Here is a 144179-nt window from a genome sequence, read left to right as displayed (position 1 = left end):
ACACAAATAAAAGATGTTATCAACGTTTACACTTATCTTAATAATAAATTAAATAATTAAAAATATATATTTAGAAAAAAATGTTTATATCTAATATAAAACACAAACAAATATATAAATCAAAATAATTAAAAATGTGAAAGTCAAAGTATAACACCTCACTTCTTCATACTTTCTCTTGTATAAAAATATTTAGTATTACAAAATACAAACTGACTTCCACAATTTTTTGGGTGAATAATTGATATATCTTTTCACACTAAAAACTTAAGTGTGAAAAAGTCAAATTTTGTTTTCTAAAATTGAATGTGAACAAATTTAAAAGTTATTTTCATATTTATTAAAAGTGCAAAAAAATAAGTGTAAATAAATAACATATCTATTTTCTTTTATAAAACAACTTTTTTTTTCTCAAATGATGATTTAGTATACCTAAAATGTCCTTATTGTTTATTTACTAAAATGTCTCCAAGTAATATTTTAATGAAATTATTTACAACATATATATAGACTTCCAATTTAAAATAAATATAAATTCTCTTTTACATCAATTACCTTTACATTAATAACCACATTTTTACTATCATCGACACCATCGTTGCCGCTATCACCACCACTGTCGTTAACACCACCCGCTATCGCATTGTGTGTGTACCTTCTAGTTTTCTGTAATGTTAAAAAAAATACTAGTAGGATATTTTGGGAAATTAAATATGCGAAAGCAAGAATAAGAATCCTAGTACCACTTTCATTACTTTTTCAGTTTAATGTTACGTCAAATTTTTTTGATCATAAAAAGCCTATTTTGCACATTGGGAATTTTAAGCTGATATATAGTACGAAGGCTATAGAAGCCTACACGCATCATCATGTTCCAATTAATGCATCTTTTTTCAATTTTTGTTAGGCTGGAGTAGGGCTGAGAAAAAAAAAACCGTGACCCGCCCTAACTGACCCACTCGTAGGGCTAACGGGTCGGGTCACGGGTCAAGCTTTTGTGGCATTTTCGGGTCATGGGTTGCGCGGGTCGGGCCGGGCCGGGCCAGATCGATCAAGCCAAAAACCAAAAAAAGATGAAGGAAACTCGTGACCCACCCACGACCTGAACCGAACCTTCATGGGCTGGGTCACGGTTCCTATTTTCATGCATTGGCGGGTCACGGGCCGGGTTTTCACGGGTCGGGCCATTTGCACATCCCTAGGCTGGAGGGAGTACCTATCGGACTAGGCTCGGGTTCGCCGTGCCCAATTGGCGTGTAATGGAGGGTGGTTAGGTAAGGCTCGGCTATGGTCAAATCGGGTATAGAATCGAGTACATTAATCGATCTTGGGCTTCAAATTTCAAACGTTGGGGATGGTGGGTCCCCCTCCCCCCCCCCCCCCCCCCCCAAAAAAAACCGGCTACATCTGACTTTTAAAAAATATATATATTTTTTTAACCTACTTTTCTACCTTAAAAACCCTATTCTTCTTCCATTTTTTACACCACAACTTTCATTTTCACCCAATTCTCATTTACTCCACAACTTATTTTCAACCAAAATCACTACAATGGACCTTCGTGATTGTAAAATGGCTATCCAAACCCACCTAAATTAGGACTCCAAACACCTCTCAAATGTGAATAACGTCATTTAGGGCATTTCTGAGAACAAAGCGGCTAGACCACGGAGAGTGAGCATCTTGTATATCTTCGACAGAAGATCGACTGGCTGAATCAACTAATTTTTCAGCTAAACGCCGCTTCTTCAACATTGACTACGACGCAAGACCACGGGATACTCTCGCAAGCCAATGTGGGTGGTGGTCAGGATATACCTTATTACTCTAATCCGAGTCAACAGTGTTGTCACCGTCATTGCGGTGAATGTAGCGGTAGGCTTTAAAATAATAATAATAATAATAATAATAATAATAATAATAATAATAATAATAATAATAATAATAATAATAATAATAATAATAATAATAATATGAGGTAATTAACAAATATACAGTGGCATCATCCATTATAATTTAAACTTAGAAGTAATAGTTAAATGAAGAACACAAGAACATAATCTAATAAACTAATTTAATGTATTAACGGGTTTGAGACCTCTGATATTCTCACTGGTTGCTCATACAATCAATGTGGGACATGTCCCTATATTGTATGCAACTTGCTTTTTAAATTAAGACAAAACTTCATTAATTCTAAATAACGCGTACATATGTGAGTGTGCTAGAGATAAGAAGAAGAAGACAAGATGTTTGAGAAACATAACGAAAGTGAAGCATGGATATGTAAATTTTCCCTAACCACTTTGCAACCGAAGACCCCATAGAAGAAGAAAAAGAAATACATTTCCATAGCCAAAGGTAACATCTATACAACCTCCACTTATCTGTCTTGCCCCACACCCCTTCTCGTATGTTGGTGGGTTTTGTCATTGAGGTGCTTGATTTTTATTCATGACTTTAAATTATTATCACACATATATAGTCAATGTCACACTCATCATGAAATGTTTTTTTTTATCCCCTCTCTTAATTTGTAAGAGTACTATTTTATTATACGTATACCCATTGATTCGTATAGATGACATGAAATTCAAATTGCGTATGTAACTCCTATTTTTATATATATTATCGTGTCATTTTCAAATTAATGCTTAATGCCTTTTCAAATCAAGTCAATTATATACTCGACAAATACCATTACTCACCTATTTCTTGTTGGAAATTTTGATCTAAAAGAGACTCAACTTTGCTTGTTTTGGACTTTTAATATTTCAAATGTCACCCTTTGATTTTATAAATTCTTAGATTCGACATCCAAAATTACTTAACGAACGCATTTTTAGGTTGAACTTTCAGAGGAAAACTTGAGGAAAACAAGAATCATGACAATTATGAATGTTTAAATTAAATTAACTTCAAAGTTAAATATCTTTAACTTTTGGATCCTAAATTCAAAACCAATCTTCAAGGATTTTATTTCCTTCACACTTTCTGATTTATGACTTGTTTGTGGTCTTTATGCGATGGATACGGAGGCGAGTATAGCAATATTGGAGAATGGAGTTCACAATGGATGCGACGGCGACAATGTGTAACCATGTAAGTTTATGATTATGAAGGTGGATCTTTTTTTCGATACATTTACAGAAATTATTTTTCTCTTATTTTGATCATATTTTTCTCTTTATAATTTTCCCTTAATTTTTTTTTTTAAGGTAACTTTTATTCACACACCCCGCCAAACACACGGGGTTAAAAACAATACAAGGAAACTATTAATTTACATCGAATTTACACCACTTTTCCCAATCTATTTTACCACTTTTTGTTTTATTATTATACCACAAGAAACTTGTTGACCTAACACAAATGATGATTTTTCCAACATTAATTTCCGTCTCCGAGAATTTGTAGTCGTTCCTTGCCTTCCATAAACTCCAACACGCCACTATAACGATCCTTTTAAAAATCTTTTTAGCTTTTTTTCCGAAGCCCAATTGGTTATGGATAACTGTCAAGTCATTAATATAACTTTCCCTTAATACTTGTATTCACGGTAGTGTACGTGTCTTTGAGGTTAATAATTACAAACATTTTAATTAACTTTTGTTCTTATAGGTTTGGTACTTTTCAAGAGAGGATTTCAATTCCTATGGTATGTGAACTTTACTAGGCTTAGTTTGCCTTTGGAGGTCAAACTTATTATTCATCTTCAACTTTGAAGATGATACAAACCAATGTTTTAAATAACAGTATAAATCGGCCAGTATTACCGGTATTTGAGGGTATTCCGGAATTTGAATCCCAGTAATATTCGATATTTTTTTTATTCCATACCGGCCGATATTTTCGGTATTTTCCGGTATTACCGGTATTTTCATTTTTTTTTTTGAAATTTTTTCAAATATTTTTTTATGATACTATAATGTTAGTTTTTGTTATTTGTGAAATTTAAACCATATATTTTGTTATAAAATGCCTATTTGGTATTATTTTTTAGTGAATTATAATTGTTATTTTGACTATTTTTGTTAAATTGTAACAAATTTTGTAAAATAATAATAAAATAAACTAAATAGTCGTACCGGCCGGTATTTCCGATAATACCGGAAATTTTTTTCATGCCGATATGATTAAAATACCGGTTTTTAAAACATTGATACAAACCTTACTTCATTTCTTTTAGAACAAAAATAATAAACCTATTGAAATGGTAGCAAGCCCAGTATTCACACAAGACTGGCTCAATGTTGGAACACCTCCCATTTTACTTTGCAAACATTTGGCACTGAAAGTCAACATGTAGACGTACATTTCAAAGGTCAACAAAACTCATTTTAACTTCTAAAGTAAAAAATCTTATGAAGCCTGTGTGTTAAAACTAGTAGTTCAACACAAGCGAATCAATTAATTCACCAAATAAATCGATTTCCGTGGTCTTTACACTTTGTGTTTTTGTTTGATTCGTTTCTTCTAATTAGATCATATGCTTTCGTTATAATTCGACGCTTTTAATTACATGTGTTCCACAAAACAATCGACTAATGATGTAACTATCGTTGGTCATGTCAAACCTGTAAATTTCCAACATTCATTGGTGGAGATTGAAACATATTGATAGCTTCTTCAAACACTAAAAATACTTAAATTGCACGCTTGTGGTTTTTTAACATATCATATTTTTTCAAAAGATAAATTTTTTATTTACAAAAAATCATTTTCCATATTTCATCAAAGGTTTCATAACTAAATTACTCCTCTAGCATGCATGCAATTGGCTAATTACTTTTGGAAATCTCTTGAAGGAGCAATGCTTTTGGCATAAAATTAACTTTAACAAATATTTGTTGCAAACATGCATGCATCTATATCCTTATATGAATGAATGGAATATCTCACTCTAATTAAGATGAAATTAGATTTGAGTTATTAAACCCTCCCAATGCTTGGTTACAAATCCTTCACTAATTTTCCACATAAAAAGGTTAACGTATGATTATTACTAATTATCAATGATTAGTACTCCTAATATCTTTCTTAGATTATCTTTAAGTACTATTTATTCTTGTTTATTTCTGTAAGCACTTCCGATTCCAATATGTACATGCATTATGCATACACATTGCTTTTGTAAATCCAAAATTAAATTACTTATCTGCAGTTGTCAATTACACTATATTTTATAAAAGTATGAAAATGTATTAGGGTTCATTTAACGTGTTTAAAAAAAATTGTACATTCCATATCAAAAGTTAACCAATAAACTTTATGGTAAGTATACAAATATTTATACACCTTATATACACTCATAAAAGTATAGTGGTAAATTAATACTCGTATATGTTTTAATTTATTGTATATATTACCCTAAACTTGTTTTGCAATATTATTGTGTTAGTTTTCTTATTTGAAATATTCAAAGCGTTGGTATGGAGAATTTAGTTATATATTTGATTGTTTTAATAAGAAGAAGATCTATCTAATGACCCATTGTCACATTCTCATCTAATGAATATGTCTGACATCACAAAATGTGGTTCATCTATGTCATCAACGGGCTTATGAGTTTAAGTCCTGGGTTACTCCATATATGTTTTTTGGTATTGTGAGTTTAACATGGAATTGATCAATAGATGTCTTATAAGAATATCATTAGCACTAAAATACTTGATACGATTATATATCATCATGTTAAAAGATCTTACCAAAAAAAAGAGAGCAGGGAACCAGGTGACAAAGTATAGAAAATGAAATATTGAATTTTGTATTTATAATTTGTGATGATCGGTACATAAATGAGGAGCCCCTATTTATACATCAATTTGAAAGTCTAACTATAGAAACAAAATCAAGTTTGATCCTTTGTTTGTTGATGAAGACAAATCTCTTTAATTTGGGAAATGATGATTTGGTCTGATCCCTAATCTTTAATTCTAACACTCCCCCTCAAGTTGAATAGTGAGATCACCAAAATTCAACTTGCTCAAACATTTATGAAACATTATTGTCCCTACTGCTTTCGTTAAGATATCAGCAACTTGATCTTCAGATTTGACGAATGGTAACTTGATAACCCCGTCTTCAATTTTTTCTTTTATGAAGTGACGATCAACTTCCACATGCTTGGTCCTATCATGTTGTACCGGATTTTCTGAGATTTGAATAGCAGCTTCATTATCACTCATTATCTGAATGCTTCCTTTGGGAGCGAATCCCAACTCTGTCATAAGTTTCTTCAGCCATAATGCTTCTGCCAAGCCTTTAGATATACCACGAAATTCTGCTTCAGCACTTGATAAAGACACAACTTTTTGCTTTTTACTTTTCCACGTGACAAGATTTCCCCCAACTATAGAGAAATACCCTGATGTTGATCTTTTATTTCCTTTGTCTCCAGCCCAATCAGCATCTGTATACATTTGAATATTAAGATGACCATTTGCTTTAAACAAAACTCTGTGACCAGTAGTTCCTTTGAGGTATCTGATAATTCTTACAACAGCATCCATATGTTCTTCTTGGGGCTGATGCATGAACTGACTTACTACTCCAACTGCATACGCGATATCTGGACGAGTATGAGCTAGATAGATTAGCTTCCCAACCATCCGTTGATACCTATTTTTGTCAGCAAGTTTACCATTTAACTTCATAAACAACTTTTGATTGATAACCATGGGTGTATCTGCCGGTTTGCAATCAATCATTCCAGTTTCTGCCAGAAAATCTAATATATACTTTTTCTGACAAATGAATATTCCTTGTTGTGACCTCAATACCTCAATTCCGAGAAATTATTTCAGATTCCCTAGGTCCTTCATTTCAAATTCTGCACATAGTTTTTCTTTCAGCTTCTTTATTTCACTTTCATCATTTCCGGTGATAATCATATCATCGACGTAGATAATTAAACACGTTATCCGGTTTCCTCTATGACTCAGAAACAAAGTATGATCTGAATTACTTTGTTTATACCCATAACTCTTCATTGCCAGTGTGAACCTGCCAAACCATGCTCTTGGTGATTGTTTCAGCCCATACAGTGACTTCTTTAACTTACAGACCTCTCCAGGTTTGAAACTTTGAGAGAAACCAGGTGGAGGATCCATATATACTTCTTCTTTTAATTCCCCGTGTAAGAAAGCATTCTTAACATCAAACTGATGTAAAGGCCACCCTTGATTTGCTGCTAGAGAGAATAAGACTCTTATTGTATCTAGTTTTGCAACTGGAGAGAATGTTTCAGAATAGTCAATGCCATATGTTTGAGTGTATCCCTTGGCCACCAATCGAGCTTTGTATCGTTCTACAGTACCATCTGGCTTAATTTTAATGGTATAGATCCACCGACACCCTACTGGTTTCTTTCCTTGAGGTAAAACACATTTGTCCCATGTTTCACTTTTCCTGAGTGCATCCATCTCAGTTTCCATAGCATCCTTCCATTTCTTTATTTTCAATGCTTGCTCTGTATTTGATGGAATTTCTTCTGAATATAATTTTGTTGCGAATGCTTTTGCTTCTTCAGAAAGACTTCTCCTTACCATATTTGCCACTGGATATTTAGAACCTCTAGAAAACTTTTCTGGGGAATATCGTTTTGCAGGAATTCCTCTGGTGGATCTTGCTGGAAGCACATATCGTTCTGGAACCTCAGTACTTATCTGTTCTTCACTTACCTGCACACTTTCACTTGAGAGATCTTCTATTCTTGTTTCAAGTGTATTATCAGGTGAAGAAGTACTTACCTCGGATATCAGGTTAGGACTTATATTGTCGGTGACACTTTGTTCTTGAGAGGACTGATCTAGAGGGATCTGTTCTTCTGGAGGTGTCTCCGAATCAACTGTGGAATCTGGTACGGTGAACAAATTCTCTGAATTTTCTGGAACTGTGGACGAATTCTCTGAATTTTCTGGAGTGTGAGAGTACCCCAGCCAACTCAGTGTGTCACACTGTTCCTCCCCCTGACCACTGTGTGGCGGGGAATAAAAATACTCTGTTTCCAGAAAATCGCAGTTCATTGTGGTGAACATACGACGAGTCTTTGGATGATAGCACCTATACCCCTTTTGAGATACCCCATATCCCACAAAAACACATTTTTCAGCACATGGATCAAGTTTATCACGATATGATTTTGGAATATGGACAAAGACAGTACATCCAAAAACTTTGGGCGGAAGAGTGAGTGCTGATGGAAGTGTGTGGTATGTAGTAAGAGTTTTAAGAGGAGTTTTCATTTTGAGAATTTTTGTTGGGAGTCGATTAATTAGGTAAGTGGCGGTTGCTACAGCTTCTGGCCAAAACTGTTTTGGAACACAGGATTCAATTACTAGAGCTCTAGTCATCTCTAATAAGAGTCTGTTTTTCCGTTCAGCTACACCATTCTGTTCAGGTGTATGCGGACATGTGGTTTGATGAATTATTCATTTGGACTGAAAAAATTGTTTCATTTGTGAGTTGACATATTCTCCACCATTGTCAGACCTTACAATTTTGATAGACTGTTGAAACTGAGTTTGAATCATTGCATAAAAAACAGTGAACCTATCATAAACTTCGACTTTATTTTTTAAAAAATAAATCCAAGTCATCCTGGTACAGTCATCGACAAATATCACATAATATCAGAAACCTTGACCACCAAGAATAGGAGCCGGACCCCACACATCAGAATGAATTAATGAAAAAGGAACTTGAACTCTAGTATTAAGGGGTTTATAGGTTTGTCTATGACTTTTGGCTAATATGCAAGTTTCACAAGACATTGATTTATTTAATGGAAAAAGTTTGGGAAACAAAGTATGTAAATAACTAACTGAAGGATGTCCAAGTCTTCTATGCCACAACCAAGCTTCTCTTTCATTTGTTCCATGAGCTAGCATCACATTTCCACTTCCACTTACTTCATCAACATAGTACATTCCCTCTCTCTCAGTGCCACACCCAATAATATGTCCAGTCCTGATATCCTGTAAAACACAAAAGGTCGGAAACATGAGAACTGAGCAGTTTAACTCTTTTGTCACATGACTTATGGATAAGAGTTTATGTGACAAAGCGAGAACATAAACACAATTAGACAACTTAATGTTTGGTGAAATTTTAATAGTTCCCTCATTTTTTACATCCATTTTCCCTTTATTTGCTGCTTCAATATGTGTTTTCCTGGAATTCGATATATCAGAGAAATCTGAAAAATCGTAGGTCATTGTGTCTGTGGCTCCACAATCAAAGATTCAAGGTCCATTGGACCTTTTATAATCATTTTGGGCCATTAAAACTGATCCTTGAGACTTTTCCTGGTGGACTATATTCAAATCTGGCCCACTCGGCCCACCTAAAATCCTTCCTTTTTTCTTAACCCTATTTTTATATATATATGAAAAAAGGAAAGTATTTTTAGAAAAGGAAACACAATCAGGAGAGAGATTTACACCTTCTCTCTCTCTGTTACCTTACACCAAAAACACCCCCTCATCCTCCACACCGCCGGCCGCCGCTACTCCCCCAAATCCACCATCCTTTTTCTGGTTATCATTCTTGATTTCCTTTGTGGTGTTGGTGCTGGTGGTAGGAACCCGTTTGACACCTTTCTTGTTCTCTGTCCACCACGCCGGGTATCCAACTAATCGGAAACACTGTTCCTTTGTGTGTCGTTCCATGCCACACTCGTCACAAGTTAGATCAGATTTATCATCTTTGATCTTTTTCTTGCCGTCAAATCGCCGGTACCCTTTTGTAACAAACCCACCGCCGTTGATTTCTCCGGCAATCAATCCGGCGGCGACACCTTGGGGTTCGATGTTAGTTGCTCCCAAAATCTTTTGGTGAGCGGCTTCCTTTCTTACGGTGGCATAAGCGGCTTCTGCGGTTGGAATGGGTTCGGTTCGAAGGATTTCTCTTTTTATTGAATCGAATTTCCGGTCTAAACCATTCAAAAATTGAAAGAGTTTTTGATCAGATCGGATCTTCGCATATGTTTGTATATCATCTGCACATTTCATCGGATTGGGATCTATCCGATCTATCTCTCCCCATACGCCTTGGAGAGAGATCCAGAAATCTTCGAGGGTTTTTTCATGTTGTTTCAACTCGTTGGCTTTTACATGGAGGTTAAAGGCTTGCAGTTTATCTTTACCACTACTGTATGTAGTTACCAAGGCATCCCACAATTCTTTTGATGTGGAAAACTCAGTCAGATTTCCGGCTATGGTTGGCTCGATGTTTTGAATGAGCCAAGAAAAAACGATCAGGTCTTCTTGTTCCCATATCTCGTATTTTTCTAATGATGCTTTTTCAAGTGGGTTTTCGGTAAGATGATTTAACAGGGTTTTGGATTTACCACCTATGGCTACTCGGATCATTCGAGTCCATAAGGCGTAATTTTGATTGTTTAATTTAAGGTTGATTTGAAGGTTGTCGAAAAGTTTCGGCTGTTGATGATGATTATTATTTTGTAGTAGGTTTGCAATCTGAAGTGCTAACTCGGAACCCGAGCTTGAGCCGCCGGTTTCATCGGCCATGGTGGCTGCTTGATGGTTTGTGAGTATAGCCAATAATTCGGTAAATGATGAGAACCGTGTTCACGGCTCTGATACCATGACAAAGTATAGAAAATGAAATATTGAATTTTGTATTTATGATTTGTGATGATCGGTACATAAACGAGGAGCCCCTATTTATACATCAATTTGAAAGTCTAACTATAGAAACAAAATCAAGTTTGATCCTTTGTTTGTTGATGAATACAAATCTCTTTAGTTTGGGAAATGATGATTTGGTCTGATCCCTAATCTTTAATTCTAACACCAGGTTTGAACAATGTTGTGCAGGACAACTTTCAGCATAGGTCTAACAGAACAACATTATATCATATCTTGTGTACTAATAAACAAACCATAGCAAAGAGGGTTGCTTCAAATTAAATGAGTAACTAAAAAAGCAATAAAACAGTGTTCACCCTATGTGCTCTAGCATTGCACATCAATTACACCTAAAAGATCAAACATTGCAAATACAACATGAATGACATTTTCACCAACAGAATTGAAATAAAATGAGTAATATAGATCATGATGTTTTTTGCAAACTTTTCTTCTTTTGTTTAAATTCTATTTCTCTCAAACTCTCATTTAATTCCAGACAACCAAAAGGCATCAAATGGACCTCTCAACCACCAAAATAGCCATGTGTCACTATATAACCTATAAACCAACAATATACATCCAAGCAACACCACCAAGTAAGATACAAAAAAACCCAACAAAATGGGTCCAATTTCACATCCCATTGACAAATATGATATGACCCAGAGAGTTTCAGTTCTGGATATAATTAACTCTAAAAATTGAATGAAAAATTGTAACTATAACAGCTTATTAGTTTAACATTGCAATATATAAGAATACAATATGTTACTTAAAGTATATAAGTTTTAGTATATAATATAATTGTTCAGGAATCAAGATAAATTATATGTCAAGAATGAGTTTTACACTTTTACCATTTGGACAATGATGTGGGCTGGGCAGGTTTTGGTTGGAAGTTATTGGCCCAATTGTTGTGTGTTGATTAAACCTTGGCAACTAACTTTTAAGGGAACCATATGGCTTGGTTCAGACATGTCTGCTACATATTTGGGCCCTGTTTCATTTATCATTTAATACACATAGCCCACACGTTTCATTTAGAATGCAGATACACTTATGTCAATGTCCAGGTTTAATCAGATTATGTAAAATAATTATGTATAGATGCAAATATAGATGCACATTATATGGACACTATAGTTAATAATAGTCCAAACTATCTTCAGTTACTATAGTAGTTCTTTAGATATATTACATATTTAAAGATTTTTCTGCCATTTACTTCTATATCAACTGTTTTATCATATAGTTTTAGTCAAATTAGTTGCATAAATTACTGATTCATGTATATACTGCAACATGATTAAGGTAACTAGCATCTCTGATAACAGAAAACTTTATTAATCTTGTAACAAACAATACAAGGGGTAAATGTTTGGAATCAGGCATCAATTACAGAATGCAAAACGTTTTTACATGCAGTATTAGACCAAAATCTCAATTCAGTGGTGACTGTCATCTAAAAACTCTGGATCCTTCGGTTTTGGAACTGGGCTTCGAATGACATCATCATCGTCATATCCACGGCCTCTTCTTACTCCTGTTTCCAATGTCGATAAGCCCGTTACCTTTCTCCCTGATCTAGTTCGTCTGCTGAGACTCTCTTTAGCCCTGAGAAGTCCAGCTAGTTTTCGCCTTTTGTACCGTTTCCAAGCTGCTTGTATGAAACAAGCAGCCCAAGTTCTCCATTGGTGTGAGTGAACCCTGAAGGTATGTCTTAGTTTCTTGCTGTGCAGCTTACGGAACTGTGTGGCCACAAATTTTAAGTCTTCTGATGTGAGAGCAAAAGCTTCCACTTCAGTAATCGCGGTGACTGTGCGTGTGGATGATGGAATGATGACACTTGGACGTGGGTCAAGTGCCCACGTCAGCAGCTCCTCGCCACAGAAGTCACCCGGGCCAATCTCACATTGGTTCAAGAAACCAGATCTCCCCCCGCCTGTAGTGTAGGAATCTAAGTGACCCCGCATGATAAACAACATTTCATTAGTGGGGTCTCCTTCTCGAACTAGGCAAGTTCCAGGTGTGCAGATCATGGGTTTTAGTCTTTCACATATTGCATCCACAGTACGCTCATCCATTTGATCAAATAGAGGAACCTATTTGAATTAACATAATTGTATTGAGCCAAAAAATGTAGATTAAAATGAAATAAAAATGTTATGGTGAAACAACTTACCCTTCTAACGAGCTCAGCACAGACGTAACGTTTGATCTCTCTCCTGATATCTAGTGGAAGGGCCTGGAGAATTTCTTCTTCATCAACCCCTCGTGTTGTAATCCATTTGTATAGGTCGTGTCTACGCACACGCTCTCTTAACTCATTTGGCAGATGCCTGTGATGCATCCATTGCTCGGTATCCATTCGTTTCACCCTGTACTCCTCTAGTCGTTTAGTTCTTGACTCGAGGTATTGCTGTTTATATGAAGCAAAATTCAATTTTGTAACTCAAATCAAATTTTATTCAAATTAATAAAGACACAACTTACTTGCATATTGCCAATTAACAAAGCAAAGAGAATCAATCCAGTAATCGCTATGAGTATGCAAAAGTGTGATTCTGCAAGAAATGGACTCGCTTGAAGTTCTTGTCCTGCAGAACTGCAAAACTCAAAACAAATAAGAAAAACCGCGATATTTCCTTACCATTCCTATATGTTCACCCGTTGAGGACATGCTTTACTGGCCAGTAAAGGCCAATGAACAATTCCTCACCATCATAAGTCATAATGTGTTAAAGGTTACCTTAAGCCTCTGAGTCCCCACCAGAGACAGTAGGAGTATTTTTTAAAGAAAGTGGCAGAAGCAATACTGTAGCCAACTGAATCCTCAACCAGTCCATATTTATATTCATTGGTATCAGCACATATACGCGTGACATTGCTCGTTGGATACCATGCTTCCCGAAGAGGAAGATTCACATTTACACAGTCAAAATATCGATGTTTACATTCTGTTTCAGCGTCACATACTTCTACCCAGCAAAGCCCTTGCCTCTCAATCCCTAAAAGATACCACATTGCTCCAATCACCTTCACAACACAAAATAACAAAATTTGTCAGTCATGATGCACTTGACCAGATTGTAACCTGTAACACATTTTGAGCATAATTGTGGACATACATGAGCAGCCAACATGAAAAGCAATAGATTGTAAGCAGCCCCAACCCATGCCACATTAGCCACAAGACCTGCTTGCTTAGAAATGTGGGTTCCGAGTCTAAATGTGAGATAGAGCCTCAAGAAGAACTGAATCATGATAAAATATAGGACACTCGTCTTTGTACTCATCATTTCTGTTGTATCAACAATGTGGAACCAAGTCATTACTTGTGGAACAGGAAGGGTGGCCAAGAAGTCGAGCCAGAATTCACCCTTAAGATACCTCTCAGAAATACTAGAGGAATCTAGAACCAGCTCGCCTCTTCCAAGCAAACGGGATGAAGGTGCAACATAAGCTGTACGGAACCTAACATATATCTTGATTGCATACATCAAATCAACCATTGTACGGATGATAGTGAGTGTTATCTTAAGTGTGACATCTTCATCCAAACACATGTCCTCCTTGATCACCGGCAGGTAGAAGAAAAGAGGGTCCACAGCAAGTGAGAAAAGAGCCGCTATTAGAAACAGTTGGTTCCATTTATGAGTAGCTTCGCCTCGTGGATCAAGTATCGTCTTGTCGGTTTTTGCATAATCTTCTGAAAAAGCTCGTGAAAGCTTTCTCGCGATTTTTGGGTCATCTTTCTTCAAAGATGAAGGATCTGGCTCAGCCGTTTCAACATCAACATCAGCATCAAATCTAGTAGGAAAAAGTCAACAATTTGACAAACTATCAATAAACTGAACTTAATAACTTCAACTATTAAGAAATATGTAATATTCTCAACCTGACATATCTTTTAGAATTGGTCATTGTGTTCAGATATCTTGAAGGCTGCTTAATGCAGCTGCTAAACTTGATCTGCTATGAACTGTAAATGATATTATGCAAAGTTGTACTTTATAGACTTCACAGAGAGAAGATAGAGAAGAGAGCAACGGTATATTACAGAAATTGGCAACTTGTGCCGATCAGTTGAAATTTTTTTTGGAGGTTTAACTTTCAATATGTTATGCAAAGTGTTTGGGGGGTTCTTGTCTTTGTCTCTTGTGTATGGTTCTAAAATTCATAGCTTAAACATGCTAGAAAACAGAACAGGAAAGATACAAAAAGAGGAATTTATAGAATTATAGATACAAACTATGAAACCATTGACTCTGAAGTCTGATCCTCTTCTTTTCCTTAATTCAGGACATACTAAATAGTTAAATACAGGACTTTCATCCCATGAAAAATGCAACATTTCATCAAACCGTTTCTATGAAATTCTACTATCATTAGTCGAATACCACAAGCTTCATTTGATAAGGGAATATCATAAACCAGATTAATGGTAAGGATGATAAATCCAACTTTCGAATTTGTACATAAAACAAACATTGTGATTCTCATGGGATATGATTATTATTAGATTTTAGAGAAGTCCAAACAAAAGGGAATTTAGTGAAAAAGACTAATCAAAATAAAGAAGTTTTATGATGACGAGGCCTTTGAGATCTTCACATTTTATATTATCCCAAAAATGATGGCCAAAGACAATGCTATGATACTGAGTTACTGACTTTGTTTAATACTCGTAGGAGGTTACTAGTAAATAGTAGCTACAATAGATATAACTATAACAGATTGCTCACTAATAAAGCAAGTTCACCTTGTTTGCAGATATCATTGCACATCCTCTGTCACATTGCATGGCAGCAGACTATGCACATTGGTTTGTAAGGCAGCAGACGATGTTCATAGGTGATTTGGGAACTGACGTCTTCAATCGTAGGTCCATAGTTCTTGAATCTTGATCCAGCACAAGTCAGTCGTTTAAGACAACAAACAAAGCTCGTTAGTAATATATTCCTTCGGCGATTCCTACTTAATGTATAATGACATGATAACCCATAGAAACTGCTAATGAAAACAGTCATGCAGTAGCTTGAAGTACAAGCCTCTGAATAACATAATTGATAGAATGATCAATCTCCACTACCAGAATCTGTGTTGTATTTGAATACGAAGGGTGTTTGGCATTGCTAGCTAAATATGCTCATCCTTTTTGAAATAATCAGATAAGCAGTCCATGGAATCCATATCTACTTATATCATCCTCAAATAATCGAATAGAGTGATCGCTAACTGCTTATATGTTGTATCAAAACGCAACAAGCACATAACCAGTTTTAGTAAGAAATTCAAAACACTCAAAGGATTTCTGAAATGTAGGTGATGGTATTCTGACTTCATGTACCAGCTGAGTAATTGACAGCTGAGTAATTGACAGCTTCTCATTAGTAAGATAGGGTATAACCCTAACGAAGTGGACATCAACTTTCCCAAAGCGTGGATCACCTTTGAATCTGTGTACCCAAAGCGACAATGGTGATGACAGTTGTTACGAGACTTGTTTGATCAGGACTCAGGAGGAACTTCAAGATTAAAGAGTTACTTTATAACTACCAAAATCATCAATTAATCTCTAGATTCATAGAGAAACTGGTCCATTCATACAATTTTAAAATTTTTATGACCCAACAAGTTTTGATACACCAATTCACTAAGAAATTTCCTGAACAAACTGTATATTATTTTCCAATCTGTTAGAATCAAGAGTACATTTGTGTGAATTGTGACAGCAACAAAACCACAATTTTCCACGTGTCTCCCAAGACCAACCTTGAACTCTTTTGGCTTTAGCCCTAAACTCGATACAAATCGATAACGTACATTGTTGTAAATGGCTCCCAGACCATTAATCTATAAGATAAATTTTCCGTGTTCCCGTCAAAAGAATAAATCAAGGGCATTTGGATATCTATCCAACACACACAAGTTACAGAGTAAACAGTTGATTGATAACCAATACACAATCACATAATTGATGCCATTGCTCCCACTAAAGATCCAAACAGATTCAATTTGCATACACCATATTGATTGATTACAAATCAGTTCAGTACATAGTTTAAAAGCATACATTACAAAACTTAAGGACACTTATGAAACCTGCTAATTCTGATGTCACATACAAAATGCCGTAGTTGCAGGTATAAGCATCACTTTCCTGCTAATACTCATGACATAGATAGTCTAAAACGGACGCCTTTGTGGAGCTTCAGCAACACTAACTCGAATATTTCTACCATCAAGATCCTGCACCACAAAATTTCATCAAGATTCTGAACAAATATAATCGCATACATTAATTAAACAAAAGATTTTCAAAAAGGAACTTACAACGCCATTTAATGAGTCGATTGCACTGTTGACCTCATCAGCAGAGCTGTAAGTCACAAACCCAAAACCCCTTGACCTACCACTCTCCCTATCGTACACCACCTTAGCATCCACAACATTTCCTTGCTCTCTGAATAAAGTTTCAAGAGCAAGATTGTCAACACTCCAAGCAAGGTTTCCGACATACACTCTGTTAGTGTTGTCAAAACTTCTGCCACCACTGCCGCCGCCAAAACGGCCACCTTCTCTTTGCCCTCCAAAACCAGATTCCTCTCTCCTTGGTGGAGGCCCAGAGTTTACCCTGATTTCTCTCCCTTCAAGTTCCTATCAATTACAAAGCAATGAAATATCAAATTCCACAGTACTAGCAAATATAAAGCTACCAACTTTCCAACCCTGGCCAAGTTTTAGTTAACAATATGAATACATTGCAAAAAAACTTACATAGCCATTAAACTTGCGAACAGCTTCCTCAACTTCTTCAACTGATGACATGGTAACAAATCCAAAACCTCTGCTTCTTCCACTAACCTTGTCATATATAACCTATACAAAGCATTTAAGTATTTAACTAAGCACAAATTCTAAAATCCAGATTCTTGATTACACTAGTAGTTATAAAGTGTTAACATTCCAATTCCCATAAATATACATAAAGTATTTACGTCATTAGGTAAACATCTTGGGGTGACCAGGGAAAAGGTTCGAAAACAGTCCCACAAATACCCCGGTTAGGCCGTGTACATCTGAGTCGGACTCGCTTTCCCCGGGTAACCACCCTCATTAGTTTACCTGGTTATACATAAAGTGTTAACTTTGGTACACATGCCCTTTGTCACAATCTTTATTACATTAAATCATTATCTTTTCCAAACCCCCAATTAGTAATTAGCCAACACCCACATAAAATATAAACATAGAAAAACCAATTATAATTACAATTCAAATGGGTCAATCATTTTAGGCCTAAAAAAGTACTAATACATCAAACCAAAACACAACTCACAACAATTCAGTAAACCAAAATGAGGGTTTAACTAAAGTTTACATTCTAATACAAATTATATATATATTATATATAGTATATATATAGAGAGAGAGGGGGGGAAGAAAGTTATACCTCAACCATCTCAACATTTCCGGCACCTTCAAACAAACCAGCAAGGGCGGCACTATCAACACTAAAAGGCAAGTTACCGACGAAAAGTTTAAGGTCAGGAGAGAAGTTTTGCGGAGGCTGTTCATCATCACCGTCGCTAGACAGCTGTTCATCAGTTTCCAAACCAGAAGAAGAAGAAGCAACGTTTCTAGTAATGATTCTTGGGGTTGCTTCATAAATCTTGATACTTGAGGCAAAAAGCTTTGGAATTGGCTTAATGGAAGATGAGAAAATGGAAAGTGAAGATGATTGGGGTGATGGGGTTTTAGTGACTGAAGATAGGGTTTTAGAGACTGAAGATAAGGTTAGGAATTGAAGAGATGATGAAGCCATTTCTTTCTTTTTTTGAGAGAAAAGAAATGGATTTTGGGAGGATAAGGTTTTTTGGTAAAAGGGGGATATGAGAGGGTTTGGATTGCGTAGAGAAAGTGTGGTTATATAGGGTTTTGAGGTAAGAATTGTGATTTGGGGTTTTGGTTGGGTTGGCCCGACCCGTTTACTAAATATCTTATCTCAATTTGAAACTTTGTTACTAGGGTTTGGTTATTTTGGAATTTAGGAATGTTAGATTTTTTATTTTTTTTTCTAGATTTTGTGCATATTGGCCTCCATGTTTGCTTCGAGTGTTATGAACTTACTAGTTGAGCCATCAAATAGGTATGCAATTATTTATAATTCATATTGATTTAAAATAAAACACAAAAGTTTGATGCATAATCATTGCATAGTACTAGAATGGTATCCGTGTAATACGACGGTGGTGATATGATGGTGACGACGACTGGTAATGGTGGCAGCAACTGGTAGTAGTGTTGGCGGCGACAAATAACGTAAGTAATTGGTATAAAGAGGTTAGTGGAGATATTTTAAAAGACAAATAATTGATAGTGTAAATTAAGCATTAAAAACAACTTGGACAATTTGTATATGCCAAAATTAGTAATATTGAATTTTCTGATAAAAAGTATATATAATGTTATAATATCACTTTTATTTTTACACGGAGTGACTTTAGTCATCTTAAAAAATAAACAGTTATTTTAAGAGAAACCAAAATAGTTAAAGCTAAAAATTATTTTGAAAATAAATAGATAAATAACTTTTGAAATTTGCTAAATCTGTGGTTAATATATTTATATAGTCGTAAAAGGGTGTACATATACTTACTTTAATGAGACTATTGTTATTTTTTTTTATGTCTAAATGTATTAATCATAACTTTAAAAATTATGCTTAGTAAAAAACTCATGATTCTTTCACAAATTTATGCAATTATAATCGGACTCTAACTCTCTAAGAGTATATAGAACATTTTGTTGAAACCCATTGAATTTATAGATGTAAACCCATATCTTAATATCTGTTCAAGAATTAATGGTATCAAACTATCAATTGGCTCATATCATCATTTTAGATCTATATTACAAAACACTTTGAAATATGGTTGAGATGAGACAGCTCATAAGCTACCTTGCAAATTACTCCCGGAGTAGTAGACATTCTAGAATCTAGACGAGCTTGAGAATCGAAATGACTAGTCTTTTATAGTTAAATGTATCAACATTATAAAATATAATATAGCATTAGCAAATTATCGAGTTGAGTTGAACTACAATCTGTCAAGTTGAGGTGAATAATGTCGACTCAAGCTCAAAATTATCAAGCCTATTAACACTAACTTTTATACAAATTATTTTAATTATACTTATCGAGTCAAGTTCAATAACCGAGCTTTGAAATTATGGGCTCGGTAGAGCTTGAGTTTCGTGCATCAAGTTTGATATTGAGTCAACCTCAAGCATGACACTCTATCCATTCGAGTCACCTCATCCTTTTCTAACTATGTGTTAAAAAACATATTCTCTCCTTTCTCATACACAACCCCGTTTTCGTCGATGGCCACAGCCCACAAGGAACACTAGATTCCACCATAAATTATCAAAAAAGCACCATAGTCAAAACCAATCATAAATCTCTATAAAATGGGCATTGCTGCTTTACGTGATCACAAACTAGTGACTACTGATATCATATAAGCATTTGGATGGGTTTTGAAACATACAAGATTCCGTAACTTGACACCAGCTATTTCTTATGCTTTGAACGCGTATATATTGCTACAAAAACCAATTTTAGGCTGTTTACTGCCTGTTTGTATCCATGAAAAAGAAGTCAACTGTTCACTTGCTGCCTTTCTAGGGAATACCAAGTTTTTCACTGTGACATGTGAATTTGAAGGCTGTTAGCCTTACATTGTCTTGGAATCAAACTAAATTAAAATACTTTATATAATCTAGATACAAATGTCAAATCATAATATGGATATTTTCAGATGTAAGCATCGCAATATTTGGTTAGAGATCCAACGCCGGTTATTCCTCAAAAAGATAAACTAGACTAGAAGATTTTCCTCAAAAAAATCTTAGAACAAATGTTGGGTTGTGCAAAGGCCACATCCCATGATAAAAACCACTCTACTAAAGAGACAAAAAAAGTGTAATAGCTAAGCGTACCAACTGTCAAAAAGAAATAATTTAATGGGCCAAGAGGTGTGATAGAGATGTAGATTTCTCAAACTGTTTATTGCCTCTTCCCTTATTGTCCCTGTTATTATCCATATATATACAATCAGGTCAGGGTATGCAAAACTTGGTCTCACCCAAGACACAGTCAAGCTACATTTGCTTTGGTTCGTTGTTTTATACAGTTATTAAAAAGACGGTTTTTTGTTTTAATTTCTAAGTTCCCGGGCTATTGAATAAACAGTTGTTGATTCACTTCGGCATTATTTGAAAAATCTGATACGAGTAACTAATATTTTCAGAAGTAAATCAACATGGTTTTATCATCAATAATTGTTTCCATTCATGGTTTAGAAAGTCTCTTTTCGATGTAGTGAATAGTACTCCCTCCGTACCAATTTAAATGTCACGTTGACTAACTTTAACCGTAAATAACTTTGTTTGTGTCATGTAACACTTGATATAAAATATATGAATGGATTGAGTTTTTAATGTACTTTTCGTTCATATAAGTTTCATCAACTACTACATAGTACAAACAAAGTTAAATTGAGACGGAGGGAGTAGTATTTTTTGTTTACAGTTTTTAACCAACCCAACACCCCAGAATACATTTTTCCATGTATATACACTGTAAAATATTGGAGACTGTATTGAATTGAAATTAGCCCAATTCAAGACCAGAAGAACAAAATATCTTAAGACACCGACGGCTGACCCAAGCAATTGACTCTAGTAATGGTTACACCTTATATCAACTTGATTCAACTTGCATATGAACGTAAATCAGATGACTCAAAAAAGGCGGCTTGTCATGGCATGTATATGTATGTTGCTCAACTGGCCAAATTGATACACTAAGATAAAGATACATACAACAAATTCAATACCCCGTATTTAAAAGCTGAAATTATGAGATAAGAAACACAAAAACTATGTAAAATTGGTTGTCAGATGCATTAGCAAAACACAAAACTTCGCTCTTAACTGAGATCAAATGAGAATAAAATGTTCTATGAAACCTTTCTAATCTTGAACTAAAACGGTGAAATGAATGTTACAATAACATTAGCAAAGTTTATTAAGCAAAAGTAAAAACTATAATTAACGATAGGATGACTCACCTCTAAAACTATGCAGCCGATGCTTGTTTCTTCACTTTCTTGACTTTTTCATTACCCTTGATCATCCTTGATAATATATCGGCTTGTTTTGTGTTCCCCTGTTCATTAAGAAGCTTGATTAACTCTTCACCACTACTTTTATCTGTAACACCTCCTTTCTCTTTAATTTTACATAAAATCGAATAAGCATTGAGCGTTTTCCCAGCGGCTAAAAGAGCATCCAACACCTTATCATATGTCGAGAACTCAACAGAGTAATCTCTCTCCAAAACATAATCCAACAGCTTAACAGCAGCTATCGTCTTTCCTTTTTCACACACAACTGATAACAAATTATCAAAATCAGGAGCAAATCCGGCATTCATCAACAACTCAATTCTTCCTAACGCTTCCTCAACATGACCCCTTAGCAAAAGTGCTTCCAAGATTTTAGAAACCAGATCCATGTGCTCCTTAACACCCTTTTCAATCATAACTTTCATTACCCGACTTGCTGTTTGTACCCTTCCGTCTTCAAATAAACTCTCAATAACCGAACGGTAAAGAGACGAATCGGGTTGATGCCCATTTTCGATCATGCTATCAAGAGCGGTTTTAGCATCAGATGGCTCACTTTTCTTTAAGTAGCTCTCAATAAGCAACTTATAAGCACTTTCTTCTGATGCAACATTTCTCCTCATCATAATCTTTAGAAGTTCCAAACCTGAATCGGGAGAGCCTTCCTTCGAATGACCACGTATCAAAGCATTAAAAGCAACAGGATCCAAAACCCCTAATTTCATCAGCTGGCGAAATAAAGTTTCCGCTTTAGAAGTCATGCCATTGTTACAGAGATATTCGATCATCGGGTTATATGCAGTTGGCAAAAGCTCAAGTGAGCTGTTTGCGTTCAACATGATTTCCTGTTCTATTAGTTGATCTAAAAGCTTAACGGCTTCATCATGCACCCCTTTTTTGCATAGATTTTCAATTAAAACACCATAATGTCCAGGTTGAGGGGTGATGTTTAACCGCATCATGGACTTAAGCACGTCTGCAGCTGCATCAAGATCACCTGCATTACACTGACCTTCGATCAAACGTAAAAAGATGGAATTGTCCTGCGGAGGAATATGACGGTGTACCATTTCCTTCACAATGGTATGTGCATCAGACATTTTACCAGTCTCGCAGAGCCCAGGCAAAATGGTCGAATATGTAAAAGCATTCGGTTTGATGCCAAAACTTTTCATCTCTTCATACAACTTCAACCCGTCATCCACGTTACCATTATTAACATATGTTTTAATCATAGTGGTGTAAGTTATAACCGTCGGCTCAATATTTTTCGCTTTCATCTCAACAAAAAACTTCTCAGCCTCCTTTACCTTCTTAACCCGATTAAACCCATTAATCATAGTATTATAAGTAACAACATCTGGCGATATATCTCTACTTTTCATTTCTTCAAAAAACCGATTCGCAGTCTCAACCCTCGATGAAAGGAAAAAACCCCAAATCATAACATTATAAGTATGCCTAGTAGGAACAATCCCTTCACTCAACATCTTATTAAAATAACGTTTCGCCATCATATACCTCCCTCTTCTCATAATCACCTTAAACAAAACATCATATGACTTTATCGTTCTTGGCACACCTAATTCCCCCATACTATTAAAAATCTTAACACTTTCTTGAACAATACCCGATTTCCCATAACTATCAATTAAGACAACAAACAAATCCTCATCCCATTTAAGTCCCTTTTTAGGCATATCTAACAAAATGCACCTAGCATGATTCAACTTAGAAGCTTTACCTAAAATATCAATAATCTTATAATGGGTTTCCCTATCATGTTTAAACAAACCGGCCCGTTCGACCCACCGAAAAAACTGCAAAGCATGATCAGGGTTTCTAGCACTATGCAATACATTATAAACAAGATCATGATCAAATAAAGGAACTAAATTTCTAATAGAATTTTGCAACCTGGTAGTCCAAGCCCTATTTGCCATCATTCTGCATATCACATCTTCAATCTTTTCTGGGTTTCTATGCTTACCTCTTGGGATTCTTGATACGAGAATCTGGGTCGGTTCGGATTGTGGTTCATGGGCCGAAGGGTCCGAATCCGGGGTTTTGGATTCTGGGATTTGTTCTTCATTTGGAGAAGATGATGATGTGCAGAAAAAGTTTAAGACTTTGAAATGAGGATTATGGGTGTTTGTGATTCTTGCAAGATTTGCAAAGAAATTGTGGCTCAAGATTTGGGGCTTTGATGAGATTAAAGACATGACTTTTGGGTTGGGAGTGAAGTTTTAGAGTGTAGAAAATGAGATGGCGATTAGAGAGGGATTTTTTGAGGGCTAGGGTTTTAGAATGTGGAACGAGTCCAATCGGTCATAACTCGGAGGGCATAAAATGAATTCTTCGTAAAGATAAAATTATATACTCACAGGTCACAACATATATTAGTCATTTAATTAACATAGTATCAAAAGATACAATTATGGGTAGCGATATTCTCATAAAAGCTTTTAGCCATACAACGTATATACAACTGTGTAAAAACAATAATTGTTATATATGACTAATTTGTATTACGGAAATATCACTTCCCTATAATTACGAATTGAATATATTTTTAGAAAGTTGAGATGATGTAAGTATTTATCTTAGTTTTTAGAGCTTATGAGGTTGTTTAAAATTTAAAATGCCATGAGCTTATAACTAATAACTAATGCCTATTACAATCAAAATGTCTTGTTCTAGTAGTATTTGTCTATTTGATGCGCTCGTAAAAAAGAACTTGTTGATTCAAGTTTTATGATGAACATATTAATAATAAACTTGGTTGATGTTTAAGGTTATCTAACTTCTCACCTTAGTATTGTTGTTGTCAGGGGCGGAGCCAGTGGGGGACTGGTGGATCCTTAGCCCCCGCCAACCGTCCATGCTTTCCATTGCAATGTTAGCTCATAGCCGACCAGTCGAAAGGTTTTTTCGAACGAGCCACCTCCAACCTATAAATATTTGAATTATAACCATGACAGTGCAAGTAAAACTTTTACATTGGACCCATAAAAGTAAACTATCGTCATGAAATTCTATTTTACTAACATTTTATTAAATGGTTATGTCTTTTACATTATATTATATACAATGATCGGGAAAACAATACGGTTGAGCTCCCCTCAACGTCAAATCCTAACTCCGCCTCTGGTTGTTGTTTGATGATGAATAAGGTTATTACAATTTCTGGAACAAAATGGTTATTAGATTAGCCTCTCATAATTGGAGTTTTCAGTGGATCCAGTCAACATTTGCACAAATAGAAGATAGAGTAGAAAATCAACAAGCTTACTCAAAAGGTTAGCAATAGCCCATAGAAGAGACGAACAGAAAGTTAGCTACATATTCAGTAATAAAAACAATGCTTTTGAGACATCATTTTAATTTATAAATTTTCGGTTATATAAGTAAAGTATTTTACGAGTATATCACAACACGATTCATAAGCTACAGCCAATATATCTCTATACAACAAACAAAGCAATGAAAAAATATGTAGCCAATAAAAAATAGTGCTAAGAAGCAAGTAATTACAACTGCATATCTGCACTGCAACTATACATTATGTAACGTTCCATCTTATATCAACATGTATCATCCCATTTCGTGAATTAATAAGATGGTAGTTCTCATTTATACGATTATTGTAAACTACATCGACTAGATGTATATCCACATGCCCCAATGCTTCCTGCATATTACAGTATCATGTGTTACATGACAAAAATATTGCATCTATCATGTGTTTTTTAGCTTGTTTTTGAAATATGGTTTACCTTTGATGGGCCAAATCCAAATGTATGTTTCCGTTTGCTTATTACTTCAATACGAATAATCTCCTCTACTGGAGCTTCGTCTAACATAAACTGGAATTCCTCATTCCAAGTTGGATCTTGAGTTTTCTTCAATAACTGCCATTTGAAAATACAAACCTTGAAGTGCTTAAAGGTGCAACTTTGATTCATTACTTATAAAATTGGTTAATGCTAGTTTAAACGGGTAAAACAAGTTGAAAGTTTGCCTGAAGTGTATTTTTATACTTGGAACTTCCTAAATCATTTTGCTCAAAAACTCAGATTCTTACAGATATGATACAATCTTTGTAATCATATTTTACACACTACTAGTATGTGAAAAGATTTATAAATTTTGGATAGAAGTTGTTATAGGGTCAGCACGGTCAGCCCGACATTTTTCCTCTTGTGCCAAAAGATATTACATTATTTTACATTTTGCCCAAACTCAACCCGCCTAGTTTTAGGGCAGCTATTTAAGCCTAAACTCACCTTGGTTTTACGTGTGTCTCCTTTTAAAATGACTAACGCGTAAGGGTTAGTGTGGTGTTTTCCTTCAACATTCTTTGCACCGATCACTGACACTAAAAGTAAGCCTGATCTATTCACAAATGAGCCCCTATGTCTTTTAGAAACCTTTTCTTTCTTCGTATTGACGTCGCTAGGTTCATCATACACTATGGCATCTTCCACAAAAGGAACAAAAGTTAATTCCACTGTAATGCTCCCTCTTGGCTTCCTGTTGCGGATATCAGTAGAATCTAAGTTTTTGACCAAACCTATAGTCAATTCCTTTTTCTCATTTGGTTTGAGTAGCATCAACGGGATAACCTGCATTCCTAATTTGTCATGCAGTCCAACCTGCAATAGCAAGATCATCATCAATTGACATTTGTGTCTCAAAAGATTTCATCTACAACTTAACTTTAAATTCTCATTTTAGTAAAGCATACTACGTTTGACCTTAAGTACAAAAGTCACACCTTTTCCCAGTCAAATACATGTAGTTCAAGGACCTGAGACATAGGATCATTTACAGTAAGCTTGAATTCCTCATTCCACACTGGATTTAAATTTTTTGGCTTTATAGAAGTCTTCTTTGAAGGAATAATCCTGCCTCCACTAAGTTTGAGCTTAACATACGGATCTGAACTTCCAATGATATCCTTCTTCAAGAGTTCGCGTGCCTGTACCACCTTCACATGTAGTATACCTACAGGTTTCTTTGCAGCACCACTATTCCAAAATCATTATTACCGACAATCAATCCAGATTTATTTTAAAATGTTTCAAGGTAGTAAGTTAAGATTCAAAAAGTGTATGTATCTATGGCAAATTAAGAAGGGGCTTAGGCATGTCTTTTAAAACGATTGTGTGATATTGGACAATTTGTTATATAATCATATCAAAACTGCAGATCCAAATACCCTATAGTACAAATAACTTATAAGAGCTTACATAGAGGCATCAAGAATCGGTATGTCAAGAGATTGAGGCCAGAGATAAAGACTAGCAACTTGTTTCTTGATTAGTTTCTGTCAATAACCGACATTCAAACTGATTTAGCCAATAATTATTATAATCCAATAAAGCATTAAAAATTACAAAGTTGAAGACATGGCCACCTGAACAAAATGATAGAGTCCTGGAATTGCCATTAGATCACCTCCCATTACTTTCAACCCAAAATCTACTTCCGGCTAAACATACACACAACAAACGTTTCAATCATATATTGTTACGTTGTTCCACCTAGTTCCAAACCACAGTCAAAAGCGTATCTACCTTGTCCATTAGAGAGACAATAACATTTGAAAAGCATGGGAAGGTTGGGACAAATGGTTTCAGAGTTACCCGCATTGCTGCAGTTACGTGCATATCTATCAACTGGCAGAAAGCAATGCATTTAGACATACTACATATAAAGTTTTAGGGCATATGCACAAAACCATTCTAACCTGAATTTTTATCGGTAGATATAAAAAATTCAAAACTAGACTTATATCCGGATTTCCTGCCCATTTAGCCATAAGATCAAAGACAAGATGGTCCTCATTTAATTCATGTACTTTTATACCTGCCAAGTTATATAAGAGCAGCCTATGATCATTATGCAAATAAGTGCCTGATTACTTGAGGGATATATTTGGAATATTTAATGTGTGCAACGATGAACATACCTTGAATTATAGGAGGAAGAGTCCCAAGTGTGAGCGTTTCAAAATCTAACGATCTAATATGATACATGCCGATATATTCAGAAAATATAGGTTCTGACATGCTTCTGATCATAGCACATATTGCCTATACAAGTATAAAACAAACTATTCTTAAAGCCCCAAAATCTTCAAAAATCAAAGAAGACATGAACAGTATCTTCAAAAAAAAAAAAAAAGTATATCACCTTATCAAGGTAAGGCCACATATCACGAACTACATCATTAAACCAATCGACCTGTACTATGATATGTTGCATTGGTCTTGCAAACATTAAAAAACAAATGAAATGTATCAAGATTAAAACACTGGAATTTAGTACTCACGCGCTCATAGTCAGGGTGCTTCACCCACAAAGGAAGCTCGGGTAGAATATCAATCAACGAATTTTTATCAATCTCTTCAAGTGGCCTAATGAATGGAATCTGCAAGTATAAGTTGAGAAAACTCTAACTCAAAATTTTCAACAGTTATGGTATATATAATCTTTATATAAAAAAACTCCTAACGAATACGTGTATATATATATATAACTACAATCAATGAAGACTAAAAATCACCTTGACATCTGCAGGCTCTGTGTGTTTAAAAAATAAAAAACCCAAAGACAGACCAAATGGAATTCCAATTACAAAACCAAAAATTCCTAATAAGCTACCAAAAAAGCTCATTTTTTATTACTAGTATTTCATTTGTGTTATTTATAAAATCTTGATCATGTTTATATATCACACATATAATATAATGTTACAATGATTGAAACATTGGTGTCAAAGAAAGATAAACAGAATGAATTAAGAAATCAGTTAGTGAGAAATAAAAGCAATGAATGATTTGATGGTTTATGGCTTGCAAGATTGAATATAATGACATAGTTTAGCGTTAACGTAATGCAGGAGTGTTTGTCAATATTATACAACGCAAAAATGTGTTTTATTTTTCTTTGAAGGAAAAAGGAAATAAAAAGTAAGACCTTTTTGTTTATCATAATTCAAGTTTAATCCCTTTAATATAAAGGTGATCATGATTATTCTTTTGGTTCTTTTACCTTCTTAAATCCAGCAAATTCTTTTTACCTTCTTAAATTCAAGTCTATATGACTACTGACTAGAATTGCTAGAGGTAAACTATGATTATTCACATAGACGTAAATCCCCAAATATGGAGGTTAATGAAATAATATAAAACTTCGAAGGATGGATTGTTTGGTAGATTTTTTTTATTTTTTTTTTTTAAAGTTAGTTTCGATTTAGACGTGTTGTAAGCAATTTTAATAAACGATTTGCTGGACCTCCAACCCCCCTTTTCATGAAAAATACTTTGAGATCAAAAGCCCAAGACTCGAACCCGAGACTTTAAGAAAAACTCACCTCCGGGATCCACATAGTGGATGGTGGATACATGTATGTAGATAGATACTAGAAATAAACACTCGCACGTTGTCGCGGGGTTTTTATAGTAATATCGCGGATAAGTGTTCATTAAGTTTAAACGTAGTAGTTGTGTATTCCACACGTTGTCGCAGATTATATCACACACTTTGCAGCGGGACTCAAGTAGATTGTTTTTTTAGATGACAATGTTATTTGATAAAGTCCCTAACATATATTAATTTGGCACTCTAACAATATGGGCAAAGAATGATCAGAAATAACTTCACACCAAACACAGGTTAGGTATAAATGGAAGTTGTTTGATAGAAACATAAGAACCTATTATAGAAACGTAAAGAAGCAAAAATTAAATATAGTTATTGACAGGCAAAAATGTAAAAGATATAAAATTTTAGGGGGTTAAAAGGTGTAGAGGTAAGAGTTTATGGCAAAAAATGTAAAAGATTAAAAGTTTAGGAGTTAAAAGGTAAATAAGTGAAGATGGAAAAAAATGTAAAAGATTAAAAGTTTAGGGGGTTAAAAGGAAAAGAGATAAAAGTTATATGCATGTATAATTATAACTTAGACGTAAAAGGTCGTAAAAAGTAACTTTGTTTTTAGTATATATATAAATTAGCGTGGAAAATGGTTGATAAATATAATAAACTATAATAATATGATACAACTTATGACAGATTATGCCTAAGACTACTTCTTCGTATGACTATTCAACACCACACACGTTTCATCATCTATCATTTTTCATAATAAAATTTGAGATAGATTAATTGCAACAACAACAACAATAACAAAAAGTGTACGTCAACATTAGCCAGATAATGAACTCTTGTGTGACACATCTTATTTCATCTGGAATTTATAATTACATCGATTATCTGGCAAAAAAAAATAAGGGTCCTATGTTACGTAAACATTGTAATCTAATTTACAAAATTAATAATACAAATTTAGAAAGACTTTACATATAAATATATAATAAACATTACAATCCCATTTATGATATGAATATATCAACTTTACATTTGAAAAACTTACAAAACTCACTTGTAATCTCGTCAGGCTCGAGTGATTCGTGAAGCTTGAATAGCTCGATAGGCTTGAATAGCTCGATAGACTTGAATAACCAAATGAACTGTCACCCAAGCCGAATATCAATACATTAAACTCGACTCGGGAAACTAACCGAGTAGGCGAGTAGTAAGCTTGTGTTCTTTTACAACTCAAATTCGAAAACTACTATATATGCTTGAACTCGACATAAACAAGTTCAAACTCGGATAGCACATTAAGACTTAGGCTCGTTGACAACACTAGTTATAAATCATTGAATTGATATAATACCAACTTTCGAGTGTGTTAGGTTTCATGAGAAACAATTCCTTTTAGATGAGTTATTTTCTTCAAGTTAAAAAATACTTCGATTATTTTTTCAAATACTATATGCTTCTCATTCACAAGCCTTAACGCCTCATAAGTTCTAACAAAGTTTTCTATTAATGATCGAGTTTTGGGTTCCTCAATCCAACTCATCAGATTGCAAGCCATGTTGTGGTGTGTTAGACTATTAGGCCACTCAGTTTTGGGCCTGAGTAAACGGGCTTTGATAGGCCACTACAAATCTGCAAAGGATCAGCTTAGCTTAAAAATTGCCCAAATTTTAGCCTTTTAGGCGAATAGGCGTCATAGTTTTAACGCTTTCGGACTAATGGACCTAGGCAGATTACGATTCTGCGAGTGCTTTCTAAAAAGACACTACAGTTGCTTTAAAATCCGATTGATCTTTTAATTGGCTAATAAAACCAGTATATATATCTTTTTTATTACTTTATATTATTATATATAGAATATATAAATACATATATGTTCAACTAGATAGACTCTTTAAAACCTCATTACAAACCATAGAGACGTTTTTTACAAACGTTTTAATAGAAACAAGTAGAGTTTCTAGGCTCACGTGAAATTTGGACCAAAACAGCCTGCGACCACCAAATGACCAGAAAATCATTAATAATGTTCTGGTAGGTAGAGATTTAATAATACGCACGACAGAATGAAAAGAAATAAAACAATAATTTATTTTGAGGATATTCAAGTGATTAATATCGTTATTAAAATCATCTTTATTAAAATGAAAATTGATAGTGTATTTTTTTTAAATTTAAATTACTCGTGAATATTATGAGGTTTATCATAGGTATTGTTGTCTTGATCATCTAACAATTTAATCATTTAAATAGGTTGCATAACAAGTACACTAGCTAAGCAGTTTGTTAAAATTCTGCGTTAAACAATCTTTTTACCCTGGTGAAAGCTCAGCAGAGTTAATGAAACAACAGCTCAAATTCCTGAAAATTTGATTTGAATATGTGGACTACATATTCTCCACGAGTTTTATCATTAATAAATTTGTTGGTTTGTTTAATAAGTTTGATATGTTACATATAAATGGCTCATTCATGGCTGACATCGATCCATATATAGAGCCCACATGCTGACCCTACGATCTACAAACATGCAAATCACAAAATTTAAAATCAAATGTGGAGCCTGGTTTTTCTACAGCTGGGTGAAAGTATGTTCATGGTGTGGTCATCATTTAATCTATACAACTTTGCTAAAAAAATACATATCGGATATCTCAAATTTGCCGATATGATGATAAGTAGCTTTTTATACTATTTAATTAAAAAAATCCTCCTATAATTTGTTAAAAATTACAAATTTCATCCTTACCTTTTATAGGTTATGGTTTTGATCTTTGACTTTTGACCTTCATTTACACTTTTTGTTCAAAAGTCAATAATTTTGGTCAAACCATCAACACATTTGGTCATTATGTGAACGCTTATAGACCAACTGCTGATGAAAAATAGGGATGAAATATGTAATTTTAAACAACCACAAGTTCGGTTTTCGTAACTAGCTATTATTTAAATAATAAAAAAATTTTGAATGACAAATAGAACATTATGGGACTTTGTATAATTATGTTATGTAATATCACTAATTTTAATATATGTATGATATTAATGTATAACTAACCTATATGTTAACATTTGTGTAGTGTGATTATCCATTAACTGCTCTCTTTAGAATTTTTTTTTTCTTTTATGGAGAAACTCTAGATTTAAGATCGAAATGTTCTGAGATCAAGACCTGATTTCTTCTCTTTCGACTTTGGCTTTGCCTTGCCGTTACGATTATTTTATCAAAGGTAAAACCTTAGACGAGTGGTCTTTTTGGAAGGACCATCTCTACCTTTTATCAAGGGTAAGACTGTTTACATCTTACCTCACTTATTTCTCGGTTCTTACCGGATTAATTGTTGTTGTTGTTGATATATATCTATTAAAAAAATTAATGATACTTGTATCACTTTTCTAATAATAATAATAATAACAACAATAATAATAATACATTGATAGTTGTTGTTCCCAACCAAACCCCAATCCTTTTCTTAGACCCAAAACTTAACATCAACTATAAGTAGCTAGCAATTCCCGATCGACAACATCTGTTCACGATATGTTAGATACCCAAACTTATATGGCTTAATTTCTAATGGAATTTATAATAGCATATTATATATACATTAATTTACCCCTTGAAATACCTTTTGCAACTTGCAAGAAATTAACACTTCTTTTGTTTGAAGGCCCGTACTCCTAATAGATAGGCTGCTCTTGTTGTTGAAAACTTGAAATTGAAGATTACCTTTAATTTCTTGTCAATGAACGCACAAGTTTTGTTTTCCTGGACTAACGATCGATATTTGAAGGAACTTGAGATCTTGGATCAATACTTGTTGTGAGTAAAATTGATCCCAAAAAGTATTATAACTTGAAAAATAAGTAAATTAGGCGGTATAATATCATTTTTTTTATAAGAAAAAAAAAAAAAAAAGATGATCAACTAGGAGTTGGCTTAGTGGTAGGGAAGCATTTGATGACCTTAAGGAGTTCAATCCCCGTTTAATACAAAAAAATAATTTTTTAAGATACTCGTTACTAATTAAGTCAAGACCCACATGTAAAGTTTTAAAGAACACGAGTTCGATCCTTTGAGGTGTCCAAATCATGTGAGGATTAAAATAAAAGATTATAATATGAGGCTAAGGTTCTCTGTATTATCTTTTTTTACTATGATGATGGATATTTAAAGGGATTGGTATCCTGAAATGTAACAAACTTTAGATGATTGTCTATAGTGTGAAATAACTAAAATTGTGTTCATTGTATGTAATCATCTTTAAATTATGTGTATTGTATGTATGAAAACGTATCCGACCAATCAAAAATTAACAAGTGACACCTATATATGGTTGTCACGTATGCATTCTTACATACAATACATAATTTAAAGATGATTATATACAATGAACATGACTTTAGTTATTTCACACTATAGACATTCGTCCAAAGTTTGGTATATTTTTGGATACTTATCCCATATTTAAAAAGGTAATGGTTAATAGTAAATTAACACTTAAGATCATATTTAAAAAGGTAATGGATATTTAAAAAGGTAATGGTTAAAGGAGTTAAGACTTATGAATTATGATCATATTCCCCCAGAAAGGCGCAGCCGGCTGCCAACATGTGACATGTTCCAAAATCCTTACGTTTTATTTTTTATTCCTCTCTTTGTCGCATCTTAACCTTCATTAAACAATAACCATGTGATTACACTGGCACATAACATACGTAGCATTAGAGATATCTTTTTATTTTTTATTTTTTCTCTTTAGAACGGTAGAATTGTTATTAATCAAAGCAAACTAGCATTAATGGTATCTATCGTACGTATTATCATTTTTCGTGTCACTTGTTTATTACGAAGTACAACTTAATCCGAAACTATATTGGAGTAACTCGCAATTTAGTCTTTAAGCTAGTTCACGCATAAAAGTTTATTTGACTAGGGAAAACGTAAATCGGAGTTCGTTCCAAAATATTATAAAACTTTATGACTTTGGATCTTAGCACCAAAAAGTCTATCTGTATAAACGATCATGGCCTAAATAAGTTTACATACTTTATTTTAAAAGACATTTTTCATACGGTTGATTAGACATTATAATTTAATCTTTTGGTGAGATGATCAAATAATCTTTATAAACCTTGTATGTAAAGCCTAACTTTATTTGAATTATCCAACTCAATTTTTCCTAAATCTACATAATACACATAACTTTATGTGTCATTTTGTCTCATTCAAAGTTTCTTTTTTTGGTATGGTTAACCATACAAAATAATGATATAAGTGATTTACAATTTCGGGACCTTTAAACTTAATTTAGAATTCATTCCATTCGTTAGTAACAACCCTGGTAATTCAAACACCCCGACTAAGCTAATAAAAAAATGTCTTTAACTCCTACCAAATTTAAATATACAAACAACTTTTTTTTTTCATAAATGATAATTAACACTATAACAAGAAATTATCTATACATAATAAGATCATAATTTTAAAAATAATACCATATAAATTACTTATTTACCCGATGATTCGTGAAACTCTCCTAACATTTTTTATAGCAAATTGGTTGATTAGCTCTTCTGAATTTACGTTCTCTAAGTTTTTGTTCTCGATGACTATCATGACCAATCCACTAAGTCTTTCTTAAGACATTGTTGATTGTAAATAAGATTTCAATAATTAACTTCAACTTAGATAAACTCATTTCTGTAGATGCAAGTGTGACTGGAATAGTAAACAATATTCTATATGCAATGGATGCATTTGAAAAATGACTAAGCTCTTTCAAACGCTTCAAAACATCTAAAGGGTTGTTCAGTTCATCAAATTGTGACGTGTCAAATAACTGTTGCTCCATATAAAGTTCATCAATATCAATATCCAAACTTTTTTCAAACCTGAGTGCATTTTCAAGAAGGAGACATGACAACTTAAGCTCTTTATTTTTAATTCCCTTCAAGTTATGTGAAAATAAAAAGCCAAACAATTTCTCGTACTCTTTGAATTGCTCAAATCTTGTCTCAAATGAAGAACGAGCTTGATCAACAATGTATGTATAATAAAATAATTGACTCTAAAGTTCTGTCCGTGTGTAGACGAGTTTTAGATATTAATTAAAATGAAATCAAATATATAAATCTCTTTATCCGACCAAAAAAAAATAAAAAGTTTTTTACGCTCTTTTCCAATCCTATTCCACAATGAAACAATTTTCTAATCATCTCAAACTTGACGTCTTATAATTGTTATAATCCATGCATTCCTTTTCTTATTGTTGTAGACTAAGTCAGGAATGCAAAAGAATTAGCTGCCAAAAAAATAGGTAACTCGTTGAATTTTTCTTACGAAAGGACAAAATAATTTCTGTTATTTAAAAAGGGATCTAAATTGATGGATAATTGGATTTAATTAATAAATTTGGGGTAATTACCAACCAGATATATCAGTAGTTGTTTTCTTTTGACATGTAACTTAGAATAAAAAAAACCCTCTCATCGTCAAATGATAAGGTGATTAAGGTCCTAACTCGACACCGGATAGTATAGTAGTTTACCTTGATCGAATCCAGCTACCATGAGTCGAGCAACGGTGTCGAAGGGAAAACCTCACTAGACTCTCCCCAACAACTAGAGATTAATAGGGTGTGAATTTGCAATCGGAAAAATTCGATCGAATATCAGTTTAAATGTTTAATGGGTAAAACGTAAGTGTCTCATCACTTAAACAATGAAAGTATGGTAAATTAGTTTAGAAGTCTCGAATTCAGTGTGAACATAATGATACCAAACGGAGGTTTTTTGGAAAAGAAAAGTTATACACTGTATACCATGTAGCCTAATAACTACATTAAACCAATTAATATACATATCTACCATTAAATTGACATTGTTTTCTTATTCTATATATAATACACTGTATACTCTCGTGGATTTTCCCTAAAAATTTTCACACCTTTTCCTACCAATTTTTTTCATTAACATTCTATAGTATCGTTCCACATATAAACTGAAAACATCTTTTTTAAAACTTGAGACCACATAAAAATTGAATATTTGTACGATAAATGTTTTCTTTTGTTATTGTCAATGGCTAAACAAGATCAAACTGGAACTTCAGCCACTACGTTTCATCCATTAATTAAACAACAATGAATATCAATCCGAAGTCAACGAGATTTTTTTTGAAAATTGTAAAAGTAAATCTTCAAAATAATATTACGTTAGTTGTTGGGATAAATATCATTCAAACAAATTTGGAAAAATGAAGGAAAAAAAAAATTGAAAACATACAGTCTTAATTATGAAATGAAAAATTATATTGTTATATTTTCGAGGTTCAAAATGGATATTCATAAATTTTAGAAATCTTGCAATTTTTTGAATCCAGAGTCTAACAACATCAATATATTAGGAGAGGAATTTGGTAAAATTAACTCTGATTGTTACTGAGATATTATTGATTAGATACTAATAAGTTTATGGGTAGATCTGTCTTTTTAGTGATTTGATGTAGTTAATAAATGTAGATAATATATCCCCATATATATATATATATATATATATATATATATATATTAAAAGAGTAGTTATCTTAACATTTTAAATCTTTTTCCAATTTAAAGCTATTTTTAAAAATTGACACATAAGTTTTTATCCCATGTGTCATTTTTATAAATTTTTATAATAACTATCTTATTTAAACATATTTAATGAATTCCAAAAATTCTATATATGGCAAAGATATTTTAAGAAATTCTCATCAAATATAAATATTAATAAACTATTTTGGGGTTTATGGAATTTTTTATGATCATCGTTTGATTTTGACAAAAAAAAAATTATTTAGATCTTTACATGTATAGTCAACTTAATCGGGTTCAAAAAAATTATTAATAATTTTTTTATCATTAAACCAATTCTTTTTATTATCCGTGTCAAAATTATTTTCAAAAAAAAAATTAATAACCGCACATCGTGCGAGTAAAACACCTAGTATATATATATAATTAAAAGAGGGAGTCGGGGTACACTTGGCACCTCTAATCTCTTCCTTTAGCCTAATTCTCTATCTTTATTAATCCTCTAATTTTTTAATATTAATATAAATTAATTTATAGTTTTTGGTTTTCCATCACCAATTTACACTTTAACCCCAATCTAAAACAATTAATTTACACTTTTTGGTTTCCCATCACCAATTTACACTTTAATCCAATTTAAAAATAATTAACTTACACTTTTTGATTTTTCATCACCAATTTACACTTTGACCCAATTTAAAAATAATTAATTATACTTTTGGTTTTTCATCACCAATTTACACTTAAAAATAATTAATTTACACTTTCTGGTTTCCATCACCAATTTACAATTTCACCCAATTTAAAAATAACTAATTTACACCTTTCGGTTTTATTGGTAATCTGTAATAATTCACGTACAACAACAATAAAAGAAGTTACGATCAACTACAAAAGGGTGTTTCTTTTTATATACTTTGCACATAATTAATCATTAATATTATTTTTTAACATTGAATTCTTATGTTATTGTTATTATTATTTCTTTTAATTTAGTCTAAGGTTCGTTAGGACTTTTTCTTCAACAACAAAAAATATGACAACATTAATTAGTTCATCTTGAAGCCAACACATGTTAACCATCATTTACGACTCCGTGTTGTGCATGTATGGACTGTTTCAGAGTGGAACAACCTGAATAAAATCAAAACGTTCGAGATGGTCTTTGTTGATGAATTGGTATGTATTTTTTAAATTATATAGTTTACACTTTTGGAATATAAGAAACTGTAAATTTTTTATTTAACTAAAGTTGGGGAAAAAAAAAAAGGTAAACTTGAATCAATAATTATATGGAGTTAATTTTCGTATGTTTTTTCTCTAGTTTTCGTATTGATTAAGTTGTGATATATGACATAACTAATCTAAATATTATATATTAAATTTTGTATTTGTAATCTATATTAACTCTTAGGATTTACGATAATTTCTTTCTATAACCTTTTAGATATATAAAGTCTAAATTTGCTATAAGTAGGTTTTTTATTACTTTAATATATTGACTTTGATTATTTTGATATCGTTTTGAAAGTAGCTCACTAATGGTGTATACTTAAGATTTATGATTATATCTTTTTATAAGCTTTTAGATAAAAACTTGAATTTTTCTATGGGTAAGATTATGATTATTTTAATATATCGACTATAATTATTTTGAATCTGTTTTGAAACTAGCTTATTAATGGTGTAATTTTTTAGCCGTTGTTATTCTATAAGGGGAAAATGTTACATATTGAGATGGTTTTGAATGTTTTAGTATAATTATTTAGCATGGTGGAACAATTCATCATTTTAGTTTGTGTATGACAGATATACTTCGGATCTTATGAAAAACATGATATCAATTTTAAATAATGGTTTTAGATAAAAAAACCTTTCATCCACGTTATGTCTAGGATTTAACACAGCAGGAGATGGCTTTGCAATTTTGTTCGACTCTTTTTTTTATCAACAATTTGTTTCGCTATCTTTCTTGCATTATCCGATAAAATCATTTGATCGAAGTTTGGAATGTCCTTGGTTCGGTTCCTTTTTTATCCTGAATAATTTTTTTGGATCTGTATACAAAGATGTTTATTCGATTCTTATGGTTAATTTGTTTGGGGTTTATTTTTTAAAATTGGATTAAATACATAGAAACACACTAACAGAACTTAGCAGTTTTTTCCAAGTTTTTTTTTGCTATTTGCAGGGCACTATCATACATGGCTCGGTCAATGGTGAATGGACGGAAAATTTTAGGAGTATTTTGACCGATGGAGTGGCTATTCAGCTAGTAAAGTTCCAAGTTGATTTCGGTATATCTATTTAATATACTTGAATTCTAATTTTTTAGCTTTAATTAATATATTTTGAGACTACTCATCCATTAGACGGGTTTGAACACCTCTAATATATATACATACTAGTGTTCAAGCCCGTCAATTGGATGAGTAATCTCAAAATATATAAAATCAAAGGTTTTTAAAAAAATCGAAAGCATAATAATATATAACCTTAACGAAATTAATGGACATCGTTATATGTAACACCAATCTAAATTCACAATGAGGTTTAGGACTTGATGGGTGATCCGTTGGTCTGGTCCAGGTGTTCGTCAATGAGTCTGTTTAAATCATTAAATTCACCTTATTGGACCCTTTAGAGATATAAGATAAGCCAAATAAAACAAACTTCTAAAGATATTACCTAATAATTCGGCCGTAGATAATGATGATCTCATGGGATAAGAAAGCCTATTCTTTCCGGTAAACCCGAATCGAACAGCTTCCCATACACAACAATAAGACATAAATTGCTGCAAATAAAAAAATTTAAACGCTAATTAATTTACAAAATAAACAAACTCATATCAAAGAAAAGTTACATAAAAACCTTTCATGATGACGGGTGGCTATAGTTTCTGCGGCTGCACCCGATGTGCAACCAAAATATAAAACCACATACACAATAATATTAGCTGAATAAATAATAATGTCTAATAACACATGTTAAATATACGTAGTGCTGATCATTCAAATTTAGATAAACAAAATTTTATTTAAAAAAAAGAAAAATTAAATAGCACCACAAACTAAATTAAAAGAAATAATTAATAATAATAATAATAACAACATAAATTTTTAATGTCAAATAATAATGATTAAATATGCACAAAATATATTAAAAAAACCCTTTTTTTGTTGAGTAAGTCAAACCTTTTTTTTTTTTTAATTGTGAAAACTTTTTTTTTTTGAATACGTGAGGGTTTTTTCCAAAGTTGTATATATATATATTACTAGGTTTTTTACCCGCACGATGTGCGGATTTTTTTCAAAGCTATATAATAAACTATATAATGAAACATAAAAAAAATAGTGATCTCCATACACAATGTTTTCTCGATGATAGAATTTTGTAATGTGAACTCCATAACATAGAAATTAACCTAAATTCATATTGAAATTTGGCATTGAAGACTTTGGCTATACTTTAAAGCATTGTTATAGTTGATCAAATACCCGCAACATATAATTAGGCCAACAAAATAAAACAATGAAGTGTCGACCTACATGTCTAGTTGAAAGACGTGAATTCGATGTATTGGAGCGCCCAAAAAATATTATCAAGAATTAATATTTGGACTCTGGACCAACATGTTTTGCTACCTCTACTATCGTCTATTGCTTCATATAAAGTACATTATTTCCAATTCATGAAGATTGAAACTTCTGACTACATATAGATTGACGAATGTTTAACTATTTGGTAAATATCTATTATATATAATACCCTATATAAAAGGTAAAAATTAGATCTCCAGAAAAAATTAATTCATAACTAAACTATTAATTTATATTTGACCAAACCTATTTTAGCACCTCTTTAGACGAAGATAATACATAAGTAAAATATTGATTTTTAAGAAGTGTCAATCAGATACCTCGCCCTCAAGTCGATCAAGTATATGCAGGACTCTCATGTAGTGATTTTTCTTTGCTTCAAACTCCAATTACGGAGAAAATAGTACGTCTATTCAATTTTTCAAATTAATATCCTACAACAGATTATGAAAATTAACAATTACAAACAAATTTATATCAAAACCCAATCTATTTTTATGAAAAAAATAATACCTAAAAAGTAAAACCGTAAATACATACAATTCTAATAAATATAAGGAATTAATAATATATAGTGGATTTGTAATGTAATATTGTTGCCAAATTAATGTTGATCGACCCATAAATAGATTGCTTTTGGTATACGATCTAGCTTATTTTATATTTTGTATTTTAAATTTTCTATAAATAAGATTAGTATTGTAAAAAAAAAACATGAAAATACCACATAAGATTTATCCCATGTGGCAATATCTAAGCATAGTTTTGAATTGGAAAGAATGGCTTAGAATGCTAGGATTCTTACTGTTTTAATATATATATATAGATAATTTTTAGAAGAGTTTTAAAGATACAAATATTTGTTTCTTATTTCCTAATACAATATAGGCCGACTTAAAAATTACAAAAATATATATAAAAAAAACCAAGAAAAATGCTCTATAATATGATGATTAATTAGGATGGAACTTTAGGCCTAAAAAAGAAGATCAAGGGTGCAAGTATACTCTCAACTTCCTCTTTTAGTTATAATGTAGATATTAGTATATATACCGAAAGGCGTGCATCGATTTCCGTGCACTTTTTTTTAAACGTTTTTTAACGAAAATAGTCCCTGTAGTTTAATACTCTTGCAATAATGGTTCTCTTACGCCAACGGTCGTTAAATTATGTTTGGGTATATCACGGGAGTGACAAAAACTGTTGCAAATTAGGTCCTTTACTCTAACACAGAGTTAGGTCCTTTACTCTAACACGGAGTTAAGTCCTTTTCTCCAACGAGTCCTAATGATCGTTAAATGTTATTTTAGTTTCTAAATTGACAGATACACTTATGTTACACTTTTGTAACTATCATATAATATTACCTATAACTTAACAAAGTCTACTTACGATACGTCCGACCCGCAACGAAGTGATGCGTGATTTCGTGCCAACATTTATTTATTTTCTTGCTTTTGCTTTTTATTTTATTTGTTTGTTATGTTTTTTTTTTCTTTTTTTTAAAAAAATAATAATAACTACCTTCTAGTAATTAGCTTAAGTATACATGTTTTTAAAAGAAGATATACAAAGCCGATATATTTTATTGGGGTTTTAAATTTGACGTACTATATTTTCAGTTTTTGCTTTTTCTAATCGAGTTCTTTCACCTTTATGTTGTATGCCACCTACGATTCAATGACAAATTACTAGCATTTTTTTAATCCTCGTGACATTTATTTAAACGATGTGTAAAACAATCTTGAAATGCCATTACATATTTTACATATTATAGCACAAAATAAACGTTTAAAAAATTCTATAAAACTTATTTGCTACCATATACATAAACGTAACATCTCTCAGATAACGCTCGGGTGCATATTTCGTTTATATAAATAAATATTATATATGATAACAAGTTATCATCAATTTATTATTAATCTTTTATATGGAATTTGGATGCCCAAAAAACTTGAAGGTTTTTTCAGTCGTTCAAAAAAAAAAAAGCTTTGAAGGTTTCGTATGGCGGTATGGTTGCATCGATCATTCATTCATTTTATCATTTGTATAAACGGTCCAAAATCATTAATGAATTTTTTTGCATACATTTAATTGCCGTATATTTTTATGTACACAAATTTGCTTTTTATATTTTTTGTCGCACATTTTTGCTAAAGCTGAGCCATTTCATTCCATTTCATTCCATTTCATTCCATTTCATTCCATTTACCGAATGAAGTCCATGATGTTTTTTCACCACCGAATGTTTTTTTGGTGACTCAGAATTAGGGTTTTCAGCGTCTTTGATGGCGTAAAACAGAAGAATGGGACGTCTAGCTAGCGTGCAACTTATCTGAGGGTTACAGAGCACCATCTCAGACGGTGGGGTGACTGTTTGGGACGTTGACCGGCATCTCAGATGCTACAGTGGCTGTACCAGACAATGGAGAGGAGCTGGGCCGAAAATCTGCGCGAAAATGGGTGACGAACACACAGTTGACTTTTTAAAGTCAACTTTGACTTCGACCAAGAACTTTAATTTGAGCTACATAACTTGATTTGAGAAGAAATTAAAGTATTTTTGTGTATTGTTAATCAGTTTGCACATGAATGAAAACAAACCCACTTCGAATCCGACCCAAAATCATAATTTATATGTAAATTTCACTTTTGACCTAATTTTGTAGTCATAAACCCTAATTTTCGACTTGTATGTAATTTAACCCGGATTTTTGGTGCAAACTGACGAAAAGGCCCTCACGTGACTAGCATGTGGGGGGGACATAACGGCAGGGACGAAAATCTTTAACGGAATAAAAACCACAGGGATGAAAAAAGCTCGTTTTTAACGACAGGGATGAAACGTGTTTTTCTGAAAAACCACAGGGACGAAATTTGTGCTTTTCCCTTTTAAAAAATACAAGAACCATTCTAAATCATAAATTTTTTTTCTCTCTTCAATAAAAAGTAAAAATTCATCAATATCATTTAAAAGGTTTTATCTCACAAACCGTAAATCGTTAGATGAAAAAAAAATATGGGCAGTCTTAAAATTTCATACTCTTTCATTAGAGATAAAATTCGATTTACTTTTGACGACTTTTTAATTTTTTTTCCCCTTTTACTCGTGTACTTACACATGTGTAAGATATTTGTTTTCACATGTAAATTAGTAAATGATCATTTGTGCATAATATTGAAGGTCATGCCCATCAATCCATGACGGAGCTATAGTGGCCAAAGGCGAAGCCCGTCAGTCCATGGCGGAGCCATAACAGTTAAGGGCAGAGCCCGTTAGGTAGATTATCAATCACTGATCACCCCTTACGACCTATCACCATCTATGACCTTTCACACTATGACCTATTACCTTCAATGACCTATCACCCCCGCTAGCTACCCTTTATGAGTTTTGTTAAGGGCAAAAGCCCATTCCGAATCACAATTTTCGTTTAACCTACACATGTATAGGTTATGTGTAGGTACCAAAAAGAAAATGAAATTTAAAAGTCGTCAAAAGTATATCGAGTCGCATATTTAATGAAAGATGACGAAATTTTAAGATTGCGCATATTTTTTTTTCATCTAACGATTTACGATTTGTGAAATAAAACATTTTGAATGATTTGGATGAGATTTTCATTTTTTATTAAAGGTAGATAAATGGGGTAAAAATGTATGGTCTAAAATTATTCTCACGTTCTTTTCTATTTGTGAGTTTTCAAGATAACTCACCCATATCTATAGTATATTATTAAAAAACAGTCATCTGTTTAAATTTACATGGGGAGAATTGTCTAAAATAACCTAATGATTAAATTACATTATCAGTTTATATATTTTAAAAATATCTTCATTAACCCTTAATACATCAATTATTTTCACATCAATTATCTATACCATTCGACGCCAACTCTACCACCAACAGTCGCTCCATCGTCACACCATCATTGTCATAAATGGTTACAACCAATCAAATGCATGAAATAGAAAATAAAAATATGTAACAACCAATCAAAATGTATCAAACCGTAAAAGCCTTTGACTATCGACATTGACTTGATAACAAACACAAATGTCAAAACTTAAAAGTAGTCATACACTCATACTACTTGTAGTGGATCACACACCGAATTACGAATAATTGAATAAACAATGACATACATAGCAATAATTACAAAATAGGGGTCCATAAAAACGCAGGCTGCTTATCCAAATTGTAAAGTAGTCCATTAAGTAGTCCATCAACTAAATCACTTTGTAGTAATCTTATTACTGAACATTTTATCTATAATATCTATATTGATATCCATATCATACCTTCCATACCTATAACTTATATATAAAAAGAATAGCCCTCTTTATTTATAAAAATACTAAATTACTCTATGCAATATGACAATAATACCCCTACTTTTTTTCTAAATTATCATTTTCTTTATTCACTAATTTAATTATCTTCATTAATATACCTAAAATACCCTTAAAAAACATAAATTACACCGTTAGTCATTAAACTCTTAAAATAACTTCATTTTATATTTACATCAATAGCCTACACTACTCGTTATCCCCACCGATCACCACCACATTACCGCGCCGCCGCCGCATTTGCGCGGACTCCATGCTAGTATATTATACCACGAGGATAGCTTAAAATTATATAAATGTACGTAGTACTCGTAAATAATTAACCACAAATTTAAAATATTAGCTTATATCAATAAGTATCAAATAAAGTTATTAACTTCTAAAAAAATGATTTCATTAAATGCATACTAGATCTTGTTTCAAGTTAGCAAAATCTTTTTAAAATATATACATGGACTATACGAGTATAAATCTTCGATCAATATAAAATAAAAAAAATCATAAGCATATCTTCTGTTTCTAATATATTATTTTAATACAAATTTTGATTATTTATTAACTTAAATATCACAAGAATACCGTATGAGTTTTCTCTCTTGTTTTACTTCAATGTTATCGTTAGTTCATATTCACTTTCTATTCTACTATAACTTAATTACATTTAAAATATTGATATTTATACTTCCTTATAATACAAATCATCAAGACTTTTTAATTCAACATTTTTTTTTAACCAAAAATATTTCTACACACAAACAAAATCATGCACGCTGCTCATTTACCCATTTCTTCTCACCTGCCGACGATGAACACACACAAAAACACACATATCTCATCATAACCACCCACCGTCGTCAATTATCGCAGTCCATTACCACCGCAATCATAAATCCCCAAAACCATCATCGTTTAGCCGTCGCAATGCACAAACATTCATCTAGTCAATTTATATAGATAAAAGGTTTATGGTTGATTAAAAATGTAAAACGAAAGTGATTTCGTACATTATTTTGTTGGACATCATTTATGAATAAAAAAAATACATTTGATATAAATCGATCAAGTTTAAAACTTTAATACGTACACTATAAACTACATATGATTTTAGGATATAGAATTTTAATAGAAGTAACATTTCTAATGGAAATAGGAAAAAAGTGACATTATTTCTCATGAAATCGTGTAAAAAGTTTGATGTAATGACAGAATACGCAAGTTTATATATAAAAGTAAGAGAAAATTCATAAAAAAGTAACTTTTTTACACAAATTTACTATTAAAGGAAACTTATTTAATTTTCGTCTATTTTACGGATCTCATTTCTAAATCGCAATAAAGGGAACGTTGTTAGTTTTTAACGTCATTCCTCTGTTAAGTGTCACGTCATCAAAATTGCTTACGTAACCTTTGAATTTGACTGAATATATATATATATATATATATATATATTATATACATATATATAAAATATCATACACAAAAACACATTGAAATTGTGAAAACTCATTTCCAATGAAATAACATGAAATTTTAAGAGCACCCATATGATTTTTATAATTTATCGATGTACACTTTTTGAGATAAAAATTTTGAATGAATTAGAAAAATAAAATTATTTATGGAGCAGAGAAAAAAAAATGAGTAGTTATAATTTCCTCTAAGAGTATTATAGTTATTTTAAATATATTAAATGAAGATATCAAAATTATGAATAAATGACAATGGTATTTTGGGTTATCGACTAATTAAAGTTGAAAAAATGGAAAATATAAATGCTTATAACGTAAGTGTAGAATAGATATAGAGATAGACATAGATATAGATACTTTATTTTTCAAAAAGATTTGGTTTATAAATATCGACAAATCTTTCTTAATTTATACTAGAAGTAGAATAAGAAGAATACATATGATGAGAAGCATTGAATAAACCAAAACAAATAATTGAAAACAAATCAAAGCCAACTTATAATACATACAGTAGGTAATATATATATAGAGAGTAAGTATTATTTCTCATCGTGTCGCAGGGAAATCAAATAAAAAATAAAATACCTGTAAGTTATACTCAATCTAGCAAATTAATTGTTCTACGACGACTATTTCATATACGAGTTAAAACCCGAAAACAAAAGAATGAATTAATTAAAGAAGAATATGGAGGGAGTACTACGTCCTACAAAATACAATCGATCTCCTCTTACCTACTACACCACTAGTGTGTGAGTGTGTGTGTTACGATTGAGTGCATTGAATATAAAACACCCACTCGTTAGCCCGGTCCCTCAAACTCACACATCATCATAATCTCCACCGTTGAAACAAAGGCATAAATAAACGGCCATGATTGAATCATGAAACCAACCTACCACTTTCCATTTCTCATTTCCACCTACCAACCACGGGCTTCGTTATTCACACAATCTCCCAAATTAATAAACTTGTGCGACATATATTACACGTCTATATATACACCATAATTCATTCACACAATAACTCAACAATCTTATTCACACCATTACTAACTAATTATTCACACACATATAGAGTGAGAGTCTTAGTGTGTGAATAAACAAAAAAAAAATAAAAAATAACAAGATTGTTCTTTGTGTGTTTATTTATTAGACAACTTTTTTACGTACAATTAATTATAATAATAATAATAAACAATGGAGAACGGTAATGGAAACGGTCATCACGTTAACGGGTTTGTTAACGAATTATGCATCAAGGATCCATTGAACTGGGGGGTAGCAGCAGAGGCATTGACAGGAAGTCATCTTGATGAAGTGAAGAAAATGGTGGCTGAGTTTAGGAAGCCAGTTGTTAAACTCGGTGGGGAAACGTTGACCGTGTCTCAAGTCGCTGGGATCGCGGCGGCTGCGGATAGTAATACCGTGAAAGTTGAGCTGGCGGAATCGGCTAGAGCCGGCGTGAAAGCGAGTAGCGATTGGGTGATGGACAGCATGAATAAAGGGACTGACAGTTATGGTGTTACCACTGGCTTTGGTGCCACTTCTCATAGGAGAACCAAGAATGGTGGAGCTCTTCAAAAGGAACTCATCAGGTAATTATATTTTTACTTTTTCTTTTTATCTTAAGCAGATTCAAATATATTCTAAAAGGTGTTATATACTTTTACTAGTCCCACGATGAAATTTTATTTGGATGTTGTCGATCGATCATACAGATTTAGAAAAGTCATTTTTAAGCAATACGGGCAAAATATATTCAAATCAGGCAGTTGTACTTACATTAGAATTGATAGAAACTACAGTAATATGTATGGATATGATGCATACATTTGTTTTGAGACGGAAAAGGTATTTATTGAATTGTAGGAAATATATTGACTAACAGATCCATACCATATAGTACGTGTTAGACAACGTGGGAGGGAATTATATAAAATTCAAGTTAATTAATTGCACATGGTAATATTTGAATGATTGTTATACCATAGATTAATAGTAGTTGACTGATTTTTCGAAAAGATCGTTAGAATTATACAAACAAAGCTATAGGCAGCTATTTTGTATAATACTGTACGTAAAACTTAATCATATGTAGTAGTCGTAATTATTTTGAAAGAAAATACTATTAAGTCTAACTCCAATTTAATCATATGGCATTATTTGAATTGTTAAATACATCTTTTTAGTTGCTTAATTAAATAGTTGACTGATTTTCGAAAACATTGTTTAGCATTATTGAATCAAAATTAATAAAAGGTAGGTCCCTTTTGTACAATACGGTCGACTATTTAGAGATCTGTGGACTTATTTTATTTTAATAGTAAAAGTTGTAAGTACATATACGTTGCTAGTAACGAGATTTAAATCGGTTATAAATATTCGTTGTTATTAGATGTAAATATAGTGAGTTAATTTAGAAACAATAAATAACTTAGAAATCACGGAATCTGCTTGAGCAAGTAGATCTATACTATAAATTAACGGCCAGTGGTATATTGTTTAATGCTATGGTGGTACCTTCTTTTATTACATGTGTCATGTGCGATCTTCATCATTTATTTTTATCTTAATAAATATACTTCTATTTATAGTTGACATAGCTCTTGTATATTATTAAATATTAAATAAATATGCATGGAAAAACTAATATTAATTCTATTTTGATCAAGTAGTACAATTTGGCAATTTTGAACAAATCAATCAACCAATAGATAAAAATAAATGTATATCTCACGTCCCAATAGGCCGGTCAATGTAAATGAACTGGCCGACTGGTGGTAGGTACAGAAACGAAAAGAAAAACAAAATATTATTTCCATTTGTTTGGTTACGGTCTAAATCATGCACAATCATAATCATAATTTCCAAATATCGGAATATATAAAAGGGATAATTGGGGTGGGTAGGTATATATGTAAAGTAAAAGAATAAATATACTTTTCATAAATATATGCTGCCACATTATTTAGGGTGGCCATTGAAACACATCTTACGTACAATATTTCAATGAAAATGAATTATTTACACGAAAATAATTACTCGTATCTTTTATTTTGCTATAACTAATTAAAAATTTGTATTTTAATTTATCTGACAAGAAAGGTTACAAATTTGATTTACAGATTCTTGAACGCCGGAATATTCGGCAATGGAACGGAATCAAGCCACACACTCCCACATTCCGCCACAAGGGCAGCCATGCTGGTGAGGATCAACACTCTTCTTCAGGGATACTCTGGCATTCGTTTCGAAATCTTGGAAGCCATCACCAAGTTCCTAAACAACAACATCACCCCTTGTTTGCCACTCCGTGGGACCATCACTGCATCCGGTGATCTTGTCCCCTTGTCCTACATTGCCGGCCTTCTCACGGGCCGTCCCAACTCGAAGGCCGTTGGTCCCACCGGAGAAATCCTCAATGCCGAAAAGGCCTTTGCTGCGGCCGGTGTTGAAGGCGGTTTCTTTGAGTTACAGCCTAAAGAAGGTCTAGCTTTGGTTAATGGAACCGCGGTTGGGTCAGGAATGGCGTCCATGGTTCTGTTTGAAGCGAATGTACTTGCATTGTTGTCTGAAGTTTTATCCGCTATATTCGCGGAAGTTATGCAAGGGAAGCCCGAGTTCACGGATCATTTGACCCATAAGTTGAAGCATCACCCGGGCCAAATTGAGGCTGCAGCCATCATGGAATACATATTGGATGGAAGTGATTATGTCAAGGCCGCACAAAAGGTTCACGAAATGGACCCGTTACAAAAGCCCAAACAAGACCGTTATGCTCTACGTACTTCACCACAATGGCTCGGCCCACAAATTGAAGTCATTCGATCAGCTACCAAAATGATCGAAAGAGAAATCAACTCTGTTAACGACAACCCATTGATCGATGTCTCAAGAAACAAAGCTCTGCACGGTGGCAACTTCCAAGGAACTCCAATTGGTGTTTCCATGGATAACACACGTTTGGCTATCGCGGCTATTGGGAAACTCATGTTTGCACAATTCTCTGAGCTTGTGAACGACTTTTACAACAATGGGCTGCCCTCAAATCTTTCTGGCGGACGTAACCCAAGTTTGGATTACGGGTTCAAAGGTGGAGAAATCGCTATGGCTTCTTACTGCTCAGAGCTCCAGTTCCTTGCCAACCCGGTTACAAACCATGTTCAAAGCGCGGAACAACATAACCAAGACGTTAACTCTTTGGGACTCATTTCCGCGAGGAAAACGGCTGAAGCGGTCGATATTTTGAAGCTCATGTCATCTACATACTTGGTAGCTCTATGCCAATCGGTCGATTTGAGGCATTTGGAAGAGAACATGAAGTCCGTGGTCAAAAACACCGTGAGCCAAGTAGCCAAGAAGGTCCTAACCATGGGAGTAAACGGTGAGCTTCACCCATCAAGATTCTGTGAGAAGGACTTGCTTCGTGTGGTTGACCGTGAGTACGTCTTTGCCTACATTGACGACCCGTGTCTCGCTACCTACCCATTGATGCAAAAGCTTCGACAAGTCCTTGTTGACCATGCTTTGAACAACGGCGAAACAGAGAAGAACACCAACACCTCCATTTTCCAAAAGATTGCTACTTTTGAAGAAGAGTTGAAAGCCATTTTACCTAAAGAAGTCGAGAGTGTTAGAGTTGCATTCGAGAATGATACATTGTCTATTCCAAACAGGATCAAGGCTTGCAGATCATACCCGTTGTACCGATTCGTGAGGGAGGAGCTTGGTGGTTCATATTTGACAGGAGAGAAGGTGACTTCGCCGGGAGAGGAGTTCGACAGGGTGTTCACGGCAATGTGCAAAGGCCAAATTATCGATCCATTGTTGGAGTGTGTTGAAGGGTGGAATGGTGCACCTCTTCCTATTTGTTAGTATGTTTGATATAAGTACTTTTTAATAAATTTTATTATTTTGTTGCATTTGAGATTCAAATTTGTATCCCTCTTGTTAATGCCCGATGAAAAGTTGTCTTTGTTTGGTCGTAAATCTTATCTTATATATTAACTTAATTATTTATCTTTGCCATATTCAGATTACAACCTCATGTATAAGTTTATAACTTCCAATAATCTAGTCAACCCAGGCACTATGCCTGGGTGTATAATTAATTATCTTTGCCATATTCAGATTACAACCTTATGTGTAAGTTTATAACTTCCAATAATCTAATTAACCCAAGCACTATGCCTGGGTGTATCAATTAGTGAGAGCATATACTAATCAAGTAATGAGTTGTACGAGTAACATTGGCCCCTTCTGGTCATTGTTGAAATTTCGTTCTTCTTTTTTCTCCTTCGAGGCAACAAATCAAAATCAGTTAAGTCCTTTCATATATATTCGAAACAACGAATGGGTTAGGAATCGTTGATAAATTAAAATAATTAGCTTCAAAGGGGATATGGTACTTTTGAGCGATTTAACTCTGTCGAGCTATTTTGTTCTTTTTTTATGCTTTTAAAAGCAAACTTTATTTGCATAAAACTAGCAATATACAAGCAATCGAACACCGACAAATCAATTTGTAAACCAAAATATGTCTTCTTTTATATACTTTGTGCTAACACAGGAACGATGGAAATAAGAATTTTCGTTCCGAGGTTTCCAAATAGTCCAAAGTGACATGAGAATAATAAGCATCAATCCATTTAGATTGCATTTTAAACATCCATGTTTCAAAAAATTTAGATTGCATTTTATGAATCCATGTAAAATTTTAAACGAGCAGGGTATCCACGCATTGCAACGGATACAATGAACATGGTTTCTCATGTCACGATTACCTTGTTTTTGACTCTTGAATTTTGGTTAGTGTGTGCAGTATTTTCTTAATCATTTGCCACAGAAAAAAGAGAGTAATTGCCAAAATATGAAAGAGCATGGGTAAAAAATAATGAATGTCTATGAGCTCATAGCCAACGCTTTCCTCTTTTCTTCGTAAAATGTATTCTCTCTCCCCCACCCACACCAAAAGTTCTCATTACCTAAAATTAAAAAATAAATGCTTAGACATATTTATTTGTAACTACATAGGTTTTTTTAAGGGAGTGATATATCTATATCAATTTTTAGCTATCTACAACAATTGCATATATTTTACAGCACAATGTACAACTGTTTAATACATAAATTGTTATGGATGGCTAAATTTAGTTGTAGATATTTCACTTCCTTTTTTTTTATTGAGTAATTAAAATAAGGATTCGTAAAATTTTTGACTATAGAGGTTTATATGGACTATTGATTATTTATTGTTAGGAAATTCTTTTAAAAAGAGGCTATTTGTTTGAAAAATCACTCAACTTATTATAAATACTTGTGTTTTTAGATCCAAACAAAAATGTTTTCTATTATCATAAATACCTGTTTTAAGATCCAAACAAAAAAGTTTTCTATTATAAGGATCAAAACCGGCTAAAACGTCTTTATGGGTCCATGGAGAAGTTAACGGTCACTTTGCTTATTTTTTCTCAATTTGCATTTGGAAAAACACAAAATTTATTCCATGTCATCTTATCATCAACATCAAACACGCAGAAAAGTGAAACAAAGAAAAAATCAAAATGAAATACATATCATAAGGCCTAACAATTGGATGGCCGGAAAAAAGGTCGTCGGAGATGGGTTGTGGCTGACTATGTATCAATGTATGACAAACAATCTTCCACCAATAACACCTTCATCACTTTCGCCTTCACCACCGCTAATCCCACCATACTCATCACCGCAAATCCGCAATCTTCCACCATTTTCGGTGATATTTAATTAACCTCAATAATATGATAGTTATACAACCAGAATGATTCTTGCTTTAAGTAACCACATAAAACGTTGGGATATTTCTTACGAGTGACTTCGTCTTCGAGATCTGATCAAAAATTTGTGAAAGTTCAAAATCTAATAGCTTTTCCCCTTATCTTATCCATCTATGCTCCCAAAATTTTATTTGGTGCTATTAATTTGAGAAAAGGTTATTTATATAGCATTTTGAGGTGTACTCCGTTTTTCCGACGAGGTGGGCGGCGGCTCGACGGTGGGGGTGGCCGGGATAGAAAAGAAAGAGAAAGAGGAGAAAAATCTTGATTGATGAATCAATTTTCAATTAAAGACTAATTGACATTCGCTTTTTGGAAATTTGAATCTGAATATTTGATGTATTAAATGTGTTCAGAATTCATATCCTATCGATTAGATATTTGCTTTACTCTCTTTCTCTAATACCTCCGTTAAGTTATATTTATATTTATACGAGAGTAAGTACCCGCGCGTTATGGCGGTGAGATAGTGAAATGATAGGTCATAAAGTGTGATAGCCAAAGGCCTTAACTGTATGGGTTCCGCCCTCGGATTTAAAAATCGTCGAAAGTATATCGAATGACATCTCTAATGAAAGAGCATGAAATTTTTAGAACACCCGTATAATTTTTATAATTTATCGATGTACGGTTTGTGAGATAAAAGATTTTAAATGAATTGGGGAAGTAAATGATTTATGGAGGAGAGAGAAAAAAGATGATTGGTTGAGATTTGAAAAGAGAGAAATGGTGTTTGGTAATATAGATTTTTATAGAAAGGGCATTTTGGGAAAGTAAGTGTTAAAAATTAAAATTTTAGTCAAGGGGATCTGCTTTATAATATAATATAGATTAAGTAGGTCTCAAATTTATACACAAGGCTGCCATGTAGGCAATAACCTAATATACATCAACATCTAGCCGGTACAAGCTCAATAATTTTGATCCTTACAATAAAGAATTTTTTTATTTGGACTAAAAAAGATATTTGTAATAAGTTAAGGAACTTTCTAAACAAATAACCTTTTAAAAAGACCCTTAACACATAAAACATGATTTTTGCATCCTACATTCAGTGTGAACTTCTAATATATACTGATATACATTTGTCAATTTGAAGGGGGAGTTTAATTGGTCAATTTGTAAATAACATATTCATTTTCACCAAACAAACTTTGACTAATTAGTACTTGTATGCATAGTTTTCGACTCGTAACTTTTGACGTAATTCGAAAACATGATTTTTGACTCATGACTCGACTTGTAAGAGTTTGTACATTTATATCTACTACACAATATTGTATAATTTTATATATGCGATGTATTTATAAACAAAATATAAGTTGATTATCTTAATAGGTTGGGTTTACTATATGGGGGTGTAATCAACTTTTACACTTTTCCTATTTTGTGAATGTAACTTTCATTTGGTTCATTGTATGTAACCAACCGTTAAATTGAACAATTAATGTAAAAGTGTATACGTGGCAAACAATATGAACCGCCACGTAGAAGTTTTTTATTGGTTAACGTAAAAATATTACATTAATCGTTCGATTTAGCGGGTTAGTTACATACAATGGATCAAATGAAAGTTATATCACACAGTAGGAAAATGGTAAAAGTTACTTACATTCTCAGATACTTAACCCTAATAGGTTACCAAAATATTACACATTCGATACTTTTGAGTCATAAACTTACAGTTTATCTCCAAATTCGTACTAAAAGGATCAAGAATACATATATAGCATACAAAATAATATAACCATAAATATGATATATAATGTATACCATATTATCAAAATACAACAATCATAAGATTGCGACTCGTATTGACTCGTTCCAAATTCACACCACGACTCGTAAAAGTAACGAGAAAAAAGAGTCACCCAACGAGCGAGTCGTCTCAATTTTTATGTAAACCGACTCGTGACTCGTAATAGTCTAATAGATATGCTCGTGTGTGTATGGAAGAGTTTTAATATTGGATTTTGAGTTTACTATGATAAAAGAGAGAACATGTTTGTTACAACATACTTAAAATATTATAGAAAAAATTGTGAAAAAAAGGAGACCAATTAAAGACAAAATATATCAATGAACTTGACAAGACGCTGGTATAAAAGAAACATGGGGCTATTCACTATCCCTCATTGACCACATTGTCTTGCTCCAATATATATATATATATATATATATATATTTTTTTTTTCCTCCAATTATTCCCCCGTTCAGAGAAGGTGGTGGTGGTATCTTACTTTATGACATGAGCCACCGTGTACGCGTAACACAACTTTTAAAACCATTTGGCATCTACAAAGAATGCCTATTCACACCCTCTTTCAACACGTGTGGTCCTGCTTCCATAAATATCTATGTGTAATACTTGGATGATATATGTATAGATTTTTTCCTAAGAATGAAATATGATATAATTTGGGATATGAGTATATGACTTACTTGTTTTAGTGATCTCGACAATTTATAATTTCTAGAAACAAACTATCCCTCTTTGTTAAATAACTTTGTATTCCATATATCTTGAAGACTTGAACAGTTGGTAATTTCAATTTTTGTATCAAAACTTGCTACATATGAACTTGACAACGAAGAAAAATAATAGATGAATAAGAAACATCATGTTAGCCGGATAAACGAGATAAATTAAAAGGTGTCATACTTTAAAATGATATGGCCGGGAATTTAACGTGGCAAAAAAAAAAATGTAGATAAAGAATGTGAATGATTAAGAATGACATACAAGGGATAAAATTGTCACAAAAAGCGAATGAGGTGAAAAACTGCCGTAACAAGAAAATGTATAATCGAAAAGAAACTTTTTAATGGTTAAGAATGATCTAAAAGGATAAAATCGTCACAAACTACTTGACCGTACCACAAGCACAGCTGACGCTAACATCGAGCAAAGTACAAATCCTCGTCGTATATTTTAACCTCGTGAACTAATTATATTTCATATGTTCATACGATTTAAGAGTTAATTACAGTTATAGGCCAAGCCAGCAAAATTTGAGTAGTTGAATTGGATCAAAAACTAATTAAAAATTAGTAAACTTGACTTATATCGGTCAAATTGGGACATACTTTGACTTGAGTATGATAATGAAGCAAACTTAAGTGGACTTTTAAATGCCCATATCACATATATAACATATGTGATTCGTTATTTAAAAATACGAGTACAGTACTATTTGTGGTGTTGATGAAATACAAAGCTTATTGTAGTTTGAATATGTAGAGCACCTCTCCTCTTTGACTAGATCGATTAGCGTATACCGATAATATAACTAGATTGATTGAGTGTCATTATAACAGAAACAATCCTCATCTATTAGAAAAGAAAGTACCGCTCTGGCGATTAAATGAGAAAGTGTGTGTGCAATTTACATATTCCTCTTAAGCCCTACCTCGGTAACAAATGAAGAAAGAAGGGATGTTTTGGACGAGTGTTTAAGGAGTGAAGGCCCCATAAGCTATAAGTGACGGAGCTATAAGTATCAATTCCTTGATTAAAATGTGCTAGCTTTTCGTATAAATAGTTATAGACTTTTTATGTTGATAGTTGATACTAAACGTAAATTTGTTGTGGATTGGTAGCATTGACTTTTTACATGCAATTATTCATTTAGTTCTTAATTATGAAACGACCATCAAGGTGGCCAGGGAAATCAGAAATGTGGCCACGGAAATGACCGGAAGTGATCATGAAAATTTCTTTCCTACATCCTAATTAATCGTTTTGTTATACTTCCTATCTAATTAACTTTATAAGTGATACTATACTACTCCGGAGTATATTGTTTTTATAACTAATTAAATAGTAGCATTGACTTCTTCTATATGAACTGCATCCCTTATTTTGCTTACTTTACTTATAATTTATTTATATTTATATGTTAGTTTATACATTGTAGATCATACATTCATATATACTGGACATGTGGCTATTTAATAGGAGTATAATTAATTATAATTACAATATTGTCCATGTCAAAAATTAAATTCAAAGCTTTTTTTTGCAACAGAGTAGATAGTAATTATCATTGATATATACTAGCAATGGTGCCCGTGCAATGCGACGGCGATGGCAATGCGGTGGTGAAAGGTGGCGGCGACTGATGGTTTATTTTTACAAAAACACAAATGATCGATTATATTGCCATATACAATTTTTTTTATTATTTACGTTATTGCAAACACAATATTATATAATCGAATCGTTCATAATCACAAAGATCCTCTTAATAAAACCAAAGTATTAGATTTTAGTCTTTTATACAAATTCGGTATGAATATTAAGACTAAGACCCATCTTTAGTTAAATCTTACAAAGCATAATATTGCATATATGTAATTGATGTTAGTAAACCTTTTCCCGTTATAACATTAAACAAGTTATCATGTGATTTCGGTCATTTGGTTGAATTGATCTCATAAATAGTTTGAATATATCCATTTCCATAATGAACTAAATAAACAATCAACTTATTTCATGCATAGATCATATATACACATAAATCAGTTCAACACAATAATATGTTTCAAATTTCATTCCATAAATTAAAACTTTTAACAAAATAATAATATTCAACTTACTTAACGTGTAATAGGTTGGAGGGTTTGGTAAAGATTGGCATTGCTTAACAAGTCTACATCTTACAACCATCACCATCCATTACACATTTAAGATCATGATCAACGGCCTATATCATATTTCAACCAACCCACACATACTATTAGTCTTGCATTAGCCATCATCCTTGCTTTCCTACCAACCCCCCTTCTCAAAATATCAAATATAAACACCCTTTTCCTCACCTACCAAATATTTATTCTTTTTAAAAAAAACTTTTGACATAACTTTACAAGAATATACTATTTCATTCCCATCTATAAAAACCAACTTGGTTTCTCATTTTTAACAAAACAACCAACTTTCATTATCTAAATACATAGTCCATTAAATTTCTCTCTTTCATAACATTCATAATATATACTCGTAACATTCAAAAAACTCTTAATAATAATGAATAATACAACAAATGCACACCAAAATGGTGAATTATGTATCAAAAGCAGTGATCCGTTAAACTGGGGGATGGCAGCCGAGTCATTAAAGGGTAGTCATCTTGATGAGGTGAAAAAGATGGTGGCTGAGTTTAGGAAGCCAATTGTTAAACTCGGTGGCGAAACGCTGACAGTATCGCAGGTTGCTGCGATCGCTGCCAGCGAAAATGCCACCGTGAAAGTTGAGCTGGCGGAATCGGCTAGAGCCGGCGTGAAAGCGAGTAGCGATTGGGTGATGGACAGCATGAATAAAGGGACCGATAGTTATGGTGTTACTACCGGTTTTGGTGCCACTTCTCATAGGAGAACTAAAGAAGGTGGTGCTCTACAAAAGGAACTCATCAGGTAATTCCTTATTTTATATAAAATACAACTTTTTAGACACGTAATAATATTTATTTATAGTTTTAGTTTATTGTTTTCTTGTCTTTTATGTTAGTTATATAAATGTTTTAAAAAAACTTTTATTAATTAATTGCTTTTTGGGGTGTTTGGTATTTGTTTTTTTTGGAAAAGGTTATGGTTGATGTTTCGTTTTTGAGTTTTATTTATGAAAGTAAAGATTGTGTGATACATTTTGATTGGACCAAACGTAACAAAGTTGATAACTTATTGATACAAAAATGTTAATTAGATGTGTCAAAATAACGTAACTTTTAAAGATAGAAAAACAACATAATCTCCAACATAAATAGTGTATTGGAATTTTTCTACCCAAGATAAACATGTTTATATAAGCAATTTTATATTTCATTTGTACCAAAAATATATTTTTAATTGGTAATTTATTTAGTTTTGAACTGTATAAAGATTAATTTATTACAAAAGTAGTTGTTATTAAAATGATGAACGTAATTTATCTATATGGAAAAATTTCGGGAAACTAGCAGACAAAGAATGTTTGGAATTCAAGAAACAAAATGACAAACCGTTATAGTTAGATAAAGTATATTTATTAATACTAACTTTTTATGTGTTTTGACAGATTCTTGAACGCCGGAATATTCGGTAATGGCACAGAATCAAGCCACACACTGCCACATTCCGCCACAAGGGCTGCCATGCTGGTCAGAATCAACACCCTCCTTCAGGGCTACTCTGGAATTCGCTTCGAAATCTTGGAAGCCATCACTAAGTTCCTCAACAACAATGTCACCCCCTTTTTACCCCTCAGGGGAACCATTACTGCGTCTGGCGATCTAGTACCTTTGTCTTATATAGCCGGACTGCTTACTGGCCGGTCCAACTCAAAAGCAGTTGGACCGACCGGGGAGATCTTGAACGCCAAAAAGGCGTTTGAGGAAGCTGGCGTGGAAGGCGGGTTCTTTGAGTTACAGCCTAAGGAAGGGCTAGCATTGGTTAATGGAACCGCGGTTGGATCAGGAATGGCGTCTATGGTTCTCTTTGAAGCTAATGTACTCGCATTGTTGTCTGAAGTTTTATCAGCTATTTTTGCGGAGGTTATGCAGGGGAAGCCCGAGTTCACGGATCATTTGACCCATAAGTTGAAGCATCACCCGGGCCAAATTGAAGCTGCTGGTATCATGGAATACATATTGGATGGAAGTGATTATGTTAAAGCCGCACAAAAGGTTCACGAAATGGACCCGTTACAAAAGCCTAAACAAGACCGTTATGCTCTTCGAACATCGCCCCAATGGCTTGGGCCACAAATAGAAGTTATTCGATCAGCTACCAAAATGATCGAGAGGGAGATCAACTCTGTTAACGACAACCCATTGATCGATGTCTCAAGAAACAAAGCTCTGCACGGTGGCAACTTCCAAGGAACTCCAATTGGTGTTTCCATGGATAACACACGTTTGGCTATCGCGGCTATTGGGAAACTCATGTTTGCACAATTCTCTGAGCTTGTGAACGACTTTTACAACAATGGGCTGCCCTCAAATCTTTCTGGCGGACGTAACCCAAGTTTGGATTACGGGTTCAAAGGTGGAGAAATCGCTATGGCTTCTTACTGCTCAGAGCTCCAGTTCCTTGCCAACCCGGTCACAAACCATGTTCAAAGTGCAGAACAACATAATCAAGATGTCAATTCTTTGGGATTGATTTCTGCAAGGAAAACCGCAGAAGCTGTTGATATCTTGAAGCTTATGTCATCTACATACTTGGTAGCTTTGTGCCAATCGGTTGACTTGAGGCATTTGGAAGAGAACATGAAGTCCGTGGTCAAAAACACCGTGAGCCAGGTAGCCAAGAAGGTCCTAACCACAGGCGTCAATGGTGAGCTCCACCAATCAAGATTCTGTGAAAAAGACTTGCTTCGTGTGGTTGACCGTGAGTACGTATTTGCCTACATTGATGACCCGTGCCTAGCCACATACCCATTGATGCAAAAGCTCCGACAAGTCCTTGTTGACCATGCTTTAAACAATGGTGAATCTGAGAAACAGGCAGGAACATCAATTTTCCAAAAGATAGCTGCTTTTGAAGAAGAATTGAAAGTCATTTTACCCAAAGAAGTCGAAAGTGTCAGAATTGCGTTTGAGAATGACAAACTGTCGATTCCAAACAGGATCAAGGCTTGCAGATCGTACCCATTGTACCGGTTTGTGAGGGAGGAGCTCGGCGGGGTGTACTTGACCGGAGAGAAGGTGACATCGCCTGGTGAGGAATTCGATAAGGTGTTCACAGCAATGTGCCAAGGACAGATAATTGATCCACTGTTGGAGTGTGTTGAAGGGTGGAATGGTGTTCCTCTGCCAATATCTTAGTAGCTGAATGGATGGATACATGTGAATTTTTACATATTTTGAGTTATTATTTTGATTTTCAAGCCTTATAATGTCAAATGTGGATTAAGTATTTCATATATCATGTTAACTTGTTGATGAAAGTGAACCTTTTGTTTCATTAATGGAAAGGCATATTTCTTTATATCATATGCTTCATTGTTTAACCATTTTTTGTATATTTATATGGTGTGGTTTAAAATGGAATATAATGTATGAAATGAACCTTCCTCAACATTGATAAGAAGAAATGTATTGGCGTTTGGGGCAATGACACAGCTAATGAGGTAATAAACTAGGCGTTGAAAGACAAGAAGAGTCTCACATGTAGGTGAATTGAAGGGGATTATCAATAGATACATCAGTAACTTGTTTTGCCTGAAAAGGTGGAAAAGACTTGCAAATAAAGACAGCATCTAAACCCAAATGAAAACAACATGACTAGAACATGAAGATCATGAGGATCCTGTGCAGCTGCCACATTTAGATGCGTATCACGACAAAGAAGCATAAAACCTTGGATCTTGTATGTTGTAATGCAAACCGTACGAAACCTATTCTATCCGAAATAAATAATGTTTATCCATCTATTTTTTGTACATCATACCTAGTGAATAATAATACAAAATATATCCATGTAAATAACTTGTAAATAGAAATATAATTTGTGATAGGATATTTCCATTTAGTTTATTTGAAAGGGTGCTTTGTGGAATTGAATTATTGAGGGGCCAAGTCAAACAACACCAACTCCTCTTTGTAGTCAAACGCCAACCAAACACTTTAAAATAGTCAATGGTCTTGGGACTGAATTGCTCCAGCTTTTACCCCGACCCACTGCACCTTCTATTTTTATTTCACTGAATTTACATAGTCTCGCACGCACTAGCTATTCTACTTAAATTATAGACCAAGTCAAAAAGTCCTAAATACTACAATCTCCATATAGCAATCTAGTGATTTTGGTTTTATATTGTAAGCAATAATTAATGGGATATAGATAAGGGACCCATTATCGATCTTTTACTACGATTAAAGTGGCATGATGGGATGAAGAATGTTGTAGCATAGTAGTGCACACGTGCTAATGCCTAGTATAGTAGTATATGAAAGGAGGAGATGTGTATCAAACTTCTATTGATATTAATTAGACTCGAATGATAAATAAATAAATAAAAAAGTTTGGCTCCGCTCATCTTCAAAACATGAGTCATGTGATAAGAGTACAACAATAACCAAAAGTCCAAAACACACACATTTTTAATGTGTTGGATCAATAAATTGTCAGTAACATAGAATTATGAATTTGCACATATTTGGTCACCAGGAGACCGCTAAGATTAGACACCTGATGACCCAAGCACTATTCTGGTAACTTGACCACACTTATTGCAGCGATCGTCGCTGCAAAAACGTCTTCGTACATACCTGTACACTGTGGACCATCAAGTCCACAGTGCACGAGTATTTCTATATATGTAAACGTTTCGCTTCACGTAGTGTCATTTTCATACAATATTTTCGCATTCACGCATTCGTTTCATCATCAGGTATGTGTGTGTGTATATATATATTAAATTTTCAATATATATAGTAGGTGTATATATGTATGTTTTATTTAAATTTTTCATACTGTTTTTGCTTTCAAGTATATGTATATATGTTTAAATATAGTAAGTATATATATATATATACTAGTTATAATACTCGTACGATGTACGGATTGTTTAAATATATGTTTAAATATAGAAGTATAGTTATTGGTTATCTACCATGAACCAAAATAAAATGCACAGATGGATATCTACCATGAACCCGAAATTTCGTGGTGGTCGGATTGTTACAATAAGGGGACTGGATTGATAAAATAGGAGGTGTTTTGGTGGTGTCGTGGTGGCCGGATTCTTAGTAGCCGGAGTGGAGGGGGTGGATGCGTTTTTGAAATCTAAGATGAAAATGATGGAATGGATGGGGGATAGCTTTTATTCCGAAAATGGGTTCCATTTCACTTATTGCAGCGACCCTCGCTGTAATATGTGCATTTAAACCGGTCAAACCAATAAAGACATCGGTAGAATTTTTGCCGCTAGAGTTTTTGCAGCGACCCTCGCTGCAAAAACTGGGTGGTCAAAATACCAATTAACAAGGTCGTGATACGGGGCGCGTAAGATTATTCACTCAACACTCAACAGGATGAGTGGATGACAACCTTACTTGGTGACACTGTAACTTGATGGTTAACTAACAATGGGTGATCACATTCCATGAAATCTTCTTCGATGCAACAATTTGATAGCTTTTTCTCTTTTTAGGTTTTAGTGGATGGAGTGAATGAGGGTTGCGTCATCATTCTTCCCAAATTTTAGTTTGAAAATTTATACATTTGGCCAACGTAACCACGTATAACACTATCAGAGCCGGTCATGAAGATTTTGATACTTAGAGCTAAATGGTAGCAGAAAATATGCCCATGTCAAAAGCTATACATAATACAACACAAATATTTTAAGGGTTTAGAACATATTCAAACTAGACAGCTTATATTCCCATACTATTTTTTTTAATAGATAATAAGTTATAAATCTACAATATGATGAGTTAAACTTTGAATCGAAAGTACTACATACGAATCATCTAAAATGAGCTTTATGTGCAAAAACTTCAATTATTTTGTCATAACTTTTTACATTAGCTAAAACCTCCTTTCAATACTTAAAAATGTAAACTTTATTTGTAAATAAGACTTAAAAAACTTCATTTTCAACATTATTCGTCCCAATATTATTTTTATCAACACAAATTTAATTAGTATTACTTTCATGTCTAACAATATACTTACTTGATTAATACTCGGTCGGTGACCGGGTTACAAATAACCTTAACTTGCATCACATATTGCGAAAAGTATAAGTCTTATAGTAAATAAAGATGAAATTTATTGTGAAATCGAGCATAATGTCAAGATAAACTTTTTTAACTCTTATATATTTTGGGATAACATATTGAGTCTATCAATACTGATCCAACCCAAAACCAACGCGAAAAAACCCGGATTATATTTGCATACTTTGGACCCTTTAACCCGCCAAGCTGATTCTTTCGGGTTGGTTGACCTTTCGGATTAACAGGTCGACCTGTCAACCCGAAAATATTTTAAACTTATATAAATTTTTAAATAGGTCAACCCATCATGCCATATGACCCATGAACCCATAACTCGTTTGACCTAAAATCAATTCGGCAACCTACGAACCCACCAACCCATGTGACTTGTGTCAGCTAAAATAATCTAACAACCCACTTAACCCGTCGATCGATTTTTTGTGGATTGATGGGTTGGGTTTGGGTTAACGGATTGACATCTTTGGGTTGAGATTTTTATCGCGCTTTTCATATCGGGCTCGGGTCGATTATTTTCAACGCCCCTCCTCTAATTAACCCACCCTTGCCAATTTAGAAGCGGGACATGTTGGAATACCTCAAAGTCAAAGACCTTACCAATGGCTTATCAACCAAATTGGCAACCTATACTACACTTAGTGAAATTATCTACAACATAGTTTCTTAACCCTTAAAATAATTACATACCCCCTTAACATGAAGTACTTTTACATTTACCACCACGCCAGTACTACCGTCACCATTGTCGCCTCCACCACCCATCAAGTACTGGTTGTTGCCATTGTCACATCGTCACCGCTACCACTATTGTTGTCACATCACGTGGGTATGTATCTAGTATTTTCTTTAAATATTATATAATGTTTGTTTATTATCACTACAATAATAATAACCCATTTTTATTATGAAGTATAATGCACAAATTGTGTAAACTAACCACTTTTCTTTTCTATTTTTCAATATGTCACAATACCAGTCAATTCTAAACTATACTTTTTGAGTTTTTTTTTGTATTATTCCATTCTACACTTAATGTTTATATTATAAATTGGTATTTTATTATGAAACTTATATAAGTTAGTATTAGTTGAATTTGGTACATCAAAGACTAAAAAATGTTTGACATGGTTAAAAAAAATATAAGTATTTTAAATACCATAAATGGTTGCTATAACATCATATCATATGGACAAATATAAAAAGGATAAGTATCTTGGAATGTAACAAACTTTGAACGAATGTCTATAGTAAGAAATAACTAAAGTTGTGTGTATTGTATGTAAACAACTCGAAAATAATGTTTATTATATGTAAGAAAATGTATTCAACCAATTATAATAAGACAAGTGGCACCTCTATATGGTTGCCACGTATGTTTTGTTACATACAATAAACATTTTTTAAAGTTGTTTACATACAATACACACAACTTTAGTTATTTCCTACTATAGATATTCGTCCAAAGTTTGTTACATTCCAGGATACTTATCCCAATATAAAAATATATGAATGTTATAACACAATACATTCTTTATCTTAGATGCTTGAAAATATTGATGAATTGAAATGAGAAGAAAAGATTTACATTTTTTATGATGGCATGTAATACATCGTTTACGTATTTATAAAAATATGAGTTATTAATTACGTTTTTTTTACTTTCCTTAATGAAACTTAAAAATTGTTTTCATTTCGTTTCTATATGTATAAATTTAGATTGGAAATGTTTACCAACCAGAAAATCTTGGCATGTATAAAACCACATGTTTGACCTTTTTTTTTATTCAAAGGTGTCGATATTTTTTTCCCAGTCTTCTTTAAGTTGTATTTCTATACTAAAACCTTACCATGTTTGTTTATGATATTTATAGTAATTTGAATTTAAATGGTTAAGATTACACATTTTATTTATTTTGAATGGTTTAGATCAAAAGTATAGATTAATTTTTTCTCTATGCTCTACCAACAATATATATATATATATATATATATATATATATATATATATATATATATATATATATAATTTACATATCATTGTACATACTATATAAAAGCTAAAAATTAAAGAGATATTATAAGTTAAATAGATATCACTTAAAAAGAACCCTACAAATGTCGTTTGTTTGGGCTATTGCAAAAACAAAAAATTCGGTGGCAGCATATATTTTATATACCTTCGTATTATCATGTATAGGTTTGTACGTGAAGGATGATCGATGATTAATGATACAAGATATTAAGTGAAAGCTTGAAGGAATATTGATCTGATACGACTATGAAAAAGAAAAAGATGGGAAGTAGAAACGCTCAAATTTGGATATCTGTGTATTATTTGTTAAAGTGAAAAGCGTTGTGTTATCTTTAATATATGAGCCTAGCACATATACAATAGTTTGGGCTAAAAACTTGTCGCCCCCAATCTGTATGTTGTTATGGGCTTAAGCCCAGGCTATCCATAGCCAGGGGCCCAGGGCCGACACTGTACCACATAAATAAAGGTGTAATAACATTAGAGGTGCAAATACCAGTTAACCGGTTCCGGTTATTTTTTTTAATAACCGAAACCGGTTATTTTTTCTAAAAAAATAACCGGTTTCTATATGAAAAAACCCCAACCGATGAAACCGATCAATTTCGGTTAATAAAAAACCGCTTAACCGGTAGTGGTTAACCTATTTTCGGTTTTTTTTTAACCGGCCACTATAAACTCCTCCGACTCTTCCTTTTATCATTAACCAATCTCATCCCTCATTTCTCCAACCACAAAACCTGACTTCCATTTCTTATCCTCTGGCTCATCCAATTAAGTCCTCTACTCCTTATCATGCTCAATTGTACATCAAATCTACTATATCTATTATTATACATATTATTTTTATCATTATTAATATATCTATCTCTATCAGAATCATCATCATCATCAGATGAAATAAGTAAGGCTTCTTTACCTTGCGATATGATCTTCTACGTCGTTTTGATTACATAAGTTCCGACGTCTGGCAGCAAGTATTGATGACGGCGGTAAGTATTGATCTGAATTCCTTCAAATCACGACGGCAAGTATTGATCTAAAGAAATCCATAAAAATCTTTTATAATATATATATATATATATATATATATATATATATATATATATTTGTTGTTGGGTGCATCATCTGGACTTTTCTAGTTTTCTTTTACTTTTTTATATATTATATATAGGTTAACCGGTTATTATTTTGTAAAATAACCGGTTATAGGTTAACCGGTTAAAGATCGGTTTTTGTTTTGAAAGTAAGGATCGGTTAGGAACTGACGGTTAATGGTAACCTATAACTGGTTTGTACGGATTCGGTCCCTAACCGGTTAGGCTTAGGTTCGGTTAAGTTAACCGGTTTTTTTGTGCATCTCTAAATAACATTATTAACTTTCACAAATGACATGTGAATAGGTTTGTAATAACACTTAACTATCTCATATGAGACGTGGACCAGGTGTAATAACACCTTAACTATCACATATGACACGTGAAGCATGTGTAATAACAATTTCAACTATCAACTTATGACACATAAACGGAGTTTAAAAACACTTTCAACTATCAAATTATGACACATAAACGGAGTGTAATAACACTTTTAACTGTCGCATATGACATGTGAACTAGGTGTAATAACACTTTTAACCAATCAAATATGACACGTGAACCAGGTGTAATAACACTTTTAACTATCAATTATGACACATAAACAAAGTGTAATAACACTTTTAACTATTACACGTGGCAAGTGAACCATTTGTAATAACACTTTTAGCTATTAAATATGACAAGTGAACAAGGTGTAATAACGTACTTTTAACTATCACATGCATATGACACGTGAAGAACGTGCAATAACACTTTTAGCTATCATACTTGACACGTGAATGAGGTATAATAACACTTCTAACTATCACATATGACCCATAAACGAGATGTAATAACACTTTTAACTGTCACATATGTGCCGTAAACAATGTGTAATAACACTTTTAAGTATCACATATGACACGTGAACAAGATGTAATAACACTTTTAACTATCACATATGACACGTGAAGCAGGTGTAATAACACTTTTAACTATCGCATATGACATATGAACCAGATGTAATAACACTTTTAACTATCACTTATGACATGAGAACGAGGTCTAATAACACTTTTAACTATTATATATGACAAGTGAACAACAAAGTGTAATAACGCTTTCAACTAATACATATGAGTATATGACACGTGAAGAGATTGTAACACAACTTTTAACTGGACACCAAAAATAAGCCAAATAGTATAATTAAAACAAAAACTCCATAATTATTAGAATTTGACATTTCTCAAAAAAATATATACATATATTATGTTTAACTGTTAAATCATGAAAAGCAAAACTCCATTCTCTGATAAGGGTGATGCTTGTGACCTTCTTCATGAATCATGACCATATTCACTCATTTTAATTCAGCCATGAGCCATGAGCTTCCTGATTCAACCTCCAAGTATGACACAATTCAAAATTCGGTACTAATGAGGTAAAAAACCAAAATACCGGTACGGTTTCGATTTTCATAAGTGGTTTTCGGTTTTGATTCTAGTCAGTTTCTGGACGGTTCAGTATGGTTCCGCATACCATCCCTGCTTTACATTAAAATCATAAAAGTAGGATATGAATTAGTAGACCAATTGGATTCGTTTGGGGGATGTGTAACTGTGTAAGGATCTAGAACATGACGTTGATACATTTTAAAGACTCATTTTGGTCATTTGAATGCACGAAGAACGCACTCGAAAATAATATTCATGAAAAAGACCAAATAAGGAAATCAAAACAATCACCAACTCAAGTGTTTTACATTCACAATATCCATGAACAAATATGCAAACATATGAATAAAAAATATCAAATAATTTGAGACATCAAAAAGAATTTTATAGTATTAAAACTCAGAAGTTAATTTGACCAATTCATACATCATACGTCCAACTCTATAACGTGACCAATAATACAAAAACCAAGATCCATCCATCAACCAACTATCTTTTCGTCAAACAAAACCACCATGAACCACCATCATCCACCACCACCACCAACGCCAACCATCCTCCACCTCCAAACCACCAACCAAATCATCCACCATACAACCACCACCATCTTCTCCACGCGCCGTGACACCCTCATCTTCCTCGTCCTTTCTTGGCTTCTACTTTCGATTCGCGCTAACATTGAAACCGCCACTCATTCCCTTATTTCCTTCATTGATAATGACCCATCCGTACAAACCCTCATTTCAAGAATTCAACTTCCACCAAACCCACCACCACCACCACCACCATCAACCACCTATAATCTCCGGCAGCGGCAGCGGCACCGTCCTTTTCTGCAGCTCACCCGTGTCGGAACCCTAGATGATGATTTCTTTTCCGGCGATGAAGAACTTGATCACCGCTTCTTTGGTGGTAACTTTATAAAGCCACAATTAAATGCTACTCTACTTATACTTGATTCCTTTGATCCCCAATTTGGTTTTTCTAATTTTGTATCAGATAATGGAATTAGGGTTTTAGAAACTGTTAAGTCCAGTGCTAAAATGTCTTTTAAAACAATCAAGATTGTTGAAAAACTAGAAAATATTAGTGGGTCTGTGCGAAATGATGATGGGCTGTCACAGAATGAAACCGATTTCGATTTTTTGTTAAAAAGGTTTGATCTTGACCATCAAGATGCGAGTACATTGGTGTATCTTGTTGGGGGATTGGCTGCTGCATATGGGTTTATGATTCTTGGGTTTGTTGCTACTCATTCTTGGGTTCATGGGGTTGTGTTTGTGTTAGTAGTGAACGGTTATTTGAAGAGTTACAAGTCGTTTGTTAAGACGTTTTGGAACGGTGCGAATTTAGGGATGAAAAGATTGTGTGGATTTATTGTAATGAGATGGGTGGTTAGGGATGCATTGACTCAGTTGTTGGGTGTTTGGTATTTTGGAGAGATAGAGGATCAATATTCGTTGTTTAAGATTTTTGTTAGGTTGAAGTTTATCCCGTATTCGAATGTTACTCCTTGGATAAAAGGGTTTGATAAGGAGATTTATGGTTTTATGTTATCATGGTTTTTGATGGATATGCTTTTGTCCTTTGTTTTTGCGGTGGATGCTTGTGTGGTTATGGTGGATTCAAGAAAATCCGGAAAGGAAGTTATTAAAGAAGGGTGGCATTTGTTGACGGTAATGATTCATCCTGCGATAAATCTCAAGTGTTTAGAAGGTATCGTTTGTGGGTCATTTGCAAGACACGTACTTACATATATTTTTGGGAAGGTGTTTACTTCCATTGTCCAATCTTTTATGGAAGTGTACTTTATTGTCGCATGGATGTTTTATTACTTCTCCGTGAAATCCATGGATGCTAGATCTAGTGGAGTACCATTTGGTCAAAAAGAGCTTGAAACGATGCTAGAAGATGATAGATGATGTGGATTCCTGCAGAAAATGCACTATGAAGTGGTAATCTTTTTATTCATATTTTTGCCTTCTTAAATCTGTGTCAATTAGCATTACAAGTGCTAGATGATATGAACTAGATGCTTTTGTATAGTATGTGCATATTTCTCCAGATGAAATTGTTGTTATGCTTTTCTTCTAGGAATTACATGATGGCTTACAATTGAATACATGTACTTTTTTCTACCACTTTAGACTTGTAAGATAAAGAGCAACATCTACGTTGTCATTATAGTTTTAAAGACTTGATATATGGTCTTTGTATTTCAGTTTTTGAACATTTTAGTTCTAGTTACATTGAGAAAAATGTGTTGCAGTCACAACACGGCCAAATTTGATCAAAATTACTGGACTTTAATGGTGTATTTGTGTTATGGTTATTAGTTTCCCCGATAGCAGTACTAGAAAAACAAGCTCAGAATTTGATCAGTGTCTTCATCTTCAGCTATGAATTCCTCAAAAACGGGTGTTATTTATCTTGTAACAAAGCTGCATACTATACACTAACATTCATTTTTTTTCATAAAATTTACTTGAATTCTAAATGCAAAAGGTGAATCTTCTATCCCTTGCGCAATGAACCATATTGAGGGAAATGTACTCAAGACAGGATTTGATCAGAACAGCAGACTTTGATGGTTTGATGATCGATTTAGTATTGTTATTACTTATTAGTTCCCTAAACACTGGTACTAAAAATTGAAGGTCAAAGTTTGGTCATTGACTCCTCATCTAATTTAGTATATTCTTCAAAACTTGGTATTCATTTATCTTGCATTAACCATGCATACTTCACACTAATTTCAATTCTTTTAGTAAAATCCGCTCAAGCTTTAATGTTAGAAGGTGAATCTTTAATCCCTTGCACAATGAATCACACTAAGGAAAACGTACTCATGGCAAGGGATATAGAGCTGGCAATCAGTAGTGAAGTCGTATTCTTCTCGAGCTTGATCCAACAATTCGATGAACATAGGATTTTTTAGCAGTTTCACATTGATGACAAACCTGCTTTTGTTTTCACCAACATAGACTACCAAATGACCCTTTGGGACATCTCTTGGAATGTAGTCTTCATCCTCATCTTTATGCATGGACGATGATAATTTCCATGAGCACCATGTTTCACAGCTTACACCTCCATTATTAGGCTGCCTCCTTCTAGGCCATGCTTTCAGAATCTTCACTTGCATCATCGTTATACGTTTATGTATGGATATTTAGATTTGCTTCTCAGAGTGTGTGTGTGTGAGAGAGAGAGAGAGAGAGAGAGAAAAAAGAAGGGGGGGGGGGGGGGGGGGGGATATGTTGGTGGTAGGCAACTTGGAGAGATCTATATTCTATATATAGGGTCTGTCTGTCTTATGTATAGATGTTTAAGAGCTCAGTCTTATACTTAATATACACACATAAATAACACATAACTACATGGGATATGTATTCTGCCTACTTTCATATCTTCGTTATAGATACGCGTTCTCTGTTTGCTGTTAAAACATCTGCTCAATATTCAGTACTATGACGCATGCATCACATGGGGTTTTGGACTTTTTGAATGGTGGTGAATCGATGTCCGCTATAATTGATTAAGACATCATATTGGAGTGATGGAGAGGGAAAGATTACACAATAATAATGTGGCCACTGAAAATGATTGAAAGTTGATGAGCACTTAGCTTGAGTATAGATCCCTTCAAAATCTGGGAATGTGAATATTGTTTGAGTGGTCAGTGGCTCATTTCACCAAAGTCATAGACAACTTTGGTTTTGTTTTTTAGGCCCCCCTTTTTGGCATAAAAGTGATCATAATTCATTAATTCGAATACGCCCCGTTTTACTTGTAGATTTATTTGCAATGACTGATGACAATTATAGAGTAAGTTTATGACTTTAAAAGCAGAAAGTATAATATACATGGAAAAGGAGTAAACTCTATTAGGTGGATACTTTCCCTCTGAGGCTCAAAGTGCAGGGTACCCGGCTACATATGATTGTCATTGCTTGTGTTTTCCTTCTTAAACGTGTTTCAGTTATATTATTGTATAACCAATTGAAGAAACTAACTGGGTTGGATCAGTGGTTGGAGCTCATGCCTTCAGAAACAGAGGTCATGGGTTCGATCCTCATGCCCAGCAAGGCTGGAGGTCCTTTTCTACCTATTGTAGAACCTGGAAGCAGCCTCTCTACCTTTGGTAGGGGTAAGGCTGTCTACATATCAACTCCCCCATACACCGTCGAAGACGGTATTGGGACCCAAAACCCGTGGAAGACGGCTTTGGGAGTTACTTTCTATTGTATAACCAATTGAATGGATGTTATTGCCACTTTAAAGTTAGGAATTACAGTACGCCTGACAAGGAAATATATGTACTTCATTTTCTTTTATTTCAAGGTTGGTGAATTATATCATCTGTATTTATATGCTCATCGTTTTATAGTTAGATTTGCACTTTTTGGTCTCTTTGTACTTCACTAGCTAAACCAATTTGGTCATGGTTTCGATAACACTGCACCACAGTCAGCATCTGCCCTAAAATCTGTCATTAGACTTTGATGGCTTTTGATCATCAATTTTCTATTGTAATTAGTTTCCTCTACCTATGGTGCTAAAAAAACAAGGCCGAGATCAATGACTCCATCTATAATCAAGAATCCTTGAGAAAAAAGTGGGCTTTATTTATCTTGCAATAAGTGATTGTGCTACATCAGATATTGTTTTCAAGTCTTTTATCAAAATCCACTCAAAATTCAAAGGCAGGAAGTGAATCTTATATCCTTTGCACATCGAAGCACACCGAGGAAAATATCCTCATGGCAGGGGATATATAGTCTGGATTCAGTGGTGAAGCCGTACTCTTCTTGAGCTTGATCCAACAGCGCACTGAACAAATGGTTTTTTAACAGCTTCACATTGATGACAAACCTGCTCTGGTTTTCACCTACATAGACTGCCAAATGACCCTTTGGGACATCCCTTGGAATATAGTTTTTTTCTTCATCATCTTCATGCATTGATGATGATTTCCGTCTGATAATCCATGGGCGCCGCTTTTCATACCTGAACCATGGTACAACTCCAGTGGTATGCATCCTTTTTCTAAGCCATGCTTTTAGATTCTCCCCCTGCAACATTTTTATATCTTTATGTATATGTATATATTATATTATGTATCTATAAGTATATGTATGTGTGCTTTTAGCAAGGGCTGTGTGTTTGAGAGAGAGAAAGAAAGAGAGGAATTTTTTGCTGGCAGACAATTGGAGCTATTTGTTTATAGTGTTAAGATGATAAGGAGCTCATATCATATGTATCATATCAGTATATCATATATATACATATATTTATATGAGTGAGAGAGAGAGAGAGGAGATGGAGATGATGGAAGCCATGGGCAGTTGGGCATTTTAAAAAATGTGAACTGGTTTGTGTATCAGTTCGAATTTGCTTTAAAGAGACTTCATTTACTTTGCTTGTTTAATCAAAATTAAACACATCTGTACGATATTGTACGAACATGTATATTGCATGATTAAAAGAACTTCTAGATGGTAAAGCAATGGACGTTTGAGAAATAAAAATGTGTGCGCATACATAGAAATCCTAAAATAAATACCTAAAAGAAGTGAGAATTGCATTTCACTTCTGCCAAACTTCATATCTACGTTTAAGATTTTTTGGTTTATATGTTTTATGATTTGTCTCGATAGTCACTGACACGCTGCACGCAATCACATGGAGTTTTGGTATTGCGAGTCAAAGTTCGCATTATTAATCAAGACATCAAGACATCAAGATGATGTGACCAAACTACCAAAAGGTTGTGGTAGGAGAGTTTGGAAATGATTTGACCACTTTGGTTGGGAGAGTATTGATGCTATCTAAAATAGGCAATGTGAAGCATATGTTTGGGTGGAAAGTGGCACATATGATCAAAATGATTGAGAACATGCCTACTTTCTAAAATAATAAGACTGATGTAAATCTACTTCTATCTATATAGATTAGAAAAGTCATGATTACATTATCATGAACTTTCATGTAATCAAACTTCAGAAGCATGACTTTGATCCAAAAATAGAAAAGAAAAAAAACTTTTAAGTAGATATTAGAAGAGTAGTGATATTCGTACCACAGTTTTTGATAAATTTATCACATTGTACAGGTTATACAGCTCATTGTACAAGCATTTAATGCACCACTGTGGTAGATTTATCAAAAGTGGTGGTACATGTATCACATTCCATATTAGAAAGCCATACATGCGAAATCTATTTTCAGAACTATCCTTTTCAAATTTCAATATAAAATTTCATCTTTGTTTTTGTAACCGTGGATTAAGGGAATTCAAAGGCTTACAATTGGGCTATCTAGGAAGCATTTTGGCCCAATGCCAAATTTTGTTCAAACGATTTTGTATTACATTCTTGTTTCGTTTTTTCTTTTCATCTTATCTGTTCCAAAACTACCTTTTAGTTCCTCTTTTGATCTTTTAAATATGATTCATTCATTTTTTTTTTTTTTTGGTAATAACCAATTAAGCATCCATTAAGAAAGATTAAAGGCCTACAATTGGAAAATCTAGGACCCAATGCCAAATTCTGTTCAAACAGTATTGTATAATTGTATTACATTGTTGCTTAGTTTTTTTCATTGCAAATTTAGACATCTAAGGTGTAATACAATAGAATGCCTTAAGTGTTTTCATACATCAAATATGTTTTCTTTTCAGTTTTACCATATAGAGAAAATATATAGAATAAGGATTAAGATTGCAGCAGGAGACATATATAATGATCGATGATAATATTCTTATATGTTTCATTACAAACATTAAACCTCTGATATATATGTATGCGTATAACTTAAAGGAAAAGGGCTATGATCAGTTGTCTAAATTATTATTTGTAAACTTCCTCAAGTATTTTCTGGCAATTGACCCGCTAGCACCCCGAGGATAAAATCCTCCAGGGACGTGTTCGTTCCCACTTCCATACACGATACGAAGTATTTCCTCTGGTGTACGACCATATGACAGCGAGTTTGTATCAGCAATCAGTAGATTTCCCGTTATTTTTCCTTCAACACTTTGGTAAGCCGGGATAACAAGGCCTTCGTCTTTTAGGCCAGCACGAGCCAAGTTGTTTCGTAACCGTGAGATTCTGTTGGTGAACTCAGCTACTGTGATGCGATATGGCATTACTCGAACTGATGCAAGTTTGTAAAGAAGGGTCCTCAGAACTGCATCCTGGCCCGCTTCTACTCCCAGAAGACCGGCTACAAGCTGGTAATTAATATAACAAATAGTGATATATAAACATATTGGCAGTAGATAAATAAACATATTGCAAATTTTAGTGCTCAAAGTATCAAATAACACCAATAGATATGGAAAGCAAATTGAAACACAGATACCGGTATAAATAATTATAAACCTTTTTGGCTCTAGGAGATATAAGTTTTGGATTTGCGCCAACGTAGCCGGTGAGGCCAACATAAGGGATCATATAGGAGGCGAGCATGTAGTTGATATTGTTGGCATAGGGATTAAAAGGTGGAAACAAAGGCCTTCCAAATGCTTTGTTCATTGCTGTTGCAAATGCTTGTACTGTCAGATTCAACAATGGCCTTGGAAATCCTGGTATTGCCCTCTTTATAGCTCTGATATGTATATATATATATAAAATAAAAAGAAAATATTATCAACAAATCAAGAAAAGTATAACAAACTGTCACGGGTTTGTAACTAGTTTCATGTTTATAAAGATGTTCGTGGCGTATCATTTGGTATATTCATTTCTCTGCAACTGAATGCTTATTTTGTTATGAAAATCAAGATTGTGATATTTGCACACAAGAAAGAAAATGAATAGAAGATTTAAAAAGGACCTGATGTGACCAACTTCTTGAAAAGCGAATTGAGTGATGATATTTCTGAAGCCAGGAGTAAGTTTAGCCATCCTTGCACCAATGGGTGGTGGTCCAGCACCGGTCAGATTTGGTTGGATGGAATCCAAACCCCTGCCCATGGACCCATATAAGAAAAACTCGGCTTCTAGGTATTCTAGATTTAAAGCAAACTCGATAAGGTCTCTATCGGATATAGGTAACTTTGGTATTGGAACTGGGATGGTATTAGGGTCAGGGTCAGGGTCCGGTGACACGAAGGGCAAGAGGAAGAGGAGGAAAAGGAATGCAGTTGTCATCATTGGGCCGACGGTGGTGGCAGGAGCAGATGGTATGCCTCAAGTTTAAGAAGCTTTTTTGTTAGCTTTATCATATCTAATTTGGTCAGTTGGTTTTATAGGAGTTGAAGTAAAGTGTGTCCAAGAAATGATGCAGCAAAAGATGGAGGCAGTTTGGCCCTTTGGTGGATTGCATGAAGAAGTTGATGCAGAATACAGTATGAGCACAGGTTACAAATGTTTCTTTAATTACAAAATACTTTGTTAAATCAATATGGATCATTGGAAATTGAATAACTTAGGAATTACCGTACTAGTTATGATAACATATAGAAGTAAACTTTTGACTTTCCTCCAGATGACAAAACATAAAACGCTATAAACATGACCTCAAATTAAGCTTGTTAGTTTTGCAGCCCAACATTGAAGTAATATGTATAAGCCCATTGATTGATGCTTGTTTGTTGAGTTGTTCTTGTAAATTTTCATTAATAAACCAAATAAGGATATAGATTATCTGGGTCCGGATTGTTTGGGTTCAGTATCAAGTATCACAATTTGACCGAATAATCGGCTATTGATTTTTAAAACAGAAACTTAAAAAATAAAGTGAAAAAGAGAAAAAAAAAAGAATCATATAAGAGTGAAGTACAAAAATTGTCCCATGGTGGTTCCAAAATACTACTAGTATCCCTAAAGCAAAAAGTGCAACTATTTCATCTTTTGTGGTGGGTTTTTCGTCTAATTCCTTTATTTATCTATGAAGAAAGGGACTTTTGAATCTTTAGTTAGATAAATGGATGATGATATTTTATCAAATTTCATGCCCATCATACCATAGGGACCACACACATAATGATCAATGGATCATAATATAGAGGGAAGTGGTGGTGATGGGTTTTTGTATACATATCTTTTGATTTGGGTACAAAAGTAAACAAGTGTTTTTGGATTATGTACATATATGTCTTTCAGTTTTTAGTATTACCATCAATCTATAGTAGCTTAACATATCAATCTATCACATGCATTATTGGTTGTGAACTTGTGATAAGTTGAGTAATAGTTAGATCAGATTGGCAAATCAGGTAAACTCAGGGCCGGAATCGCAGATAGCTAGAGTAGTTTTTAAGCAACAGATATATATTAAGGTTGTAGTAGAAGTATCAATCGTTACATTTATTTATGTTTCATCATCGATATTAAACAATAAAAATTAAATAAAAACCAATTCATTTGTTCCAAATTCAGGAGTTCCTGGAATGCAGATATTGTCTAGCAATTGTCCCATTAGCACCACAAGGAAAAAAGCCACCAGGAACTTGTTCTTTACCAGTTTGATAAACTATGCGTAGTACTTCTCTTGGTGTTCGACCATATGACAATGAGCTTCTATTCCCAGCCAGTATGTTTCCTGTTACCTTCCCTTCAGCTCCTAAGTAAACCGGGACTATCAAGCCTTCATCTTTTAGACCCGCACGTCCTAACCTGTTTCGTAACTCTGAAATCCTGACAGTAAATTCAGCTACTGTGATCCCATATGGGATTACTCTTTGTGCTTTTCTTTCATACAGAAGGGTTCTGATAACTGCATCTTGACCTGATTCTATTCCCAAAAGACCCGCTAAAAGCTGCATATGACATTTAATGTAATAAAATTAATAAACTAACTAACAATTCCTTTATTCCTAAGTTATTGCATAAAAACCAGTAGTACCTTTTTAGCAGTAGGACTTAGAAGTTTTGGATTTGTACCAACATAACCAGTGAGACCGACATAAGGGATGACGTAGGATGCTATCAGATAATTGATGCTGTTTGCATACGGATTGAAAATCGGATATAAGGGTCTTTCAAATGCATTGTTTATAACTGCTGCAAATGCTTCTGCACTTAAATTCAACAATGGCCTTGCAAATCCTCCTACCTTTCTTTTTATTGCCCTGCATTGCAATTTTATATCTATACACGTTACGTTCTCCATTAGAACTCACATTAGCTAGTATGAACTTAACAAGGATGGATCGACTAACTACTTACCTGACATGACCAACTTCTTGATAACCAAACTGGGCGATGATATCTCTAACTAGAGGACTAAGATTAGCCTTTTTTACACCAATGGGTGGTGGTCCACCACCAGTAAGGTTTGGTTGGATTGCATCCAAACCCTTACCTATGGATCCATATAAGTAGAACTCTGCTTCCAAATATTCTAAATTTAACGGAAACTCCAGTAGACGTCTATCAGATTCAGGCAGCCACACTTTTGAAGTACTGGCCACGGATGACAACAAGAGGAGGGAGACGAACAAGCGGAAGAAGGTTGTAATTGGTACCATGAATCGAGTGATTATGGCTAGCTTAATTATGTTGTCTTTTTGCTTTTATTTTGGCTTAATTATGATATGATCATCAGTATCTGGTTTGATCACTCTATATGCATGCTTTTTATAGGCAGCAAGTTGTGTGTGTTTGAGAAGTTACACTACGTACACCATTAATATAATTAGCGTGTTCTCATTGAAGATTACAACTTTTTCTTTTAGCAAATAATTAGTTCTAATATTGTAATTGGTACCTAGTAGTAGTTGCATTGTCTAAAACAAGTGACTCGATTTTGAGATATATATCGTTGACAATTAATGGCTAATCAAATAACTGTTTTTATTTAGTAACAAGACGTGTAAGTACAACTTTTTAATAATGAAGAAAGAAACTTTATCTATATATGCGTGTATCTTTACTACTGCACGCATCTTTTAATTTCCACAAACCATTGCTTAATAAATAAATGTGTTTATTATTAGAAAAACTAATTCTAAAAGAAAGAGTGCAGTTGGTAAATGGTACCACTAGAAAAAATGCTACTAATAAATTGGTTGGTCCTTACCTTTCATTCTTCTTTTAACAAAAGGTAGTAGTAGTTAGTTCTATTCTAACTCACTCACCGGCTGTATTTGGTACTAGTTTCTAGGATGTATGTTTGTTCGGAGCTTAATTTATTTAATACAAAAGGCTTTTTTTTAACGATGAGTCGAGAATCGACTTTTTGACTAGCCAAGCACAAGACTCGTGCCCACTAATAGACATGGCAATATGGCGGAGATTATCACATCATAGTTCCAACATATAACCCTACCCTACTTCGAGATGCAGAGTAGTAAAGCTTGAAATAAAGAGAATAGGCCAAAAATAATGAAACCGAGAAATACACTACAAAAAGTAGGGGTGTTCACGGTCCAAGAATCGGACCGAACCGGACATGTATAGGACCGAACCGAGAACCGTTTTTTCAAAAACGTAGAACCGAGGACCGGACCGATGTCTTCGGTTCGGTTCATGCTCGGTTCATAGTCGGTTTTCGGGTTTGGAAGTTTGGACCGAGGACCGAGTGTTAGGCTTTAATTTTTGTGTCATGTTTGTTTAATTTCTATTCCTTAATCACATGTTGCGTTACTTTTATGTGATCGATTCATTGTTTCATTGCCACAGAAGTATACAACTAGTCGATATGTACGTGTTATAGCATTTGTGTATTGAATATTGTTAGTGTGATATAAAGTTTTACATTGACCATAATTTGATCGTGTCTGTCTACTGATGTCCGATTTTCAATGTCAATATTAATAAGATATAGGCATAAGTATTTACATTTAGGTTTAATGTAAAGTCTATAACTCGAAGAACTAACTAATGAAGATTTCTTGTAGAAAATCACGTTCATTAATATTTATTTAGGATATTTAAGCTAAATAAAAGGAATGTATATTAAATCAAAGGAAGATAGAATAATAGAATCCTAAAATAACTAAAATTCCATCACTTTTCTCGGGTCTTCGGTCTACCATGTTTTTTTCGGTTTTAACCCGGACCGAACCGAGAACCAATTGGCATAATATATGGGGACCGTGGACCGTACCGTGACTTTCGGTTCCACTCGGTTTCGGTCCAACTTCGGTTCGGTTTCTCGGTTTTGTCGGTTTGAACCGCGTTATGAACACCCCTAACAAAAACTTGCCAGGGGCCGAAACTCATGAGCCGGGGCCCATGCCCCTCAGAAACTTCATCCTTGCTTGTAAATATGTCAAATTAATATTAAGTTTTTGCTAAAACAATGTATGATTTAAATAAAATAAGATTCTTTAAAGTCTTTGCTAAATTGACATTATAATAATAACAATAATCATGTTTATTAACAATGTCTTTTTGTCATTTACTGCACGTTTAGTATATATATAATACGTGTCTTATATTAATCAAAAAACAATTTTGGTGGAGTGGTTGAGGCTTATACCTTTGGCGTTGGAGGTGCCGGTTTTGAAACCCTCCTAAAACTTTTTATTTGCCCGTTTTCTTTTTTAAAAGTTTTTTCATTTTGCCCCCCTCCTCTTTCCCGTTTTTCTTTCCAGCCCTTTCTCATTTGTTTTTTTATTCTTTCTACCCCTAAAATTATATAATTTTCTTTTTTTTTATCACAATATTTAAAAAAAATAAAATAAAATTTAACATTTATTTTTTATACATTGTCTACACTTAATATTTTTTTCCTTTTATACTGTGTTTTTATTTTTTGTTTGTTTTTACATCTTTTTTCAAACCTTTGATTTTTTAAAATTGTTTTTTTTGTTTTAGTTTTGTAAACAATTTGTTTTATTTTATAATTTATGTTTTAATTGTATTTAATTGTTTTTATATTTCTTTTGGTAGATTTTTTTAACCTTTTTTTTTCCTCTCGGCTGATATTTTTGCATTGCCCTTAAATATATATATTTTTAGTTTCCCGCGACATCACGCATCCATAATTATTGCATCCCGCAACGCGAGCGATGAATATCCTTGTTCTCTAAATTCTATGAGAAACTATTCCATAAGAATCACCTATAAATTCGTGCTAGTAATTATGAATTGATTGTTTTTAAGATATAATATAATTATATAATAATACTATAGCACTTACCAAGTGGGAATAGAACTTAGTAAAAGTCAGAGTTAAAAAAGGACTAAGTCACTAAGGTAATAAATCCGGCGTTCAACATCACCGTTACCCGTTGACGAAGCCTGATGCATGTAATGAAGCCCAAGCCCATTTTCTTAATGTAGGCTCATAGAAAATTTTGACTATTTAACGATTAGTTGTTTTTGTTTTGAATTATGTTTGATTAAAATGGATAAGTGACATATGTTACTAAGTAATCTTGATAAACATCCTTTTAATTATAAACGATAACATTTGACAAAACTAAAGATGAGATTGACAATTATAGTTAAAAAAAAAATGATTAAAATGCTTAAAATTTAGGTTTAAAAGTATGTCTAATAAGAAAGAATTGACACATGATAAAATCAATGATAATAATTAAGAAAAAAAATATAAAATCCGTGTATCAAAAATTAAATGGATTAAATATATTTTTAAACACATGAAGCATATCTATTATTACTATAGTTAATAATTTCACATGTGAGTTGTAAAAAGATTTTTTAATTATATGTAAGAAAAGCAAATCATCTTTTATTAAAAAGAATACAATAAGTTGATAGAGGTAGATGAATTACCGGATCTTAGGGGCAAGGGTGTAGTGCCAAATCCTTAGCAAATTGGCACGTTTTTAACCAATCACGCGACATAATGTGGTTTTGCAAAATCATTGCCAATCCTTGCAAAAAACTAGCCAAAAGTTGTGGTGTAGTGCCAAATTTTGCCAATTCTTGCCAAAACTTACCGGTATAACTTGCCAAAACTTTAAAGGAAAAAGACAAAAAAAAAAAAAAACTTGTCGATAACACTCCCAACATTCACTAGCATCGGCTAAAACTAACCGATGTAGCTTACCAAAACTAGCCAATGCATATGCTATAGTCTTGTCAAACTGCCGAAACTAACCGATGCTTTTTGTCGATACTTTTTGCCGACCACATCTCTTCTCCTTATCCATTTGGGTAATTTATGGTATTCTACAACAGATTTAAGTTGTCTTTTTATCGGTGAAAAACATGAAGGTACCGAATTACTACTACCTGCCTCCCTCACTCAACAACACCACCAAAAAGATCACCAAGAAAATGGGAACCCAAACCCACCAGCATCCATAATCACCAAAACCCCATCGCCAGTTCGCCACCATGCCCCACCAACCGCCGCCGCCGCTACTCCACCGCCAAAACACCACCACCCAAATCCTCCACCACACCACCACCACCATCTTCTCCACGCGCCACCACCTCTTGGTCTTCCTCTTCGTTTCGCAGCTTGTATTTTCTTTTCACATTCAAGTTGAAACCATCCTACAATTCCTCACTGAATACATCGATAATAATCCTTCAATTAAAACCCATTTTCATCAATTCAAAACCCCACCAAAACCCATCAATCATTATCATCCCGACCCATTTCCCTCTTTCTTTGATGACCCACTAAAATGGGCATTTCACAGAGTCTCAAATGACCCACAACCCAAACCCGAATTAAATGCCACCATTTTGGCCCTTTCCAGCTTTGTTTCAGAAAATGGGCCTAGGGTTTCTGAATATATACATTCTGTTACTGCTTTGTCTTTCAGAGTTACTGAGGATAAAAACACTGTGAGTAAAAAAAATCAAGATTTTTTTACTATATGGTTAATTGTTACTGTTTTCTTGGCTTCATATGGGGTAGCAGTTTTTGGGTTTCTTGTTACACATTCTATGGTTAATGGGATTATATTTGTGATGATAATGATTCACTTCTTGAAGAAAAAATGGCCATTAGGAAAGATATTTAGGGATGGGTTGGATCTTGGTATGGATAGATTGTGTTGGTTGTATGCATTGAGATTGGTATTAATGACTGGATTAACTCAACTTTTGGGTCTTTGTTTTTTTGGAAATTTTTACGACCCATATACGCATTTCAAGATTTTTGTTAGGTTGAAGTTTATGCCGATTACCAGCGTTAGATATTGGGTAGAAGGGTTAGAAAGGGATAGTTATGGTTTTCTGTTTACTTGGCTTATGTTGGACATGTATATGTCTTTATATTTTTCTGTTGATGCTTGTGTGGCTATTGCGGATTCAAAAAAGAACGGCTTGGAAGTTATTAAAGAAGGGTATCGTTTGATGTCATTGATGGATAATCCTGCTACTAATCTCAATTTGTTACAAAATTTTGTCTGCGGGTTATATGTTAGAAGCATACTTGCAGACGTTTTTGGACCCGTATTTGCTGTTGTCATTCAATCTTGTATGGAGGCGTATTTTTTGGTGGCGTGGATGATGTATTACTTGTGTGTCAAGTCAATGGATGCTAATTCTAGAGGAGTGCCTTTTGGTCAAAGAGAGCTTGAAGCCATGCTAGTTGATGGTGGACAGGTAAATGATAATTGATGTGGATATTTGCGAATTGAAGTGGTAGTATTCCAGTGTTTTCTATATTGAATGAGTTGCAAGTTTTTAGTTAGCAATAGGATTGGTAGATGATACGAGCTCAAAGCTTTGTAAAGTTGTGTTTTGGATGGATGTTTACACAATCTGACTGTTAGGAATCATGGCTTTATGCCTCACTATGAGATGGATGTTACTTCAATATGAGATTGGTTAAGAAATGAAACAGATACATCTATATTTTGGTCATTGTGGGTTTAGAATGTTACTAGTTAATCATTTAACTTTAGTTTATGTACAATTTGGTTTCGGTTTTCTTAATAATTGTGCCATAAGAATCGCTGAATGCTCAAAGTTTGACGGAATTAGTGGACTTACATGGTTTGATAGAGAGGACAGGCTTTCAGGCTTACTCGGGCCTTGAGGTGTGCTTTTGAAAGTAATTACAACCTAGTTCTTATTTCGGGCTCTAGTGAGTGCAGGGCTAGGACTTGGGGAACCAGGTCTTTTTTGGGCCGGGCCTAGGACCTTTTTTGGCACAAGCCCGTTTCTGCGCCTCCACACCATTCAAAAAAGTGTTAATAGGACTCTGAAACTCAAAGTGGATTTTGTTTTTAAGTGTCTATGCAATTTCAACAACATTAAATTTTACATAACTTCCATTTGCATCTAGTTTCTTTACTGGAAATAATGTCCTACTTAATGTTGATGTCTACTGAGAGATCATTATGGATAAACTGGTAATATTCATCAATGACTCCATCTTTAACTATGAATCCTTTAAAAAATGGGGTTCATTTATCTTGCAATAATGCTGCAATCTGTACATTAATCTTCAAATCTTGCAGTGAAATCCACTCAAAATTCAAAGGCAGAAAGTGGATTGTCGATCATTTGCACATTGAACCACACTGAGGAAAATGTCCTCATGGCATGGGATATAGAGTCTTGAATCAGCAGCGAAATCATATTCTTCTTGAGCTTGATCTAGTAAGGCATTGAACAAAGGGTTCTTTAGTAGTTTCACATTGATTACAAACCTGCTTTGGTTTTCACCTACATAAACTACCAAATGACCCTTTGGGACATCCCTTGGTATGCAGTCTTCTTCACCGTCTTCATGATTGGATGACGATATCCAGCAGAATCCCCATGTTTCACATCTTAACCACGGTACAATTCCATTCGTATGTCTCTTTTTCTTCAACCATGCTTTCACAATCTTCACGTGCATCATCTTTATATGTATATGAGCTTCTGGGGGGGTGGGTGAGAGAGAGAGAGAAAGATGGAGATTGTGTTGATGGCAAGGAACTAGGAGGGATTTATATAGTGTATTAATTAAAGAGCCTGTATATAATATATCAATATACATACATATATTTATATGTGTGTGTGTGTGTGTGAATTTTCTTTAAAGGGGCTTTTCTAAATCGTGTTGAATCGAAATTATAAATTTGTACGATAGGGTACAATAATGTACGAACATGTATATTGCATGATTAAAAGTAGTTCTATAGTGTAACGGAATGAACACGCACCTTACGTTAAAGGCATGTGTGTTACTTTCCTAAAATAACACTTAAACAACGGGGATCTATCTTTCGCCTATGTGTTTGAAGAAATTTTATTTTATTTTCTGTTATTTTTGTCGATGAAGCATCTGCTCGATATCAACTAATAAACTGTATGTGTCACATGAGAATTTGGTATTGTAAGTCAAGGCAGCACAACTTATTATGACATCAACATGGAGTGATTGAGAGTAAAAGAGATTTGAGAAAACGATTGTGCTTAGGTGAGTTTGAAAGTGTTTGAGCACTTTGGTTAGGGGTATTGATCACCTCCACATTTGTTATTGTTAATCATGTCTGTTGTTCGACTAGAAAATGTCCCATTTCACCAAAGATGATGGTGCTTTTTGTTTCCCTTGTATTATATGGTTTTGATGTGTATTAAATTACAATCATGTTAGCTATATATACAACAATTGTAAACTTTTGATGAATGATTCTAGTCAAGGTTATTGTGGTGTTAACTTTAAAAACAGAAAGCATTAGATGCCATTGTTGATGGTGATAGAGATGCCATATATACAAGGAAAATGATTAAACTCCACCAAGTGGATGCATCCCCCCCATGGAACCTGACTACATAAAACAACCCATTGGATCTATATCAAATCATTCCCTGCCCCAGTATTCACTAGTGGTGGGGATGCCCTCATCTCATTTTTTTTAGAAAAAGGATGCTCACATTTCCTTATTTGAATCAAAACTTAAAGTAACCATTTTCTGTTTTGTAACCTACTAAAGGAAAATCTCAAATAACCAAAATTCCAATTGAATACATGTATAGTCTTGGTTATAAACTTAATAAGAGTTCTCGACATGTCAACCTGTACATGTATAATCTTTTAGTCAAGTTGGATACCTTCGGTTAACTTAAACAAGAAAAATCTTCTTCGTTTATTGGTTTTGGAAAATCTTTTAGTTGGTTGGTCAAAGATCATTGTTATTTGTCCATATGTTAAGATTTTCAAAAGCTTCGAGGAAAAATGATTTGTTAATTGAATGCTGGAGATCGGGACGCTCAAAACGCCATTCTTTCGAATCTTTTAATCTTCTGACATTACATATGTTGACAGTACAATGATAGTTATGGTACTGAATTCAATGTAGAATATACAATTGTATCAGATGAGATTGGTTGATTAGGATTTTAGGACGTAGACGAATACATTGGATATACTTTCGTTCCAATATGGCAAATTACAACTATACTAAAGAATTACAACTATACTAAAGCACAGTTGCTCAGAGGTGACTCAACAGTAATACAAGACTAGACGATTGCTTTAGGCCCTCAAATTTTTAAGGCCTCAATATTCTGTATATTAGACTTAATGTTTGGATTTAGGACTAAATATCATTATACAATTTACAGTGCAGTAACGCCTTTTTAGTTTTTGTATCAACATCTACATCTTTTTTATTACTAGTAGTTGAATAACAAAAGTCGAGCTATTTTTTTTTGTTACTTTAATTTATATTGTAATGGATTAGGCCTCCAAAATTGATTTCGTTTGAGACCTTTACAAACCTTGAGTCTCGTACTACTGTTGAGCCACCTCTGAGCAACAAAAAGTGTAAAAAAACGAAACAAAAAACGGTCTGATTCAAACGGACAAACCGAAATCGAATCAAAACCGAATCCAACGGTTTTGGTTTTTTAAAAACCGAACGGATCAGTTCAATCTTTAGTTTTAGCCCAAAACCGACCCATGTTCACTCCTACCAATAATGATGATCCAATATACCTAAAATACTACTATCTTTTATTCACTAATTTAAATATTTTCACCTAATATAACTATAATACACTTAAATAAAATTATTTAAAACATACATCTTCAACCCTTAAACTAATGACAAATCCTTTTTTACATCAATCTTCCTTATATTAATAACCAGACTTCTACCGCCATCACCGTCAATACCGTCACAAACCTTCTTATTCTTTCTGAATAGTGAGTCATTATTTGACACCGTCTAATGGTGAAGCTGAAGCTCTAGAATACATACGGAATATAGACTATAAACCTTCTAATATTTTTTTTTTTAAAAATGCGCAACAATGCGCAGTCATTAGATTTCCGAAGATCCCAAAAATATACTTCTACGAGTATGTACTAGTTAGGGTTTTACTTTTACCTCTAAGAAAAACTTCAAAATCCAAGGGTAAGTTTTGAGGGATTTCGTACACACATTCTTCCCCCCAATTTCTCCCCGCCAATTCTTCATCCGAAAATCATGGTCTCCAATCCTTTCACCCAAACACAATCTCTTTTGTCAATCTTTAATTTTTACCTCATAAAGTTTTCAACTTTCTTCCAAGATTTCTGGATTACATAACACCCTTTTCATAAATTTCAGTAATTTATTGTATCTTGGTTCATTTGAGATTAAAAAAAAAAGGTAGTAAAAACGTCATGAATTTACTGCAGTTTTAATAATAAGATGAATGGAGAGAAGAGAATAATTGCCTCGTGGGTTAGATTCTTGATCTTCATTCTAGTTGTTTTTGTGGGTCATTTCCCATACAATGTTTGTTGTCAAAAAACTCCTGCTTCTCGTAAGCCAAAACCTCGATTATCGCCTTTGCTTTCGAACCTTTTTCTTGGAAGGTTTAACAAAACAATCGAAAAGTTCCAGCCAGATATCGAAAGGGAGATAGGATTTTGCACGGAAGACGTGTGAGTGATTGGCTGATACTTGCGTTAAATGTATCGATTTTTACTCCTTGATGTTTCATTTTTATAATGAATTTATGTGTTGTGATTTAGGAAAAAAGATTTTAATGGAGCATTTGATTTTCAAGGCAGAGATCAATTCTTCCAGAAGTGCCAAAACAAGTTAAAAGGTGATGCATTTTAAGAACCTGAATTTCTTGTTGCATATGACGTTTATGTTAATATGGGATGTTTGGCGTTGCATTTTGAAAACGATGATGTGCTATGAAATTACCATGATTAGATAATTTTGTATGGTGTTTTGATGTAGTTTTGTTGTTTAAAGACGTAATAGTAAGCTGTAAGCGTGTTTGGCAAATTCTGATTAATTAACTATTTAAGTATGTAAAATGATTATCCGCAACTTGAAAATGCAAAGATGAAATAATGACTTTCCAAACACAATGCTGGTACACCCTTTCAAGTGTTTGCAACCATTGACTTTGTATTACTATTCGCAGACCTCCCAGTTCGGTTGTGTACTGTGTCAGAACTTAAAGTATACTTTACTAGTTTCTTGAAAAATGCTGGGGACAAGAAAAGTGTTTCTCAATCCCATTTCTTAGAACCAACACGAAACTGCAATCTTACATCTTGGTCAGCTGGATGTGAGGCAGGTTGGGCAAGTGCAGTCAATCCGGGCCAAAAATATGATTATAATGAGACTGATCCAAAAAAGATGCCTTTTCGGACCACTAACAGCCAACCATGTTGCGAGGGGTTTTTCTGTCCGGAAGGCCTCACTTGCATGATTCGTGAGTAGTTTGCCAAATTGTTCATCAAAGTTTCCAAATATTGTTCTAATTGCTTATGGTAATTTATGCTGATATGTGACTGCAGCATGCCCTTTGGGGGCATACTGCCCTGTTGCAAAGCTCAATCCAACAAGTGGGATTTGTTGGCCGTAAGTAATTATTTTAAACTAATCCTGATTTTGTATCTCTTAATATTCTTTGTGGCTCATATGATATACATTATTAATAACATGTATTCGTAGAAATCTTTTTGCAGATACCATTACCAATTACCTTCAGGCAAGATGAATCATAGTTGTGGTACAGCCGATATGTGGGTTCCTGTACATTTGGGTAAAGAGATATTCTGTGATCCGGGATATTATTGTCCAACTACCATCAAGAAAATCCAATGCCCTGAAGGGTATTTTGATATTTTGTTATATTTTCATAGCGGTGCTTAAATGTTTTATCAGTTGATCCTCCCAATACGTGTTTGTTGATACATAATTTCTGGTTTAATTACAGATTCTATTGCAGAATGGGGTCTAGAGTTAAATACCGTAAGTTCTTATGATTTCTAGTATTATTTGTGATTTTAAATTATAGTCAATAACCTCAACCAAATCAGTTAAATGTTTATAAAAAATACATATATTTGTTTCCTGTTATGAATGTTTAGCTTTTTATGTGATATGCAGGATGTTTTGCTGGCACCACATGCGAGAAGGGAACAGATATTCCAAGCATGCAGGTTTTTGGAATCTTGCTTATTGTAAGTATTTGGTAGTTCTTTGCAGATTACGTTCTGAGTCTCTCCTCTATATGTTTTCTTACCCCATGTAGGTTCATGGAATCTTGTTATACCATTTAGGCTCTGGTGTAGCGCTTTTTGAATTTCATTGATTAAAAGAATCAGAACTTGTCAAACACACAAATATTAAATTATTTACAATTTTAAACATTTGTCGCACAACTTCTCTAAAGAAAAAAACCATTTAAACACATTCAAACTTTTTCTTTTTTTAGAGCTTGTTATGCTAAGTTATTATCTGATCTGATTATTTTGTATCACATAATCACATGTAAAACATACATTTAAACTCATCCTTAGTCTGTAAGTTTTAGAGTTGAAACTAATACCACTAAATATGATGCTATGTAATGGTTTTTTGTAGGCTTTGTTGACGGCTATACTGATCGTCGTATATAATTGCTCAGATCAAGTGATCTCTACTCGTTATGAAAAACAAGCAAAGTCCAGGGAAGCAGCAGCTAAGTATGCTCGAGAAACAGCACAAGCAAGGCAAAAATCAAGGGCTTCAAAAGATGCATGGAAACCATCGGGATTACAAGGGTTGCAAGACACACTGTCACGGACATTTTCCAGAACAAAAACCAAAAGCTCAACCCAAAATATAGGTTTCTCAGGTGCACAGGGAAACAAAAGAGAAGCTCATTCGATTGATGATAATTTGGAGAGTGCTAAAGGTTCCAATTTGGAAAACGGTGATAAAAATGCAAAGCATGCACGTAAAGCTTCAAAAGAGTTGCATACTAGAAGTCAAATATTTAAATATGCATATGGTCAAATTGAGAGAGAGAAGGCAATGGAGGAGATGAACATGAACATGAACATGGACATGTATGGTGATGTTGATGTTTTGAGGAGAAGGCCTAAGATTGAGGTTGCTTTTAAGGAGTTAACGCTAACTTTAAAAGGAAAAAGTAGGAATATTATGAGGTGCGTTAGTGGAAAAATTTTACCTGGTAGGATATCAGCTGTAATGGGACCTTCTGGGGCCGGCAAAACGACCTTTTTATCTGCTCTGACTGGAAAGATAAGCGGATGTACTATGTCCGGGGATATTCTAATTAATGGGAAGACTGAATCTATTCACTCTTACAAAAAGATAATTGGGTTTGTACCACAGGATGATATCGTTCATGGAGATTTGACTGTAGAAGAGAATTTACGGTTTAGTGCACGATGCAGGTATGCCAACTTATTTCTGGTAATTAACTTTGGTGATTTCTGTTTGAGTGACCATTGACCAAACTTATTTTTGCCAGAAAAACCCATTAAAGCCACAAAAAAGCTTATTTATGGTTTTTACCTAAAATCCTATCATTATTAGGCCAGCTATTAGGTCGTGTTTAGGTTGACGAGTAGAAATTACATAACCTGACCTAATACCATAATCGGTTCGAGAGAACTCACCCCTAGCAATTAGTCCACTACTGCTAAGTGCTAACCTAGACAATCTGAGAACCTGATTAACAAACGGGTCAAACAGGCTGGTTTCGGGTCAAATGGGATGATTGGATGGTTGGTTTCGGGTCAAAGAAGTTGATTTCAGGTCAAGCACGTCAAATTAGTTGGCAGGTTTCAGCTGATAGATAGTTTTTGTATATATATATATATATATATATATATATATGTCTATTAATTAATGGGTTAAAGTCATGGGAGTGTACGTTACACTTTAAAGAAGTACAAGATTAAAATTGAAAATTTTGCAGCAGTACGTTACACTTTTGTGACTTTCAGATTGGTAAGTCACCCTGTTAACTGACATCGTCAAACCCAAGCTGAATAACAACCAGGTTGAGGGGTTGGTGGATCGGAATTCTTAGCCTATCTTTGATAATTGGTTTTCTATTGAGACCTCAGCTGCGACACCATCATTTCAATTGGCTGCTCTATCATTTTTTTATGTATTGTTAGTTATTAATTATCTTTAGGTACAAGTGTCTGATACTTCAATTTATTTTTCTAGCTTGAAGTATAAATTGGACCAAAGTTGGTCACTGTTATATGTAATTAGCCCTATTATATTATTATAAACTGACTTATGTTTTTATCATTGCTAAATCTTGCAATTGAAGACTGTCTGCCGATTTGCCAAAAGCAGATAAAGTTCTCATAACCGAAAGAGTTATCGAATCGTTGGGGCTTCAGGGAGTAAGAGATTCTAAAGTCGGGACAGTTGAAAAACGGGGAATTTCTGGTGGCCAAAGAAAACGGGTCAATGTTGGGCTCGAGATGGTTATGGAACCGTCACTTTTGATCTTAGATGAGCCCACATCCGGTTTGGATAGTGCATCTTCTAGTTTACTTCTTAGAGCTCTTCGGCGGGAAGCTCTTGAAGGTGTTAACATCAGCATGGTTGTACACCAACCAAGGTATATGACAAGATTTATATTATGATGTTACATTTTCTGGAAATGTGACGGGGTTTTATTTTTCAGCTACTCGTTGTATAAGATGTTTGACGATTTGATACTTCTAGCAAAAGGTGGTTTAACTGTATACCATGGGCCAGTAGAAAAGGTCGAAGAGTACTTTGCGGGTCTAGGAATCACAATACCTGACCGTGTAAATACCCCTGATCACTTGATTGATATTCTTGAGGGTATGACAAAACCTGGAGGAAATGTGACAGCTCAGCAGCTACCGGTAAAGTGGATGCTTCATAATGGGTACAGAGTACCACCAGATATGTTGCATTTATGTGATCAAAATGGATCATCACCAACATCATTATCGTCATCATCATCAACAACATCATCATCATCATCTACATGTAATAAGTATGTTGAGGGCAGCCAAAGGGAGGTTGAAAAGTATAATTACTTCACAACCCCTGATCTGTCGGGCCGAGTAACTCCTGGAGTTTTTAGACAGTACAGATATTACATTGGAAGGTAATATATTAGGGCAAAGCTCCAAAATGTTGCAATATGTACAGAATATAACTTTTTTTCATAATGGAACTGTTTTCTGTGTTTGACAGGGTTGCTAAGCAGAGATTGCGAGATGCTAGAGCACAAGCTGCAGACTATTTAATTCTATTGCTTGCTGGAGCATGCTTAGGAACTATGGCTGAAGTGAGTGACGTGTCATTCGGATATACTGGTTATCAATATACAGTCATTGCTGTCTGTAAGTGCAAATCATGAAGATAACACAAATTCTTTTTGAAGTATGACGTGCATTTTGTAGCCTGTATCGAGAAAGCGTATATTTACTTAACCAATTCTTGTTTCTTGATGTATTATTTCAGCTCTGCTATGCATGATTGGAGCTTTGAGAACTTTTGCTATGGATAAATTACAGTACAGAAGGGAGAATGCTAGTGGCATGAACAGTTTATCTTATTTTCTGGCCAAAGATACGATGGACCTTCTAAATGTAGTCACGAAGCCGTTAGTTTATCTCTGCATGTTCTACTTTTTCAGCTATCCAAGATCAAGCTTCGAGTCAAATTATTTGATTTTGTTGTGCCTGGTTTACTGTGTAACGGGAATATCTTATACACTTGCCATCTCCCTCGAGTTTAGCCAAGCCCAATTGGTATGTCGACCTTTGGAAACAACAAACTAATTGATTTATTATTAGGGTAATGATGTATTCTCTTAAAAATCCTCATAATTAACATATGGAATAATGGAAGTCATCTATATAATACAGAAATAGGATCCGCTTTCTTAAACTCCTAAGATTAGTAATAAGATTTTCAAGAGAATGTACCATTTCTCATATTATTATGGATTCAGCTTCTATGCATGTCCATATTTGCAGTTCATGCCGGTACCCAATTAAGCAGTTAGATTCTATCATGTGACTAACTTGATTGCGACCAAGCATGTTGCCTCGCAAACTTGTTATAATCTCAATTCTGGTGACAACATGATTGCTTGGATTTAAGTTAGAGGTCACATGGCTGCATTTAACTGGACATGCATACAAAGTTGATCAGTATGATTTTTATTGAGTCTTCATACATTAATATGTAATATTGTTTTGTTCACTTTCTTCAGTGGTCTGTGCTTCTTCCTGTTGTCTTGACACTCATTGCAAATCAAGACAAAAGTTCTGCCATTTCATTAGTATCAAAGTTTGTCTTTCCCAGATGGGCTATGGAAGCCTTTGTTATTGCAAATGCCAAAGAGTAGGTTCTTGATCTACATTGTGAATCATACGAAAAATCAATTTCATTAAGAGCTAGCATAATGATACTTTAGTTTGGTTTTTCAGGTACTCGGGAGTTTGGTTGATGACACGATGTGCTGCATTGAAGAAGTTTAATTTCGATATTCATAACTCAAAGAATTGTCTGTGCTATCTTATGGCAACAGGAGTAGGCTGTCGGATTTTAGCTTTCATATGTTTGATCTCTAGGTCTAAGTAGCTTAAATTTTAACTCCATCGGGTTAACATTTAGCGTGAATCAGTGGGTCCTTGGTGCCTCAAGAAGCAGGAGATCTCATGTTAGATTATCAACACTTTGAGGGCCACACCTACTCGCCGGAAGCCCTAAGTTTTGTCTAGGCCTTGTAGAAGGGGCTTACACGGATCCTTTGTACTAAATGGGTTAGATACCTGAGTGAAAAGTCGCCTTTACTTTCTAGCTCTTTTTTTTTTTTTTTTTTTTTTTTTTGTTTTCTGTAGAGTATGTTAGTACTAGAAATACTATATAGATTTCATGTTTTTTTTACTGCAAAGGCGATAGATTATGTTGAATCTTATAAATACGAGGCGTTTTACAAATGGAAGTTGTTGGATGAAGGGAAATATTTCTCTATCTCTATGTTATTTTGGTAACAAATCATCAAGTTTATTTTTTTGCGTCAATGTATGCTTAACCATGTGAATATATTCCAAGACTGAAATATTCTAGTAGCAAAAAAAAGGAGAGTTGGAAATTTAAGAATATTTTATAACAGTTGGAAAAGATCGTCTACATCGCGGGTTGCAATCCCTGTTCCCGGATAGAGGTAATGGCGGGATTAGGTATTATCAGATTAGAAGGGTTGAAAAGGTCCAAGGATGAATAAGGAAGAGTGACTAATTATAAACTTCCCTTAATAATGAATACAACTGGTTAATATAAATAATTATTTCATCTCCAAATTAACAAACTATATTAATTAGTAATTACTTCCTCCATAACAGGGTAGCATTGACTTTAAAGTTCCTGATCATTTTGCATCTTTGTTTACTTGTGTTTGTTATATTGGGTTGACTTCCTTCCAGCCTTTGCAAAAGTCTGCCTCACCTTCTTCTGCTAATGCGGTGATGATCATGGCTATTCTGGGTTGAAAGGTGAGTTTTGAGTTTTTAACCTTCCCCTTTTGAAGTAAAATGTGTTATCTGTGTGGATTTCTTAGGTTGCTTGTCGAATTTAAACTAGTTTGTGTTATAATGAAATGCTTCATAGATGATTGTGTCATAGTTTCTTTTGACAGGTAACAACTTAAAATTTTACTTATTGTTTGATGGTTTCGCCTTTGTTGTTAATATCATCGGTTACAGTTAATTAGATCATCTATTTGGACCTCGTAATATATGAGTTCGTGGTTCCTTTCTTACAGCCAGGTCTGTACATTATTCATGCATCTTCTGCTCATGCAACTGAATTGTTGAACAATGGTCTTCTGTTGCCAATGTTGGCCTGTTCATGATGCGATACAATATCAATATACAACGGATGCCCAAGAAAACATTCTTATTGTTTTCACACATGCTGAACTTAAGCAAGCAACAAATAATTTCAACCAGTCTACCAAGATCGGGGATGGTAGATTTGGAAGTGTACATATGGGGACCATCAAGAGCTTGGAATTTCCGTTTAATGATATTCAGGTGGCTGTTAAGCGTGTTAAAAGAGGACGAAAGGCAAGTCTTCCTTAAACCTTCTGTCAAAAAAGCATTTGATGTTATTAGGGTCTTACAATTTGGGTAACAGGAACAAAGGCAGTGGGCAGCTGATATGAAACTTATCGGGAAAATCCAGCACCCAAACCTTGTGAGGCTAATTGGCTATTGCGAAACTAAAAGAAACTGGATATTAGTGTATGAATATATGCCTAATGGAAGTCTAAAAGATCATTTATCGGTCAAGTCAAATACACCTCTTTCTTGGGACAGGAGACTAAAGATAGCCCGAGATGCTGCTACTGGTTTGTTACACCTCCATTCCGGTTTGCATCAGGTGTTTAAACTTCAAGTGTTTAGTGTTTAGCAAGAATTTTCTTGATTTAATATTACTATATAACAATAACATTATCTGAGCATTTATTCCATTACATTTTTATTGTAGCGAATCATATTTGGAAATTTCAAACCCTCGAATATTCTTCTAGACAGTCACATGAATGCTAAGCTTTCCGACTTTGGATTTTCTAACGAAAGTCCTCAAGAGGGAGGGACTAATGTCTCAACATCGGTATGTTCATGTGAAGAAAGCCCTTTCCTTTTTTCTTTTGCTTGTTTTAAGAATAAAAACAAATCTGTGAAAACAATGTAGGTGGTAGGATATGCAGCTCCAGAATATGTCAAAAGTGGGCATCTAACATCCAAGATCGACATATGGAGCTTTGGTGTATTTCTCGAGGAGCTGATCACAGGAGGACGTCCACTTACCCAAGAAAACAGCGAGAAGAATCCTGAATGCTTGACGTGGGTATGCTGCTATGCAGGTGCGAGGAAGTCAATTGACCCGAGGCTTGAAGGCGAGTATTCTGAAAATTCAATGCGGATGGTAGCTTCTGTAGCAAACAAGTGTCTAGCCAATGATCCAGAGTTAAGGCCAGGGATGACTGAGGTCCTGAAATTGCTAAAAGAAGCCATTGCCTTGGAGACTAAAAAAAACCAACTTCTGAAATCCAAGTGCTGGCCGGATCTCGCGACTCATGTTTGCTGAAAACCTGTTATGAGAATGAAATTAAGATATTTCAAAGCCTCTATTCCATTACTTTGTGTGTATTGATTACTTGAGATTTTAAAACTGGTCTTTGTATAATGTTTATTTTCCTCTGGAATGTTTGGAAAATATGTGTCTTTTGTACATACTAAAGTTGAATGTCTGTTTACATTTGCTCAAGTTGAACCTCTTTTCAAACCTAGTTCTTTTTTAAAGGTGTGAATTGTTTGCTCGTAACAGGAGATCTACCTTACGTTGTCTTAAGCGGATCTGTACTAGAGAGCCCCTCACCCTCAATACCTGGTAGGAGGAGAAACCATCAACTAAACCGCTCGAAGACACGACAATTAATTGAAATAAAACCCTACCCACTTGAATCTCATTTTGACATTTTGTTTTTATACTCGTAACATTTTTAATGGATTGCTTTTATAATGAAAAAGAAAACCTTGTCTTATAGGAAAATAGGTCAAACATAAAGGTCTTCACTGGAGGCAAGATCAATCACACTTCAAAACATACTTCTATAGTTCTATGATCAATGGACCATGTAGTAACTAGTAAACTATTTTAATACAAATTATATTTAGGGATGTGAATATAAGGCTGTCGGGTATTTAAGCTTAGGTGTAAAACACTTATATATATATTTTTTTAATCAATAAAAATCATGAGACCCATGCATTTATTCATTAAACAAGAAATAATAAAATATTAGTATGTGAGGGTTCCACACCTAAGCTTAAATGCCGAATAACCTTATATTCTCTTCTCCCAATTATATTACACTACTAAAAAGTACTAGTTTTTATCTATATATATACACTAGTAACTAGAGTTGTAAATGAATTGAAAGACAATGGATGATAATTACTTTCTTCATGTTCATGAGTTTTAATTTAATAATAAAGTTTCTCTCGAATTATTATATTATGAAAATAAAATAAGACGTTACATTTACGTTTATATTTATATTTTAATTGGCTAATACGTTTGCATTTTACATAGTTATAGTAACTACTAACTAATTTTATGCAATTTTGATACGCGGGATGAGCCGATGAGTTGTACACGGCCTAGAAAAATGACAAGACTTTTGTTTTATTTCATTTTTATCAAATTCATAACAAACTTAATAAAAAAATAATAATACTGATATTATATAGGGTATCTATCTGTTGCCTCAATATTAACAATAACCACTTTCAAAGAATTTCCCTAATGATATATTTCCATACCGCATTTATATTCTGTGTCCACTTGTAAAATTCATATATCTATAATCTTTTACACTTTCTTTCATTCTTTATTTCTACCACTCTTGAGATGATGGGTTTTCTTAGTTAAAAGATGAAAGGTAGAGTTTTTCTTCACTTTTTTTAGCTTTATATCTACCATAGCGGAGCTGGTTTATACTGCAGTGAAACATTATTATTATACAGAACAAAATAACCGCCTTCTAAAAGTAATAATTAACGGATCATGGTATTAACAGTAGGGATTCTTACTAAGGTTAGCAAAATCCTTTTTTTTTTTTTAAATAAATAAAAAAACAAATAATGGGTTTTTGCTCAAATTTTAAATCTTTGTTACGATTGATATGTTTTTGACTTATTTCTCTGCTTCATGTATACTGGGTCAACCTCTGTTTTGTTATTTGATCTGGGTATCAGGTTTCGGGGCATACTTGATTGATAGTTATTATTTGGAATATATTAGTTGGAATATGTGTTTGACTTGCTCAAATTTCAAATCTTGTTACTATTGATAGGTGTGTTGTGTTTTGATCTTTTGGATTTGTAAATTTTGTTGCTTTATCAAAGGGTGTGGCCTCCCGATAGTCGAGGTGAGACCTGTTTACCAAAAGATTGTTGGTTCTAGTGACAAATTTCAAATCATATTAATGCCGTTACAAATACCGTAGGGAGAAAGCCTGTTGGTTACTCATAATGAAGTATAGTCCCGAGTGTGAATTTTCCGCTTATAGACTGCTAAGTGCATTTTACAATATGCAACTACCATAGTGTCCTCTTGTCTGTAATCATCAAAATTCGATTCATAGGTAAATTGTGATATAGTGACTAGTACTATTGCAGTGGGGGCGTTGTAAATATACGTATGAATCAGAATTTTTATGTGTACAAACCACCTCCAGTTGTTTTTGCTCATCTTTTATGATTTATAACAAAAGTTGTCCCTATGTTACATATTGTTTTAAACTTTTGGCTATGCAGGCTCTGGATCATGGTTTTCTCAATTGTATTTGTAATTCATGACATTTTAGTTTCTTTCTTACAGCCTAATCTGTATTCTTTACTGTAGATATGGATAGATAGTCGACAAGAGTCAGGGGAGGGTGTTCGTTTATCTATTGCATCTTTCTTTCATGCCGCTTTAGGGTTGTAAAATGGTGTTCTGTATTATGGGCCGTTTCTCTTATATATTTACCACAGGAGATGAAACGACCCCCCCAGCAAACACATCATTATTTTTTTCCGCACTTTCACAACCTGAGACTGGGCCTGAAGCTAGTTCTCGGAATGTCTCGGAAATGAACCCCGGGTATTCAAGCTCTCTTAGGGCGTTCACACTTGCTGAGCTCAATAGAGCCACTGAAAACTTTAAAGAGTCTAACAAGATTGGGAAGGGATTTTTTGGGATAGTATACAAGGGTGTGGTCAAGAGCTTAAAATCCCCGTATAATGATATTTGTGTGGCCGTGAAGCGGGGAAGAAGAGGACGAGGAAAAAGAGAGCAACAGGTAAATCTTCCTTAAACTTCCTTGGTAACTTATGCTTTACTGGTTAAGGATTTTTCTCATTACCAATCTGTGCTTAGTTCTTACAGAGTTACAGTCTGTCTGAATGTTCTCTAGATAGTTGTGTCCATCATCTATCTATTTGAAATGTCATTACATTTTCAAGTTGAAGAAAATCTTGTGGACTAAGATGGAAAATAGTTTAACTTTTGTAATGATTACGATGGTGTTACAGGTGATTTAGTGTGTGTACTAACCTATAATAGGATTAACGGTAACGTTGCAATTGTGTGGGATTAGGACATAATGAAAATTAATATATGGTATTATGGTGAAAGGACCAATGGGGTGAAACCCCAGTGGTACCGCTCCCTAACAAAGAGCTCAAGGCAGCTAAAAGGTGTGGGTTTGAATCCTTGCTAAGCGAATTCCCTCCCACCTAGTACCTAGGGGAGTCAGCGGGTTGTAGTCTATGCGGTAGTGAATCAGGGTACCTATTCGGTACATGGGACCAAAGGGTTCCTACCCATTTACCCTTTTTTTGTATTATGGTGAAAGGTCTTAGATAAATATAGCATAAACATATATACAAATATTAATGGGAGTATTTAGTTGGGTTAATTGTCTATTCGTTAGGGATAGGGATGATTTTTTGGTAATCATTGTTCTTTTTTAATCAAAAAAGTCTATAAGTTAAGGTTAGGGAATGGGAACCAATATCCTAGATTGACGATTGATCAGGATTTGTTGGGCATCATTGGGAGAGTCAACTTACCTTTTGGAAAGTAAGCTCTATTGATGATTGTTTATGTTTTGCATTTTGTTTATTTTCAGTATAATTAGATTCGGTCATTTGATATTGCTGTTGGGGTTTAGGATTAAACTTGAGCGTCTGTCCCATATGGACCCGCTTGCCTACATAACCCATGTAATAAACGTCAGTATTGAGATCCTCTATCTAAAGTGAGAATCCCTCTAACTATACCCTAATTCTGATATTGAGGCATTTTGGTGTAAGTTAAGAATTCATCTTATATGCTAGAAGAGTGGAAAATAGTTTAAGTTGGCTAGTCAACTCTTCCACATTGATAGAGAAATGAGAAACATGATCACCTTATACGGCGGTGTTTGGAGTGCGTGTTGTGATAGATAATCGTACATTCAAATCAGTCAGGGTTGAGTGTTTGAATGGAGACAATCCGATCCTGATTATCTGTTAATTTTAGAGTGAAATAATTATTTGAGAGTAGCTTATTTAGAAATGCTTATCTGATTATTCCGTACCGCATAATCTATTTCAGAACGTAAATCTAATGTGTTGCTACTAATAACTCTCAACATAGATTTAAGTTGAGATTATGTATGGGTCAGTCTACTTCAGTGTCAGGGTGGGTATATCAGTCCAAAATGATATTTTATTAATGCCCCATAACTCTTAAGATATGTCATTCTCTTTTCGAAATAGAAGCTTAACTGTGGTTATATGCTTTGGGTGACAGGAATTCAAGCAGTGGAAGACAGAAATAAAAGTTCTTGGGAAGATTAAGCATCCAAACCTTGTAAACCTTGTTGGTTACTGTAATGAAGATTCCGGAAATGAAAACAACTGGCTTTTGGTCTATGAATATATGCCTAATGGAAGCTTAGATGATCATTTATCGGGTAGTTCAAAACCACCTCTGTCATGGCTCGTGAGATTAAAGATAGCCCGGGATGCTGCAGCTGGTTTGACATACCTACACGAGGGAATGGGAATGGGAGAGAAATACCAGGTGCATATATACCCCTGTAATTGTGTGTGTTCTGTTTTGTCCAACGATATACTATATGACAGTATTATTATTAATGTTGCAGCTAATCTTCAGAGATTTCAAGCCCTCTAATATTCTTCTAGACAGCCAAATGAATGCTAAGCTTTCTGACTTCGGGTTTGCTAGGGACGGTCCTCAAGATGGGCGGACTCATGTCTCAACATTGGTATGTTCATATCAATTTTTTTATTTTTTATTTTTTGTCTATTTACTGATAGATCTGTTTTACGATCACAAGCATGAAAACAAATTTGTTGCTATGTAAATGGGTAATTGGATGAGGTATTACTTGTTCATGTTGCCTGGTTAGGTGAGTTTTTTGACTCGGATGTACTGTGTACGTGGCCTAACTAGGGATGGCCGCTGCCAATACATCTGCTACATGAGTCAAACTTGAAACCTCTTGTGAGGACATCAGGCGCCTGACCCCTAGGCCACCTTCGTGGAATGGTGGTGGTTATATAGTTTGATTGTTATGTGTTTGATAATATTGTTGGTCGTATCCAATACATTGATCTGTCGACTACAATATAAATTTATTTTTGTACCTTTTACTATTCTTCTGATTTTACGGATTGGCTGAAAGCGAACAAACAGACCAAATTAAAAGCAATTTGGCCGTTTTGGCCCTCTATAACTTGGCTTTTTCTGGACCATTTTATACGGTTCAGTTTGCTGATTGAAGGTCTAAACTAGCCGTTTAAACCGAACCAATCCGTAGCTATACATATGACAGTTTAGTTTAAGTTTGTCTTCTGGATGCGAGTTTATAGATGTAATTCACACTCTAGAATTTTGGTTTAGCAATCTTTGTTAATCGTGTTTTTTATTTCAAATTATAAAGACTTCTTTTTTTTTCCCTCCATGTCCCCTTAACATATTAATGTTTTTTTTATTTAAGTATAATAAAAAAGGCTAAATAAATAACATATTAATTTGGTGCAACCTGGCAAGTGCCAACCCTCGGTCCCAGAGTAAATACAGGTTTTGATCAATTGGCCCATATGGAATGCTATTATGGTCGGTTTGGGTTGGAAAAATGTCTAACTAAGGTAACTGGTTTAACATAATAGATCTAAACTGGCCTAACTGAACTTGAGTCCTATTTCTGACATCATCAGCTATATGTATTCAGGTGGTTGGAACAAAGGGATATGCAGCTCCAGAATATGTCCAAACTGGCCGTCTAACATCCAAAGTTGACGTATGGAGCTATGGAATCTTTCTACAAGAGCTTATCTCAGGTCGACGCCCAGTTGCCCAGACACACTCTGAGGACAATTCTAAATTCTTGAGGTGGACATGCTGTTACGCAGGTGAGGGAAGTTCAAGGCCAATACCTGACCCGAGGCTTGGAAGCAGGTACTCTGAGAGATCAATGCAATTGGTAACTTCCATATCCGAAAAGTGCTTGCTCAAGGACCCAAAGTTGAGGCCAACAATGGGGGAGGTACTGCATTTGGTGGACGAGGCTATCGCATTGGAAAATCAGCAATCTCTAAATGGTGGCAGGACTTAAAAACTCGGTATGCTAAAAATTCGTTGTAACATATATATGAAACTGAAAGATATATATCTCAGACTTTTTTCCATTCGATTCCTGATGCTTTCTCCATGCATTATTGTGTTAAGGTTGTGTCGCCTATTTTTTGACTTGTCAAACCCTCTCCGTGTAAATTGTTTGAGATATATTCAGGCTGAATGTTTGATATATACTAGGATGTATGTGTGTATTAGTGAGTATAACTATCTATAGAAATGGGATGTTTAGACAGACATGTTTTTGCCCATTTGGAAAAAGATTATACCTATAATGGATTGTCCTTTGAACATTTTTTACTTGGCATTAGATGCAAGGTCTTAATCTTCACATGGTGTTTCTCTTGCATGATTCATCTTCATTATAGATGTTATGGTTTTGCTTTTCAATTTGAATAAAAACAAACTGGAAAATCCAGCACAGCTCTAGTCAAGCTTAATAAGTACTCACTCCGTTCCAAAATAAATAAACTGTCACATTCGAATATGTATAACCTGGAATGGATATTAGTAAAATAAAATTGAAACGGACTAGTTTTATCCTAAAATATCATTTTGCCAACAAACTGTAAATTTATCCTCACGATCCTACTGGTAGGGTTATGTAACATAAAATTGGGGACCAGGAATCCATGTCTAACTATAAGATTAAGAGCGCGTTTGGTTCACGGAATGTTTTTAGGAGGAATGGAATTTTTCAATGGAATTGGAATTTGAAGGAATGAATTTTTCCGGGGGTTGGTGTTCAGTGTACTAAGGTACAAAAAAGAATGCCTTAACGGAATGTTTTTAAATTTTTGAAAATTCAAGTAACGAATGGAATAAGATTCCTTCTCCCACCCTCAAGGAATGGAGATTCCATCAAATAAAGGAATGTTTACATTCCAATGGAATCATATTTCTTCATCTTTGAACAACCAAACACACTAAAGAATGGAATCTCATTCCAATTCCATCAAATTCCATCAGAATCTGTGAACCAAACGCGACCTAAGTTTTTTTTTTTTTTTTATGTTGATCATATAACTAATGGATAGTGGCGATAATGAATCGGTATCCATTTAAATCTAAGTTGGACTAAAACAATAGTTTCATTTTTAAATATCTGCAATAAACTAAAATAATGAATCAACAATAACTACTCGAAGGTTGTTTCTCAATTATTAAGTTGTGTGTGGGATCATTACAGAAGTTTGGTGCACAATATTTAAACATTTTTCTAATATACGCGTTTTAAATATTTATTTCTCCGTACGGAATAAGACGTGTTTTATTTTGTCAACTTACTTGTTAAGGATAACAAACAGAATTTGAGTAATCGATTAGTCAATATAATCCTTTTAGGAGTCTCTCTATCCTGAATAGAAATAAAACTTTCTATTTCTCACCATCCTCTTACCCTTCATTCAGGGTTTGGGTCTTGTTATTGTTCAATAAATACTAGCACGGTATCCGCGCGAGGCGGCGATAGTCGTGGCGGCGACGGTGCGATAGCTGGGCGACGGTAAGTTGTGTATATAATTGATGTAAATGGTTAATGGACATATTTTAAAACATAAAGGATTGATAGTGTAATTAAATCATTAAGGTTAAGGAGGTAGTGAATGTGAAAGTATTTTAAGGGGTGCCAAGTGAAAATATTACATATTTTCAACATTACCAAAAATAAAAAAGGTTATTCTTTTTATAATATAGTATAGATAACATATCTATGACATATATTACCTGATTAATAAATTTAAATATAAATAAAATCCTAGAATCCATAAACATTATTAAGATAATAAGAACTAGAGAGAAACTCGCACAATGCAGCGGCGGTAGTTTAGATTTTAAGAGTTGAATGATAGATATAAATAATTTTATAAAAGTTATTTTTGGAAAGTATAATGTTCATAATGGTTTTTTTAAAATTGTACATTTCCATATTAAAAGTTCACTCTTGAATTTTATGGTAAGTGTACAACTAATTAATACACCTTAACGAAAACTATTAGGGCTTCATTTAACAAAACTCTTCTATCTATTATGATCGAGCTAAAGCTTGGATACCAATTTTTGGATGCATTTGAAGCAATGCTGAAAAAATGTTGTCTTTCACGCCGTGACCACATCCATGCTAAAAAAATCACGTCTACCCCGTAACTGCCCACGCTAGCCTCCGCCATTGCTTTTGGTTTCATGCTAGATTACTTGAAAATCACTTCTTGTTGTACGGTTACTCTTTACAAAATGACGGGAAAAGTTATTACATCGGCTGCTTATTGGCTTTATAATAAAACTAGTCATATGCCCACGCCTTGTGGCGGTGCGTGGTGGCGGCAATGGCGATAGTGAGTTGGTTATTATTATAAAAGTAATTAATATATAATAAGGTATTGTACAGTATATAGTTATTTTAAGATTTAAGGGATGTATGTTGTAAATAATTCTATTAAAAATATAATAAGTACAAGATCAGTACCTGCGCAATGCGACGGTGGTGGGGGCAACAGTGTGGTTATTAATCTAAAAGTAATTGACGTAAATGGTAGTGCAGTTATTTTATGGTTAAGAGATGTATCTTTTGTAGTAACTTTATTAAGAATATTATAGAGATATTATGTGGAAATATTTAAATTAATTAATAATGGAGATAGATAGTTTGGATAAATATGTGTGTAAAATATTTTAGGATATGTTGGGTAGATTTAGTGTGTAAGTTAGGAATGTGTTGAAAATTAAGGGTATTTTGGGTATTTTAAAGGTAGAGAGTTGAAAAGAGGAGAGAGTAATTTGTTTATTAATATAGTATAGATATAGAAGTATAGATATAGATAAATATCAGATGAAGATATCTAAATTAGTGAACGAATGAGATGTGTAATTTGAGTAAAGTTTTTTTTTTAATAAATAGAAGGATCAAATATTTTATAGAGTGGATTAATTAATACTTGTAAAATATATATGTATTTTTGTCGGAATGAAAATCTTCAAATTCGTATTTTGTAATTTTTTTTTTTTTCGTCTCGAACATAGTCTTTTCACATATCTGCCCTCGTATAGTAGTATTTTTGTTTTTTCACTATTAGACAACGGTACACTACTACGATGAAATTTTCTTTGGTACGCGATTAATGAATAATTTTATTTGTTTATGTCATACGTGGATGATGAGTATATGTCTAATCGGTATATCTTATAATCGTTTCCTAATCATTTCTCAAACAACTTTGTACGTGGTTTCACGAGTAATAAACAACAAGTCAGAAAAGTTGTGGGCATTTGTTATGACTACATTTTCCTTTTTTATACAGCGTTTATATACATTTTTATTAGATTAATGCAAAACCAATTAAAATCAAGCTTAGTCATTCGACTCATTTCTTGGAAAATACCGAGAAGGAGAGGGGAATGCCACCAAGGTGTGAACAAAGTCCATATGTTCATGCCAACAACCTTTCTTTACGAAGCCTATTGGGTCAAAGTAATTACTAGAGATTGTAATATTTTTTTCACTAACTCTTAGTTTTAATATTAAAAAAGAGCTAATTTGTTGTATATACCACAGTCCAACAACTATAAAAAAAAATGAAATTATCAATGAGGGACTTATTATCAAATACTATTGATTTACACAATATAACAAAGATATTTTGTACTTCATAAAAAACATTTTCTCTAGTAACTTTCAAGATGATTTCCTATAAAGGGTTTATCATGATCTGTGACCGGTAAGTTATCTTGTATTCGTATTGAAAGCAACAATTATTATCTCCGTTCAAAACATTGTCTAATGCTTTCACTCAATAGGTCACACTAGCTAGTATTCTTATCAATATGGTACTTTTAATCTCAGTTATGATAAAACCCACCAAAATTTATTTTTAAAAATAATGGTTGAAGACAAGTTAATATTAAGTGTTAAATTTTAAGGTTTTGCTTTAAAATTTTATGACACTATTAGCAAACTTAAAAATTTTTTTAAATTTGTTCGTATTTAACAATACTTTTATTAAAAATAATCTTTTATTATATTAAACCAATCGCATGATTTCATAAAATTTTCAATTTTGACTTTTATGGACTTATTATTATTATTATTATATATAAAAATATATCCACATATAAATGTCGATCATAAATATGTGGTTATTCAAATTTAAAAAACCTTTGGATAAATATTACCATATTAGAAAACAGTAAAAGAAAAATAACTACACATATGTATCCTAATGCTAATAATCGGTTCTTTACACGATATGTACAATATTATATTAAATTAGATTAGATAATTATACATGATAAATATAAATATTTAATATTTAATTTAATATAAGTATATAAAACAATTTGAACTTTATATACTTGTTCTAAATCCTAATAAATATGAACTTCAATCAAGATTCATTCCGTTTTTCAACCAAAAAGTTATAATTTTTTCCTTTATTATTTATTAGTTAGTTTTGTATTTTTGTATTAATGTTTATAATTACAATTACAATTGCCATTCAAATTAGGATTCCTAATTTTTATCAAAGCATATGAAAACAATCTTAATCTTGCAAAGGTTGAATGAAAATATATGGATATAATATCCATTTATTACATTATTTTGTTTTTTATTTCATAACATTCTTCAAATTTAAATTGAACAGTTAGTTTTTATGTATATTTTCAACTTTGAAATTAAAAGTTTTTAAGTATAAAGATTTAATATTAATAACATTGTAAGTCTCGTATCCAATGTTGGACACGGGTCTAAAATCTAGTTCTTATTAAAGAAATAAGAATGCTAATCTTTCGGGCAAACAATAATTTCCTTTGCATTGACTTGACCTTACTTTCCATATATCCTTGTTTGGATTTAGTCTCGTATATAATAGTAAGGTGGAGATATGTTAAAGTTGGAAACAATTTTAGTAGTATAGTTGGAATGATTGGATTAAAGTTAAAAGTTAATATTTAAAATCCATCTTTAGAGTTTGTGGGATTTAACTCAATTGGGCATTTAATGTCCTTTATTATCTAAATGTTGGTTACAGGTTCGAAACCTTTGAAATACATATTGGGAAGTCCTTGCCAATGAGGTGGGACATAAGAGTTTTCTCTAGCAGTTAGTTAGTTTTCTCTAGAAGGGTAGTGGGACTTCCACCGCCAGTCATGCCCTTAGATTGACTGTGCTGGTAACGTGGTCAATCTCTACCGGATGATAAAGTGGCAATGCCGCTAAATCCAATCATTAATGTTGTTAAAAAAAAATCAAATTTTAAGTTTAATCTAAAGCAAAATCTTTTAACTTTATTAGCAAAGTTGATTTCAATTTTAAAGAATTTTAATGCATAATGGTGTAACACCTAACATGGTAGCTAATAGTACCTGTTTAAACTATGTAACTTATAATATGTTTCAAATTTTGCTTAATGAAAGACATATTGATTTTATTCCTTCTATTTTTACAATATAGTCTTAATACTCATACGATGTACGGTAGTTATATATATTGTATGATAAAGAAATTCGAATATATCTTATACATGAATAATCATCCCACTTGAAATACTTGAAATACCTATAATATCCACAGTAAACTTAACTTACAACATATATCATTAACTCTTAAATAACTAATATAAGTTACCTTTATTACATTAATTCCTTTACATTATACCGTTACCGTCTCCATCACCGTTCCTGCCATTATACCGTTGTATTAGAGAGCCATATGACTAATTTATTTATATTTATACATCATATATGACATGGTTTGTTTTATCATTTATGTATGAACAAATAAAGGGTACAGATATTAACTTTCTTTATTTTATTAATAGTATTATATTCATCTTAATTCTTAAGAAAAAGATTGATTTAATGGTTTGGAAAATGACAAGAGAAAGAGAGAGGATAGGTTCCCACGATCAAAATCTTGTTATCCTGTTCAAGTGACTGACTGTATTTGACTTTTTCTTTGATTTGGTTTAGCAACTTGCTAGATTTTCATTTTTATACCAGCACCTGCCCTTTCCATACTCTCTCTCTCTCTCTCTCTGTCTATCTCATCATGTCCTTTTGAGTTTATCATATTCATATTGAACTTTGGACTAATTCAGGTGCGTTTTATTTATCAAATTCTGATCACTTTGATGACATAATTCGTTATCAATCCAACTTGGGTTTTTCATTTTTTATATAAATTTTGAATCTTTATGTGTATATCTTTGCTTTCTTGGTTCTTAAATTTGTGTTCGAATTTTGAGTGTTTTTGTAAAGATATGTTATATATTATTGATAATTACTACATTATTGTGCTTAATCTACCTTTAATTGCAAGTAAAACAATACACCACTAATTGTGTTTATTTATAAAAATGGACAGACAAGCAAATTTAGCTTTTGGGAAACATATCTTAACAACAATCATAAAAAGTCAATGAAGTCAATCCAACTCAAAACTTTCCTCTTTGCACTTCTGGGATATTTCTTGGAATTTTCATTTGGAAAAGTATTAACTGTATGTGTATAACTGTATATGTCCATGTGTATGTATTGTGAACATATATATTTTAAGCTTGAGTTATATGTATATCTTTTGTGAACATAAACACAACTATAATTCATTTTGTACGGCAGATTGAGACAATAAAACTTTGGAGGCTATGAAGTGTTTTCATTTCTCTATTTGTGAAGAAAAGGATAAAGAGTCGAAAACTCCAACAAAATCGATATCAGTTCGGTCCTTTACTTCTTTATTTACAGGAAGATCATGGACAAATTCTCAGTTTGTGTCTGATGCTAGCGCAGAGTCTGCAGGAGGAAGGGCTAATGTTCCTGATTTTTCACAGAGGCCAAGTAACCTTAAAGTGTTCACTTTTGGTGAGCTCAAATCAGCCACCAATGGCTTTAGCCGGTCTACAAAGATTGGAGAAGGAGGGTTCGGGTGTGTCTACATTGGCTCTATCAAGTCCGCTCAAGACCCGACTAAAAAGATTCATGTCGCTGTCAAGCAGCTTGGCAGACGCGGTTTGCAGGCAAGCTTTTCTATCTGCTTAAAATTCATTACTCAATTTTGTAATCTGTAAAGAAAAATGTGTGTATAACTTGCATGCTTGTTGTGGTGACATGTTGTGTTTCTTCATATCAAACCATTACTTATCGTTTTCTGATTTACGGGTTTTTGGAACAATAGGGGCACAAAGAGTGGGTGACAGAGGTGAATGTTCTTGGGGTGGTTGAGCACCCAAACCTTGTGAAGCTAATTGGCTACTGTGCAGAAGACGATGAAAGAGGTATCCAACGACTTCTGGTTTATGAATATATGCCTAATAGAAGTGTTGAAGATCATTTGGCTGCTAGAACCGAGAAACCTCTTTCATGGACCATGAGGCTTAAAGTGGCTCAAGATGCAGCTCGTGGCTTGACATACCTACACGAGGAGATGGACTTTCAGGTATTTTACCATTTGTATCCTGTGTCAAAACTTTTAAGTCATAGTAATCAGTTTTTGGTATTGGAAAACCATTTTCTATTACATATCATCTTTATACTTAATTATCCTCAATTTTGGAAAATCTTTTTATAATTCTAAACAAAATTGATCATCTAAGGGTGATACAATTATCACTTTTCACCCCATCTTTTTAACTTATTTGAGAGACTTTTATTTCCAACTTACAGCCGCCACTAACAACTTGGGTGTGTTTGATATCTTTGTAGATTATTTTCAGAGATTTCAAATCTTCAAACATTCTTCTTGATGATCAATGGAACGCCAAGCTTTCAGATTTCGGACTGGCTAGGATAGGTCCTCAAGAAGGACTAACCCATGTCTCCACAGCGGTATGTTAATTGAATTCATTAATTCTTAGATTTTTAAAGTCACCTGCGTTTCATATATGTTAAACATATCCATCACCTTCATGTGATCAGGTTGTGGGAACAATGGGATATGCAGCTCCTGAGTACATCCAAACGGGCCGTCTCAGATCTCAGAGTGACGTATGGAGCTACGGGGTCTTTCTCTATGAACTTATTACGGGTAGGCGCCCATTAGATAGGAACAGGCCCAAGAATGAGCAGAAGCTTCTAGAATGGGTGAAACCATATCTCGACTCAAGGAAGTTTAGGCTAATAGTGGATTCCAGGCTACAAGGCAAGTACTCTATGAAAGCAGCACAAAAGTTGTCCATTGTTGCCAACAAGTGCTTGTCTAAGAACCCAAAAGCAAGGCCAAAGATGAGTGAGGTCTTGGAAATGGTTAACCAAATCATCGGGGGTGTATCAGAAGGAGCCATTCCTAGTCCAAGACCGCCTCTAAAGAGTCCTATCCATGTGGTTCCTTCAGTCGAACCCATCGAGCCAGAGAGAGTTTTTGTGGATTCCACTGAGAACAAAAAGACATTTAAGGAAATGCCAAGTAAAGGTAAAAGAAGGTTAATCGATAACAAATTTGGAGAGACTGCTTGGCTTTCCAGAATCTGGCCTTCAAAGCTCTTGGCAACTTGATGGTTTGAAGTGATAAAAGTACATATCATAGAGGTTTTGAAGTAGAGGATGTCACAAATTAAGCAATTTTAGTGAATATCATTCTTGCTCCGTATGTTGCATGTATAAAAGGTTAGTTGCTCTGGCGACAAGAGTAGAGGTCAAGGGAAATCCAGTGGAGAAATTTATAAAGCTGAGAATCTCAGAAGTTTTATTGTATGAAATGTTCTTGTATGTTTAGGCAATGCTTACAAACACAAACTTTGGAGCAATTGTCGAAGGTTATATATATACACATATGTTTGTATCATCAGAACAGTTCGGTTCACAAAACATCAACAAGTAGATGGAGTTGGTTTTCTTAGTTCAAGTTACCCAGGGAGCCCCATGCCACACTTTGTATGGGTTTAAGTGTTATCTTGTTCTCTGTATCTTTCTGTATAGCCAGTATCGTCGATGTATTGTGGGTTGTAAGGTACTTTGGTATTATCGGTAATAAAGGTAGTCTGCAATTGTTCAGGAAAAAAAATAGTTTTACCCGGTAAGGGAAGGGTGAGTCTTTAGAATCAGATATTTACGGCCTAACCCGTACGCTAGGAAGGATTGAACTTCTGAACTCCTGTGAGTACAACAAATCGCGTGAGCACGATGCCACCTTGATGGTGGCTTGGTTCACAAAACATCATTTTTTGTAAAATGAAGGGAAAATGCTTTTGAACAACAGTAGAGGTTGTTTAGACTTTAGAGTGTCCTAATATTCTGGATTCTTTTCATATAAGGTTATATATCATTTCACGTGGATGGGAATGATAATAGGTCAAAAGATAAAAAGCAGTCATCAAATTGATCATTCAATTCAATAGAAAGTGTTGTTTTGTTTCCATTGTTCTTAACAACTTCTAAATACCCTTCAACAGTTCAACTAATGGCAGGTTTTCCTATGTGATTTTATAAAGGGAAATTAAAAGGCCAAAACATATCTTCAAGTATAGTGAGTTGATAGATGGGTAAAGTTATAGATAACAAATTAACAAACATAAGAAGCTATCCTAAAAAAAAAAAAAAAAACCTAAAATGTCTGGCTATACTAGTGAGTTGATCCCCTTGTATGTTATATTGAGAAATTGCGATAAAGATTTATAACATAAGTTTAATTTAATTAAAATTGAATTTTCATATTTACGTTATCTCTACAATCTATTAATTGATTTAAATTATATCAAGTTCAACTTAAAACTCAATTTAAATCTAACTTAAACTCAATTAACAAAAGTTCGATTTTTCTATCCTAAAAGGCTAAAACTACCTACAACTTGTTAGATTTTAATAATATATAGACATAAAAGATTCTTTTTGAGTTGATCGATTTTATTTTATAGTGAGTACTGAGTACTTTCAAATTATCAATAATGTAGGCATGGATCTTTATGAAACATGATACACAAAAAGATTTATCCTTCCAAATTTAATATAGATATGAAGATTCGTTAGTGATGGAGTATTATGTTTATTGTTTAGTGAGGTCGTGTTTTATCGGATGGGTTTTCATATTCTTGTTTGGTTTTAATGTTGTGGTTGAGTCGATCGGTTGTTAATATTGTCACCTTAAAATCAATTTGGTCGTTACCATAACATGTATAATCTTCCCAGTACTTTCGTGAAAGTAATTACCTCATCTATACATCAATATGTATGTATTGCTGCTTATGTAAGAAGATATATATAATTTGACGTTTCATTATTTATGAATGCAAGTGGAGCACGTGAAACAGCCACAAGATGGTGCAAATCGTGTTACACAAATACAAATATTAATTGCCAAACAATTTTTTAAAAATCACTGCAAATAAGTGCTGGACAAGTGGAATTTTTAGTTAAGTTATATACACGGTTTGAGTGTTCCCATGTATATTTAATTTGTTATGTTATACGGAGTATATGTTTATACTTATAGTTTAGATAAAATAAAATAAAGTAATAAACCACTATGTTAAGGAAATGGATTTGTGTCACAATCACCAAACCCCCTAATATATATATACGTGTTACATATAAACATTTTACATATCATTTCATTTCATTACCTAAACAACAAACTAACGTATATTCACTACCACAAAAAAAAAAAAGGAAGCACATAACACACCAAAAAAAAAAAGAGAGATGCACGGACCAGGGGCACCGCCACCACCTCATCACCACTCTCCTCCACCACCGCCAGCTCATCAACACCACTCTCCACCTCCACCGCCGGTCCACCATCATTCTCCACCTCCACCGCCGGTTCACCACCACTCTCCACCTCCACCGCCAGTTCACCACCACTCTCCACCACCACCGCCAGTTGTTCACCACCACTCTCCACCACCACCGCCAGTTGTTCACCACCCACCACCAGTTGTTCACCCTCGTCCTACACCACCGCAGGAAGACAGCCAGAGATGCTGCACTATTCTGTAACTTATTGATCATCTATATATAGTTGTTTTTATGTGTGTATACGTATTCTCCTCATGTAGTACATGATGATGATTATCGTTATATATGTAAAAAAATAATAATAACAAAATAATATTAATTTGAGTTTGTTAATTATCGTCCTTAATGTTGTAACATCTTGTTTAATAATGATGATGATCATTTCATTCAAAGTTAGATTTGAATCGAAGTCAATTTTTTTGTCCTTGTTAAATATATTTAATGTTTATAATGATGATCTATCTATTCCATATATGACTACTACTTATGTCCGCATAATGCGACAACAGGTACTTATAACGGTATTGACGGTGACGGGGGCAACAGTGGGGACGGGCCAACAGTGGTGGTGAATATAAATGTTAAATGTGCTAGTATAGTTATTTTTAAGTGTTGAGTGATCTGTAAATTATTTCATTAAATGTATTATAGGTATATTAGATGAATATGTTTAAAATAGAGAATAAAAAGGAGAGGTATTTTTGTTTTTTCGTATAAAAAAAATGATTTGTTTTATTAAATAATATATATAACTATTCAAAATTTTAGAACTAAAAATACAAGTCGTTAAAGCATGATTTTCAAAATTGAATATGTAATTATCTCTATAAAATGTTTGTAATCACTTGTATACATTTGTAGTCATGTATGATTATTAATTAATAGGACATGATAAACCTCCTAATAAAAGAACAGCCTAATTATTTTTTAAAAATTTGATCATCACATGTGTATAAACTAATCGATAAAATTAAGAGAGTGAATAAGTGAATAAGACATATCATATTTTAATATTCTTAAAAGAATTGTTATAATTTATCATTTTTCATAACTAAATTACGATAAACATTTTTTTGAGAGGTTTGTTTAAAAAATTTTTTTAAGACAAAGCGGATAAATGGCTAACATCTCCAAGTTTGATACGCCCACGCTGGGTTCGATCTTGGCAATGCCCTAAAGGGTTTGCTCTCCCATGTATAGAAGGAAATAACATTATTAAGGCCCTCTCACCACATTTGCATGTAGCAAGATTTGAACCCATTGTTAATTGGGCGAGAGTATTTAGGGATTAATCACGGAAAGACTAACGTACTTTTCTATTTGTACACGATTGCCCATTATACTTTTTTATCCATAAGTTTCACCCACAAACTTTTTTTTTGTATACGATTGACTATTATCTTCATCCCTAATTCTATCTCATCTACATTTATTCCTATCTGCTTCTCCCTCTACAAGAAAAAGCCAAGATCATCAAATTAAAACCAAATCTTCAACACAAAAAAACAAATTTAAAAAAAAAAGAAAGCATTGGAACCTAATTTAAGAAAACCCACACATTCAAACACATCCTTTTGTTTAAAATTCTGTTTGAAACTCCCAGAAAGACACCGCTAAAATAATCTTCCTTTTCCATAATGTTTCATCTAAAAACCCCAATCTTGGTGGTAGTCACGGTGGCGGGGACGGCGGATCTTAGTGGCAATCACGGAGGCGGTAACGGTGATTGCGTGTCTGTGTTCAGTGATGGGTGGCGGTGGTTAGGGCAGCGGTGGGTGACGACGATTTAGAGCAGAGGTGGGTGGCGGCGTTCATGGTAAGAGGGGGAGGAATTGCCTTTCTTGGAATCCTGGCCAGCACCCACAAACAATATGCGAACATATATGTAAGCATATACGTATCGAACCTGGTTGAATAATGTATATATACAAGAGTAACTTACTGTTAAGAAGTATCAATCTTAATACTTTTGTACGTGTCACATATCTAAATAAGTATGTTGAGTTGTGCAGGAAGTCAAAGAAACAACAGTTCAAGGACTGAAGATATAATTACAAGGAAGATAAGAAGTTGGAGGACTGAAGTTGACAAGAAAAGGAGTTGGAAGGCTGAAGAGTCATTACCCCATTCTTTATCTCTATATATATTCATTATAAACCCGTTTAGGGTTAGAATGTTCTTGTTGTTCGAGAGAAAATATATCATATATCTATATTCATTGTCTGTCTTGTATCAATCTAATCATCTTGATCAGATTGTGTTATCAGTTGTATTGTATAGAAGATTAAACTCATTGTTTATCTTCTAAATTCGTCTGTAATCGAACTCTATATTCTTTTATAATAATAAGCCTCATAAATCGGGCCGATTATGTTTTGGGTATAATTTCTTGATAAATCTCTTAGATCTTGTTTTATTTCATGGTATCAGAGACAGGTTGCGAAGATTCTGGTGTTTTTCATGATTATTAGGGCGTATTTCATTTGAAACCCTAACAAATCTGAAAACCCTAATTTTTTAGATCGTCTCGTGTTTCCGCTGCAGATCTAGATCTATTTTCTTCTTTGACTAAGTGAATCAAAAAGAAGATAGGATTCCTTGTTCTGATCCTGATTATTTCTTTGACTAAGTGAATCAAAGAATAATTAGGGTTTCTTCATCTGTTCATCGGATAGCACTGTAACACCTCTTTTACGTTTCAGTTCTTCTTTTGTTGTTTAAGTTTTTTTTTAAAGTTTTTTTTTTTAAAAATCAAATCTATTCTCACAAAAGTATTTGTGCTAATACTTGACCTGCTTCCTTGAGAGGTACGGAATCCTGTCACTGGCACTTATACGAGTTTAGATTTTAGTTTCAAATATATATATATATATATTCTTTATTTTTTGATTTTTAATTGTTGTCTTTCTGTTTTTATATCTGTTAATCTCTGTCTATTTGATTGTCTTTAATTGTTAAAGTAGTTGTCTAAAGTTGTTTGTGTGACAGAATATTATTTGTTATTTGGTTATTCTGCTTGATAGTTGTGTTAATTTGTTGTAATGGCTCCTGAAACTAGTAAAACTGATAAATCTGAAAATAAAACTGATGATGTTGATGATAAGTCTACTCAGATTAGTAAATTAGATTTTGGAAATCCTTTGTATTTGCATGCTAGTGTACTACATGTGCACCATTAATCAGTTTTAAATTGAAAGGTACTGAAAATTATAATGTGTGGAATTGTGCTATGACTCTGGCATTAGAAACTAAAAATAAACTAGGGTTTATTAATGGTGATTGTATGAAAGATGATTATAATGATGATATGTTTGCTAGGCAGTGGGATAGATGTAATGCTGCTGTTTTGTCTTGGATACTTGGTTCTATTTCTGATGAATTGTATATGGGTCAAATATTTTCTAGAAATGCTAGTGAAGTTTGGAAAGAATTGCAAGAAACTTATGATAAGGTTGATGGTTCTGTTATGTTTAATTTGCATTTTAAAATTACTACTCTAAAACAAAATGGGTCATCTTTGTCTGATTACTATCATAAACTAAATTCTTTGTGGAAACAATATGATGCTCTTGTGAAACTGCCTGCATGTACTTGTAAAGCTGCTAAAAGTTTTGTAACTCATAATAGTCAGTTAAGGTTAATGCAGTTTATGATGGGACTTGATGATATATATATGCCAATGAGAACTAATATTTTGTCTAGAGAACCTATTCCTGATGTTAAATCTGCTTATGCAATCATATCTAGGGAAGAGTCACATAGACATGTTTCTCTGCATGATAATTCTTCCAAAATTCAACCTTCTGTGTTTAATGCTCAAAGATTTGATAACAAAAAAGTATTCAATAGAGGTCCTAATCCTAATCTAAAATGCAGAAAATGTAATATGTTAGGGCATACTATTGATAGATATTATGAGATTGTTGGTTATCCACCTGGGTTTAAGAAGAAGTTTAATAATCAAAATGGTTCAAATGGAAAGCATGTGTCTAGTAACAATGTTGTATCTGATTCTGCTAAACATACTGATGGTTCTTCTAGTAGTACTTTGTCTTTTACTCATGAGCAGATGGTGAAGCTTATGAATCTTATCAATGAGAAATCTGATCCTAGTACAAGTATTAATGCCAATATGGCAGGTATCAGTTTTAATTCAGAAGATCTTTTTGGAAATAATTTACCTAAAATTATTTGTTTAAGTGCTACTGCATGTTTTAGTTTCATAAATGGCAAATGGATATATGATTCTGGTGCAAACCAACACTTAACATGTAATGAGTCTGTTTTGATTAATGCTAAAGATATAAGTGATCTAAACATAACTGTGGGACATCCTAATGGAACTTTAGCTAAAATTATGAAAATTGGGAATGTTAGATTGTCTGAAACCATTATGTTGTTTGATGTTCTGTATGTACCTGATTACAATGTCAATCTGATTTCTGTGCACAAAATGAATAAGGATTCCAAGTTTAGGGTGTCATTTGATGAAGATGCTTGTTATGTTCAGGATTTGAAACAAAGGACCCTTGTGGGGACTGGTAGTGAAACTAGTGGTTTGTATGTCTTTGATAATCAAGGTATTAATTCCAATTATGTGTACTCTAATGTGGTTGTTTGCAATGTGTCTAAACAAATGTGGCATTATAGGCTAGGACATCCTGCAGATCCTGTTTTAAATATTTTAAAAGATAGATTGGATATTAAGGCTAAAATTGTGAATACTCCTTGTGTAACACCCCGACTAAGGTGGAAAACTCGGGATGTAAGATATAGCACACGCGCACATGGATGTTACATAGGAATACTAAATGTGTGCGTACATTATGCATAAATAGTCAAATTCATAACCAAACAAGCATAGTAGTAGTCATCACACACAAGTTCAACAAAAGTAATCAAATCAAGTACGATAAATTCCCACGCAGGGGAAACGATTAGGCATATTGCCACCAAGCATAAGTAAAAGCATGCAAACTCCAAATCTAAATCCTGAAGTCTGCTAAGAGTCCCATGCTACCAATCCTAGCCACAATTAGCTTGATTACCTGAAAGGAATACTTAAACGTGTCAACACAAAGGTTGGTGAGTTCGTAGGTTTGAGTATAAACAAGTAGTGTAAAAGTGTTTTATGTCGTCAATAGAATTCAATTGTAAAGTAGTATGTAATGGCTAAAGATCATCTTGCACATAAGTAAGCGAGCACTCACAATCCTCAACAGGACCGGCTAATAGTATCAATTGAGCACACACAATCCTCTATAGGACCGGCTAATAGTATCAATCGAGCACACACAATCCTCTACAGGATCGGCTAATAGTATCAATCGAGCACACACAATCCTTTACAGGACCGGCTAATAGTATCAAGTAGTCATACAGCCATGGAGTAGTAAAAGCAGTTATGGCATATACAAAAGCATAGATAGTATTCCTTTCACCCCAAAATATAAGTATGGAAAAAGGGGCTACGAAGACTCACAGTGATCTGCAACAAGCGTAGTTTACAAGCACAGAGTACAATCACAGATATAAGGAAGATATATCTATTTGAATCCAAGTATGTCTTGATGTCAACCTAATCACAAACCATTGAGCATAGATGGATACATGTATTAGTTCTTGTGATAAGTTATTCACTGAGTGGTCCTTGATGAACTGATGATTTGGTCCCTTAAAGATCTTTGAACGTTTTGACTCAAAAGTGTTTTACATAAACTAGACTCGAAATGAACGTCTTTGAACTCACACATAAGTACTTATCGTAATAACGAGTTGTATGTGCCCTTAGTACTGAACTTTAGTCTTTAGAATCTCAAATCAATTAGTCATAGAACTCGTACTTTGATGATCAAGATAGAACATGTCTTAATGGTACTTAATTAGGGTTTGCACTTTGTACGTTGCTTTAGATCGATTCATGAACTAGCTCGAAGTTAAAAAGTAGACTTTAAGGTGTGTAATCGTATGAGAAGGATGTTATGATCTTGGTTTAGTGTTAATTGAGCAAGTATGTTATGTTATGGAACTAATACAAGATGTTTTATGATTGAATAAAGTCGTCCTAGGGTTTGTTCAGGATCGTCCCACTGACCCTAGCTCAAGATCGTCTTAGTTCCTAGGGCTCAAGATCGTCCTGCAAGGTCGTCCCTCAAGACCGTCCTACAAGACCGTCCTAGTTGACTTAGCTCAAGATCGTTTTAGGTTTCCAAGCTAGAAGAAGTGTACAAGATCGTTTCAGCTTGCAAGTTGATCAAGATCGTTTCAAGGTAAGGGGGAAACAAGATCGTTTTAGACTTCTATGACACAAGATCGTTTTACAAGATCGTTTTGGCCACCAAGGATGAAGATCGTCCCATTTTAAGGACATGAACAAGTCACAAGATCGTTTCACGATCAAGTGTTTGAGCTAAACCAATCCAAAGGATCGGTTACCCATTAAACATTCCAACACAACACAACATCACACAAGAACAAACGAGCACGAAACAAGAATTGAGAAGGCTGCCAGGACGATCTTAACAAGATCGTCCTAGGAGATCGTCTTAGGAGATCGTCCTAGGAGATCATCTTAGTCTCCAGGACGGCTGAAAACAACACTTAAATCAATACACGAAGATTCAGATCGATTCTGGGACTTGTTAGAACATTAAACTAGTACATATATACATAATAACACTAACCATTAACACTTTTAACGATTTCAAGACCATCTATAACACAAATAAGACGTGGCACATTATGAACAAGTTTTCCCTCATTTTCAAAAATGGGTTTTGTAGATTTAAGCATGTTATGACCCAAATTCGTGCATAAAAAGGTTACTAAACACATTTAGACACAAACCCATTAGCTTTTAACACGTTTTTCATATCAAAAATGGACCAAATCATCAAGAATATAAGCTTGAAAAAGTACACTTTTATTTTGATCAAAAACTCAAAATTTGTTGTTGTTACCAGAAATTTGATGCTAGAAATATGTTTTGATTATCACAAGGAAGCTAAAAGTACAAGAAATTTTGGTTTAACAATCCAAAATCAAGAGATGGATTTTGTGTGTGAAAATGGTGGTTGCAAGAGTGTTTTAGAGAGAGAGAGGTGAGATGAAGAAGATGGGAGAATGAGTTTCTCTCTCTAAGATATTCTATTTATAGTTTTCCAATATTAAATGAACCTAATAAATGTAGGGACTATTTGTGAACATTTTTGGACTAGAACTTCCTTAAATACAATCGTTTACGTCTCGAAATCTAGTATTTTATCATAATAAATCATAAACTCGTCTTATAATTAAAGATTTAAGATTGAATTGACCTTCGGGTGAGCATATATCTTAAGTCTAAAGCACGTCAAGAACTTAGATAAAATTTGTGGATTTTATTTACTACATTTCTAAGACGGTTGTTACACCTTGTGAAATATGTCATAAAGCTAAACAAATAAGAGAACCATTTCCTCTAAGTGATCATAAATCTATGAATCTTGGTGATTTAATTCATCTAGATGTTTGGGGTCCTTACAGAATTGCCAGTAAGGATGGTTTTAGGTATTTTTAACTGTGGTTGATGACTATTCTAGGGCTGTGTGGACTTTTATGATGAAATCCAAAGATGAAGTGTTCAAAAATGTCCAAAATTTGTATAACTTGTTAAGAAATCAATTTAATAAAACCATAAAAGTTATTAGAAGTGATAATAGAACTGAATTTGTGAATGGTTTGTTTGATAAATTTTGTAATGACACTGGGATAGTTCATCAAACCACAATTGCCTATTCTCCTCAGCAAAATGGAATTGCTGAGAGGAAGCACAGACATCTTTTGAATGTTGCTAGATCTTTGCTATTTCAGAGTGGTTTACCACTTTATCTTTGGTCTGAGTGTGTATTAACTGCTACTTATATTATTAACAGATTACCTGCTTCAGTTTTAAATGGTAAGTCTCCTTTTGAGTTGGTATATGGTCAGAAACCAAGTCTTTCCCATCTTAGATCTTTTGGATGTTTATGTTTTGCAACTGTCTTAAATGTTTTTGACAAGTTTTCTAGTAGGTCTGTCAAATGTGTTTTTATTGGTTATTCTAATTACAAAAAAGGTTATAAACTCTATAATTTGGAAACTAAAGGTTTTGTTTATTCTAGAGATGTAAAATTTTATGAAAATATATTTCCATTTAAGATGTCTAAAGAGAACAATGTTTCTACTAAAACTGTTGATCACATTAATTTCTTTGATAAAGTATTTCTTGAGTCTGAAAGGTCTAAAAGTTCCAATGATGAAGGGAAAGACACTGAAGTAAGTGATGGTGGTGATTCTGAGCTTCTCAATAGTACTGTTAACAGTACTGAGAAGAAACTGCAACACTTGATGAGAATGCAAATAGTGACATCCCTGAGGGCAACAATTCTAATGAAACTAACGATGAACCTATACCAACTCAGGGGGGATTTGTCTTAGGAGATCTAATAGGTCTTCTAATGTTCCAAAAAATCTTAATGATTTTGTTATTGAACGGAAAGTTAAGTATGGCATTGAGAGGGTTGTTAATTATTCTTGTTTGAATACTGAAAATTATTCTTTTGTCACTAGTCTTAATAAAAGTGTTGAACCCAAAACTTATAAAGAAGCTTGTAAAGATCAAAATTGGGTTAATGCTATGAATGATGAAATTGAGGCTTTAAACAGAAATAACACTTGGGTTCTAATTGATTTACCTCCTAATAGAGAAACTATAGGATGTAAATGGATTTATAAAATCAAATATAAAGCTAATGGTGAAATAGAAAGATACAAAGCTAGACTTGTAGCTAAGGGCTATTCTCAAAGGGCTGGTTTAGATTATGAAGAAACTTTTTCTCCTGTGGTTAAAATGGTAACTGTTAGGTGTCTTTTTACTCTTGCTGTTAGTAAGGGTTGGCCTTTGTTTCAAATGGATGTTAATAATGCATTCTTGTATGGTAATCTTGTTGAAGATGTGTATATGGACTTACCTTTAGGATTTTTTTCTAAAGATGAAACTAAAGTTTGTAAGTTAACAAAGTCTTTGTATGGTCTTAAGCAAGCTCCAAGACAATGGAATGAAAAATTGACTAAAACTTTAAAAGAAAATGGTTTTGTTCAAAGTTTGAATGATTATTCTCTGTTTATTAAATCTGAAGGTAATGTATTTCTTGCCTTGCTTGTTTATGTTGATGACTTGGTTATAACTGGTAATAATCTTGAAGAAATAAACAAGTTTAAGAGTTATTTGAATTCTAAATTCTTGATTAAAGACCTTGGTAAACTTAAATTCTTTCTTGGTATTGAAGTTTTAGAATCTGAAAGTGGTATTTGTTTAAGTCAAAGGAAATATTGTCTTGAATTGTTAAGAGATTTTGGTATGTTGGGTTGCAAACCTCTAAAACTCCTTTGGATCAAAATACTAAAATAAATTGTGTTGCTAATGAAAAGGATAAAGCTATTGAAGGTGTATCTGAGTATCAACAATTAGTTGGTAAACTAATCTATCTGACTATCACTAGACCTGATATTGCATTTGTTGTGAACTGTTTAAGTCAATATATGCATGCCCCTCTTTAATTACACTTTAAGCTTGTTGTGCATATCCTGAGATATCTCAAGTTATCACCAGGAAAAGGTGTATTGATTGATAAATGCAACTCCGTAAATGTTCATGCTTATGTTGATGCTGATTGGGGGAAATGCTTGTCTTCTAGGAGATCTGTTACAGGTTTTTGTGTTTATATGGGAAATAGTTTAGTATCTTGGAAAAGTAAGAAGCAAAGCACTGTATCTAGATCTTCTGCAGAATCTGAATACAGAGCTATGGCTTCTGTTACAAGTGAAGTAATTTGGATCTTGAAGTTACTAGATGATCTTAAGATCAAATATGATCTTCCTGTTGATTTGTTTTGTGATAGTAAGCCTGCTATTCAAATAGCAGCCAACCAAGTTTTTCATGAGAGGACAAAGCATCTTGAGATTGACTTACATTTTGTAAGAGAAAAGATTGTTAATGGTGTGATAAAAACACACAAAATTGATTCTGAAAGCAACACTGCAAACATTTTTACTAAAGGTTTGAATTCCACTCAACATAACATGTTTTGTAAAAAGCTTAGGTTAATTGATTTATTCAAAAAATAAAATTTGGGTAAGTTGTTTTAAGTATTAAGATTGAGGGGGAATGTTAAGAAGTATCAATCTTAATACTTTTGTATGTGTCACATTTCTAAATAAGTATGTTGAGTTGTGCAGGAAGTCAAAGAAATTAGAGTTCAAGGACTGAAGATATAATTACAAGGAAGATAAGAAGTTGGAAGACTGAAGTTGACAAGTAAAGGAGTTGGAAGGCTGAAGAGTCATTACCCCATTCTTTATCTCTATATATATTCATTATAAACCTGTTTAGGGTTAGAATGTTCTTGTTGTTCGAGAGAAAATATATCATATATCTATATTCATTGTCTGTCTTATATCAATCTAATCATCTTGATCAGATTGTGTTATCAGTTGTATTGTATAGAAGATTAAACTCATTGTTTATCTTCTAAATTCGTCTGTAATCGAACTCTATATAATAAGCCTCATAAATCGGGCCGATTACGTTTTGGGTATAATTTGTTGATAAATCTCTTAGATCTTGCTTTCTTTCACTTACATTTGAATTTTGGCTTCTTTACTTTCCTGTTGCTACTAATGTAAGCACACTTTGCTGCTGGCCTTCTGCATGCTATTGTTATTGTTTTCTTATTGTATCATTATTATCTATCTATACTTTGAAATCTATTGTTTTTTTATTTCTTATTTTTTAGTGTTGAAGAGCTGGGTTTATAATTTGATGATTTAGGTTTTTTCTTGAATAAATGTAGATGAGAGAGAATCAAGGATGAAGATAATGGTCAACCGTGTACAAAAAAACAAAGTTTGTGGGTGAAACTCATGGATCAAAAAGTATAATCGACAACCGTGTACAAATAAAAAAGTACGTTATTCTTCCCGTGATTAATCCTTATTGTTTACTAACCTTATTAATATATCTAGATTAGGTATGAGCTCGGTACCAATACCGTGCCAAACCGTATCGATACCGAAAATGACCAAATGATAGGATATATTTAGCCTAAGAGCTTTAAGGATATATTTCCAACCTTCTCTTGTAATGATAGGATCCTAATAATGCATATTAATAAACTTAATGAAAATATATATATATATATATATATATATATATATATATATATATATGGGTGAGTTATTTTGAGAACTCCTAAAAAAAGAACTCAAGAACCATTCTGGATCACACATTCTTTTCCTTTTTCTCTCTCTTCAATTAAATAATAAAAATCACCCAAGTCATTCAAAATGTTCTAACTCACAAACTGTAAATCGTTAAACAAAACAAAAGGCATGGGTAGTCTTAAAAATTCGTCCTCTTTCATTAGAGATCCAATTCGATATACTTTTGACGACTTTTTAATTTTCGTTTTCTTTTTGGTAGTTACACATAACTTACACATGTGTTGGTTGAACTTACACATGTGTAGGTTGAACTTACACATGTGTAGGTTGAACAAAAATTATGATTCGGAACGAGCTTCGCCCTTAAGGATATTCATAAACCAAAGCTAGTGGGGTGATAGGTTATAGAGGGTGATAGGTCATAGGGTGATAGGTCATAGAGGGTGATAGGTCATAGGGGGTGGCCAGTAAGGGGTGATCTACCTAACGGGCTCCGCCCTTAGCCGCTATTCCTCCGCCATGGACTGACGGGCTCCGTCCTTGGCTACCATGGCTCTGCCATGGATTGACGGGCTCCGCCCTTGACCTTCATTGTTGTATACATATGTTCATTTACTAATTTACATGTGAAAACAATGATCTTACACATGTGTAGGATGAACCTACACATGTGTAGGATGAACACGATGGGAAAAAAAAAACAAAAATTAAAAAGTCGTCAAAACTATATCGAATTGAATCTCTAATGAAAGAGGACGAAACTTTAAGACTACCCATGCTTTTTGTTTCGTCTAACGATTTACGGTTTGTGAAATAAAGCTTTTTAAATGATTTGGGTGAATTTTCTTATTTAGTGAAAGAGAGAGAAAATATAAAAAAATAAATAGTCCAGAATTGTTCTCGTATTTTTTTTATTTGTAAGTTCTCAAATAACCCGTCATATATATATATATATATATATATAAAAGTACTGTAATAATATACAAGCATGTCGACGAGATAAGAGATGCATTTAATTGAAAAAAACACGAAAGCTTGTTGGGCATGTGGACAATTTCGATTTGTTTGTAGCTATTTTAATATTTGTATGTTTTTTTTTCCAAAGTTCCGCAACTCATAAAAAGACCCAAAGCCTTTGCACAAGATATCCATACCCACTTTCCTTCCTTCACAAAATATCTCTCTCTATCAACTGAAAGAAAAGAAAAAAGAGATCAACAGAAAGATGTCAGGGCCAAACCACCCACCACCACCACACCATCCTCCACCGCCGCCGCCACATCATCCACCACCACACCACGAGGATCGCCAGGGATGTTGTACTATTTTGTAACTTTAATAAAATATTATGTCTATTATTATTAATTAATTGTTGTAACATTATCCTCCCTCCCTCCACAGATATGTATGTTTTCTCCCTTAAAAAATCATTCATCAATATATATATATATATATATATATATGTATATGTATAGTGATGATTATTGTTGTGTGCAATAATAAATAATAATATTTGATCGAGGTTTGAGTAAAAAGATCATTATGTAATATAATTCATTTGTGTGTGTTTTCTATTATTAATTACTACAGTAATTAATTTGCTGGTACGGTGTTTATGAACAGACGGGTTTGTACTTGGTTACTGATGATATATTTTTATGTTGGTGTTTAAATATGCTCCCTAATAATTGTACACCCCCATGGAACAAGATATAGATCGTGGACCACAAAACAAATTATTACTTTTCTTGCTAATAGTGACATATCTTTCCCTCTTCTCACTTTCCGGCCATTTTTTCCGGCCAGAATCCATCAGTTTTTCACCTCCAACCTTAACATCTTTCTCATCCTCATCATCTTTACCACCGGAGCAAGGGTGTCTCTGGCCGAGACCTCTTTTTTTCATGCCCCATCTCTTTTTACGCGGACCCACTGCCAGAGATCCGGGTTTTCCGGTTATTTTGTTTTTTCAAAATGGGTTTTGTAAAAGTAGATTGAAAAGAAAGTCCTCTCTACTGCTACTCTAACTGCATATCTTTCATTAAAAAAATTTGTTATCTTGTATATTTGTTAATTATAAAGATTATTATTCTTTTATGTGAAAATACTCTGATAGAATGGTTTTGTATTTAAATAATTTTGAATGTTTTAGAAGAGAAAGATGAATGATGGATTGAAAATTTATTCGGTTGTTGGAATCTGAGTAAGGAGATGAAAAAGAAGATGAAGAAAAATTTGGTGTTGTTAGAAATTAATAAACTCCAAAAGTAGTGTGTGTTTGTGTGCCGGTGATAATGGGGAATGGGGACAGAGACTAGGGAAAGTGACAAAGAAATAAGTCAGATAAAGAATGAAGGACTACCCTAGGAGGGGTGCAAATAAATCCAGACTTAAATATAAATGTCGCTGCCTTTTTTAGATTTGATCTGCTTGTACATAGTCTCTTTGACTTACCTCCCTTGTCCCTTTTTTTTTTACCATGTCCCGTTACAAGTATTCGGAAGGAACAACCCAAGACTTGTCATCCTTAAGGATCGAATTTAAGAACTTGTAAAGTAAGGGATGGCCCTAACCAATTGGACTAGTTATCATTGACACTTGTCCCGTTTTGTCTGGGATTGTTTATCAGTTGTGAGTATTATACTATATTATTATTTAGGGGATAACTTAGATGATGTTAACATCATTTTTGTTAAATGATGTAGCTCTCACAAACCATAAATTCATGAGAAACTTTTTGACATGTGTAAAAATTAATGTTAGTGAGTATGTAAGGGAACATCATCTAACAAAGATATTGTTAACATCATATATTATTGTCCCTAATGTGTTGGACAAATAATATATGTTAGTCATTGAAAGAGTTTATATTACAGAAGAAAACTAAAAAGACTTGATGATAGCTATATTGAAAGATGGAGTAATGAATGTCCACTGATATCAGACTACCAGAGTGGTTTCAGAAGTGATTTTTTTAGCATTTTTAAAAAAATTAAAAGTAATTAAGCTAGAGAAGGGTTTATCGGTATCAAATTAAGTTTTTGGCTGTCAATAATCTAGATTGCAATACAGTTAAAACCTCGACGACAATACAAAAGTGGATATCATGCTTAGCGATGTCGCAGAGCATACTCGCAAGTGTCACTATTCTTACCCTTTTCGTCGAATCTTGTGCTTTGTCGCCCAAGTATTTCTTAATGGTTAAATAAAAGTGATCGATCAGTTAGATTGATAGGAATTGAAGTCGTCATGTGTCAAGTCAAATTTATGTTGTCCAGTGATATCGATCAGTGGAATTTATAGTAGGGATTAGTTTCTTGAAATGTAACTATCTTTGACCGAATGTCTATAGTAGGAAAAAACTTAAGTTATGTGTATTGTATGTAAGCAACTTGAAAAAATGTTTATTGTATGTAAAAAAAACATATGTGGCAACCATATACAGGTGCCACTCGTCAGATTTTAATTGGTTGGAACGAAATTCTTACATACAATAAACATTATTTCAAAGTTGTTTACATACAATACACACAACTTTAGTTATTTCCTACTATAGACATTCGTTCAAAGTTTCTTACATTTGTGGAAACTAATCCCTTTATAGTATTCTTACTGGCTAGATTTATTATAATTTTTTTTTTTGCTTGGTTAATTTGTTTCAATTTCTATAAATGCCACTGGTTAAGTTTTGTCTAAACGTTTTTTAAAAATAAAAATAAAAACTTTTCACTCCAAATGTGAAAGATTTAATTAAAAAAAAAAAAATCTCCACTCCTTTTAAATTAGAATGACAATTAGGAGAAGGTGTTTATAATGATCGATGAATTTAAGCTAACATAAAGACATTTTTTTTTACAAGTGAATTTTATCTCAGACCCGTATGATGTGTGTTAATCGCACAATGAAAGGGTCCCGCATTAAGCGGATCTTAAATAGCCTTTTTCAACATACCACTTCCACATTAATACTTTTTACGCCTAAAGGAAGTCATTATATAAAAGTTATTCTGATAATAACTTTTTTAAAAACTTTAAAATATGTTTTATAAAAGTTTTTGAGAAATTTGAAAAATCATGTGCCTTATCATTTGGTCATAGATCTTTACGTAGAATATTTTTATCATACATAAAATTATATGTAGTATACAACTCTACCTTTATATATATTTGTACTACATTATAAAGCATGATATTAGTATCACGAAAAATGATTTATTTATTATACTATATGAAAGGACAAAACTTGATAAACCGAAAACGCACGTTTTTTTATATATATATATACCCCCACTGCGCCGCAGTGGAAAGTCTCAGACCTGCGCGAGAAAAACCTCATTGCGCCGCAATGGGTTTGGACACACTCCCACTGCGCCGCCGTGGGAGAAAAGACATTTCTGAGCTGAGGGATTCCACTGCGCCGCAGTGGGCAAAATCACCAGTGGGCACCAAATCAGCAACCCTAAACTCATTTCGACATTTGATCAAACTTACAACCTTCAAATTTCAAAACGAATTTCTTAAAACACATTTCAAAGATTACCAACAACTATATAGACACATTTTAAACATAAATACAACATCAACTTGTTTAAAATCTCATGAACACCAACAATGGCCCATTTATCCATTTTGACACCATTTTCGTCCAAAAAGCAACTACACAAACTTCCCAAAAGCTTTGCACTCGATCAATTACAGGAATTTAACGAAAGTATGACCTTCAAAACTAAATGTACCAAGAGCCAAGAGGAGAGAGATTTCTAAGCATCTAAACCAAAAGATTGTCATTCATCCATGAATGACCTAAATACCTTCAAGTTTTGCAAAATCTTTACTTCAACCACTTCAAGCTCTAAATTAACACTTTCAATTCCACAATTCTAGTTCCTTCTTCAGGAACTACCTATAAAATGATAAACAACTAAAATATAAGCAAAGACTTAGTGAATATACTTGCATACATTTATGAACACGAAGGAGGGCAACGTACAAGGACTATTACATGTAACCTATGACACTGTCATGTCACATTTACATGCTCACCTTGCACACTAAACGCTATACATGGATCCATATAAGCTAAACAATCATAACAATAACAACTATCGGGATTCTTAGGCCCCGGAGGTTCTTAGGCCTCATCTCAAATTAACTATCGGGATTCTTAGGCGTCATAAACACTATGCCCCATATGGGCCTACGCCAAATCAATCACCACACATGGATAAACAAACTTCAACATAATGTGGTCGATTGACCCAATGTATACATAAAGGTATGCAAATGTACTCACCTCCTCCGCAACTTGAACAATAACGCTAAAAAAAACGATTATGCACAAACAAGCTTCAACCTATGATCATAACATAAAAGTGCATAAGCTTACATTCACAACTTGACTAGCTCAACCTAGTCATACTCAATCACTAGCTGTAACACCCGTCGTTTAAAAATATGGCTTTCCAAAAACTTTTGCCTAACGGCGTTAAAAGAAAGCGGAATTAAACCTTAAAAGTCCAAACCAGTAAAATCTGTTTGGTTTATTCATAAAATGGTGTTACTAGCCATATCATCAAAACAAGTCTAAATGGAAATCCATTGGTTGCCCAACATTAAACAATTGACATTATAGTAAATACAAATAATAAATATCTAAACATAAATGAATGTCTAATGCAAGCAACCACTATGGGTAAACTACAACCAACTTCAAGATCATCTACCCATGCCTCACATCTTCTCACATCTACCTGCTCACTATTGTTGGACCTGAGGGCACAACACATTTTAAAAGAGCAAGTGTTAGCTAACGAATTAGCTAAGTAAGATAACACATATTTTATAAAACGTTTGTCCATTTAAAACATTATATAAAAGTCATAATTACATCGTCAAGGCACATATCACATCGATGCATCACATCATCCATATCATCGCATCAAACATCATCATCATAGGTTGAATCACCTAACTGTGCCAAATCATCTTTTACTTTACATATAACATATAAGCATCATCGCATAGTGCGACATAAGTCACTTACATTAGGCGTGACATAAGTCACTCATCACATATAAGGTGTAAGTTTGTGTGTAGGCGGTCATAAGACCTAACAAGGAACCTCACACCCGACTAGATGGATAAGCCTTACGGCGGTCCATCAATGTCGTTAAGGAATGACAAGCTAATCCAGGAGTAGTCCGTATGTTCAAAGACATTGGTGGTTAATCACGCCACCCAGAGATACTCAAACCACGTAATTATGTTGTAAGGAGCCACCCAAGCAACCATATACGCACCCGCCGGGCAAGGGCAAGTACAGGTTAAGCTTAACACTTTCATATCATATATGAGCTCGGTTTACATCACATATAGTTTAGGTGTCCACGTTACCTAAACATCATCACATATCATCTTTTTACGTTTGGACCCTTAAACGTGCACGTGTCATGGCAACTTAACAAGTCTAGTGAACTAGATGAACAAGCCATGTAGTCATGCACACTTTACATATCATCAATATATAACACATTTCACTTCATCTCAAGACATTACATAGCATTTCATAGCATATCATTACATCGCATGCATTGTTACATAACGTACATCATCATATATCATTGCATATCGTATATCATTACAACAATACATATCATTTATCATCATAGATCGTACATCATTTCATATCATCTATCATCTCATGTCATATATCATTGCAAAACACCTATTATCTCATATCATATTTCATTTCATCTATTAAGCATACATAGCATCTCATATCAGTACATATCATTGGGGTAGCATTTCAGGCTTCAATATGCATCTACATAGCCCATATCACCTCCCGTATAATCCCGAATACACATAAGCAAACAAGATACCATTAGGGGAAGTTATTATATGAAAAGTATGTTTTTGTTGAACCCTCAGCATGTCAAAGTAGTGTATCTTACCTCGTTGAAGAGCACAACAAATGATAACACAAGTTACCGAGCTTTGCAAGTATTCCCAACTACCTATAATCATTAGACAACATAATGAGCTAACAAGTACCCACTTACTTATGGTCATTACTCAAGTCTAAATACCTATAAACATGACTCATGACAATGCTTGATGCATCGGAGGTTCGTTTAATACATAAGGGCTTACATAACTCGACGTAACTCGACATTCACTTACTAAATTAACCTTTCTGGAAACTTGACATCATCATCATCTTTTAAAAGTATTACCATTATAAAGTAGACTCTCTCACGATTCCGTGGATAGCTTATTTGTTAAAAACGGAGTTACGGTTCAAAAGTTATGGCCATTTGAAAATTTTGTCGCTATTGCGTCGCAACTACCAAGTTGCATCGCAACTAAAGGTCACTATTTTCTAGTTGCGCCGCAGCGAGTCCCGGTTCTGCACAAAACTCATTGTTTAACCTCCAAAACTTAACCAAACACACCCCAAACGACCCATAACCTTATGAACGACTTTTGTACCTCAAAATTCACCATTTTAAGACCATAATGATGCAATGAAATCATTGATTAATCCTTACTTGATTTGCATCACATAATTAAACGTTTTAGGTCAACGAATCAACGTTTAAGACATCAATTGATCATCTAATGACCTAAATCAGTTATGGATCTGATTATATGATTGAAATAACATAAAATCAATGTTATTATACCTGGGATACCTGGAGATTACAAAGAGAATTCAAAAACTTGATCAAAACACTCTCGAATCAACCAAACGAAGATGAAATCGAACAAGGAATTGATTATGGCAATGGGGAATGGTTAGGGCTCAAAGAGAAAAGGATATTATGAATGATTAGAAGCTAAAGACCTGTTCTTTGACCCTAATCCCGTTTTTGACTTTCACCCTATGTCAAAACTCGTCCCTAAGCTTCCAAACGTCACATTATTAGCCCTAAACACCTATATGAACTATATACAACTCAATAAACACTTTGAACACCTCTAAAGGCATATAACTGCATCTTAAACACATTACTACGTCAATCAATAAAACATTCAAGTCTCACACGCATAACACATTAACTACATATAAGCATTAAATCTAACATGGACGTAACGGACACGTTACGTTGACTTAACGACTCAAGTCAACCATTAGATAAAAAGTTTGGGATGTTACACTAGCCTTTCTAAACCCAAACCCAACCCATTTGTCATTGAGTTACTTTTATTCTCAACAATAACACTAGGTAGTTCAACCTACCATTTACATCAACATTTCAATAACTAGTAAAAACTCATCTTTTCTCATAAACAAAAATTATCACATGAACTTAGCAATTTCATAATCAAACTCAACACATACAAGCTAGGTTATCTAAGAAATTGGGGAAAATTAACCATAATTCATATTCTAGCAAAAACCCCCCAAATTGGTTCACTCCATAAACCCTAATTTCAAAAGAAAGATGAAAACCAAGTTAGAGGAAATCAATACCTCAACAATAATAAGCTAATTCAAGATTTTAATTTGGAAATTCTTTTTCCTCTCTTTTCTCTTTGAAATTCGGCCACCACCACCTTCCACCACAAAGCCTAACTTTTGAATTCTTGAATGAAGATTATTTGATGGTGATGATTATTATGGATGTTCTTATCCTTGAATTAAAGAGAGAATTGCCTTGATTTTTAAAATGAAATGAGAAGATTGCATGAAGAGGTGAAGAAGAGAAGTAATGGAAGAATGAGTCATAACCAAAATAGATGGGTGGCACTCTTTGGAGATGCCACGACCCATCTCTCAAATTTGTGGGTATTTTACCCGCTAACCGCTAAAGTTCCAACTAAATTCACCCCATATCTAAAACTAAAATACTAGGAATTAATTTAATGTTAAAACTATGAAAAGGGGTTAATTTCTTTTACCTTAAAAAAAAACATTGGGGTGTTACACTATACAACTTTTATAACATACCGTATAAGTCAGTAAAGCACGTGTGTGATAAATATATTACGAGTATATGTTGTGATTGTGGAGTCCCTCACTCGATGGTTTACCCACAAGTGTAGAATAACAAGTCAAGTAATCACTAGATAGGACTAGTATTAAACGTCAAGTAAGCACTTAATTGGACTAGTATTACGATAAATATAAATGCAAGAATATATATAACGTAATACGTACTTAAGCAATATAAAGATAAGCAAGTAAGTAAATTGTGAGACACAACGTAATTTTCAAGTGTATTTTATTTATTGATGTTAAATAAAATACAAGGTTGTTGCGGAACGAGATATTACAAAGTAAGTATCTAAACAACCTATGAATTACAAGTGATCTAATCTTTGCTAAATAAACTCTTTGATCGAAATACTTAAAGTTGTGAAGTATGACTGTTTAGATCGAGAGTATTTGAGCAAAGGCACCAAATTGCAAAAGTATATATTTGGACGAGGAAGAGACTTGGTATTTATAGGCAAAAAGAATAAATATAATATTCTTTTTGCAGTACAAATATGGTTACATGCATTTAAAGAAATTACTTTAATTCCTTAAAAGCATTGATTAAAGTACAAGAATAAAGTCACATGATAGTGACTTGTCTTCTAATTAACCAACCACCTTTACATGCGTGTAAGGCTTTTAACAAAAGACAAATGGATTGTCCGGTTAAAGGCATGTAAAGGCATAAAGTCAATTCCTCGTAATCAGTGTTCAGACTTGTAAGGTCTAGAATACTGACAAGGACTCCAGTCAGGAAATCTGGTAAGTCTTCCAGTGAGCTCCGCTATTTGTCAGACTTATTTCTTCAGACTTCAGTCTTCGACTTCAGTGAGAATGTTCTTCAGTGGAAAGATCTTGACTGGAGTGAAGTCCAGTGAACAAATCTGATGGAATCCAGATTCCTGTACAAGTAAGTTGTTCACTGGTCTTCACATAATTTTTGGACAAATCTTCAGAGGGCTCCAGTAGTCATGTCTGGAGCGAGTCCAGTAAATCTGGACCTAACAGTGATACAAATATCACTTCCCTTAAAATAACTATATTCTCATTTTCTTTCAATTATTTTTATATTAATAATCATGCATGTTGCGTCACCATCGCTAACGCATTGCGCTTTCGTAGTCGTCTTCAAAGGAGATGCCACTTTTATTTCACATATATATTTTGAAAAAACACAATGCATCTAAATTAAAAATAATACAACTCATTAATAGTAAAATACAAAAGCAATAATATAAAATGTTACATCAATCAAATTAAATTGACTTTGTGAACATATATTTACATAACTTTGTGATATATTTACATAAATTTTTGAGTTAAGTGAACATATAACGTTTTTATGAACAAAAAATAAGATAGAAATTCAACTTATATATAAATTTAATTATTCAATCAAGGAAACAGGGTCAACGCCTTTTAAAGAAAGATGATTTATATTTTAAGACTTTGAGTTGGACAGTCAAAAAGCCCCAAGGCCAAAAATAATAGCAAAAACATAGGAAATGTCTTCCTCATAAGTGATTGACTATCTATCTCCAAAGTTTTTCTCTCCGACAAAGGGACTCTCTCTTTCTTGAACAAGCACGACGCTATCAGGACAAAATCCTATATATAGATAAAACATGATTTCAATAAAAATAAAAAATAAAAATGTGACATAAAATCCAATATACTTTAAAGAAACATAACATATAAACTAAACTTTTCTACCTGAGAAACCAAATTTAGTATTCAAAAAATTGAGGAAACACTAATTTTTTTTGAGAAAATTACATTTTTCGTCTTTTAACTTGACACGTCTTGCACTTTTCGTTCTTAAAATGAAAAAATAGTAGAAAAACCTCTAAACTTGACACTTTTTTCACTTTCCGTCCTTGCGATAACGATGTTAGTTTTTCGTAGTTAGCTTTTTTGTTCACTTTTCGTCCTTTCTTTTTTTTTCACTTTTATTTGTTTTATTTTTTAAAATGTCAAAACTTCCCAGTGATGTAGAAATCGTAAAGAGTAGGCAACGAATCTTAAAAGAAACTATTGAATGAGTAAAGACAGTATCAAATAATACAAAGAAAGCATGAATATTTATGAATACATAACGATTTATCGAACGATACAATTACATAAAGGTACAATTAATACGATGAATAAATAAAATCAAACACATAATATGTCATCTCTACCAATGTACTAATATAAGATTGGAGTTTGATTTAAGTGACGCATGAAACTATATTTAAACTACGCATGTCTCTTTTAAGCTATACTTAATTAAAAAAAATCTTTTAAGATATCATTAGTAAACAATAAATATTCATATTTTTAGTATTATTAAAATTAGTCTTATATTTATTATGATCATATCTAATTAACATGTATAGGTAAAAAAAAAATTCTAACATTTTAGATTATTGAACTTTACAAATCATCAAATCAACCCACACTTATACTACAATGCTTTTGTTAAGTATATTGTGTTGTCTAAATTTCAATAAATTTTTTTTGATAAGTATAAATATATAAAACTTGTAATATGTTACTTACTCTACTTTCAAATACGGTTTACACACCATTGGGTAGTATTTAAATTATTAAAATGAATAAAAGTGAAAAGAAAAATGGGAAGGACGAAAAGTGAATAAAAAAACTAACGAATGTTGGCAACCTTAACGGAGAAAAACTAATATCGTTGTCGTGGGAACGAAAAGTGAAAAAGTGTTAGGTTTATGTTTTTTTTTTTGTTGCTATTTTTCCACTTTAAGGACAAAAAGTGCAAAATTTGATAAGTTTAGAGACGAAACAATGTAATTTTCCCTTTTTTTTAATATATAAACTTATGCTTCATTTTTAATTCAAAATTATTTTATGAATAGTTAGAAATTCTTTTATGATAAATATGTTTGTTTTTCCTTTTTAAGTTTGCTTTAAATAATAAAATATACATGAAAGTTACATAGTAATAATAAGTTTAATGATAAATTGGTTGGTTACTTAATTAGCTTATTTTGTTTGATGTTTATGGTGAATTAAGATTATAATTTATAGTTATTGAGAAAATAAATGATGGAGAAGAACGATTGTGATTGAAATGGTAAATTGATAGGACAAAAAAGTCACGGTTATTTGTGGAGTTGTTGGAAGAAATAAAAGAAAGTTAATTATATAAATTTCTTAAATACCTTTCAAAAGATAAAGAAAAATAAATTCCTAACTAAAAAATTTTAATTAAATAAATTTCTTTCATTTTTAGCGTTAGAAAATTTTAACACCTTTCGTACCATCCGTGGGTCTTCACCTCGGGGTAATCACCGATCATTTAGTAGTGATCTCATTGAAGATGCTCTAGTCAATTGGAAACCGGATCTCTTTAGCTTTTTTAAAAAATAACATAATACCCATGTATTGCGAGAAGGATGGGGTTTGCTAGTGGTGAAGACTATAGATATTAGTAGTGACGTCAAATGATACAGGTTAATGTAAATGTAATTGATGTAAATATGATGGTAAAATTATTTTAAAAGATAAAAGTTGAAGATGTAGATTAGTAAAATAAAATTTTAGAATGTGAATTAATTTATCAAAGACAAATTAAGTAATTTTTTTGTAACTCTTTTATAGAAAAAGATACAAATAGACAACTGGATCATTTTCAATGTACCATTTTTTTATAACTTTTTCCATAAAGAAAGAAAAGTGTTAATTTTTGTTAGTATACATATGAGGATCAAATATGTCAAAAAAAGTAGGCGCCATTAGATGTAAATTAAACTTGTAAGATTTACTACAATTGTTAAGTAGTGACTATGTCGATGGAGTTGACAATTACATTTGATATGTGTCTACAAGACTACAATTCTTGCCAACATAAAATATCTCCTTATATAAAATTCTAACACGTCTCTCCATTATTGTAAAATGTACGTACACTACACAAATATATTACCAAAAAAAAAAAAAAAAGCATGCCGCTGTCAATGAGTCACGCGTTAACTTAAATTTTCTTGCATATATACGGTTTGGCTTTATTTAAAGATAAACCACCACGTTAAGGAATTGAAAGGACTCGTGTCCTATAAATTCCAAAATTATAGTCTTTGCTCCATTTCATATTTGCAACAAAATATCTCAAGTGATTGAATTAAAGAAGAAAACATCAAAGATGCATAGACAAGGACACCACCACCACTCATCACCACATCACCACCACCCTCCACCACATCACCACCATCCACCACCTCCTCCTCATGCTCATCATCCACCACCGCCTTCTCATGTTCATCATCACAACCATCCTCCCCCACTACCACCTCTTGTGCATCACCACCATCCACCACCACCTCCTCATGTTCATCACCACTACCCCCCTCCACCACCACACCATCACCATAAACAAGAATCTTGTATCATAATGTAGCTAGCTAATTGTTTTTATGTACGTTGTAAAACATTGTGTCCTCCCTTTATATAGTGTATATATATTGAACTATTGATGATTAATTATATGTAATGTATGATGACGTTTTAATGATCTTATTGTAATTTTTGAGAATTAATTTTGGTGAATATTGTATTTTACCTTTTAACTTTGGCACTAAACGACATATGCGCGAAACTAGTGTGAATGAACAATCGACTATCAAGTCTCAAATTTAGTTGATAGTATGACATATTGTGAAAAGAAAATAAGGCAATAGAACTTGTCCCAAGTTGGTGTCGAATATAGTCATATAGTTTTAATGGGTTTATATAAGTCATGATGGGTTAAAAGCATAATTTTTTAAGTCGTAAAACTCGACTCGAAAATATGTCGTGACGTGACTCCACTATCATAGAGTTATATACATGACGTACTTAGGAATAAAATATAAGTTAATTATATATACGGAGTATATTTTTTTGAAATATATTAATTAAAATATTACATATTTGGTTGTTTTGAGGCATAAACTTAAAACTACAATATTATAAGTTTGCGACTCGCATTGATTCGGTTCAAGTTCACAGTTTGACTCGTAAGAGTCTTGAGAAAAAATAGTTACCTAACAAGTCGACTTGTTTTTCGTGAAAATTAACTCGACTCGACTTGGAATTCATAAAAGTTTAACAATTATGGTTAAAAGTAATGTAAGTTGCTTTGTAAAAATCATTGTCTCAACTGCTTTTGTGATACATGTTAGTTTAAATTTTTTTTTAGACATTTTGTGTTTATATATAGAATTTATTTAAGGGGTTAACAAATATGCTTTTAGTAGGATGTTTTTACTATGATTTTTAGGGGGAGAGAGATTTTATATTTAAACATGTGATTTTTAAGAATAGAGTTTGTGAGGGGATAACATGATTCTACCATGCTTCTAACAACATTTTGGTTTTTCTCTTTATTTAATTATCTATTTTAACTTTAAGTTTTGATCATTCATGTGTCATACTAAATTATTCTTATTATATATTCATTTCATTCCATTTTATAAGGGTGTTTAGGATTACATCTTAAAGTGATTATCTGATTATTACGTTTGTAATGCAAATAATCTTTAAAAAAAATTGTATGAAAAAGTGATTATTTATTATGAAAACGCAATTACTTGTTAACGCTTTTAATCAATTTTAGAGTTAATTACTGAAATGGTACCTCATGTTTGCGCCATATTACTGGTTTCATACCTTTCCTTTCAAAATTACGCTGATCATACCCAACATATGCAAATCTCCACTCGGACCATACTGGAGGCTAACGCCGTCAGCTGGCTGTTAAAACCTCCCCCACGTGACTTGCACATGAGGGGTAAATATGTAATATCGCGTTTCCTAATTACTGAAATGGTACCTAACGTTTGCACGATATTGCTGGTTTCATACTTATATGTTTCTTAATTACTTAAATGGTACCTAATGTTTAGTTATTAATTTATTTTTTTTATTTTTTTTAATTTGTTTTATTTTTCTTTTATAAAAATTCTCCAAAACTTGTTATAATTTAATGAAAATAGTCAAAATACACCTATAATCCACTAAAAAATAATACCAAATAGTTATTTTATAACAAAATATAAGTTTTAAAGTTCACGAATAACAAATAGCAATAAAGTATCATAAAACAATTTTTAAAAAAATTGTGAGGAAATTTTTTTTAAAAATAAATTCCGGAAATACCGCAATGGTAATACCAGAAATACAAGTCAGTATTTACTGCGACACGAAGCTTAAAGCAATGTTTTAAATACTCGTAAATACCAGCTAATATTTCTGGTATTCCTGGATATTTCTGGTATTACCGTTGCGGTATTTCTGAAATTTTTAAAAATTTTTTTTATTTTTTTTTAAAATTATTTTTATGATACTTTATTACTATTTTTGGTTATTCGTGAACTTTAAAACTTATATTTTGTTATGAAATAACTATTTGGTATTATTTTTTAGTGGATTATAGGTGTATTTTGACTATTTTCATTAAATTATAACAAGTTTTGGAGAATTTTTATAAAAGAAAAATAAAACAAATTTAAAAAAATATAAAAAAAATTAATAACTAAACATTATGTACCATCTAAGTAATTAAGAAACATATAGGTATGAAACCAACAATATCATGCAAACGTTAGGTACCATTTCAGTAATTAGGAAACGCGATATTACATATTTACCCCTCACGTGCAAGTCACGTGGGGGAGGTTTTAACGGCCAGCTGACGGCGTTAGCCTCCAGTATGGTTCGAGTGGAGATTTGCATACGTTGGGTATGATCAGCGTAATTTTGAAAGAAAATGTATGAAACCAGTAATATGGCGCAAACGTGAGGTACCATTTCAGTAATTAACTCTAAATTTTATTATGTTCTTTAAAAAGAAAAATTTACTCTAACAAGATTTTAATTAAAAAAAATACAAAATACATCTTGCAACACGTTACGGTATAAGTGGTCATCGACATAGGGGTGTTAACATTTATTATTAAATTACATACGCATGTCCCAATCCCACCCGATTAATTGTTCTCTATTCCATATATAAATTTCCATATCCTCCTCCTCTATTTTCATACCTACCACTTCTTGATCATCTTACAAAATAAATTCTCGTACTATATATAATATCCATAACCATCCATCCATCCACAGTACAAGAAAAATAATATCAAGTTAATAGTTAATATAAAGATGCCAGGGCACCACCACCATCCACCACCACCACATCACCACCCACCACCGCCTCCACCTCATCACCATCATCATCCACCACCACCACCAGCCTACCATCACCATCCTCCCCCACCACCAGCTTACCACCAGCACCAGCACCATGATCGCCAGGGATGTTGTAGTATTTTGTAACTTTATTTCTTCTATTTTATTACTTAATAATAATTGTACCTTAATTGCTATATTCGATGTAACCTTATTGATGTCTAAGAATCTTAATTATCATGTTTTAAGTTTTACTCGTAATTATTATGTACGTGCGTGCTTGGTAGGTATATTTAATTTGACTTCAATTATTGGATCAGCTAGCTAGCTTAATTTTGCGTGTTCTGAGTTACGAGTATATTATTGTGGGGAAATACCGAAGACTTTAGCTAAGTCTTGATACTGTCACTTAAAAAAAAAAAAAAATTATAAATTAATTCTTTGAATAAACATACATATAGCCCATTAAATTTTACATATTTTCTCTTTGGATTTTACATAATCCTACTGCTTTAGTTAAGATAGGTATTACATGTTTACTTAACATTTCCTCATTATCGTGTGGTGAGTTACGAGTATATTATTGTGTGGTATATAATGTTTGTTTTACACACTAATTAGATATTAGATATAGGAAGGCGATATTTTATTTATTTTATTTTTACATAAATCATTTAAATGTATGTAGCGTGACCGGGTATCATGTGATCATCTCCGATCCCTTTTCTGACCCACCCCTCCAAAGTTATATCTAGCGGAATTTTGAACTTGTGATCTCTCGTAGAGGATTTAGGATTTTAGCTACCAGGCCATATATGATTTTTGTATCGTACAACTTCCTTTTAATAAAAAACTACTCATATATGATATACTCCGATCCGTACTATACTAGACAAATGTACACTACTGTATGAAGATCAAATATTGTCTATGTTGCATGACCATGCTTTTTAGTTTAAACTAAATTTAAATAAAGATCGATTATGTCGTACTATACATTGCTAGCTTATTTGAAGAACTATTTTGATAATAATTAATCTATACATATATACTTTTATCCACGAAATTAGGTGTTCATAGTTTAGTGAATTAGTTTAGAAAGGTAGAGATATAAAAGTGGGTCGGGTTTGAGTGATATGTATAATCCAAACCTGTCCATGTATTGTCATTCCTGTTTAAAATGCTTGTGTTTTGAACTTGTTATTTGATTTTTTAACCCCTTTGTACTAAGACTTGTCTAGTCCAATTTATCATATTTTATTATTAGTATTTGGATAGCATAAATATACTTTTCTTTTCGCTTAGAATACGTACCTATAATTATGCCAAATAATATGTTCAATAACAACTACAACAAACCCAATTAGGTATAAGGGTAAAATTAAAGTTATGTTAGGCCGGGTTGGATAGTGTATGTCGGCCCATATATTGCTTCTTTGGGCTACTTTGGTTACTTTGGACCGGCCCGGTCATACACTTGTTACTTGTTAGCATTTCTGTTCGTGAATGCTCTAAATCTGTTACGGAGTACTGGAGTAGTAACCGAAGTAAAAGTCCCGTTAAGTTGTAAGTGAAACTGTGAAAATGTGAAACTTTCCTTTTATAACACAAAGGATACGAGATATTTTATTTATAGAAATAGAAACGGATAAATGTGGAAGTAGATGACACATACGACCGTATAACTTTGCAACACGTATCTCTGTATATATATGTACACCTTTCAATGAATATAATCACCTGTACGTGTATATATATATATCTCGACATGATATTGGATTTAATTTCTCACTTGTGAAAATGCTAAAATAAAAGATAAACCATAAAAAATTAAAAACCACTAGGCTTGCTTCACCCTTTAAATATCAAACTAGCTCAATTAAAGGTCAACATCCTTGGATGGAGATTGGAGATAGATCGAATCCCCACTACCGACCAGCTTCGCAAAAGAAACATCACAACTGCCTCTACCTGCTGCAAACTATGTAACCTTTTCGATGAATCGGCTGAACACCTCTTCCTCCGCTGTTCTTTCGCGCAGGCACTTTGGTTCTTCGTGATCAGCTGGTGCAGACTTCCTTCCATTGGACCAGACTGTGTAAAAGATTTGCTCGAGTATCACAAACATCCCATGATTAACCCGGCAAAGAGAAATCTCATCAGTCTTGTTATCCTCGCATACATATGGGTGTTATGGAAATGCCGAAATGATTCTATATTCTCAAACAAGCAGCCTTCACTCCGTTTTGCAACAAGGGAACTCAAATCAATAAGCTTCTTATGGATATCAAACCGATGTAACAAACTCAGCCTCAATTGGGATCGTTGGAATACCTTTGATCTCTAATTTCTCATTTTCTCTAGAGTTTCTCTTGTTTTTGTTTGCTTGTATTCAGATTATGTACCCCTCTTTTTCCTGAACTTGTATTGCCGTGTATTCCTAGCATCTCACTAGTTTTCTCTTTTAATAAAAAGTATGATTGTTCCAAAAAAAAAAAAAACCCTCTTTTGCTTCTATTTCATATTTTTCATTCACATTTTTTACCACAAAATTAAAGATATGCATAGACCAGGAGGCGGACACTACCACCCACCGCCACCATCTCCACCACGTCACCACCATCCTTCTCCTCCTCATCACCACCATCATCCTCCCCCACCACCCCCATAATCATCATTATCCACCACCACCTCCTCCCGTTAATCACCACCACCTCCTCCCGTTAATCACTATCCACAACCTCCTCCAATATTTCATCACCATCCACCACCACCGCCAGCCGCTCACCACCACCCTCCACCACCTCACAGACCATTTCCACACCACCACTATTGAAGAACTTCTGTACGTACGTCTAGCTAGATTTTTATATATGTGCAATAATACGTACTTAATTATAGCTTTCTCTCTCTCTAAATATGGAGAACCACAAATATGGAGAGAATCGTGAGAACCACTAGTTCTCTCACTCTCTTTTTATGTGGTTTTTTATTTTTAAAATTTTTATTTTTCAATTTTTAAAACTTTTTTTTTGCCTTTTATTTTCTTTTAAAAAAACCCATAAAAAAAACAAATTAAAAAGAAAATCATATGGGTTACGTGTTAAGAAAACGTATGGATACGGTACAGGCGTTGCCCTACATCCGTTCTAAAGGGTTGTTACCGGACACATATGGGAATGGTATGAATTTGATGGGCGGCGATCCAAGAGATGGTGACAGTTGTTACGGTACGGACGTAGCTCTTAATTCTAAGGGCAAAGCCCTTAGAGATGTTTTTCAATGGTTCTCACGGTTCTTACTATATATATTGGTTCTCACTTGATCCCCTCACTATATATGTATGCATATATATGTA

At 33.5% G+C, this 144179-nt stretch overlaps 15 protein-coding genes across 16 annotated transcripts; 8 read left to right on the top strand and 7 right to left on the bottom strand.

Annotated features, from left to right (window-relative positions):
- Positions 1-12028: 12028 nt before the first annotated feature.
- On the bottom strand, positions 12029-14579 carry LOC122585482 (protein CNGC15b-like). The gene is made up of 6 exons (XM_043757609.1): positions 14554-14579; positions 13784-14465; positions 13405-13691; positions 13149-13260; positions 12838-13074; positions 12029-12757 (listed from the first exon to the last, which is right to left on the bottom strand). Exons 1-6 carry the CDS (start codon positions 14577-14579, stop codon positions 12101-12103), a joined length of 2001 nt encoding a protein of 666 aa, XP_043613544.1. The 3' UTR covers positions 12029-12100.
- Positions 14580-16655: 2076 nt separating this feature from the next.
- Positions 16656-18560, bottom strand: LOC122603431 (29 kDa ribonucleoprotein A, chloroplastic-like). The gene is made up of 4 exons (XM_043776134.1): positions 18112-18560; positions 17436-17537; positions 16992-17315; positions 16656-16907 (listed from the first exon to the last, which is right to left on the bottom strand). Exons 1-4 carry the CDS (start codon positions 18481-18483, stop codon positions 16845-16847), a joined length of 861 nt encoding a protein of 286 aa, XP_043632069.1. The 5' UTR covers positions 18484-18560; the 3' UTR covers positions 16656-16844.
- Positions 18561-21631: 3071 nt separating this feature from the next.
- Positions 21632-24203, bottom strand: LOC122585848 (pentatricopeptide repeat-containing protein At2g37230-like). Its single transcript, XM_043757970.1, has one exon. The coding sequence runs from the start codon at positions 24073-24075 to the stop codon at positions 21805-21807; it is 2271 nt and encodes a 756-aa protein (XP_043613905.1). The 5' UTR covers positions 24076-24203; the 3' UTR covers positions 21632-21804.
- A 1087-nt stretch (positions 24204-25290) lies between these two features.
- Positions 25291-28552, bottom strand: LOC122585737 (synaptotagmin-3-like). Its single transcript, XM_043757861.1, has 12 exons — positions 28425-28552; positions 28191-28289; positions 28052-28102; positions 27828-27951; positions 27606-27724; positions 27433-27534; positions 27273-27347; positions 27106-27182; positions 26631-26883; positions 26140-26508; positions 25630-25764; positions 25291-25544 (listed from the first exon to the last, which is right to left on the bottom strand). The coding sequence occupies exons 1-12, from the start codon at positions 28533-28535 to the stop codon at positions 25416-25418; spliced, it is 1644 nt and encodes a 547-aa protein (XP_043613796.1). The 5' UTR covers positions 28536-28552; the 3' UTR covers positions 25291-25415.
- Positions 28553-47271: 18719 nt separating this feature from the next.
- LOC122604858 (phenylalanine ammonia-lyase) lies at positions 47272-61034 on the top strand. Of its 2 annotated transcripts, XM_043777729.1 has the most exons (3): positions 47272-47733; positions 58369-58481; positions 59122-61034. In XM_043777729.1, exons 1-3 carry the CDS (start codon positions 47449-47451, stop codon positions 60869-60871), a joined length of 2148 nt encoding a protein of 715 aa, XP_043633664.1. In that variant the 5' UTR covers positions 47272-47448; the 3' UTR covers positions 60872-61034. The 2 variants fall into 2 exon arrangements, with proteins under 2 accessions (XP_043633664.1, XP_043633658.1); XM_043777723.1 differs by lacking the exons at positions 58369-58481; positions 59122-61034 and adding an exon at positions 49377-51240 and having other exon boundaries at positions 47295-47846.
- A 7839-nt stretch (positions 61035-68873) lies between these two features.
- LOC122595248 lies at positions 68874-70280 on the top strand. Its single transcript, XM_043767587.1, has one exon. The coding sequence runs from the start codon at positions 68874-68876 to the stop codon at positions 70278-70280; it is 1407 nt and encodes a 468-aa protein (XP_043623522.1).
- Positions 70281-71164: 884 nt separating this feature from the next.
- On the bottom strand, positions 71165-71506 carry LOC122595238 (auxin-responsive protein SAUR50-like). Its single transcript, XM_043767575.1, has one exon. The coding sequence runs from the start codon at positions 71504-71506 to the stop codon at positions 71165-71167; it is 342 nt and encodes a 113-aa protein (XP_043623510.1).
- Positions 71507-76176: 4670 nt separating this feature from the next.
- Positions 76177-76843, top strand: LOC122585944. The gene is made up of 2 exons (XM_043758059.1): positions 76177-76546; positions 76616-76843. The coding sequence occupies exons 1-2, from the start codon at positions 76234-76236 to the stop codon at positions 76759-76761; spliced, it is 459 nt and encodes a 152-aa protein (XP_043613994.1). The 5' UTR covers positions 76177-76233; the 3' UTR covers positions 76762-76843.
- An 807-nt stretch (positions 76844-77650) lies between these two features.
- Positions 77651-78894, bottom strand: LOC122585768 (desiccation-related protein PCC13-62-like). The gene is made up of 3 exons (XM_043757891.1): positions 78534-78894; positions 78211-78436; positions 77651-78124 (listed from the first exon to the last, which is right to left on the bottom strand). The coding sequence occupies exons 1-3, from the start codon at positions 78833-78835 to the stop codon at positions 77741-77743; spliced, it is 912 nt and encodes a 303-aa protein (XP_043613826.1). The 5' UTR covers positions 78836-78894; the 3' UTR covers positions 77651-77740.
- Positions 78895-82534: 3640 nt separating this feature from the next.
- Positions 82535-85863, top strand: LOC122580485. The gene is made up of 2 exons (XM_043752764.1): positions 82535-83843; positions 84704-85863. Exons 1-2 carry the CDS (start codon positions 82620-82622, stop codon positions 84704-84706), a joined length of 1227 nt encoding a protein of 408 aa, XP_043608699.1. The 5' UTR covers positions 82535-82619; the 3' UTR covers positions 84707-85863.
- On the bottom strand, positions 84707-85092 carry LOC122580495 (auxin-induced protein 15A-like). Its single transcript, XM_043752775.1, has one exon. The coding sequence runs from the start codon at positions 85090-85092 to the stop codon at positions 84721-84723; it is 372 nt and encodes a 123-aa protein (XP_043608710.1). The 3' UTR covers positions 84707-84720.
- A 2011-nt stretch (positions 85864-87874) lies between the features above and the next one.
- Positions 87875-94289, top strand: LOC122585039 (putative white-brown complex homolog protein 30). Its single transcript, XM_043757140.1, has 14 exons — positions 87875-88110; positions 88201-88277; positions 88608-88901; positions 88987-89050; positions 89158-89304; positions 89409-89443; positions 89582-89655; positions 90059-90876; positions 91770-92066; positions 92133-92588; positions 92678-92826; positions 92948-93237; positions 93705-93835; positions 93922-94289. Exons 1-14 carry the CDS (start codon positions 87875-87877, stop codon positions 94073-94075), a joined length of 3222 nt encoding a protein of 1073 aa, XP_043613075.1. The 3' UTR covers positions 94076-94289.
- Positions 94290-95656: 1367 nt separating this feature from the next.
- Positions 95657-96589, top strand: LOC122595226 (serine/threonine-protein kinase PCRK1-like). The gene is made up of 3 exons (XM_043767566.1): positions 95657-95878; positions 95987-96112; positions 96194-96589. Exons 1-3 carry the CDS (start codon positions 95657-95659, stop codon positions 96587-96589), a joined length of 744 nt encoding a protein of 247 aa, XP_043623501.1.
- A 1194-nt stretch (positions 96590-97783) lies between these two features.
- LOC122581861 (serine/threonine-protein kinase PCRK1-like) lies at positions 97784-102871 on the top strand. The gene is made up of 5 exons (XM_043754174.1): positions 97784-97946; positions 98912-99350; positions 100847-101119; positions 101202-101324; positions 102294-102871. Exons 2-5 carry the CDS (start codon positions 98997-98999, stop codon positions 102675-102677), a joined length of 1134 nt encoding a protein of 377 aa, XP_043610109.1. The 5' UTR covers positions 97784-97946; positions 98912-98996; the 3' UTR covers positions 102678-102871.
- A 5814-nt stretch (positions 102872-108685) lies between these two features.
- LOC122603334 (serine/threonine-protein kinase PCRK1-like) lies at positions 108686-111689 on the top strand. Its single transcript, XM_043776011.1, has 5 exons — positions 108686-108789; positions 109310-109707; positions 109866-110126; positions 110393-110515; positions 110606-111689. The coding sequence occupies exons 2-5, from the start codon at positions 109336-109338 to the stop codon at positions 111179-111181; spliced, it is 1332 nt and encodes a 443-aa protein (XP_043631946.1). The 5' UTR covers positions 108686-108789; positions 109310-109335; the 3' UTR covers positions 111182-111689.
- Positions 111690-144179: the final 32490 nt, after the last annotated feature.

Source organism: Erigeron canadensis, chromosome 1 (genome assembly GCF_010389155.1).
Source record: "Erigeron canadensis isolate Cc75 chromosome 1, C_canadensis_v1, whole genome shotgun sequence".
In the NCBI taxonomy this organism is placed as follows: Eukaryota; Viridiplantae; Streptophyta; class Magnoliopsida; order Asterales; family Asteraceae; genus Erigeron; species Erigeron canadensis.
The sequence above is the reverse complement of the archived record's forward strand: the minus strand, read 5'-3'. Positions and strand labels throughout refer to the sequence as shown.

Excerpts from the sequence above, each read along its gene's own strand:
- LOC122585482 (XM_043757609.1), bottom strand. The coding sequence starts at position 14,579 with ATGACCAATTCTAAAAGATATGTCAG. Across the intron at positions 14,466-14,553 it reads AATTCTAAAAGATATGTCAG|ATTTGATGCTGATGTTGATG; the intron begins GTTGAGAATATT and ends TTTTCCTACTAG. Across the intron at positions 13,261-13,404 it reads TGGGGACTCAGAGGCTTAAG|TTCTGCAGGACAAGAACTTC; the intron begins GTAACCTTTAAC and ends TGAGTTTTGCAG.
- LOC122603431 (XM_043776134.1), bottom strand. The coding sequence starts at position 18,483 with ATGGCTTCATCATCTCTTCAATTCCTAACCTTATCTTCAGTCTCTAAA. Across the intron at positions 17,538-18,111 it reads GAAATGTTGAGATGGTTGAG|GTTATATATGACAAGGTTAG; the intron begins GTATAACTTTCT and ends TGCTTTGTATAG. Across the intron at positions 16,908-16,991 it reads TCGACTCATTAAATGGCGTT|GATCTTGATGGTAGAAATAT; the intron begins GTAAGTTCCTTT and ends TTTGTGGTGCAG.
- LOC122585848 (XM_043757970.1), bottom strand. The coding sequence starts at position 24,075 with ATGTCTTTAATCTCATCAAAGCCCCAAATCTTGAGCCACAATTTCTTT.
- LOC122585737 (XM_043757861.1), bottom strand. The coding sequence starts at position 28,535 with ATGAGCTTTTTTGGTAGCTTATTAGGAATTTTTGGTTTTGTAATTGGA. Across the intron at positions 28,290-28,424 it reads CAGAGCCTGCAGATGTCAAG|ATTCCATTCATTAGGCCACT; the intron begins GTGATTTTTAGT and ends TTATACTTGCAG. Across the intron at positions 28,103-28,190 it reads AGCACCCTGACTATGAGCGC|GTCGATTGGTTTAATGATGT; the intron begins GTGAGTACTAAA and ends ATCATAGTACAG.
- LOC122604858 (XM_043777729.1), top strand. The coding sequence starts at position 47,449 with ATGGAGAACGGTAATGGAAACGGTCATCACGTTAACGGGTTTGTTAAC. Across the intron at positions 47,734-58,368 it reads TGAAAGCGAGTAGCGATTGG|GTGATGGACAGCATGAATAA; the intron begins GTGATGGACAGC and ends AGTAGCGATTGG. Across the intron at positions 58,482-59,121 it reads CTACAAAAGGAACTCATCAG|ATTCTTGAACGCCGGAATAT; the intron begins GTAATTCCTTAT and ends GTGTTTTGACAG.
- LOC122595248 (XM_043767587.1), top strand. The coding sequence starts at position 68,874 with ATGAACCACCATCATCCACCACCACCACCAACGCCAACCATCCTCCAC.
- LOC122595238 (XM_043767575.1), bottom strand. The coding sequence starts at position 71,506 with ATGATGCAAGTGAAGATTCTGAAAGCATGGCCTAGAAGGAGGCAGCCT.
- LOC122585944 (XM_043758059.1), top strand. The coding sequence starts at position 76,234 with ATGATATTTCTGAAGCCAGGAGTAAGTTTAGCCATCCTTGCACCAATG. Across the intron at positions 76,547-76,615 it reads GGTGGTGGCAGGAGCAGATG|GAGTTGAAGTAAAGTGTGTC; the intron begins GTATGCCTCAAG and ends TTGGTTTTATAG.
- LOC122585768 (XM_043757891.1), bottom strand. The coding sequence starts at position 78,835 with ATGGTACCAATTACAACCTTCTTCCGCTTGTTCGTCTCCCTCCTCTTG. Across the intron at positions 78,437-78,533 it reads CAAGAAGTTGGTCATGTCAG|GGCAATAAAAAGAAAGGTAG; the intron begins GTAAGTAGTTAG and ends ATTGCAATGCAG. Across the intron at positions 78,125-78,210 it reads TAAGTCCTACTGCTAAAAAG|CTTTTAGCGGGTCTTTTGGG; the intron begins GTACTACTGGTT and ends TGTCATATGCAG.
- LOC122580485 (XM_043752764.1), top strand. The coding sequence starts at position 82,620 with ATGCCCCACCAACCGCCGCCGCCGCTACTCCACCGCCAAAACACCACC.
- LOC122580495 (XM_043752775.1), bottom strand. The coding sequence starts at position 85,092 with ATGATGCACGTGAAGATTGTGAAAGCATGGTTGAAGAAAAAGAGACAT.
- LOC122585039 (XM_043757140.1), top strand. The coding sequence starts at position 87,875 with ATGAATGGAGAGAAGAGAATAATTGCCTCGTGGGTTAGATTCTTGATC. Across the intron at positions 90,877-91,769 it reads CGGTTTAGTGCACGATGCAG|ACTGTCTGCCGATTTGCCAA; the intron begins GTATGCCAACTT and ends TTGCAATTGAAG. Across the intron at positions 93,836-93,921 it reads GTTATTGCAAATGCCAAAGA|GTACTCGGGAGTTTGGTTGA; the intron begins GTAGGTTCTTGA and ends TTGGTTTTTCAG.
- LOC122595226 (XM_043767566.1), top strand. The coding sequence starts at position 95,657 with ATGAAACTTATCGGGAAAATCCAGCACCCAAACCTTGTGAGGCTAATT. Across the intron at positions 95,879-95,986 it reads TCCATTCCGGTTTGCATCAG|CGAATCATATTTGGAAATTT; the intron begins GTGTTTAAACTT and ends TTTTTATTGTAG. Across the intron at positions 96,113-96,193 it reads GGACTAATGTCTCAACATCG|GTGGTAGGATATGCAGCTCC; the intron begins GTATGTTCATGT and ends AAAACAATGTAG.
- LOC122581861 (XM_043754174.1), top strand. The coding sequence starts at position 98,997 with ATGGTGTTCTGTATTATGGGCCGTTTCTCTTATATATTTACCACAGGA. Across the intron at positions 101,120-101,201 it reads GAATGGGAGAGAAATACCAG|CTAATCTTCAGAGATTTCAA; the intron begins GTGCATATATAC and ends TTAATGTTGCAG. Across the intron at positions 101,325-102,293 it reads GGACTCATGTCTCAACATTG|GTGGTTGGAACAAAGGGATA; the intron begins GTATGTTCATAT and ends ATATGTATTCAG.
- LOC122603334 (XM_043776011.1), top strand. The coding sequence starts at position 109,336 with ATGAAGTGTTTTCATTTCTCTATTTGTGAAGAAAAGGATAAAGAGTCG. Across the intron at positions 109,708-109,865 it reads TTGGCAGACGCGGTTTGCAG|GGGCACAAAGAGTGGGTGAC; the intron begins GCAAGCTTTTCT and ends TTGGAACAATAG. Across the intron at positions 110,516-110,605 it reads TAACCCATGTCTCCACAGCG|GTTGTGGGAACAATGGGATA; the intron begins GTATGTTAATTG and ends TCATGTGATCAG.